The sequence below is a fragment of the Trachemys scripta genome, chromosome 2 (genome assembly GCF_013100865.1).
Source record: "Trachemys scripta elegans isolate TJP31775 chromosome 2, CAS_Tse_1.0, whole genome shotgun sequence".
NCBI classification, from domain to species: Eukaryota; Metazoa; Chordata; order Testudines; family Emydidae; genus Trachemys; species Trachemys scripta.
Window position 1 is genome coordinate 52,179,922 of NC_048299.1, and position 144,179 is coordinate 52,324,100.

A 144,179-nucleotide genomic window follows, 5' to 3' on the forward strand; every position below is an offset into this window, starting at 1 on the left:
AACCTATACAATGATACTGAAGAATAAAGAGAGCAAACATGGACACTGCATATTCCACAGAGTTTTGCAAGCAACTGTAGTCTCTTTTGCCATTGGGCGATCAGGGGAGACCGACCCCACATTGTTTTGCACTAGGAGAAGAGCACTATGGAAGAGGCCTCCATCTCTTTTCTCACGTTATTGGCAGACACTTGGTTTACCTGACCATCCCATCAGCCCTATTGCCACCCTCCTACCCACACCCTATCTCATCCAGGATCCCTTTGACCCTAGCACCACTCTTCATCTTCCTCTCCCCATGATAGCTGGTAGTCTGTTTATCCCCTCTAGGCCTTTGCATTATCTGACTCCTCTGTGCCCTACTACTGACCTGCTCCTGGCTTGGACATAGCTGGCTCCAAAGATTTATCACCCATCCTCTGCCCTCTCTTCAGACCCTGCATCTCAAGTCCATTTTTCTCCTCCAACTATTTGCCATTCTCCCCATCTTGCAGTTCAGAACCAGTTTCCTTCTCTAGGACCTTAGCACCTGTCCTGCGTTGCTCCCTGATCCCCTGCCCTGATCCAGACCCTCACACCTGCTACGTACCACTACCCACATCCACAGCCCAGAATGACTCACCTACTCAGGGTCCCAACCTTTATGCCACTATACTCCCCACCCTTGTAATAGACCCAGTCAGCTCTTCCCAGGTATTAGCACTTAAATAAATATAATATAATGGAGATATCCCATCTCCTAGAACTGGAAGGGACCTTGAAAGGTCATCAAGTCCAGCCCCCTGCCTTCACTAGCAGGACCAAGTACTGATTTTGCCCCAGATCCCCAAGTGGCCCCCTCAAGGATTGAACTCACAACCCTGGGTTTAGCAGGCCAATGCTCAAACCACTGAGCTATCCCTCCCCCCCCACTGAGCTATCCCTCCCCCCACTTGCCCGTACCATTCCACACTCAACCCCACAGCTCAAGCCAAGCCATATCTCAGGGCTGGTCTAAGTATGTCTCAGCTGGTATCAGCCCCAAATGGTAATTACACCAGCTGGATGTTTCCAGGGCAAAGAGGCACTCCAGTTGTATCTCTGAAAATTCCTCTACAATGAGGGCTATACCAGCTCTGTATCAATCAAGGAGTTTCTCATGTGGTTGGAATATTCAGCTACCTAGTTAGGGCAGCTTTATGTCCTCGTTGCACTGTTGGAGCAGTGCAAAGGCAGGATCTGGCCCAATTTCTTGTACTCACGTTACTGTTGATGCAACAGCTATTGTTTTAAAGCCTCCTTTTTCATATATGCTGGCCTTGGAAAAGGGATGTCCAGTGGGGTGCAACCGTAATGCCAAATTCTAGGATCACTGACATCCACATAGGTCACAGCCCACAGGTTTTCTAGGACAAGGTCCATGTGAGAAGCATTCTAAGGTGAAGCATGGAGCATTGGGAGAATGGGCTGTGCATTTTGGTTTGAATTCTTGTTGACCTTCCTGCCCTGTTTCTCATGCAGATTACTTTCCCCCTGTCAGGAAGAAACTGCACCAATTGAAGATGGAGGAGGGAGGACTCATGCCAGCAACAAACAGGCCAGTGCAGAGGGAGCCATTGGAGTAAAGCTAATGTAGCCACACTTGTGTGGATCCAGAACTCATAAGCTTCACATAGGGAGTGTGAGGTTGGGAGGTTGGGAGTGTGGTGGGTGAATTTTATCCATAGAGAATTTATTCCTGGGTATGTAATGACAGCAGTCAACCAGATGTCTAAAGCATGGCTTCACACAATGCTCTACAAGCTAAGGGTATAAATATCCTGATCCTTTTTAGGAGTAAGGGCTTTTCAGAATCTACAGCCAGAAGCTAAGATTTATGTTCCACTTTTCTCTCTTTTTGTTATATCAATGCTCTTTGCAAGGTTGCGGTATTCAAGAATAAAATTGTTCCAGGAGAAGCTTCTGCTTCCATGAACTCCAAGCCATGACACTACTGTGAGCAAGACTTGTATTCAGACTTCAGTCACTTTGTTTGAGCTACAGAGAACAGCTACTGTAACCAAAGTTTATCAGACAACTTTTTCTTGGGGATTTTTCCCCCAGTTTCTTTCATCCTTTCCTTGCAAAGATTTGAAATGAAAATACCTACCATCTCTTGTTCTGAAAGCCCCTGTCCTCGTGAGATTGCAGTTTAAATCTTGACTTTGCTAGTTATGTTGTCACTGTATTCTCAGAGTTGAGTGGAGACTTGCCAATTTTGTTTCTTGGGGAGTAATGAAGGAAAGGAGCTGAACATCAAAAACAGAGCTCATGATGAGATGGCCATTTTAGTTTACCAGCAGGGGCCCTGAACTTGTTAATCATTACCACTGTCGAATCTACTGCATGTGCTTCAGAAGGCTGCTGGGAATATAGCTAAAAAGGCATAATAAAAATGATGATGTTGTTGGGGTTTTATTTTTTTCAAAAGGTCAGTGTGTTTCTTTGATAAATGGTGTTGGCCTACTAAAAGCACTATGTGCAGCTATGCTGGAATCCAACCTTTTGTCACAGCAAAATATAATTTTTTGAGCCTACTACAAGTTTAGAAATTCATTGAAAACACTTGGCCCTTTAACCAACCAGGAAGAGTTCAAGTTATGTGCTTGGGATTTGGCTGCATGACTGCCAACACTGTTAATGAGAGCTGGTCTTGCCTCTGAAAATATAGGCCTACTTTTGTATTGAACTAATTTCCTCCACCATTGGCTTGAATGCTTCGTGCAAATTTCTGGTCCTCAGTTAAGTACATAAAAACAACGGCTATTTGGCTTTGGATCCATTTTTTTAATGAGCCCATATCTGCAGACAAAGTTCAAAGATAAACCAGCAGAACTGGGACTAGTACTTTGGTCTTTTTTTGCTCCTAACACACACGTCTTTACCACTAGAAATCTCTATATTCTCTAAGTGAACCACTAGAGGAGGACATCACACACACACACACACACACACACACACACACTGCCAGATGACAGCACAGCAGCAGTCTGTAAGATCCAATGTTCCGGATGTGTTCCTCAGGTATGACTGAGCATCAGCAGTTCCACCCCATGGGAAATTCTGATGTTTCCACTTGTTTTCATTTAAATTCAGGATGAAAATTTGAAATAATTTTTCACAGTTCAAAATACTCTGAAAAATTTAATTCAAAAATGTCAAAAGGAAACATTTTGACATTTCTGAAATCAAAATATTTCACTTCCATTTGTTGAGCTGACCCAAAATGTTCAATTTCAAGTCAGTTCAGCATTAAACTGTATATGGTGCTGAATTGCATCATGGGAATTGTAGTTCAGGAGCCTTTTGTCCCATTTTCCATTGTTGGCTAGGGTCCCTGGCTGAACTATACCTTCCATGATGTACCACTCAGCTTAGCCAGGGAGAGTCTGCATTCCAAAAAAGGAAATGGGATCCCAGCTCACAGAAGAGAATTGGGACATGAGATGCCCAAACTACAATTCCCATGAGGCAATGCATTTCAATAGGGAAATGCATTTTAATGTTGAACTGACTTGAAATCGAACCTTTTGGGTCAGCAAGGCAAAATGAAATATTCTGATTTGGGATGAACTGACTGGAAATGAAATATTTAATTTTGGTTTTCCTGCCAAAAATTTTGATTCTGCCAAAACTGCATTTGCCTTCAGAAAATTATTCGAGTGAAAAATTCCCATCCAACTCTAGTTGATGTGCACTAAGGGCTTGAACCTACCTGGTGCTGAGCTGGCTCCAGTCCAACAAGCACCTGAGCTTACGTTTAACTTTAAGCATACGAGTAGTCCTATTGACTTCAAATGAGTTGATCCATCATGGAATTAATTTAAAAAAAAAAAGGTGCTGGGTTTTGAGTTTGACAAGTATCGGCACAATAGCTCAAACTTTGCGGAAAATTTCATTGATATGTGTCCATTTTTTACCAGAGGAAGTAGTCAGGAAGATGATTTTGGCAATAGTGTTGGGAATGGATATAGAGGCGGGTTGGGGTTTCAAGATGGCATTTTCATAGGCCAGAAAGAAGAAGGTTGCAATAGTAAAAAGCTATCATGACGTGGGCCTGGAAAAGAGTTATAGTGTATAAATGGAGAAAGGCTAGATCTTAGTGATGTAGTACAGGAAGTCGCAGCAAGATTTAGCCAGGGCCTGGATATGTGGGTCTAGAGAGAGGGCACAGTTAAAGATGATGCCCAGGGCCTGAGTGTCCTGATCTTTATTTGTATTTTAGGAGCCTCAGTCATGGACCAGGAGCCTATTGTACTAGGTGCTGTACAAACATAGCCCCAAAAGACTCTTCCTGCTCCAAAGAACTTGCCATCTAGTAGTGGGGTCCACAGTGAAAGAAGGGGGAATCCTACCATGTAATGTTGCTCAGCAAATTTTTTAGGTGGGAGAACAGTGATACTAAACTTGTCAAATGGGGAATCTGCATTCTGCCACTTTCTTAGCTAAAACTTGAAAATACAAGTCAAACAGGGTGTGAGCCTGGCAGCAGAGGGACCAAAATGTCCAGAGGAGGATGGTGCCTTGTACCTACTGATGAAAGATGAGATTCTTGGTCTCTGGTCTTTTTAAAGTATGTTATTTATGATTTTCTTTCATGTCAGTTCTCTTATCTCATCAGGTTTCACATGAATTATTCACAGAAGCTCTGGCTATATGATCTGATTGCTTTTCTGGAATGTATGTTGAATATAGTTGCTCTGCACTTCTCTTAGTAAAGCCTTTATTATTGAAACTCCCTGGTTAGAGGGATACAGCCCTCTGCCCCTCTTTTACACAATGCCACTCTGTCGGTGCCAGAGAGACCCTTCACTTTCTAATGAAACTGCTTTTTTTTTTTATCCAGACTTCTGCATCCCTGACTGATATTATCTCTTGAAATGTGCTTCATTAAAGGGTATTTCTTGCAGGATGCTAGCTGCTTTCCTGGCATCAGGTGTGGATGTTGAGGCTAAATTATGCACTAACACTATTGCTAGCATCTTTAATGCCATCCTCATAACCCTGACCTCCAGGTTGAATTGAAAAGCACGGTGTGTAGATTACTCTTGTTCTGGCCTTTTTGAATACATGCTCCTTTGTCGCTGTTGATTGTATCGTGTTAGATAACTGAACTGATTGCTGTTATTCAGAAATTTCACAACTTTGCATGCAGTGGCTTGCTGTCTTCCTTTCAGGACAATTGACATCATGAGATGTTATATAGCCAAGAATTTAAAAATGAATATGATTTTAAGTTCTTCTTTCTAAAGGTGAAACACAAAGACTATGTGGAAGGGCCTAGTCTACTGACTGACCAATGAGCACCCTACACTGCCAAAGTAACATGTTAGAAAGACAAGGTGGGTGAGGTAATATCTTTTATTGGACCAACTTCTGTTGGTGAGGGAGACAAGCTTTCAAGCTACACAGAGCTCTTCATCAGGTCTGGGAAAGATACTCAAAGTGTCCCAGCTGAATACAAGATCAAACAAATAGTTTAGTTTGATTAGTTTAGTTAGCACATATTCCAAGGGACCATTCAAGGTGAAGTGGCCCATTAACACCCCTGTACCTATAGGATAAAAAGCAGGGTAGTGGGTTACAAGATTGTTGTAAACACCATAAATCCAGTGGTGTCTTTATTAACACCATGATTTTGTCAGGTTACAGAGTAAAATTAACATGATTTTGTGTCAAGCAAAGTGATGAATTTAAGCTCCCGGGCTCGTCTTTTGAAAGTGTTGTGCAGGTTTCCTTTGAGGCTGGGAACTGACAGGTCAGTTATAGAGTGATCACTTTGTGAAAAGTATTCACGCACAGGTGATGTGGTGTTTTTATCATTTTCCTGTGTGCGTTCTTTTGAGAGCGTTGTGATTGACGGGTTTTACCCACAACGTTTTTTATTGGGGCATTTCTTTCCTGAACCCCCTCTTCTGGCTCTCAAAGAACCCCCCTCACACACACCTCTCCAAGCTCATCATCAGAAGGAAGCTCCCCACAGACCAGGACACACCAATTCAAAGCAGCACCAGACCCTGCCAGAACACCAAATGCAAAACCTGCAGACATATCTCCACTACAATTATCAACACACACACCCCCCTCACCCCAGCACACCTCTCAAGATCCATGGGTCCTAACAACACGTGCTTATCATAACTGTGGTGTGTCTCATCCAGTGCACTAAATGTCCCAATAAAAATGATGTGGGTGAAACCAGACAATCACTGTGCTCTGCAATGAACTCACACAGGAAAATGACAAAAGACAAAAACACCACATCACCTGTAGCATCTTCATTAAGCGCTACAGTGGCACAGCTGCATCAGTACAGCTGCACCATTGCAGCACTGTTTGTGGAGACAAGCCCTTTGACAGGAGCAATACTACACACAAGCTTAGGCCAGGAAGTGGAGACGAATGACATAGCCAAATGAAATTGCAGAGGGAATTCAGGTAGGCAGAATGTAATCCACCATTGGAATTTGAACGGCTGATCAAATGATTAACCATCAACTAGTGTTGTCTATTGGGGTTAGGTCGGTAGAATTGCATTGCATGGATTTTCCACACCCCTGAGTGACGTAGTTCTACCAACATAAACCTGTAGTGTAGATCAAGCCACAGAGAGTACCCTCTCAGAGACTTTGGGCGGGGGGGCAGCTGTGTGTGTTGGATTTATTTTCTTAAATAAAAGAAAAATTATTATGTACTGAAAGAACATTTTGCTCTTTGAGAAAAGGTAACAATTTACTGTGAAAGCCGCAAGTAGCATATCACTTGTAATTAATTACATAAGCCTTTAACTTTATGAGCAGTGCTTGGAATACGGTATGTTGCAAGGCTGTTTGCAAGACCTCCAGACATCACTACCTGTGTAGCATAATTTAAAATGAATTATTACAGATTATAACAAAACTGTTTAGCATACTGACACATTTGGGTTTTGAATGCTCACCCTGACAAAGTATAGCATTATAAAGAAGTAGATAATGCCCATCAAAAATGCCACCTGCAACTTTCTTTAGTTTAAATGATTTAATACAACTTTCTTTTGTTTATAATTCCAGTTAGAAATCATGAACATCTACAACCCCAAGCATCAATGCTCTTCAATATCTAATTTCACAGTTTTCTTAACACATATCTCATGTTATTTATTATAGTCAGTGTCATCCCAACACCTTTGTCTATTCCTGCTACATTTTAAATGGTTTAGCTGGCAAACCATCAATCATAAATCATGAAACATATTTTAACTTCAAGAAAGATCAGTTTAGAAAGAAAACAAGTCCTGTATGGTCTAATTGGATACATTACTCACATCTATAAGTGATAAATGCCTGTTCTGAGAGAGAATTTTTTCCCCAGATTCTTATTGTATAATATGGACAGAATTAAAAATCTCCAGTTCCATTGTAACCTGGAGCTACCAAGATATTGATAAATCCAATGCCTTTAATGGGAGAAAGGATCTTCAGAATTGAGTCTCAAAGTTCAGAAGTTTCACCAATAAAATAAAAATATTTTTGTCCCACTACATATTTGTCACTAAGTAAACTGAGAAAGTAAACTTGTGCACATTTTGCCAGAAATCTGTAATATTAGTGGGTATATAATTTAATTATTATCTATAGTGGATCAATATAATTTTCTTCTCTCTTGGTGTAAAAGGGCAAGAATGAGGTTTGTGGGGGTGGGCGGTTATGCTTATTTAGCATATGTTAAATCCCCTCCAGAAAGTTTTCATATCCAGAATATTTCTTCAGTTGGATCTGGACTAAATTTATTTCTCATACTTGACAAATTCTATTGAATACTGTTATTTAAATATGAACCCAGAGGTGCATTGATCATGTGGTTTTTTTCTGCATGTTATTAAATAACAACAACAACAACAACATTACATTAATAATAAAGTCACAGCAGAAACTTATTTTAAAAAGGCAACCAATTAAATCACACACAAAAGAAGGAACCAGAAAGTCTGCATTTAGCAAAGATGTAAATCATTTCTTTAATGTCATTTTAATTCAAAAGAAAATAGATAATTTCACATATTCCATGAGGTCAATTGCACTAACCACATTAACCAGGTGATGTTCATTTCACTTTACAGGTAATTTATTGTAGCTGCAACACTGACTCTGAGATGGTTCACACAAATAATTTACCTTAAGTAAACACCATTTGCCACTAATGATAGGGCAAAACAAACGTAAGGAGCATTTATGAAGAGTAACGTCTCTCTCTTTCAGTTCCCATTTGCAAACCGATCTCTGTTGTTTGCAGATGAATTAACCATGGCTTGAAAAATCATTAAAGCCATCTGCTTTGATGAGAAAAAGAACTGCTGTGATCATTTTATTGTACTCACAGAAGCTAGGGACCATTTTACAATATTTTTAGCATCATTTACCCTAAATTTGACATGCTGTATAAAAAATGAGCAGTATTATCAGTTCTCATTGTGCCTATTTAAAAATACATTTACAGAGAAACCAGCTTATACAGGTAACTTGAGGTAATTGTTTTGTTGGTCTCTAACAGATGGATGACCCTGTTTTTCAACCATTAAAATCTGTAGTTTATGGTTTTCAAGGAAAGCTTAATCTCCCACTGAAATATGGTCTAATAAACATAAAAATATCATCAGTGTTTCACTTTCAAATTAGTTTCTATGGTCCACTTAAATAAAAACTCAGTCTTTTTTCAGAAAGTCCTATGGTAAATAAAATGTAATAAACCATTTGGTTAATACTATTATTTGTTACTTTTAAAAGGCTACATACTGGACTCTTTTGACCAGAGAAGTCTCACTTCAGAAGCTGTGAGGCTTAATAACTTTCTGGATCATACATGTTCCCTTTGGCCCATGGTTTTCTCTTGCTTTTAAATCTCATTTGATCTTTGTTGTTTTCTGTAATTTTTACTCAAATATACAATTGAGCCTTTTACCGATATTTCAGGTACTGACTGTATCTTGAATGGCTCAAATGCACAATTGCACCATAGATATAATACAGCATTTCTCCCCCATAAATAATATATCATTATACCAAGTACTGAGCTTCATCTTAAAACTCCTCCACATACTGTACATAAAAGCAGCTACAGGATCTTGTCCATGCTTCTGTAAAGTGGGACAGAGATTGAAAATATAGCTACTGTGTTGCTGATAATGTACAAAAATTGATCAAAAGCATTGCTTAGCAATTATCTTTCATTTAATGTGTGCCACAGGCAAGCATTGCAGTCACAATGAGTTGTAAAATTGCTCTAACTGGGCCATTGAGGATCCCCCTTGTCATAGGGAATCCCCCATTATTTGCTGTATATGTATATGGGACATCTCATGGATAAACAGAGTGAGGAAGGGGAATAGCAATTGTAATAGCCTTTAGGACTGTAACTCCTGGTACAAATCAGAGCAGCCATGGGCCTACTGTGACTTGTGTAGAGGGCACCATTCCAGGCATAGGGGGAGCATGAAGGTGACATATAACCAACATTTCCACCCCTTGGGTTCTTTCTAGAGTGTGGCTGAGCTAGACTCTAAGTCTGGGGTCTGTTTATTGTCATGACTTTGTCATGGCAGGAGCCACCTATTGGTAACGGTATCAAGATGGCTAGTCTTTCCATTGAATAGAGTCTCTATACATGAAGAGCAACAACCATCACAGTAGTGCACTATTTCAATTGGAAGCTTTGGAAGAGCTGTTTAGTCACAAAGTATTTCCTTGGGAAGATCAATTAGAAGACTTTAGAGGACAATACCGAATTTACAATGAAACCAGATAATCCTTTGATTGGTTTAACACGTAGCTTGTAGTTTCTATTTTAAAATATGGGAAAGGAAACTAAATAGTCAACAACAAAAAAGTTGATCTTTAGCAAGAGCACATTATTTAATAAAAAAAATCGTGTCCCTCCCCCATTAAAAAATTCAGGCCTGTTGACTTTTATTGGATACTGAGATTGAGAAATCCCATATTTTACACTACTCTGAAGTTTAATAATTCCATGTTGCAGATAACCACTCCCAACACAGACACATGTAGAAAGTGTCCATTTGCCATAAAGGAATATCTCCTTCATTTTGTGGGAGGGGAAAGTGAGGCCCAGAGAGATTAATGACTAGCCCCCCTCAAGTCACAAAATAGGAAATCAAATCCACATACCTGACTTGCAGTCCTATGGGTTATTCACTGAACCATGCTGTTAGTTTTCCAAAAATCTCTTAAATTCTTATGGGAAATATTTTATAGTACTTTTAACATTTATTTTCTCCTTATAAACATAAAACAAAAGTTACCCATGCACACCAACACACGTGCAGGTGAAAATATATCTTTCAGAGCTAACTTCCAGTCTCCAATATAAAAACACATACTGCATCTCAGAACCATGAAAGTTAAATTGACATGGAACCCAATAAATCATCCATACCCATTTATGTTTCTGCAATAAGAACTGATCCCTCAATCTCATTCGCTCTTATCCTTTCTCAGATGTTTAACCTATAATTGGCATCATTCTGTCTTCCAGTCAGAGGAAAAACATCTGACGCACTCACACACAATGTTTCTTGCAAGGTTTTATAACCTTTTAGCCATATCTTTATATTTACAGAGGACAAGAAAGAGATCACTAGGGACATCTTTGGTTCTGTAACAGATCACATGAAATGGCTGATGATTACGTAACAGAAGATTTGACATTTATCAAAAAAATGCTTGTAAATAGCTGTTGAATTCTAGGCAGCACCAACTGTATTACCACAATGATTTCGCCACAATATTTACTACATACTCTGTACTAGTTCTAAGCACTAGATACCATCCTCTGTGCAATAATAGTCTCACTTGATCACTCACCACAATTTTTAAAAGGCCAGATGTTAAAGGATTGCCTTTTACATTGATGTATTTTGTGCACTGATTCTCTTCTTACATGCATGTACTTTACGCTTGTCTAGCACAGCCATCTGTGACTAAAATAGTCTTTGCTGAATATCTTTTGACTGAGGAATAGTCTCACAAGAGAAATGATGGAAACACCATTCTTGGGACACTTAGAACAATACTTTGCAAAGCAGTATTGAACACCCCGGCATCACTGAATGACCATCTCTGCTTTTCCATCTCTGATTATATATGTTTCTAGGACCATGATTCCACCCAGGCTGGCTTATGTAAAAAAATGTGTTTGTTCCCCAAAGATCTTAACCCAGCAGTGAAGCTCTATCAAGTATAATAATTAGGTGAACTACTTTGGACCTAATTGCCCCATCCCACAGCAAGCACTGAGAGGGAGATAGTCTCACTCTTCTCTAACCTCTAAGCCGGTCTGCACTATTGTCCCATAGTCTCAAAATCTTTGCAGAAAGCAGGAGATCTACAATAAGCCAGGGCTGTGTATACATAAGTCCTGTACGTCTGCACTACCCTGAAACATTGTTCCAGGGGCAGTGGCTTGTGGGGAAGATAAGTGGTCCATGCAAAAATTAGTCTGTTTCTCTCAATATTAACTGTGCTTCATAACTCCTTAGGAATTTATAAGGAGAAAATGTGCCTACCACCACCACCCCCTTTTGCTCCTCAACCAGTCTCTTCTTCATGAACAGATCCCACCATCCCAAGGAAGACCTCCTTCTGGGAATGGGAAAACTATTCTGCAGAGGCAACATTCCCATCATATTGAGTCCCAGGCGAGGATCCATAGGGTTTTGCCCCATTGGTCCAGGAGGCTTTTGGCCTTTATTATGATTTAATTTGTCTTCATTAACTAAGCAGTTAATATGGCTGCTTCCTCATTCATCCATCCAGCATAATATGCAGATTCTCTCTCAAAGTTTATGTTCAAAGCCAAATTTTCTGGTCAGTAAAGAGTTTAAGACGTACTGCCAACACTTGCTGAGTCACAAAGTGATTTTAGTCGCTGCTTCTTATTTTTGTCCTTTTCATTTCCCTGAGCATTCTGCCCAGAAGCAATGGCCTTTCGCTATCCTTGCATACTCGATCTGAGAAAATGTTGCTGATGTTTTTGGTAGCGACTGGAGGTTGATTTGTCTTGAAATATTTATTTAATCTTTGTTTCAGTTACAATAATTGTATTCTGTTTACTTCTTTTTCCTCATCCTGATTCCTTCCTAGGTACCTCTCAGCAACATGCAACCACATGAATGCAAGTTGGGCTGACTTTTGGGAAGGCTACGTCTTAAATTTCCAAGAAGTGATGTAGCTTTTTCCATCTCCTACTCAATTACTTCAGTCATTGTTTTCATGAGAGGGATTTATGACTATTGTGAATGGAGAGCAAATGTTTATGCTACTGCTGTCATGGGCTTTGGTACCCATGAACATTTAGTGGGGCTAGCATAAAAGAGAGCAATATAACTTTTATGAGTCCATGCAATTGTGTGAGAAACGACAATGAGTAGAGCTCTGTGAACAGTAGGGGAAAAAACAGTCCATAAATATTTAATCCTAGTGGAAAGTGAGCTCTGTGAACAGCAGGGAAATACTGTCCGTAAATATTAATTCCTCTTGGAAAGTGAATGTTCCTTCAGTTGTATTTGTGAACCTTTCCTATTCGCTTTTCACAAACATTTGTGCAATCAAGCTTTACTGGTGTAAATACTTGTGAAAAGTTTCAAAGCCTGACCATTCTGTCATCACGAAAAGCTCATTTTGAATAGTAGATTCAGTTTTAAAATGAGCAGTTTGCAATTCCCGTCATGGTGGAGGTCGAGTAAATTTTATTACAGTAGCACCACTAAGATTAGGGCACCCCTGTGCTAAGTGCTGTATGACTGCAATGTAACAGGCAGTCCCTGCGTCAGAAGTTTTACAGTTTGAACAGAACAGGGCAGTTCCAGCTCTTATGAAAGTCAATGGAAAGATTCCCATTGATTTCCATGGGAGTTGGATTGGGTACTATACATTGGAATTACAATGGCCACTGCTAAACTGCAGCCACATCTTGAGTGAAACAACGGTTCTGTTAGCAACACTAAGACAACGAGACAGATATTGAACAATATTAATACAACTGAATTCCCAGTGGGAATTTAGGAAGGAAGAATGAAATTTCCTGTGCTGGAGTCTGTCAGAGGTACTGGAGTTTAAACTTCTATGTTTATGAACTGTACCATGGACTAGTTAATGGCTACAAGTGGTCCGAACCTTGGTTTCATGTGTCATCTGACATATGGAAGCTGCAGCATTACAGCCCCCTCTGCGCTTTGGTGCTGACTCTGAGACAAGAGCACCTCCTATTGAATCACCAAACACCACTTAATGCAGCACCTGCAGTGTGTGAGATCCGATGAGCTCCAAGATTGAATCTCTATTAAGACTGATAGATTCTACGTCTATTACTGCCTTCATGATGATCAATGAGGCTTGGGATTAGGAACAAAGGAATATCCCATGCTTGACCCTTACGGAAAAGAAATTCTGAGAGCTTTGAGAACCATCCTATGGAATTCAATACAGAACTATATTCCTATTATAGAATTGTAAATGGTTTAAAAAGCCTAGAGCCAGAATTTCTTTCTTTATTACATTCTAACATTTGTATATTATATTAAGATCTCTAGAACCCTAATGGGTTATCCTAGTTAAATTCTATAAGGCTTTTGAATAAAGAAAAATGTTATCAAATTTGTCTTTGAGAAACATTTGAGATTATTACAGTAGTTTGCATGTGGCCAAATAAATAATGCATGAAAATGCAGAATGTGGTTAGTGCTTTTTCTACCTAAATTTCAAAAGGTAACTCTCTAGTTGGTAACTTCCCTGATTTCCCTTCCCCCTGCCACCCACCCCCCAGCTAAATGGTAGAGGTGTGAAATTTCTGAACTAAAAACTAGAACTAATTCTAATCAAGTAATTACATTATTTTATTTTACAATTAAGAAAATACGTAATTTCAAGTTCTCAAGTGACTATGGGTTAAATATTTTGTACATCTTGGTTTGAACTAAATGTTACACTTAAATACACCTCTACAGTTGAGCTGATTTAATCAGCAGATGGCTTCACTGGGGTTGCGTGACTAAAAGAGAGCAGAATTTGGCCTTGCAACTTACAGAAACCACCCTCTGAGTAACTGTATTGGATGAGTTTATGAATGGATGTTTATTGAAGACTGAGGGCCTGAACATGTAAAGTTTTGTATCAGACATGTCTTGCTTGTGGGGCTTTGCAACATGACAGCTACCACAAAGACTATTAAAATCCCTTTGTATCACACACACTCACATACACACAAATCAAACCTCCTGTACAAAGAGGTGCCCTCAAGAACAATCAATACACGCTTATACAGTAGCATGTATGATGCATGAGCTACTTTAAACCTTGTTCTGTAAAATTCACAAAGTGCTGTTGCCTTTCACTTTTGCTGGATTGTACCAAATGAAGATGTATTTTTGAACAAATTGCCAGCGCAAACAATGCCATCAGTTACCCCTGTGCAAATTTTACATTCAGTGAGGTTATATAGGAGAGAATTTGACTCATATACTACCAGACATTGTTGAAGAAGATGGATTTTGTTTAGTGTGTTGAGACTTTTGTGGTAGTTTTATTATAGATTTCTGGATATTCTTGTGTTTTATTTTGATTCTAGTACCCAATCCAGAGAGAGCCTGGTGTACTACAATGATCAGCACAATGAATTCTAGTAGGAGCTTTCACCTGTCTCTGTATTATTAATTACTAGCATTAACTCTAGCTACCTTTGACTAGTAAATCCAAACTTTTCCCAATATTTCGGATGTTTGGATCAGGCTCACCTTCTATCTTAGGTTTGCTATAGCGCCCATCACCATACTTTCAATACACATGTATTGTGCAAGAAGTTCTGCAATAATTTTCTGTTGGGTCATCAATAAATCAGTAATTGTCCCCATTTCACTGACACTCTAGGAATTTGAAAAGTGGACCATTCCAGCTCCTAGTTTCATCCAGATACTCTTCTTCTGCTTTATGAAAGTTCTTTCTTCTGTTTAGTATCCCTTGAAAACAGTCCACATGAAATCTATAAGGATACAAAGCACTGTATTAACCTAAGTGGGCATCTGTAGCAGTCACTAGTAATAAGAGAGACTAAGTCAAATGCTCCACTAGACCAAAAGGGCATAATATACCTGCGCATACATTTAATACAAAAAGCCATTTGAGAGGATGTTTTAGTGAAAAATTAAACAGTGTTCTCTCATTCTTGTGCTGTTCTTTATCCAACAGACATCAAACACTGTGACTGAAACAAAATCCAACAAATTCTCATCCAAACAAGCCCAGGCAAATCAAAATCCCTTTCATGGAAATCAACCTTCCAACCAAATAGGCAGCTGCATGACACTGTAAGTGAGTGCATTAGCCTATCAACCTGAGGCGTGGAGGTTTAATTCCTGGCATTATGTAGAAAGGCAAACAAATGTTGAGGTCTTCTCCAAGTCCATATTTGTGCACACAAACAAAACACACCATACATTTGATCATTAATGTTCAAGGGAGGGCCAGGTCTGGAACAGCAGGCTTGATGCAAGTAAGGACTGAAGTGCGTTGACAGAGCTCTCTGGGGCAGTTTGCACAATGCTTACAGCCATGTCTGTCTCACATCAATGTTCGTTAGTCCCTGATTTTGGTGAACACTAAATTCATTCACTCGTTGATTTAAAATAAGTTAAAATCAAAGGACCAGATTGACTCCTCCTCCTTCACAAATGAAAAGCATAGAGAGCCAGCAGATCCTGGTCTAGGAGTCACTGAAGGTGTGGATACCACCTTTTGCGGTATCATTCTGCCCTTCCTTTCCCTCTACAGAAGATCTACGTTGGGCTTTAAATGGGGGTTATGAGCCACTGGCATTGGTGCTGGAATTAGGGGGTCTGTCGCACCCCCTGGCTTGAAGTGGTTTCCACTATATACAGGGTTTACAGTTTGATTCAATGGCTCTCAGCACCCGCACTATACAAATTGTTTCAGCACCCCTGTCTCCTACATGAAATCCACAGGACTTCTCTAAATAAGTTTACGTTGATCCTGACAGCATTAACTTGACCAGGCCTCTCTGGGACCACAATTTAGGAATAAATTTTGAGGACATGATCAACAGCCTCAGGGGACAACCTGTCAACACAGCCCTTGCAGAAAACATGCTGGCAGATCACCATACAGGGGTTAGGATCCAGTGACAGGCCTTAGCTCTCTTCATGAATGATCTGTATTTCAACAGACCCCTGAGAATACGCATGGGTCTTGCTTGAAGAATGCACTGGAGACTTTCTGAGGAGAAGTCCCTGACCGGGAAAACCGAGAGGTCTGCTGCTTGCCAGGAGCTAGGATACACGATGTGACGGAGAGACTGCCGAGACTCATCAAGCCCTCGGATCGCTACCCCTTCCTGCTTCTCCACGTGGGCACCAATGATACTGCCAAGAATGACCTTGAGCGGATCACTGCAGACTACGTGGCTCTGGGAAGAAGGATAAAGGAGTTTGAGGCGCAAGTGGTGTTCTCGTCCATCCTCCCTGTGCAAGGAAAAGGCCGGGGTAGAGACCGTCGAATCGTGGAAGTCAACGAATGGCTACGCAGGTGGTGTCGGAGAGAAGGCTTTGGATTCTTCGACCATGGGATGGTGTTCCAAGAAGAAGGAGTGCTAGGCAGAGACGGGCTCCACCTAACGAAGAAAGGGAAGAGCATCTTCGCCAGCAGGCTGGCTAACCTAGTGAGGAGGGCTTTAAACTAGGTTCACCGGGGGAAGGAGACCAAAGCCCTGAGGTAAGTGGGGAAATGGGATCCTGGGAGGAAGCACAAGCAGGAGAGCGCAAGAGGGGAGGACTCCTGTCTCATGCTGAGAAAGAGGGACGATCATTGAGTTATCTTAAGTGCCTATACACAAATGCAAGAAGCCTGGGAAACAAGCAGGGAGAACTGGAAGTCCTGGCACAGTCAGGGAACTATGATGTGATTGGAATAACAGAAACTTGGTGGGATAACTCACATGACTGGAGTACTGTCATGGATGGATATAAACTGTTCAGGAAGGACAGGCAGGGCAGAAAAGGTGGGGGAGTTGCGTTGTATGTAAGAGAGGAGTATGACTGCTCAGAGCTCCGGTATGATACTGCAGAAAAACCTGAGAGTCTCTGGATAAAGTTGAGAAGTGTGAGCAACAAGGGTGATGTCGTGGTTGGAGTCTGCTATAGACCACCAGACCAGGGGGATGAGGTGGACGAGGCTTTCTTCTGGCAACTAGCAGAAGTTGCTAGATCACAGGCCCTGGTTCTCATGGGAGACTTTAATCACCCTGATATCTGCTGGGAGAGCAATACAGCGGTGCACAGGCAATCCAGGAAATTTTTGGAAAGCGTAGGGGACAATTTCCTGGTGCAAGTGCTGGAGGAACCAACTAGGGGCAAAGCTTTTCTTGACCTGCTGCTCACAAACAGGGAAGAACTAGTAGGGGAAGCAAAAGTGGATGGGAACCTGGGAGGCAGTGACCATGAGATGGTCGAGTTCAGGATCCTGACACAAGGAAGAAAGGAGAGCAGCAGAATATGGACCCTGGACTTCAGAAAAGCAGACTTTGACTCCCTCAGGGAACAGATGGGCAGGATCCCCTGGGAGAATAACATGAAGGGCAAAGGGGTCCAGGAGAGCTGGCTGTATTTTAAAGAATCCTTATTGAGGTTGCAGGAACAAACCATCCCGATGTGTAGAAAGAATAGTAAATATGGCAGGCGACCAGCTTGGCTAAACAGTGAAATCCTTGCTGATCTTAAATGCAAAAAAGAGGCTTATAAGAAGTGGAAGATTGGACAAATGACCAGGGAGGAGTATAAAAATATTGCTCAGGCGTGCAGGAGTGAAATCAGGAAGGCCAAATCACACTTGGAGTTGCAGTTAGCAAGAGATGTTAAGAGTAACAAGAAAGGTTTCTTCAGGTATGTTAGCAACAAGAAGAAAATCAAGGAAAGTGTGGGCCCCTTACTGAATGAGGGAGGCAACCTAGTGACCGACGATGTGGAAAAAGCTAATGTACTCAATGATTTTTTTGCCTCTGTCTTCACGCACAAGGTCAGCTCCCAGATTGCTGCACTGGGCAATACAGCATGGGGAGAAGGTGACCAGCCCTCTGTGGAGAAAGAAGTGGTTCGGGACTATTTAGAAAAACTGGACGTGCACAAGTCCATGGGGCCGGATGCACTGCATCCGAGGGTGCTAAAGGAGTTGGCGGGTGAGATTGCAGAGCCATTAGCCATTATTTTTGAAAACTCATGGCGATCGGGGGAGGTCCCAGATGACTGGAAAAAGGCTAATGTAGTGCCCATCTTTAAAAAAGGGAAGAAGGAGGATCCGGGGAACTACAGGCCAGTCAGCCTCACCTCAGTCCCTGGAAAAATTATGGAGCAGGTCCTCAAGGAATCAATTATGAAACATTTAGAGGAGAGGAAAGTGATCAGGAACAGTCAGCATGGATTCACGAAGGGGAAGTCGTGCCTGACTAACCTAATTGCCTTCTATGATGAGATAACTGGCTCTGTGGATGAGGGGAAAGCAGTGGATGTGTTATTTCTTGACTTTAGCAAAGCTTTTGATACGGTCTCCCACAGTATTCTTGCCACCAAGTTAAAGAAGTATGGGCTGGATGAATGGACTGTAAGGTGGATAGAAAGCTGGCTAGATCGTCGGGCTCAACGGGTAGTGATCAATGGCTCCATGTCTAGTTGGCAGCCGGTTTCAAGTGGAGTGCCCCAAGGGTCGGTCCTGGGGCCGGTTTTGTTTAATATCTTTATTAATGATCTGGAGGATGGTGTGGACTGCACTCTCAGCAAGTTTGCAGATGACACTAAACTAGGAGGCGTGGTAGATACACTAGAGGGTAGGGATCGGATACAGAGGGACCTAGACAAATTAGAGGATTGGGCAGAAAAAAACCTGATGAGGTTCAACAAGGACAAGTGCAGAGTCCTGCACTTAGGACGGAAGAATCCCATGCACTGCTACAGACTAGGGACCGAATGGCTAGGTAGCAGTTCTGCTGAAAAGGACCTAGGGGTCACAGTGGACGAGAAGCTGGATATGAGTCAACAGTGTGCTCTTGTTGCCAAGAAGGCTAACGGCATTTTGGGCTGTATAAGTAGGGGCATTGCCAGCAGATCGAGGAACGTGATCGTTCCCCTTTATTCGACATTGGTGAGGCCTCATCTGGAATACTGTGTCCAGTTTTGGGCCCCACACTACAAGAAGGATGTGGAAAAATTGGAAAGAGTCCAGCGGAGGGCAACAAAAATGATTAGGGGTCTGGAGCACATGACTTATGAGGAGAGGCTGAGAGAACTGGGATTGTTTAGTCTCCAGAAGAGAAGAATGAGGGGGGATTTGATAGCAGCCTTCAACTACCTGAAGGGGGGTTCCAAAGAGGATGGAGCTCGGCTGTTCTCAGTGGTGGCAGATGACAGAACAAGGAGCAATGGTCTCAAGTTGCAGTGGGGGAGGTCCAGGTTGGATATCAGGAAAAACTATTTCACTAGGAGGGTGGTGAAACACTGGAATGCGTTACCTAGGGAGGTGGTGGAGTCTCCTTCCTTGGAGGTTTTTAAGGCCCGGCTTGACAAAGCCCTGGCTGGGATGATTTAGCTGGGAATTGGTCCTGCTTTGAGCAGGGGGTTGGACTAGATGACCTCTTGAGGTCCCTTCCAACTCTGATATTCTATGATTCTATTCTATGATTCTATGATTCTAAGTTAGGAAGGATGGCCAACAACTGGGACTCGAAACCTGGATTCAACTCTTGGCTTAACCACAGACTTCCTGAGTGATCAGGATTAAGTTATTTAAACTTCGCAGTGCCTTAGTTCCCTCACTATAAAATAGGAGAAATTATGTCCAATCCCATGGGTGTTGGGAGGAAAAAATCGTGAGGTGCACACATACTATAGTAATCAAGGCCATATATTCCGAGATAGGTAGAAAACCTCATAGAGTTTCTTCGCTTGAATGAGAGTAACTTTCACAGTACTTTTGCATTTACCATTGCAAATCTAAGATTCCTGCTACTGTTCACAGCTATTATAGTTAGCCTACACTTACTAATTCCTCTTTTCCCATAACTCTTAGGAAAATATCATTTTCTTTGCTTTTAAAGACACACAGATAGTTGAAAAAAATGTCCCATTACTCTTCAAAATCTTGGAGCAAATAAGTGGATTGTCTCACTGAGGTAACAGGAAACTTTTAAATTATCTTCACTTTAAATGTGTTTCTCTATCCTTTTCTAATTTCCACTACCATTTTTTACCTTTGGACAAAGGATGAAGGAAAACGTTGGATATTAGTGTGAATACATTATACATTTTACTTGTGCAATAGTTGATCTATTCTGTTCCTGGAAAATTGATTTTTATTAGCTTATTTTAAGTTTACCTTGATCCAGTTCCAGATCTTACATACCTACCTCACCTCCAGATTAGCTTCTGATAATCTTTTTCACACTGAGATTTTATTCTTTAACTGCTCCTGAAATATGAAATATGAACAGGATTGATTTCATTTTGTCTTTTTGTCTGACCTTAATAAATGTCTTATTTTGAACAGAGGAAGTTGTACCTTACCACCCCGTGAAATTACATGACTCAAATTATTAGTTACATACATTAACAGAAGCACTTTTATGTATGTGTGGCAATGTATAATATGTAATGCACGTGTTTATATAAATTTGTTATTACATCCGGGAATGTGTATCACACAGTTCTGTGATTTATCATATGGACATCACCTCTTTATAGGTAGTGTGTGTGTCTGTGTGCGTATATGTGTGTGTGTGTGTGTGTGTATACACACACACTACCTGTAAGAAGGTGATATCCATGTGATAAATCATAGAGCTATGTGATAAAAACATTTATCATACATCTTTGACCTTCTCTCTCCTGCTCCACTGGAACATCTCACATTCCAAAACACTGGACAGTGACAACCTGCACAGACAACCAAGTCACTGCTCTGCAGATCTCCTGAATAAGGAGCTGGGCCAAGAACGCTGCTGACGAAGTCTGTGCCCTTGTGGAATGGGCAGTCAGGATAGCTGGTGGGGGAATACCTGCCTGTTCGTAACGTGTGCAAATGCACAATGTGATCCAGGAGGAGATCCTCTGAGTTGAGCTGGGAAGGCATTTAATCCCATGCTGCACCATGAACGTGCATGCGGCCATATAACCTAAAAGTCTGAGGCAGAAACAGGCTGTCGTAATGTGGTGGTTCCTGACATGCGCTATTAGCGATGACATTGTCTGAAATTGGCCCTCTGGGAAGAAGGCCCTGGCCTGTGTGGAGTCAAGCACAACTCCAATTAATTCTATTCTTTGCACTAGAGTGAAAATAAACTTCTGATTGTTTATTAACAGGCCCAGAGCTTGGAAGGTAGACTGTCTGAGGTGAATTTTGGATTCTACCTGAGCCATGGACTGGTCTTTGACCAACCAGTCGTTCAGATACAGATAGACTTGCACATCCTGTCTTCTCAGGAAGGCTGCCACTACCACCAGGTACTTTGTAAAGACCTGTGGGACCACCAACAAGCTGAACAGGAGAACCACGAACTGGTAGCGGGCTCTGTTCACAACAAACCTGAGAAACTTCCTGTAGCCTTGGAAAATTGAGATATGGAAATAAGCATCTTTTAAGTCCAGGGCAGCATACCAGTCCACAGGATCCAGGAAGGGGATGGAAGACAGGGAGACCATGCAGAACTTTAGGCTCCTGAAGTAGCCGTTGAGAGAACACAGGTCTAGAGTAGGTTGGAGACCACCCTTGGCTTTTGGGATTAGGAAATAGCAGGAGTAAAACCCTTTCCCTCTTAGGTCCTGTGGAACCTTTTCCATGTCCCCCACTCACACGAGGGCTTGCACTTCCTGGACTAGAAGTTGCTTATGCAAAAGGTCCTTGAAGAGGGCATAGAAATGAACTGGAGCATGTAACCCGCCTGCACCATATTCAGCACCCAGCACTCCATGGTGATGAGAGACCACATCGAGCTGAAATGAGACCGGCAGTCTGAAAATAAAGGAGACACCGGATCAGGTAATGCGGGACCTGGTATAATGTTCTCGGGTGTACCATCAAAAGGAGTGTTTCGGGCCCCCTGAGTGCCTGGGAGGGCCTGACGAGAACACTGAGGTGGGCAGGGATGGCTGCCTATGCCTAAAACCCCTGTTGCATTTCTTATGCAGATGTTGGTGGGACAGCAGGGCCAAAAAATGGCCAGGCTGCTGAGACCTATAATGCTTCCTCAAAATTGACAGAGTATAAGGCCCAGGGATTCAGAGGTGCTCACTTTCTAATGTCACCCCCGACTCCGCCTCAGGCCTGATCCCCATTCCACCCCCTCCCCCCCACCCCCCCCCCCCCCCCCCGCCTGCCTCTTCCTGCCCTGTTCTGCCCCCACCCACGAGCATGCCCCATTCTCGCTCCTCCCCCTCCCTCCCAGCACCTCCTGCATGCCGTGGTACAGCCGATCACTGGCACGTGGGAGGCTCTGGGGCAAGGGGGAGGAGCTGATCAGGGGGGATGCCAGTGGGTGCTGAGCACCATTTTTTTCCGTCAGTGCATGTACAGGGACTTCAGGGTAGCTCTGGAGTCCTTCAGCCCATGAAGCTTTGTGTCCATCTGCTCCTAAAAGGATCATGTCCCTTCAAAGGAGAGGTCCTGAAGAGATTGCTGAACCTCAGTTGGGAGGCCAGAGGACTGTAGCCACAAACTCCTACTCATGGATACCACTGAAACCAGTGCTTCACATCCCTTCTAGTGAAATAGTGTTTCCTAATATCCAACCTAGACCTCCCCCATTGCAACTTGAGACCATTGCTCCTTGTTCTGTCATCTGCCACCACTGAGAACAGCCGAGCTCCATCTCTTTGGACCCCACTTCAGGTAGTTGAAGGCTGCTATCAAATCCCACCTCACTCTTCTCTTCTGCAGACTAAATAAGCCCAGTTCCCTCAGCCTTTCCTCATAAGTCATGTGCCCCAGCCCCCTGGCCATTTTCATTGCCCTCCGCTGGACTCTCTCCAATTTGTCCACATCCTTTCTGTAGTGGTGGACCCAAAACTGGATGCAATATTTCAGATGTGGCCTCCCCAGTGCTGAATAGAGGGGAATAATCACTTCCTTTGATCTGCTGTCCAATATGCCGTTAGCCTTCTTTGCATCAAGGGCACACTGTTGATTCATATCCAGCTTCCTGTACACTGTAAACTGTACTCCCCAGGTCCTTTTCTGCAGAACTGCCGCTTAGCCAGTCGGTCCCCAGCCTGTAGTGGTGCACGGGATTCTTCCGTTTTAAGTTCTCCTTATGGAAGTCCAGCATAAGCTGGACCCAGGAGAAGCCCAATACCAACGTTCCTTATGAAGCATGCTGGACTAACAGCTAGTTCGAAATCCACCTTACAGAAATACTGGTGTGTCATGCTCCAAAACAGTCATACGTAGTTGTCTCACAGCTGATGAAGTTAAGATGCAAGCTCCAAGCACTGCAGGATGGACCTCTGTACACGTCATTTCAGAGGGACCAGTCAAGACTGAGTCCACACCCATAGGCGTGCGCAGCCCATTTCATTAGGGTGTGCACGCAGGAAGCCCCACCCTAGCCCCGCAACCCATCCACTTCCTCCTACTTCCCGCCCCCTGACTTCCCCCCTCAGAACCCCAACCCCCCCTGCTCCTTGTCCCTGACTACCCCCTCCTGGGAATCCTGCCCCTAACTGCCCCCTAGGACTCCACCCCCTACCTAAGCCTCCCTGCTCCTTGTCCCCTGACTGCCCCTCTAGAACCCTACCCCATACCTGTCCTCTGACTGCCCCGACCCTTATCCACACCTCTGCCCCCAGACAGACCCCCCCCAGGACTCCCATGCCTATCCAACTGCTCCCCACGCCCTGACAGGACCCCCAGAACACCTGACCCATACAACACCCTCCCCAGCTCCTTGTCCCCTGACCACCCCCTCCAGAGACTCCCCCACTAACTGCCCCCCCAGGACCCTCCTTGCTCCCTGTCCCCTGACTGCCCTGACCCCTAGCCACCCCCCACCCCTGAGAGACCCCCGGGACTCCCATGCCCCATCCAATCCCCCCTGCTCCCTGACTGCCCCCTCCAGAGACCCCTGCCCCTAACCACCACGCCAGGATCCCAGCCCCTATCCAACCCACCCTGCTCCCTATCCCCTTACTGCCCCCACCCCTTATCCAACCCCCCTGGCTCCAGACCCTTTACCATGAGATGAGTCTCCTAGCCTCCCCGTGGAGCCAAATACTGCCCCGCAGGAGCACGCAGCCCCGGCCCCCAGGGCACTGTGCACGTGCTGCGGCATGGCTCCAGGGAAGGGGGGGAGCGTGGCTGACTCCCCGCGGAGCCCCGGCCCCCAGAGCGCTGCGCGCGGCAGCATGGCTCCAGGGGAGGGTGAAGGTGGGGGAAGGGCCAGCGGCTTGCTGCGTTCGGCCGGGCACTCTGGCCCGGGAGCGCAGACCCTGAGGGTTGCTGCGCCGGGGAGTGGAGCCATTTGCCCGCCCCTGCATTAGGGTGTGCCTTGGCACACCCGGCACACGTCTATGTCCACATCTTAAGGTAAAAGACAGTTACCTTTTCTGTAACTGGTGTTCTTTGAGATGTGTTGCTCATGTCTATTCAACAATAGGTGTGTGTTCTTGCCATGTGCGCCGGTGTTGAAAGTTTTTCCCCTAGCAGTACCAGTAGGGGAGCGCCCCAGTGACCCCTGGAGTGGCACTTCCATGGCGTAGTATAAGGGGCATGCTTCCCCCAACCTCAGTTCCTTCTTGCCAGACAACTCCCACAGAGGGGAAGGAGTGTGGGATGTGGAACAGACATGAGCGTCACATCTTGAAGAACACCAGTTACAGAAAAGGTAACTGTCTTTTCTTCTTTGAGTGATTGCTCATGTGTATTCCACAATAGGTGATTCTAAGCTCTATCTGTTGGTGGTGGGTAGGAGTTCACAAATTCTCAGGACAGAGCATAGCCCTGCCGAACCCGGCGTCCTCCCTTGTTTGGGAGATGATCGCATAATGCGAGGAGAAAATGTGAACTGAAGATCACATGGCAGCCCTATAAATGTCCTGGATGGGGACATAGGCCAAAAAGGCAGCTGACGAGGCCTGCGCCCGAGTCGAGTGCGCCTTCACAATTGACGGCGGGAGGGTTCACACCAGGTCCTAACAGGTACGGATGCATGATGTGATCCAGTTGGAGAGCCGCTGAGTGGAGATTGGCCAGCCCTTCATGCGTTCGGCCAAGGCGATGAACAGCTACGAGGGCTTTCTGAACGGTTTAGTCCACTCCAGGTAAAAGGCCAGAGCCCGTCTCACATCCAGCATGTGGCGGCGGCGCTCCTCACTGGACGCATGGGGCTTGGGGCAGAGGACTGGCAAGAAAATGTCCTGATCCATGTGGTAGGCAGAGATCACCTTCGAGAGGACCGAAGGATGTGGGCAGAGCTGGACTTTATCCTTATTGAAAACCATGTACAGGGGTTCAGAGATCAGGGCCCTGAGTTCCGAGACCCGCCTAGCTGATTTGATTGCCACCAGGAAGGCTACCTTCCACAAGAGGTGCGACCGGGAGCACATAGCTAGCAGCTCAAAAGCGGGGCCTGTGAGGCGGGCCAGCACCAGCTTCTGGTCCCACTGTGGGACTGGGGCCCTGACGTACAGGAAGAGACTATCCAATCCCTTGAGGAATCAGCCAGTCATAGCATGGGAGAATACCGTGTGGTCCTACATCAGTGGCTGGAAGGCCGATATGGCCACCAAGTGCACCTTGATGGACAAGGGTGCCAGGCCCTAGGCTCTAAGGGGAAGGTGGTAGTCCAAAATGAGCTAGATCGGGGCAGCCACAGGGGAAACGCCCCACTCATCTGCCTATCGGGAGAACCGAGACCCCTTTGCTAAGTAGGCTCAGCGCTTGGAGGGTCACCTGCTTTCTAAGAGGACACGCTGAACCCCTTCCGAGCACATCCTCTCCTCCTGGCCTAACCATTGAGCAGCCATGCTGTGAGGTGGAGGAGGCGGCCCTGGTCCTGGGAGAGCAGGTCCAGGTGGGACAGCAATGGCCACAGCAGGGTAACCGTCAGGCTTGTGATGGTCCCATACCAACGCTGCCTGGGCCACGCTGGGGCAATCAGGAGGACCCGGGCCCTGTCCATCGTTATCTTTTCCAGGACCTTGCCTGTAAGTGGGAATGGGGGAAACGCATAGAGAAACTGGCCCGACCAGGACAGGAGGAAGGCATCAGAGATAGCGCCCCATACCAGCCCCATCCTGGAGCAGAATCGGGGACAGCGATGATTCTGCTGGGTCATCTGGGGAGTTACCCACTCTTGGAAAAGTCTGTACACCACCTCTGGGTGAAGGGACCACTTGTGCTGAGAGGAGAAGTCCCTGCTCCAGCAATCCACCCATGAGTTCTGGGCGTCCAGTAGGTAGTAGGCCTGTAGGCAAATGTTGTGGGCTATACAGAAGTCCCACAGCCTGAGGGCTTCCTGGCAGAGGGAAGAGGATCGGGCCCCGCCTTGCCTGTTGATGTAAAACATCATGGCCGTTTTGTCCATGAGAACCCTGATCACCCGGCCCTCCAGGTGTGAGTGGAAGGCCATGCATGCCAGCCACACCGCCCTGAGCTCCTTGACGTTTATGTGGAGGGCCAGGTCATGCGCAGACCACAGACCTTGGGTCTGAACGTCCCCCACATGGGCTCTCCACCCCAGGTCTGATGCATCAGACACCAGTTCCATCGACAGGGGCCTGCCTCTGTTCGGGACCCCGTGGGAGTATGTTCCTGGGGGAAGACCACCATCGTAGGGAGGCGATCACTGGTTCAGGGACAGTGAGGACTTTGTCCATCCTGTCTCTGGCCTGGGAGAACGCTGAGGCTAACCAGAGCTGGAGGAGCCTCATCCTGAGTCTGGCATGGCGGACCACATATGTGCACTCCGACATGTGACCCAAGAGCTGGAGGCACACTCTGGATGTTGTCACCGGAAACCTTGTGACCGTGTCGATGAGCCCTTTAAGGGTCTCGAACCTGTCCAACAGGAGGGAGGCTTTGGCCAACGTGGCGTTCAAGACCGCCCCAATAAATCTATGCGTTGTACCGGGACTAACATGGACTTGGTGTCGTTTACCAACAGGCCCAAAGTGGCGCACGTGGACAGAAGGAGCGCCACATGATCCCACACCTGCAACCAGGAGCTGCCCTTGACCAGTCACTCCTCTGGATAGGAGAAGATCTGGACCCCATGGTGCCTGAGGGAGGCTGCCACCACTGACATATACTTTGTAAATGCCCTGGGGGCAGTGTACAGGCCAAATGGGAGGGCCACGAATTGGTAGTGTTCCTGCCCAACCGTGAAACAGAGGACGTGTCTGTGCCCCTCGAATATATGGATGTGGAAGTACGCATCCTGCAGATCAAGGGTGGCGTACCAGTCCCTGGGATCCAGGGAGGGAATGATGGAGGCCAGGGAGACCATGCAGATCTTGAGCTTCACCATGTACTGGTTCAGGCCTCGCAGATCCAGGATGGGCCTGAGCCCCCTCTGGTCTTCGGGATAAGGAAATAGCAGGAGCAGTACCCCTTTTGTTTGAACTCTGCTGGCACCACTTCCACTGCTCCTAGGCCAAGGAGCCTCCCCACCACCTGCTCAAGAAGAGCCTTGTGAGAGGGGTCCCCCGGGAGGGACGGGGGGTCGAGGGTGATTGGGTGGGGTGGAGGTAAACTGGAGGGGTGTAACCCCAGGAGATGGTGTTGAGGACCCATCGGTCTGAGGTCAGCTGTGACCATTCTGGGAGGAAAGCACACAACCGGTTGGAGAAGGGAAGCTTTATTGTGGGTGAATCCCTGATGAGAACTGGTAGGGCACCCTCGGGCGTCCCGTCAAAACCGCCGTTTCCCTGACTGTTTGCCCTTGGAGGACCCAGGCTGGGGGACAGGCCGAGACTGCCTCTGTGGGTGCTTCTTATAGTCCCATGGCTTTTTATAAGGGGGCTCATATTAAGAGTGGGTGGCCTGGGCGGGAGCTTGCTGCGGCTTCAACTTAGGTCTAGCCGGAGCCAGAACATAGAGCCCCAGAGTCTGAAACCTCATGCGAGAGTCTTTTAGGCCATGCAATTTATATCCATCTGTTCCGCAAACAGAGCTTTGCTGTCAAATGGGAGGTCCTGCAGGGAGGTCTGCGCCTCACTGGACAGCCCAGAGAGTAGGAGCCATGATGCCCTTCTCATGGACACCACGGCGGCCATTGACCGTGTGGCCATGTCTGCCGCATCCACTGCCTGCGGGGTTGTCCTGGCAGCCGCTGTACCCTCCTCCACCAGCGCTTTGAATTCCTTCCTGTCACGCTCCTGGAGGGAGTCCTCAAACTTGGGGAAAGAGCCCCACAGAGTGAACTCATACCAGCCCAGGAGAGCCTGATGGTTCACCACCCATAATTGGAAGCTTGAGGACAAATAAACTCAATGTCAGCAGCTTAGCAATCACGCACAAGCTTACAATAGACCTTTGTAAGGACAGTGTTTGATATAAGGAGGATTTAGTAACGAAACAGATTCTAGTTTAAAGTTTGCAAGTCTTTACTGTGGAAAGTTCCACTGTTAAAAAAACAAACAAAAACCTAAAGTTGAAATCCCGCCCCGCTCCCCCCTCCAACTTGTGCTACCCGATCCTTTTTTTGCCTGCACTTCACCCATGTACTCTCTTCTTCCGTCTTTCATAGTCCCAGCGCCCCCTACCCCCGGCAACCTACAATCAGAGGGTCAGGAGAAGATCCTATGGTCCAAGAAACCATCTTCCCCATCATTTATGTTAACTGCCTGACCTAAAGCAATAATGGGCCAATGCCGAAGTAGTGGGTTTGTGACTATGTCACTTACTGAAGGCTGAATTATAATCTTAGGGCTTGTCTACACAAACACTTAGTGTGTGGCAAGCCTGCCGCCAACTGTCTGTGTGGACCTTGCTGCCATGCACTAAAAGTTCCATAAGGAGATTTGATCTACCCCGCTTTGAAATGGAAGTAGGGAACTTTTAGTACACGGCAGAAGGCCCTGCATGGACACAGTGCACAATAAACTAATGGTGGTGGGGGGGGTTGCTTTATAACCCAGCTTGCTGCACACTACATGTTTGTGTAGCTAAGCCCTTAGAATCCCCCCTTTTAAAGGACTTGTGTAGCTGAAAAACAACCTATCCTGTTGCTGTTGTTGCTTGCAGTAAGTTTCCCTTATCCTGGAGCAGCTTACTTCCTCCTGTGTGTATAGGTAGCTACTCTGGCCCCTGAGTGCAAAGTGGAGGGGGCAGGACTCCTCCCACTCTCTAACTCCTCCCTGCCTACCAGCTCCCAGTGGGCAGCCTGGGGTGAGCAGCCCTGCACTCCCCCCTGCAGCCAGCGTGAGGATCTGTGCAGGAGATGGGGGGCGGGGGTTAGTCCCTGTGCAACTAAGCCGGCTACTCTAGCCTGGCATAGTGGAGGGAGGGTGACAATCTAGGCCTGAGTAAGTTTGTCTGAGTAAGCACCGTACAAAAATAGTGTGAACAGGACTTAGTCCACAGGTAGCAAATGAGATTCTTAACGCCATTCTTTGCTGTAATGCAGCATCTGGTCCTATGGCTTCATTTCAGCTCTTGGAGTTGTTCTGCACCATCTCTGGCGTTTGGACCCCAACGCTGACTGCTATACTCAGCTATCTGTAACCTTCCCACTGACTGCAATAGAGGTTTGTTTGAGCAAGGACTTCATGCCTGAGCCCATTAAGTCTGTTATTGTTACTGGCAATGTATTCCATACCCCTGCATCCCCCCCCCCCCCCGAAGAGAAAGCAACAAACTTTTTATTTTAGCATCGGCTTAAAACGTTTGGGCTAGATCCTTAATACTCTATGCACGGAGAGAAAGGAATGCTGCTGGGCCATTGGTTAGGGAGCTGGGGGTGCGTGTGGGTTCAAGTGCCTGCTCTACCCCAGACTGCCTGTAGGATTCTTGGGCAACTCACTTAGGGCTAGATCTACAAAGGGACTCGGGCAGCTTTGTACATATTCATCTGCGAACCCTTAGGTGCCTACAGGGTTGGGTTGCAGCTGAGTGGGGGTTATGAGGATGTCAGTTACACCCAAAGTGTCAGTTAGGCTGTGGGACTTAGGTGCCTATCTGAGCACCCTAACCACTGGGTCACTGTCCATCATGGAGTGGAGGTCTCTCTGGGTATGCCTACCCAGCAGGAGAAAAAGACCTGCAGCAGAAAGTCTCAGAACCCAGGTCAATTGACTCAGGCTCGTGCTGCAAGGCTAAAAATAGCAGTGTGGCTGTTCCTGCGCAGGCTGGAGACCTCCCCACCCCTCACCCCTCATACCAGGTTTCAAAGCCCAGGCTGAATACACTGACCAGAACTGCATATCATAGGCCGAAAATAGGGCCAGAACCTCAGCCAGTGGCTCTGTTGACTTCAGTAGTACTAAGCTGATTTACAGCAGCTCAGAATCTGGCCCATTGTCTTTGCTGATTTTTTTATACTGTGTGACAATAATTTCTCTGCATTTACATCCTGTAAGTTTAGGCATATTGCAAACTCTCATTTGCTCTTTTAACAGCTACCAACCACTGTGCAGGGAGGTAACTACATTATCGACAGTCACTCCAAAGTCAGTTCTGATCTTCCTCGCCTCGGGGATAAAGTTACTGGGCCAGACTCATCATCCCTAGTGTAACTCCATACATCACAAGAAGCTTGGCCCACTAACCACCAAGCACATTGCTTTGAATTATCTCCTGGGGATGGGGAAGGTGGGGGGCTCTTATCTTGGTTTACTGCTTCAGCACTTATCTGAGTCCTTTACCTCCTTATCTAAAACACCACCATCTTCCAGGTCCCCTAATGTGTGTCATGGTTTTACTGCTACTGTCACTGTCCCGTTCTGCATTTTGCTGCCTTTTGTGATTCTCTCTCATTCCCCAAGCCCTGTGATCATTGGTGCCAGAAGTCTATTGCAGGTTCCAGGAGCCTATTGCTTGCCAGCCCTTCCACTGCTTCTCCACTTAGGAAGGAACAATCAGCTGCACACATACAAAGTGGGAAATGATGGCCTGGGAAGGAGTACTGTGGAAAGGGATCTGGGGCTCATAGTGGGCCACAAGCTAAATATGAGTCAACAGTGTAATAGTGTTGCAAAAAAAGTGATCATTTTGGGATGTATTAGCAGGAGTGTTGTAAGCAAGACACAAGAAAGAATTCTTCCGCTCTACTGCGTGCTGATTAGGCCTCAACTAGAGTATTGTGTCCCGTTCTGGGAGCCACATTTCAGGAAAAATGTGGACAAATTGGAGAAAGTCCAGAGAAGAGCAACAAAAATGATTAAAGATCTCGAAAACATGACCTATGAGGGAAGACTGAAAAAATTGGGTTTGTTTAGTCTGGAAAAGGGAAGACCGAGAGGGGACATGATAATACATGAAAGGTTGTTACATGGAAGAGGGAGAAAAATTGTCTTTCTTAACTTCTGAGGATAGGACAAGAAGCAATGGGTTTAAATTGGATATTAGGAAAAACTTCCTATCTGTCAGGGTTGTCACCGGCAATTTTGAAGAGCAGGTTAGACAAACACCTGTCAGGAATGGTCTAGATAATATAGTCCTGCCAGTCCTATGATTCTATCCATGTTCCCCCTCATCCCCTGGCTGCACCATCCTTGACTAATTGGTTAGATCAGGAAAGCACATGTACACATCTACTCTCCCATCTGTATTTTCTTCTGTTTTCCAGCACCTTCCACTCTGGATTTCCAGCTGGTAGGGGCCAAATTATAGCTGACCCCCAGTTAGAGAAGGCAGGGAAACAACAGTTTCCCCTTTTGTCCCACCACCCCAGGACAGGGCTGAGATCAGGCCCTCTGTTTTTCTATGTGCAGGGATTGCTTTCTCCTAGATCTCCTGGGTCACAATTCACCCCCACGGGAGCAGGCGCGAGCGATGGCCCCCACCTCACCTCCCCGCCAGCCTTTGGTCTTGGTTACAGTGGAGCGAATGTTGCAATTTCTGAAGTGGGTGTGCTCCCTCCGGCCTAGAGGGGAGCTTTGGGAGAGCAGCGACTCCTGGTGGTCTCACTCCGGTGGTGTGGCAATTTACGTACATGCTACTCCCAGTGGAAGGCTGTGGTCGAAAGTCACAGCACAGTTCTTTGCAGTATGTTCAACACGCTACTGAGGTGCCAACTGCTTGGAGTGCCATAAATGCCACAGCACTGGCACTGGACCACACTACTCAGTGAGAAATCATGGGAGAATGAAGAACTACTTTAACAAGACTTGAACAAATGGAGCATCATCAGTCAGAAAAATTAATGACAGAAATCCCTCAACTCTCTGCTTCTACCATTCTTTCCCCAAGTAAAACACTTTCAGTGGCATAGCACATACTGCAGATTGCATAGAAAGCATACTCATTAAGTCCAGAGGGGAGGACTTTGAAATCTCGGTAGCCCCAGCTGTCATGCTGTTCTGCCACCTTCTCCTCAGTGTAAGGCAAGTCTGACTGCGGTCTCAACTGGCAAAGGGCACCGCCTATGGAACTAGCAAGGAAAGCAAAGAAGCAGCGACTGAGAAGCACCAGGAGAAGCAAATGAAAGCCCAGATGCTCTCAAGCACCATCATTATATCTCTTTGTTAGCTTCCTCCTAGAACAATGGCCAGCTCCTTTCCTCTGCTATCAATGGTGTTGACTGCATGTTTCTGATTCCCACCAACAGGGCTGAGTAACAGAAGATAATACTGCCTGTACCAGCGTTAGTATAAAGTGGGTTCTCACAGTAAGAGATGAGCTAGTGTTTTTTGAGGGTAGACGTACAGCATTAGTCTGAGGTGGACACCTGCCCCTTGCAACCTATGTATGTCCTCTTTGGCAACTCCGCTGTGGATATCTGAACGCAGGGGATGGCTCAATGGAAGCATACCTTGGAGGCTTATTACAGGAATTTCCCGTAACAAGTTGTTACAAAATTCTTCTTTCCACAGCAAGGAATGGGGCATTCCATTTACAAGGGAAGTGAAATGGCCCCAGCTCATGCAGTAAGACAGGAGAATAACAATTCTTTTTAGTTACCCAACTCAAAGGCACTGGCAAGGACTGGTGGGTATGTGCAGCATTTTGAAGATAAAAGCAATAAATTATATTTGGCGCATCTAATGCCGTACATTTTTAAGTAATGAATCCTCATCATCCTCTTTCAGATAAGCACATTTGGAAATGTGCATAGTACTCCCTGAAAGTGTTAAGTTGGACAAGGGAGTAATGGTTGCACTTACATGAAGAACCTGGCCTAACATCCTTCATGAGAAGCAAGAGTCCACACATAGAGCCATTAACTAATCAAAGACTTGCCTGTCTCTTCCCTATAGTAGTTCATCTTTTGCACATGCCACCGAGGTGGTGTCCGCTATTACAAAAAACAAACAAGCAAAAAAGATGCACTTTACTCGCTGCAACTGTTCTTTAAGGATGGACTTGAACCCAGTGCAGTCAGGCATTTCCCCACCCCCTTCCAAATATACTTGCTTTGGCATCAGAAATATTGGTTAAATTTCATGATATAATCACATACATACTGCCTGATCGCCTTTTTTTTGCTTTAACGTTTGGTGAGAAGCAATGCTAACCACTGAAACCAGACCCGTCAGTTCCTTGCTTCCAAAAGGAGAACTTTATAACACATTGAAACAAGCTCCTCTCCAATTAAAATACACAAGAATCTTGCAGAAATCAGCTGCCAGATTTATTAATCTACCTGAAAACAAAACAAAAAAATGGAATAAAACCAGAACTTTAAACAAGCCTTTTAGGTACAATTTCAAAAGGGTTAATCAGTTCAATGAAAGCCTTTCTTCTTTTGCTGGGAGATCATGTAATGTTGGGCTGCTTGCTTGTTTTGTTCAGTGAGTCACTACCATACACCGTGTGTATATATATATATATACACACACACACATATATATTCTCTTTAAATATTACACATTTGATGCAATGTTCTCTTTTTTTTTTTTGAGACCCTCCCCCTCCCACCAATGCCCTGCTCCAGACAGGAAGTGCTCCACAATGACATTAATGGAATCAAAACAGATCAAAGGACTTTTAATCAAAACGTGTTTCCTTCAAATCTTATTTCAATGGAAGCCACAATGTTCAAAGTTCTGACTTTTCCCCTTCTTGGTGAAACTGCTACAGCTTCAGTGGTCTTGCTTTGATTTTTGGTTGATCATTGAAATTTTAAGTGCCATTGAGACCTATAAATTATTGACAGAACAAGATGGCATATTAAGGCATATATACACCCATAAAATATGTTGCCCTATAGGATTTAGGTGAATTAGATGCATGCCCAGAGAGTTCTTCTGCACCTTTGGTCTCTAGTAGTCACTGCTTTTTAATTTTGAATGAATTGCATACGAAATCATTTATAGCATACTGGTTTCTTGATTGACATTGAGTGGAAAATTAAGCCACCACCAAGGGGTGTCTTTGAAATCACATCTATTACAATGATTGTTGTTTTATGTTTATGAGTTCATCTTTCCTTCCTCCCCTAGATTTGTTATAGAATTGGAAAGTGAGGCACTCCTGTGAAGTAATACTGTAGCTTTTTAAATTTCACTGGGCTCTTCAAATCCCATTTTTTACCCTCTTCAAACTCAGAAACGTTACGTTTCAGAAAAGGTGCTCATAAATATTTAAAACATATTTTTTTCTTTTTGTTTTACATGTAGAAGAATGTGTCTTGCTTTTTCAAGATTACCCCCTCTCAAAAATAAAATGATTTAAAACAAAACAAAAAACAAACCTCAAAACTTTAAATTGTCTTCCAAACATATCTGATCACATTTACATTTCGTGTCCAAAACAAGTTGGTTGATAACATCAGTGCCAGCACTACAACGTCATACAGCGACTTCATTGTGTTCTTTGACAGTTCGCATAAGTCTCCGTTCCACCGAAAGTTACAAAAGGTTCCGCAGAGCTTCCCTTAGCAAGCTGAAGCTTACTATTCATTTGTCGATGCGCATAAAAGCTGCTTATAGCACAGCTATGGCGTAAGCTATTTTCTAAGCAATAAATGGTTCAAGTCATCTATTTTGTCCTGAAATGCTATCTGTAGTTACAGCATTGCTTATAAATGGTCATAGTAAATTCAGCATCAAAGAGAATATTACAGAAAAAGACAGCAGCAGAAGCATTAGCGTTATCTAGTATTTATATATGTTATCAACATAACACAGCAGTAAAAGGTTTAAATGCATATTAATGGGTACCGTGTCTAAAAATTACTAAAGTACCTATTTAGTGTATTGGATATTTTTCTCAAGGAGTGCTTGCTGTGTCTAAACAGCATAATTAGATATGTGACTTAGTACAGTTAATTCCTATTGATTAAATAACTTATTTATGTTGCAAAGGAAATGGAAGGAAAGAAAATGTTTTTCCCCTGATCATGATCCTGCATTTAACGCTGACATGATAATGAGAAAAGCCCACCATATGTAATTAGTACTCTCAACTGGACTTTGAAAGGTCGAAAATAATAGAATGGACTGTATTTGCATAGCAAGGTGGCACTAGATCAACATGCTATGCTACGAGTTTGCAACTTGCAGTTTGAAGTCAGGAATTGTGCTCCTTGGACACCAGTAATGGTGTGTGCTCTGCCTAACAGCCAAGTAAATGGGCATCTTCTGTAAGGCAGGGAAAACAAAAATATAAAATGCAAACAGAATGACAAAAAGATGTTCAAATGTGTACATGAAAGGTGGGCAGTCTGTCATGTCTAGCTTCTACATTAAATCCTGCAATCTATGCTTTGATCCTCTTTATAGCAGAAAGACAATTAGGAATGATCGGAGACAAATGCCCAAGTGATGGTACTCTGATAATAATATCCAAACAGTTAATTTACACAATAAGAATTAACTGTACTATGGATACCCAGAGAAAATGTACAATATCTTATGCCGATATGAAACAAAACAGACGATATAGCTTCATTGTACTTAAAACCTGTATGTTCCCTTCCCAAACTTAAGTAAAAAGTAAACCCACCCTTTTCCTCCTGTTGCACAGAATAAATGTTTAGATTCCAACCCTCTCCTTTCAAATAAAGTGCGCTGTCCATGGCAGAACATAGGAGTAATGCAACAGGAAAAGCCCCTTTTAGTATACTATTTAAAAAACAAACTGAAGTGGATTCTGCTCTCCTCTGGATCTTGAGATAGAGAAGAAGCACAGGGGAGGATGCCCCCTTTTCTGTCATTGCTATTAATACACATAGCCTTCATTATAGGGGTGGGTGTTACAGCAGCCGCCCTCCTGCATGTAGACCATACTCTCGTCAAAGTGGGACAGTGGCACGGTATCCTCCTCGTTGATGTGCCGCTCCATGTCCGTCTTCAGCAAGGGGCGCTGGTTGTCTGGAAAGGCCATGGAGAAAAGCGCTTCGGGATCACAAACAAACTTGTAGACATATCTCTCTCCGGCAACCTTAACGCAAGGTTAAAAAGGAGAAGGGAAGAAAAAAGAATAGTGTAAGTTTTAGCACTTTAACAACTTGTAGTTACAGATTTCTGAGGAATCTGCTTTCACTAGACAATGAAATAATGTGCCACGGGAGTTCTCGGGCACCAACACTGGGAGTGAAATCCTGGTCCCATTGCGGCTAGAGGGAGTTGTGCAAAAGCAGACTACATAAAACACTTTTTACCACAGTAGTATGATAAAACCACAAAGTTACGCACCATGTTGTGTCAACTAAAATATAGATAATCCATGATAGAACAGAACTGAATTTAGTTTGATATAAATCAAGTCATACTCAAGTTATCTCAAATATACACAGCACATGTTGGTAGAGCAGGGACTGCACGCAAACAAGGATGCCTTCATGTATTAAGCAGTAGTTCCTGCAAAGGCTAAGGCATTTGGATTTGTTTACTGAGTGAAAGCCTGTTGGCCTAAGACACTTGGGTCATCCCTTACTCTTTTCCAAAAGGCGTTGGGCGGGCCTCTGACTTCTATCTGCATAGCAATCAAATATGAACAAAAATGTGCTAGATTTAACATCTTACTTGAAAACTGGTCTTACCTCAATCCCTATCAAGTTTACAGAGCACTATTTAAAAATCCCTTTAGAATTTAAAATATATATTTCCCTTTAAAAATGTAATGTTGTTTTTGAAAGTGAACGGGAACATAATACTCATTACATCCGTCTTTGCTTGGTTTGGAACAAAGTTTTTTAATTTAACAGAGACGCATATTGAGCATGGAAAACAGAACACTGTCTTAAGTCTGCAAGTACCCACTACAACTTAGGGCTTATCTTCCCTGGTTTTAGCTCAAGTTAGTTGATTATCTGGGGTGATAAATATTTTTACCCTACAACAAACAAGCATCCATCCTTTACAAACATTGTTAAGTACTGTCCAAAAAACCTCCAGTGGAGGCATACCTGTGGCACTGTATGGAATTTGGGGGACACTTGAGGATATTATGAATACCAATATTGTAAAATTGCAAGGAGTTATGACAGATATGCCACGTAAGATATCTGCAAAAATGTTATAATTTGCCAGATATGATAATCTCATTTATGTGTTTGTATCACCCTTGTATTTTGGGTTATAGATATGTATGCATGTCTGTATTTCAAAACTTGTGCTATGCTTCTGGGTGACTCACCCCAGACAGTTTGGCAGCAGCACTGCCTAGCCTGCTTGATGGCCCATTAAGGACCATCAGCTATACAACTGACCCATTGAGAGAAGGCAAGGGATACACCTTATTACTCAGCAAGGTATGCACGGGCATGCGTATGGACAGAACTCTAAGGTTTTCAAGCCATGTGCTGGGCAGATTGTGTTTGAAACAAAGGAGGCACAGGCCGCATGGCAAAAGACTATAAAAGGCAGCTGCATCTTCTACATTTTGTCTTCAATCCTGCTTCTTACCTCTGGAGGAACTTTGCTACAAACTGAAGCTCTGAACAAAGGATCAAATGACCCATTCAAGCTGTGGATGTACTCCAGAGGGATTTTCAAGCCAGCAAACTCACCAATACTGCTTGGAACCTGATATATGGAATTTGGAATCTTTGCATGTATGTGACTGTTTTACTATTTAACATCTCTCTTCTTTTTCCTTTATAAAAAACCTTTAGTTTTAGACACTGAAGGATTGGCTAACAGTGTGGTATTTTGGGAAAGATCCAAACTTATACTGACCAGGTAACGTGGCTGACCCTTTGGGGTTAGAAGAACATTTTGTTTAGTGAACAGAGTTTTTTAAATAACTTCTCACTGTACAGGACTTAGGTGCTGATTGGGAGCCAGAGAACTGGAATGCAATAAGGGGGCTGTGTGATTTCTTTTCTTGCTTCTTAATAACCAGTGTAGGAGATCAGAAGCACAGTTTGTGACTGGCTGGGGAGTTTAACTTCAGTGTTACCCACCAGTCTTGGGAGTATCTGCTCTCCCTTTGGCAGCCTGCCCTGACCTTGGCATTTCCAGTGAGGGCTGCCCCAGGCACCACCTTAAAAGCACAATGCACATATGTGCAGTTAGGTAAGTGGCTAGCTAGCTACTTGCCATGAGGGCTTGTAAACTGTGCTAAGTGGAACAATAGCAGATGAGGAAGAAACTAATATGCTCCACTGGCCGAGCCATTAAAGTGCACAGTCTAAGCTAGGACTATACAAGCTTTGCTGGGAAAGCAAGTTTATAAATTGTTTGGGCCAACTGCCTTTTCTTCTCTTCCCCTGGAAAAAAAACAGAAACACGCAGAAAAGTAAATGCTAAAAGCTAGCACAAATTAATGGAGTGAGCTCAAAGGGTCAGAAGTCTGGAAATTCCAAAAGTGACGTTTGTTCAATTATGTTATCTTCTGCACAACATGGCTAAGTAAAGTATCTTTACTTTAAAATATGGAAGTTAGCTGTGGTTATTAATGGATACTGTAAAACAGACAGGATGTGCAATGCAGGCGAGTTAACACTGCTGCAGCAGCTTATGGGCCCACTCTGGGAAAGCAGGTGCTGAGCACCGCCTGTGAGGTGCTCAATTGAATTAACTGGAAGCTGAGGGCTCTCGACACTTCACAAGAGGCACTTATGGTCAGATATTTGAAGGTATTTAGGCACCTAAATATATAGAGAGTCACCTACTGGGATTTTTAAAGATGCCTATGCACAATCCTCAGTTACTTAGGCATCAAACTGCCATTGGAATCAATGGAAGTTAGATGGCTAAACACATCTGAGGATCTACGCCAAAATTTAGGCACCTAAACACCTTTAAAAACCTGGACCTTAGTACTTTGCAGAATCAGTTCCTGACTTTGAAACTTCCCAACTTTGGAAAGCTTGATCTCACAAGCTTAAGGCTGAAATAACACAAGTGTTGTACTTTATAGTTGTAAAAGCATGCTCAGATCACTGGATTGCACAGTGCCAATTCCAGGTTTAAACTTATTAGTTGTGTAGATTCACAAAGTTAATGTGAATAATAGATAAGGAAGCAAGTAATGCAAGGAGATAATTAGAATCTCTGGTAACATCAAGGAACAGAAGAGCCTGATTTGGCAGCTGCTGCAAGCAGGAAACTCCTATTGACTTCTGAGTTGAATGCCCGCAACAACTTCAAATACAATCTAGTCCACAGGAATATGGGAGTGGTTTGTCACTGGGACCACACCTATTGCATATCAGTTATTTTAAATATTAAAGTGTTTGTCAGTATGGTTTTTATATTACATTCCAGAATCCATTAAAAATCTCTATCACTGTGATATCGAACCAATAATATTGTAACTATCGATGATTCTTCTACTTTGCAGTTACTAAAGAATCTATTTGCTGGACAGGTAATTTAGATCTGCAAAGCACTATCCATAGTGGATTCTGTACTTTGCCTCTCTCAGGTCCCACAGGTGTCCCTTCACCTATTTTTTGGATGCTAGTTTTTGTCCTTGCATCATGATCAGCTCAATGTGAATGATCAGAAAACATACGTACACACAATGACACATTAACACAGTGTAATAATTACATGTGTACACACACACACACACATACTAGACACAGACCTATAGCATGTAAAATACAAAACTTCAGCATATGCCCAAAAGAGTGAAAAACCTGCTTGAGCAATGCAATTACCAGTGTTACTTCTTATAGCATGATTTATGGATTAATGTGCAACATTCCAGTGAAATTTAATGCTGCATTAGCTGCTCACCTTTTGCATGATTCCCTTCTCATAATAATAGCGAAGTGAACGGCTAAGTTTATCATAGTTCATAGCTGGTCTATTTTTCTGAATCCCCCAGCGACGGGCCACCTGCCACAGAAATGGATTAGCAGTGATCTGTTAAATGCATTTAACAAGCAGACCTTAGAATCAGATTATTTTTTTATACAAAAACAGCCACTGCAGGTGGGAGGCATAAAAAAAATAGAAAAGGTTGGTGCGATATCTGAATTTCCTGTGTCCTAGTATGATTTTTAAACCATGCATGCAATCTTTTTACTATAACACGACAACAGACCTCTTTATTTGTCAATATGGTGGCTTAATTAAAAAAAATTAAGAGAAATAAAGATAAACACATTTAAAGAGTGGGCAGACTGAGGGTACGTCTAGACTTACCTCTGGGTTCGGCGGTAAGCAATCGATCTTCTGGGATCGATTTATCGCGTCTTGTGTAGACGCAATAAATTGATCCCAGAAGTGCTCGCCGTCGACACCGGTACTCCTGCTCCGCAAGAGGAGTACACGGAGTCGACGAGGAAGCCTGCCTGCAACATGTGGCCCCGCGGTAAGTACCTTGTAGTTTGAACTAAGATACTTCGACTTCAGCTATGTTATTCACGTAGCTGAAGTTGCGTATCTTAGTTCGAACTGGGGGGCTAGTGTGGACCAGCCCTAAGCCTCCCAAAGACAAGAAGAAAACTCTTCTTTCATGCTACTTTGTAGATGAGCTGCCTGCTTTTCCTGTATCATTTTTGTTACTGGAGCACTGTATATCACACAAAACCTTTCCACTTCAGTTCAGGAAGTCATAGAGATTGCAGCTGTAATAGTCACAGTAGTGAGGCTATTAGAAGATACAAGATAAAAGAAAACCACCTTTCCCCATGTACATGCTACTATAGGTGAAGAAAGCAGAGAAACTAAAAAACCCTATTCTGATACTAGAGCTTGTTGGATAACCAGGTTGGCGAAAAAGACTAGATAGCAAACATAGGCAGCACTGATCACACCTTAGAACCTGCCTGTTTGTTTATTTATTTTTAGATGAATTGCAGACAACTCATGGAAAACTATGAAAGTTACTCAATGGAGTTATATGTCTGCTGCTGTCATCTTTATTTTTTGTCTGTCTTTATGCCTCTTGTTTTATTACCAGATACACTTCCATGAAATCAGGCTTTTTCTTACTCATTCTGTACCTGAAGTCATAATCCACTGTTCGTGAAATCACAATTACTTGCTGGAATATTACTCTACATGAGGCATAAGCAGCAGGAGCTTGTGAACTCTAAAGGAAGTTGATGAAAATACATTTCGTGGGCCTGTTATGACATCCAATGAAATCAAAGGGAGTCTTTCCATTGACTTCTGTAGGTTTTGGATCAGGCCACAAAAGAAATAGAAATTAATGGTCATCTAACTTTCTTAACACCAATGCACACACGTAGTGTGCTGTAGGGCTTGAAAACTTTCACCGTCAAATCAACTGACACAGTTAAAAGAACCAATTTCCATGATGCAACACAGCCACTTTCAATGACCAGCTAAACTGGAGCTAGAATCTGTTGGCAGTTGAGTGTGAAGCTCATCCCAGTGTAGAGGGACACTTGAATGGAGCAGAGCCAGCATAGAAGCTCCTATGAATACCCCTCCTTACTGCTACTGTAGGGGCCATATCTGGAGGATGGAGGACATAGCTGTAACCTGCTGATCCTTGACTGCTCTAACTGCCCACTGTAGTGGTGGGAAGCTGGTATAATTGAGGGCCAAATGAAAACCATCTTAAATTATGCCTGGCAATAGCAGGCCTAGATGAGTGTGAGTGTGTGTGTGTGTGTGAAAACAACCTTGCACCCTCTCCTGAGCTGCACTGTGTGCCTTAGCCGCAGCTGGGAGTGAGTCCTAATCCCCACCCACCTCCACATACCTCATCCCCATGTGTAGTATTCAACCAATCACATCACTTTGTGATTGCACTGATCAAAATATCAGCACCGGTATTTTACTGAGCTCGCACAACCAGATTTTCGGGCAGGGAAGATGTAGGCTGGTTCATACTCTAGCTAGTGAAAAGAAAGTTTATTTATAAAATAGCCTATTAATTATTCCTGTTCCTTTTGTTCCACACTTGATTTAAGCCCCCATTCAGCAAATATTTATGCATGTGAGTAATGTCATAACCCTGACCAATCCTGATTTCAATGGAATTATGCATGTGTAGAAGCGTTTGCAGGATGGGCGCCTGAGCTGGTGGCACATGGGTGAGGATTTTCAAAGGCGTCTAACTCCTACTGAAATTGAATGTAAGCTTGGTGCCCATCTCCCTTAAGCTTGTTTGAAAATTCTAGCCATAGACTTTGGACCTCCCATGCTAAGGCCCGAGCCCTTTAAAGTTACCTTAGCATTCTTCAATTCGAAGATACAGGGTTAATAACCTTGCATTTCATAGACACACGGGGGCAGAGGAGCACATTTTCAAGACAGCTCAGCACCCAGTAGCTCCCACTATTTTCCATGTAACTCATCTGAAAATCTGGCCTCCAACTGTGGAGTGCTGAGTATTTTGAAATATGGCACTTAAGCTTCCATTTGTTTTAGTGATTGCCTGTGCATGATTAGTTGAATCAAGACAGTTAAAATAATGTGCACCTATTCTAAACCTACCAGCACGTAGAGTACCTCTCCTCCCTATATTCCTTAAGTAAAGTTTCAGAAGGAGAGGAATGCATCTCTCCAGAAAAGGAATACAATTAATTTGTAGGATGCATAAATCTATTTTGAGATGTGTTGTCCTTCAAACAGCAAACTTCCACACCCACCTCTTCTGGCTCAATCAGTTTGAATTCCATGCCTCGGCCGGTCCAAGCAATGAAGTGAGAGTTTGATGGGTCATCAAGAAGGGCTACCAAAAACTGCCAGAGCTGAAGTGAGCCCCGCCGCTGATATGTGGGTCCCTCACGGTACATCCCTGGCTCTTGTTTGATGTCACCTACACACACAAAATAATGTCAAATATTCATCAGTGATCAGTTAGTTAGATGAAATGCCAAACCAAAAAAAAAAATCCTTATCACCTTACAAGCCCGCATATACTACCTTCCCTTCTTCTTGCTGATTATATATAATACACTCATACAGGTAATTTACTAGCAAATTAAGACAAAAAAGTAGAGTACCTAAACTCAGTCACGCTTCATGTCAGTCTTTGTTGTTTTTCATCTAACTCTGATATATGCAAATCTCACTTGCAAACAACATTTTGCAATACCCTATATCTGAAAGACCATGAACTGTTTCTGTAAACAATTCTGATGCCTGAAGAATTTCATTTGTATACAATACTTTGCACAACCCCCATTTTGAAAATGTAATGTATGCTTCATATAGCTGCAAAACCCTATTGACTAAAACTTCTTTTGCATGCAAATACTTCTAAGGGAAATTTGACAGAGCATTTGACTTGGACTTAAACAGCATTGGCTTTATGTATAGGCATGCAAATCCTGCAGATATGTGAGTTCCTCTGTGGCATATTGGACTTGCATAAAAGATGGTTCATTTTTAGCACGCTTTATAATTTACTCATACCTGCATATGAGATTAGCATTTCCCCTTAAAAAGCAGTAAGTTATTTTTGCTTAAATTTCAGACCCAGGGAAATCTATCAAATAAACAACATTTTGCTAACTGCTCTGCACAAATTGCTAATGAAACACTGTTACATCCATACTGTGTGTTTGCTTGTTTTTAAATTGTATGTCTACTGAACAGCTCAGGGAAACAACATTAGCTAAAAGGTCTGGGGATAGAACAGAGATTTTGTTTCTGCTAATGATGACAGCAATCCTCGGTCTACTTATAAAACTCTATTCCCCACTTCACCACCAGAACAGCAACTTTTGCCAAGCAGCCTGACCTGTATGCAGCATTGTTGTAGCCATGTATGTTCCAGGATATTGGGAGAGACAAGGTGGGTGAAGTAATACCTTTTATTGGACCAACTTCTGTTGGTGACAGAGACAAGCTCTTGAGTTACACAGAGCTCTTCTTCAAGTCTTCTTCTTGGGGAGGGAGAGCTCAGTGGTTTGAGCATTGGCCTGCTTGTGAGTTCAATCCTTGAGGGGGCCACTTAGAGATCTAGGGCAAAATCAGTACTCGGTCCTGCTAGTGAAGGCAGGGGGCTGGACTCGATGACCTTTCAGGGTCCCTTCCAGTTCTAGAAGATAGGATATCTCCATATATTATTATTATTATTATTATTAAGTCTGGGAAAGGTACTAAAGGTGTCACAGCTAAATACAAGATGGAACACTTTAGCATAAGTAGTTAGCACATATTCTAAGGGAACATTTAGGACACTGAATTTATGGTTTATTACAACAATCTGTAACCCACTAATCCCCCTTTTTGTTCTATGACTACAGTGGCATTAATGGGCCACTTCCTGTTGAATGGTCCCTTAGAATATGGGCTAACTACTTATGCCAAACTATCTGTTTGATCTTGTATTTAGCTGTGACACTCTTAGTACCTTTCTCAGACCTGAAGAAGAGCTTTGTGTAGCTCAAAAGCTTTTCTCCCTCAGCAACAGAAATTGGTCCAATAAAAGATACTACCTCACCCACCTTGTCTGGCTAGTGATAGAAGTCAGGATTTTACATTAACCAAAAGCATAAGGATAGCCTCATTGCCATTATAGAAGGGCTCAATGTAGTCAAAAGAATAAGAGCATTACAAATAGAATACAGCCTTTTATAAAAAGGAGAGAAAACTAAGGCAATAGTTGGCAAAAAAACAAATAAATCAACATCTGGCTCTTTGATTTATGTTAAATCCTGATCCTGCAACCACTTATTTTTCAAGGACAAGCTTTTTCTTCTAACTATAGTTGCGTAACATGTAAACGGCAAGTGCAGTATTACCGAGGACCCGATTCTTAGTGTAAGCTGGCAGAGAGAGATTTATTGATTTCAACAGAAACAGCAGAGAATCTAGCCCCAAAACGTTAGGCACATTGCTGGATATATCCCACTTTTACCCTATGGGCCACATGCAATGAAGAGTCAATACCATTTTTAGAACAATGGGTGATTGTGCTCGTTTTCTCTGCTCCCCACACATTAGACGTACGCACAAACTCACAGATTCTTATTACACGTGAGCCTGATCTTGTGAAGAGCACTGCACTGTCCACTTACAGCAGCTTCAAGTCAGCTGTTTCCCTTGGAAGAGCATACCTATTTCCAAAGATTTATTTTCTGAAGCAATCTGCTCCACACCTTTCGATTCTTATTTTTTTAAAATAAAACGTGCAGCTGTTCAGGAATGAAATAGATGGGTATTGCTCCTACAGATAATTTTAACTTTATGAAGTAAAGAAACAGAGGGCCCAATCCTGCTCCCAGTGATGTAAACAGGAATTTGTCACCGGTGCCCATGGAAGTAGGACCAGACACATAATGTTTCTTGTTTAGAAATAAAAATCTGAGTTGATGTGCTAAATAAAAACACAATTAGCTTATGTTCCATCACCCAGAGTACAAGGGTGACTGTGAGTAAAACCATTCTTTCTGTGAAAGCGTCAACCCCATGACAATAGTGCTGGATTTAGCAATCATCAGAGCTTAGGTCTAATAGCATTCAGAATCCTCCATTTGCTTCTTGCTATTCCACATCAGCTCTGATATGCTGGTGGCACCTCAGTTTCAAAAGTATGTAATTCTCCAGGTTGATTTTAATTTGAGCCCTCCCATTCATAAGCAGATGCAACCAGTGTGATAGACATGCAAAGGTTTGATAACACGCACAAATGTCCTAGGGAAAAATTGGAGCTCTCCAAACTCCGTTAAGCAACGTTCAGAGAGCCTTTCACAGTCACTTATCCGAAGGACATCCACTCAATCCTGTTAAACAAGCAAAGGTGGATGTACAGAGACTAAGCCAAAGCAGCAACTACAATAGAACCTCAGAGTTCCGAGCACCTCGGGAATGGAGGCTGTTCGTAACTCTGAACAAAACGTTATGGTTGGTCTGTCAAAAGTTTACAACTGAACATTGACTTAATATAGCTTTGAAACTTTACTATGAAGAAGAAAAATGCTGCTTCCCCTTTATTTTTGCAGTACTTTACGTTTAACATAGTACCCTACTGTATTATTTCTTTTTTTTTTTTTGGTCCCTGATGGTGTACTTCTGGTTCCAAAAGTGTGGTTGACTAGTCAGTTCATAACTCTGAGGTTCTCCTGTAAATCAATTAGCTGTTCAGTCTGCAAATCACTTACCCAAAGTTGCAGACTATCACATACTGGGCCTAATTATGCCTTTGGTTACAATGGTACAGAACAATAGTAAATCAGAGTTGCACCAGCTAATCCATATACTGAGATGACTTTGGGCTATTTTATCTGACGTGACCCCATTACTCATCTTTGGAAAATGTTTGTTATAATGGCCAGTGCTATGAAAAGGTAATTCTTTTGGTACGAACCCCTTTCAACAATTACCAAGTAGCACAAGGTTTAATACAGACATCTCTCTAGAAAAAAAAAATACATCAAACCCTGAATTGCTCTGTTGCACTTATGTTCAATAATTCAATTCTTCATGGACAATGAGACACAACAGGCTGCATTAGTCATCAGTAAATCCAGAGGAGCTGCTTTCTGTTCTGCTTTGTTAATTACAGGATCAGCTTTCAATAAATCTCTAATAACAAGCTGTATGTGATCATCAGTGCAATGGAAATCCTCCTATTACTTCTCAGCACAGCCAGAACTGTGCTCCTCTAACATATCTCTGGATACAGAATCTCTCACTAGCAAAAATAGACTGACATCCTCTTGAAAAGGAGACTTTGGTTTCAAGAGGCAGAGGTCAGCTTTGGTTGGGTGCACAGCAAATGGTGTGTTAAGGAATCTTAAATTGGAATGTTACTGACCTTTTTGATCAACAACTCCCTTTCCAACTCCCCACACCAGGAAAAAAAAAAGAACAGAAATATGGAATACATACCATCAAACTTTTCTGGAACAACACAAGTATCATCATAAAACTGTCTAGGTCCCTTTTCATACATACAACCTGTAAATTGAAGAGAAAAGTTTATTTGCTAGATGTATGAGTAAGGAAGGGAGAAAGCACATTGCATATTGTCTTAAAATATGTGTTAAAGCAGAAGACTGAGAAGCAAAATATCTGTCTTTTACTGGTAATTTCTTCTAGTTCTGGACTACTTCCATTAAATGTATAAAATGCCTTTACTGTGCGCTAACAAACTTCATTTTGACAAAGGCCCCAAAGATGCACCTACTGAAGTCAGAGGACTGCCACTTTTAAATGGGTGCAGGATCAGGCCCAAAGAGAACCCAAAGAGATTTTTAAAACAGCATTCCAAACTTTAACATGTTAGCTAGAGTCCTTAACAGGTGACTGAGATTGTCAAACCAACAGACTGGGGAGCAGCATTTTAGCAGGATGGGCTAAGCAGGGGGGGCAAATTTATGAGAAGTGCCCATTCAACAGCTAGTGCCACTGGAAAGAATATTGAGTAAGTCCACATTTCAGCTGCTTGTATCCTATCTAACCTTTGGTACTAGTATAGGTTGCAATGATTTGGCACATCAAAAACACAGGGATAGAGCAGGCGGCAGTAGAGGATGGAGTTTTCTAAGCAGCACAATAATTCGTGTAATCTCCAAATTTCTCCACTAAAAAAATCCCAAAAGTTTCTCTTGTACAAAAGTGACATAAAAAATAGAAAACTTAACTTCTGTTCTATTTGGGTGAGCCAGGAAGCCTTCTTGCCTCATGTAAATGGAATGGCAGCTAGGCACTTCTGAAAGGAGAAGAAGACAACGCTAGTCAAAAGACTGTCTGGAATTGAAAGTGTGCAGGTTATCAATGAGACAGGCTACAGATAGAAGAGTAACAGAAAGGGACATAAGTCACAGCGAGGGGGAACCTGTCAACACATAGTTAGCATTTCAGAGCAGCATGCACAAAGCATGGCAAAAAAGAAAAGCATAATGTGTGGAACATTGATCTTGTCTAACACAGGCACTTGAACTCAAATTTTTATCATAATTAACCTTGTTAAAGGTCAACTCCCATGACAATCACACTTCAGTGTGATTACAGACCAAAATACACAAGTCAGAATTAATTTTCTAAACCCCACACTTATGCATCTAGGTCTTTTGGTAACCAAACTGACATAGCAATGATTTTGAAATCAATAGCTCGCCAATCATAGCAGAGACTAATAAACCACAAAATATGGCATAATTACCACAGGGAATGCCTGGCTTCTGAGCCTGGGTTCCAAGTTCTGAAAGTTTAAAGGCATTTTCTCTAACTGTTAAGACACTTTAAAACACATTTAAGGAATTCAGTGGTATTGATTACCATTTTTTTTACAGCATTGTGCACTTTTAAGGCAATACAAATGCATATAGAGTTTATCATTTCTACTATCTACGTTGCCAATGTTTCCTTAAGCATGGAAGAAGAATGAGAAAACCAAACAATACTAATTAATATGGTATTCTCTGTGCAGACACCCATCTTTGTCTTTTCCCCTCACCTGACTCTATCCCTAGTTATACCCCATGCAAACAAACCGGACCACAGATGGTTGCCCTTCTAGTCCATTTTTTTAACCTGCCTATTGAATACCAAAAGTCTTGCTTAAGAGAGTCTACTTGATCTTGTGATAAACCCCTACCCTAAGCCATGCAATCTTATAACACATGACTCTGGAAGAGATGCAAAGAGAGGTCAGGAGAAACGAACATTATTCTTCTAACATTGTCTACAACCCCTTTTCAGAACGCAATTCTAAATTTCACTGTTCACTGACTGGTGATGAGTATCAAGGGCTTGGTAGGATAAGAAAATGAGGTTTTACACTGAATTCCCACAGCAAGCACAGCACAGGATAGTAATAAGTTTCCTCTAAGTGTCTGAAAGCCCCGTCCCTCTTTTATTTCTTGTTTTCCCTATTAAGCATTCTGTACTTGTCTCCTTGGGCTCTAGTATTTCAAGCATCTTTTACAACTATTCTGAGTAATCACAGGAATCAGTGATTCAATGTTCAGACAGGTCAAGTGTAATTTTGTACACCAGAAGTCAAAGCTGCAAGCAGTGGTTCACAAGCAAAGAATCACTCAGGTTACCAAACAGATTAAATTTTAAGAGAACGGAAAAAGAATCTATGTAAAAGGAGGAAGCTTGAGAATTGAAACAGACGTTATTTTCTATTTTAGGTAAAAATTCACTAAATTGGCAACAAAACCTATTTGCAACTCATGATGCTGGCTCTTGCAAAATGATCTAACTGACAGCACAAGGGAGCTATGCATGTATCTATCAATACAGTTGTGTTTTTAGCCAAACTTGGTAATATCTCTTGTGCGTCAAAATCAATTATAATTAACATCTGGAGACTTTTTTTTTTTTTAAGACAACTCTTGTTTTTACCAACATTGTTTAAATGCAACCGAACTCTAAGATTAAATACTCCATAGAGGACTAAAAAATATAGTAGAGAAGAATCTATTCCTCATAAAGTAACTAAAGTCTTGTTATTCTAAAGTGCTATCAGTTAATTTATGACTATCAGAGTGGGTCAGACTCTAATCAAATTGTAGAAACATTTCCAAAGTGATTATTCAATCAAATGACTAACATGGTTAATTAGGAGCCATAAACATTGCTCTGAAGTTCATCAAAGTAATGACTTGCCCAGAAAAATTACTCCTAATTAAATTGCCTGCTGCTTTCATTTCAACCTTATCTAATAAAAACTCCAACCAATGAAATTTAACATTGCAGTTTTAAATTGTACTAAATGCTTAACTAAGACCCAGAAGTATTTTAACTAGCTAAGCGGAGTTACTTCAAAAGCAAACATTTTAGAGCAGAAATTGCAGAGCAATTGTGTATTTTCTTCTTGTTAAATTATGGTCTCAAGAAGATAAACGCAATAGCGCAAAGGCATGGAGCTACTTTCAGGGCACACTGCATGTAGTTGAGGTGAACTGATTGTATCACCTTCAGATCTTTTAGCGGCTTACAGATATTAAATAAATATGCCTGGCTTTTGGATATGGAACCCACATATGGCACATTCTTAGCTCATATTATAAAGTTCTATCACCTTACGAAGGGCAGAGTCCAGTGAAAAAGTAAGGATGCATAAGGAGTGCTATTAATCTGGAACACTCTGAGGTCATGCTGGTCTCCCTGAACCCTAAGAGCAATAGAGCAATCGTCTTAAAATAGTGAAACTAGCCTTATTTCGTATTGTCCTGACACCATTACCCCCTCTGCCCCCCAGTAAGTGTTATTTTAAAATATAATCTTGAGACTGCAGCAACACCTGCTTTTCGGGGAATGCCAAGGAGGAACTTGATGAACTATACTGTGCCTTCATCAAGAAGTACAAAGTAAGAACCCAATCTTCCTCCCACTGAAAACAGGGAAATCAACTACTAACTCCAGTGCGAGCACGGTCAGGTCCTAACTGAGCAGCTCATACTGGATTCTGTACTCAAATAGGGAATAAGATTAGACCCTTCTTGTTTAGTACACTTTCATATTAATATACTGCAACCTGAGGGACTGTCACAGACACAAAAGGAGTGACTCAGCGCTCTTGAAGTCCACTTCTCAGACCATGACTCTGACTGAGATGAGGAGAGCAAGGGCTACTTGCCCCCAATACTCCCTGTTGTGAAGAAGTAGGTAGAGTGGGACGCATTCTAGCTCCACCCTCTCCCACAGAGTAGTTGGCCTGCTGCACAGGGGAAAGTCAGGTTTGCCATGAGAAAGGGTGAAGTAACTTCTTCCTCCCTCAGAGCAAGGGAGAAGAAGAGGAGGAACTGGGAATTCGAATCACAATTCATTCTCAGGTCTCCTCCTGGCACAGTGCAGCTCCCCAGCACCCTAAAAAAATAAATAAATAAAACTAAATTAATGGAGATATCCTATCTCCTAGAACTGGAAGGGACCTTGAAAAGGTCATTGAATCCAGCCCCCTGCCTTCACTAGCAGGACCAAGTACTGATTTTGCCCCAGATCCCTAAGTGGCCCCCTCAAGGATTGAACTCACAACCCTGGCTTTAGCAGGCCAATCCTCAAACCANAAAAAAATAAATAAATAAACCTAAATTAATGGAGATATCCTATCTCCTAGAACTGGAAGGGACCTTGAAAAGGTCATTGAATCCAGCCCCCTGCCTTCACTAGCAGGACCAAGTACTGATTTTGCCCCAGATCCCTAAGTGGCCCCCTCAAGGATTGAACTCACAACCCTGGCTTTAGCAGGCCAATCCTCAAACCACTGAGCTATCCCTCCCCCAAGGGCAGGCTGCAAAATTGCAATCTAGCGCTGAATGATTTAGTACCTATCCCAGAATAAATGGATTTCTGGGACAAAACAATAGTTCTATTAGAAACCTGAAGTTCTAGCTTTCCTGGAAGAAATACTCTGCCACTGAGCTCCATTGCTCTAAAAGGGGCAAACCTTCTGGTTCACACCTCTTTACAACCCATAGCAGATAAGGGTCTGGTGACAACGATAACACAGCAGAGATTAAATTCTGTACAAAAAACACAAAGCAAGGAAGCACAGATGTGATTCTGCCCCCAGTGGCAGTCACTTATATTGAGCCTGCAAACAAGTCTCGCTTTGATCAATAGACCCCATCCACAGACAAAACCTGTTTTCTTCCTTAAAGTCAGAAAATAAAATGATAGTATTGGCACTGGGACCATGCTCTTGTCTTCCTGTTTACTTTCCTAGTTCTTCTCTCACTTACCCTCTGGGACTGGATAGGATACTATTATAAGAATGGAAGCTAATCACTAAAACTTCAAGGGGTTTGGCTAGAGAAACAGCCAATCGTTTAACTTGACCTGACAGCATTTCCTTCTGAACTGTTCTTTTGGTCCTTAAAATAAATATAAATCCATCAGCCCCTCAAAAGAAGGGCTATGATGTAGGTCAAATCCCAAACTTCCATGACTGTGGCTCAAATCCGTAGCTGTATTTGGTTTCACAAGTAGACACACACATTCTGTCCCTCTGCTCTGCCTGCTGTTGTTATAAGTGGGCAAGACAGAAAAAAATCAGTAGAATTTTTTCACCTTTTCTTTTCTAGGCTCAAGAGCCCATTTTAGTTTTTAAAGAAAATGTTAAAGTTAGGACAGGTTATATTTTAGGACTCCCAACCTCAATGGCGTCTCATTTTAATAAAATAATAATGTATATGCACATAGTATTTATCATCTGTGAACCAAGAGCACTTCAAATTGAAATTAATATACTGCCTATGCACCAGGGTCATTACATCTATCACTAAAATGCAGCCAGCTCCAGGATGGAAAGTAACATCTGTTTAATACAGCAACTTAACCCCAACAGTTTAGAGTGTGAGGCGAAGAAGAATACAGTAATCAGCTGAAACCACAAGGGGAATTTTTAGGTAGGCAGCAGGATGGATTTGATTTAAATCATGATTTAAAGCACAATTTAAATCACTAGTCAGGAAGACTCGATTTAATCATGGATTTCTACATACAAGTGCATTCTTGTTGGTTGTTAGAACCTTAATACATATTCTTCACAACTCAGAGATAGAATAGGTTTCATTTTTAGAAGGTACACACTATAAATTTTCAAACAGTGATTTATTTTGAAAAAACCTTTTCAGATTTGTTTTACAGCTATATCAGAAAATGAATGAGTGTTTGGTTATCTCATTTACCAAAGATAATTGAAGCAGATATTTATGAAGTCATTGGGAGGTGAGCTACACCTCTACCCCTATATAACACGAATTTGGATATAACGCGGTAAAGCAGCGCTGCGGGGGGGGGGGGGGCGGGGCTGCGCACTCCGGCGGATCAAAGCAAGTTCAATATAACGTGGTTTCACCTATAACGCAGTAAGATTTTTTTGGCTCCTGAGGACAGCGTTATATCGGGATAGAGGTGTACCTCCGATTCAACAGTTAATCATTAATATTTGGAGGATTTTCTTGCTATGCTGTATTAGGAGGAGAACATCACCAGACAGACATTTAAATTGTTTTATTTAACTAAAACAACAACATTAAGTATTCTGGATTTTTTTCTTCAACAGCAAACATATAATATTTTAACAAAACAAGCATATGTCCCTCGCTTCCCACATTTATCTCCAGACTTCTTCTCCTTGTCCAGATCTATTGCGCCCCCCAACAAACTTCTATTGATTGAACTTTTTGAAACCTTGTACTTTTAGAGAGAGGTAAGGGATTGACTCTGTGTACACAAATTTGCAGAGGGACAATAGAGTTGAGGTCTGTTATTTCTTACCTCTCTATATTATTTATTTATTTTAAAACATTTTTGCTGTTAACAAGCATGTTACCTTTCGAGACATAGGTTGAGAACTGCAAAACTAAGCATCTCTGATGGTATCTTCTAGACTGAGCACTGAGTCCCATTGGGTAGATAGAAAGATTAACCTAAATAATCTATAAGAACATAAGAATGACCATACTGGGTCAGACCAAAGGTCCATCCAGCCCAGTATCCTGTCTGCCAACAGTGGCCAATGCCAGGTGCCCCAGAGGGAGTGAACCTAACAGGTAATGATCAAGTGATCTCTCTCCTGCCATCCATCTCCACCCTCTGACAAACAGAAGCTAAGGACACCATTCCTTACCCACCCTGGCTAATAGTCATTAATGGACTTAACCTCCATGAATGTATCTAGTTCTCTTTTAAACCCTGTTATAGTCCTAGCCTTCACAACCTCCTCAGGCAAGGAGTTCCACAGGTTGACTGTGTGCTGTGTGAAGAAGAATTTCCTTTTATTTGTTTTAAACCTGCTGCCCATTAATTTCATTTGGTGGCCCCTAGTTCTTATATTATGGGAACAAGTAAATAACTTTTCCTTATTCACTTTCTCCACACCACTCATGATTTTATATATCTCTATCATGTCCCCCCTTAGTCTCCTCTTTTCCAAGCTGAAAAGTCCTAGCCTCTTTAATCTATACAGAAGCTTGTGGAACCCCATAAGATTGGGTCCCTAATCCACATGAACTATTGGAACTCATTTACAAAACTTTTCATAAACATTACATGAATATATTGTCTCATACTATAGAATTAAAATTTATAATCCCTATGCCATGATGAGAGATCTTTGAGCTATAATGTATCTTAATTAAAACTATCTTTAGATAGGTTTTTTCCTCAAAAAGCATTTTATCAAAAAAAAAAAATCAGATTTTTTATATTTAAAAAAAAAAGTATTGATTTTTATCCACCCTGGTAGGCAGAATGCAATGATTCCAGCTGCAATACAGCTAGATCACCTCTTGCTTTTTGGGACCTTCACATACCACAAATGTGTAGGGCTTCGGTGTTACATCTCATCAGATGGACAGCACTTCCACAATGCTGTTTAAGGGACAGATTTTGCAAACAGATATACACCTGTGGACCCCTACTCCTGCTGCCCAGCAGGAAAGATCCTTGCGCACAGATCTGTTGGAGGATCAGTCGCTAACACCATATTGTGGGATTTGGTACAGTCTTGAATGGGGACAGGATTCAACCCAAAATGTAGACATGTTGCAGTTCAGACAAATGCCTAATGTTCTTTCTAAAATCTTAATTTAAAACGACATAGATTGCTTTCATCTGACAATTCTACTACAGCACTTCAACCCAATATTGTTTGGCTTGGGCAAAAATACTGCACAAGAGAACAAAGTAATTTTGTTAAATGAGAGCCTCTGTATTTTAGTAGCATTGTTATATATCAAATAAGTAGTGTAATTTGCTCCACCCAAAAAAAAAAAAAAATCTAATCTCAGAATTTATGGTGACTCACTCATTTAGTTTTTTGGAAAATGAAGACACACCAAGTGGAAAACATAATGAATAATTTTTTCATTCTTCATTAGACAGGTGGTAACAGCGGAGTAAGCTCTTCCTCCCTGCCCCAGTCTGTAGCTTGTCTGTCCAGGGATCTCACTTATATCCTGATCCTGCAAACACCTGCGCAGAACCCCATAACATTCAATGGGACTACTCTCATGCATAAAGCTAAGCACACAGGCAAGTGTTTGCAGGGTGCCACCATGGTGCTATGAATAGGAGCAGTGGTAGCAAGACTTAAATCTGCATGCAGAGCTCACAGGATCCTGTTTGAGGAAGGCTCAAAGAAAGGCTCATTTCCCAAGGCTCTACATTTGAATTATTCATTATTTTCCACCTGCATCCCAGTATTACAGAAACACTCTTATGACACACACAAAAATCTTCCTAAAAGGTAACCATGGCAAGATTAATTCTTACCTATAACACCTAACATAAACCTATCAGCTAGAATCAGATTTAGGCCAACCAGTTTACATCTAAGCAAAAATAGTTAAAAAAACAAACTCTAAATAAACATCTTCCTTTCCCCTCTGAAATGCACCAACTTTGGTTTCTATAGTGAAATGGGGCTTCAGTATGACAACATTATGACATCTGGTCTCTGAAAATATATTTTTAAGACAACAGTCTGGGCAACATGTAACTTTATACCTAAGAACAGAAAACAAAGGCTCCGATATTAAAATCAGAAATTAAATTCCACATAGATCTGATCTTTGAAGGATATTTTAAAAGCAGATATTCATTTCCATCACTTTCATTAACTTTAAAATTTGTTTTGAGTTTAAGCATAACTTTCCCTTTAAATTCAACAAAAAAGCAAAACGGACTTTTTCTCTACTTCCTTCCTTTTTTTTTTTTTTTTGTGAGCTTACTGCAAAAAATGTCTGTGTTGCTTTTTCTCCCCCGCCTGGTTCCCTGCCTGTAAAATCTAAGTTGGACAAACACTGCATGGCTGAAGTGACATATTTGAATGGAATTCAGACCAACCAGTTCCTGTTTATGTTTCTGATTTGAGAATGTAGGCTTCTCATTCACTATACATTAGAAACACACCAAGGCCATAAATGGTGTCAAGTTACATGCAGGCAGGGCCAATGAGCATTAATCATTACTTCAAGTCAACTGGCAAAAGCAGCAGCTGATGGAACACTACACTCTTTAGTTCTATATAAATGGACATTCCAGGGTTAGTTTTTTTTCCCCCTTCAGCATCCATTTTATGAATGAAACTTCAGGCTGTACAGAGTCCATTCATATAAAAGCTGCGCTCACAGGGTTCAGCCCCTAGGGATCAATCGGTCTTGGGTAAGGCTGATGTGATTGGTTTAAGACAGGCTTCAACCTTCCATTACTGATTTAAAATGCAGCTTGTGTCCATCTGACCTGCGTTAATGCACAAAGAGTAAATCCAGACTGTACTCTCAATTCTCAAATCAAATCATTAGCCAGTGCCACTTACTGTAACTGTAGATTTAGAGGATATTTATCCATTTCTTTGAAAAACAGCAGCCAGAGGACAACTTTTTAGTTTTTTGTTGCTGCTTTGAAATGAAAAAATACACAATAGATATTTTGCTGTACACAGGAGAAAAATATGTTGCTGAGATTTTCTTTATAAAATAAGGTAAGAGTAGGAATAGCTTGTAAGATTAGGTCCTAGCTTTTTAAGGACAGAAATAGCAAATATTTAGAGGAAAATAGCTATCCAGAAATCAAGTGAGACAGTAAATCTGCTGCTTTAACAATGACCTCCCAACAAGTCCAAGTATTTCCTGCACCTCACTTAGGTCATCACATTGTTTTCCACTGTTGTACACATCCGACTGAGGATATGTGCACTCGTTGTTTTAGGGGCAAGTTTTACACCGAGCATTTAAGCAAGAGAATGAAATCCAAGCTCATTTACTTAAGCAACGCAGCGAAGACAAGCTCCTGAAGCAAGATTGTCAGGTATTTTAACCATGCTCATCTATTCCAGGAAGACTCTGGGGAAAAAAGAAGCAATGCTGGAAAATATATAGGGTGAAATACTGGGTGGCAAAACTCCAATGGGGCCAGCGTTTCACCCGTAGCCATGATAGTGAACTGAAAATTATATATGTTGTTGCACAACAGTATGGTGATAAAAAGGACGTAATTTTGAGCTGCACATTCAGAAGCACTAGGAAAGCGTTAGTTCCACTTTATGGAACACTGGTGAGACTATGCAGAAAATACAGCACAGAGTTGCGAGCAGCATAACAACAGAAGGAGGGAAATCACATTAAATTTGAGGAAAAGCAGGATTAAGAGCTAGCGGATTTATAAAGCAAGATTTCAACAACTAGACACACAGACAGACAAGGAGAATACATGCAAACTTCCTACAAAGATTTAGAGGTGGTATGTTAATACCAAGGAATTGTTTAGTACGATTCAAGGAGGTATAACTTGGAGCAATGGAATGAAATTGATCAAAGGAAAATTTAAGCTCATTATTAAGAAATATTTATTAACTGTGAAGTCTGTTAGAGTATGGAATAATCTTCTAAGGGAATAAAAACAACAACAGGAGTAGTAATAATATTTAACACTTATATACTTAGGCTTGGCAGAATTCAATTTTTATTTTTTTATAATTTTGATGGATAGTATCAATATTTATTTTTAAACATTTTCCCCGATTTTTATCAAATTAATTGTTCACAGTGGTGGGAAAATATGAAGGTGGGGTGTGGCAATGGAGATGGGGAGGGGGGTCAGACAATTATTATTTCTACCCCGAATAAGTAAAAAAAAAAAAAAACTAGGCAAATAAAATAAGTCTCCAACAAATACATTTTAAAATAGTTTTGCTTCAAAATTTAATTCAGCCTCTCTACCAGTGTGGCACAGCAGGCCTCCAAATTTAAACAATGTCACCAGCCCTCTCCCCTCCCCCAGTGATGGCCACAAATGCTGAACAAAGCATGGGAAGGAATCTTTTTAGTTTCACTCACATTGACCTAAGTCTTTTAAAAATGACAATGACACTTAAACACTATTTGGGCGGGGGAGAGGGAGGGAGAATGGGTCGGGGGGGAAGTCTAAAACGTTTTATTTTGTTCCCGTTCTATCTTTAAACACACACATATAACATTGTAACATGGCACAAAAAACTAAGTTAAAAGAACATTAAGGCTGTAAAGTCAAGCACTCAAAAAGTTAGGACATCTCAGAATTAAGGCTGCCCCTTCTGCCCTGCTACCTGCACCCTGTCCCTATCCCACTCCTATCTCTGACCAACCACTGGATCTTTGTCTCAATCCCATTCTCCTCACCCAGCCAGTCCCAGCCTCCAATCCTCAAACTTCTAATGCCAGGCCCATTCCCTCCCTTCCCCGGACACTTATCCAATCCGTCTCTCTCCCCCACAATGGCTTCCAGTCCCCCGCAACCCACAACCCCACTTCCTGTTCCCATTGGCTCCCAGTCTCAATCTCCCTCTCCGGGATACTCATTCAATCTCTGCCTCTCTATGGCTCCTTGTCCCAGTTCTTTGCCCAACCAGTCCCAGTTCTCCCCCTACAGTCTCATCAGATCTGTCTCCCCTACTCCTCTCACCTCTTTGCCTCAACCCATTGGTTCTCAGTCCCCATCTCTTTGCCCAGCCAGTCCCAGTCTCCCTCAGCCTTCCAGACCTAGTCACTGCCCCTGACTAGGACATCTAGTCCCAGGCCCCTTGCCCACCCAATCCATCCCCACTCCACATCCCAGTCCCCGTCTCTTACTGCTTCCCTATCCCAATCATCTCCCTGTCCTATCCTCCCCCCACCAACGTCACACACACTTTGCAGGTCCAGCTCTTATCCCCTCTGTGTATGAATCAGACAGTTTCATTCTGGGCCCAAAGGAGTCATTGAGAGCACATGAGAGATAGGTTCCCTGCTCTCAGTTCCAGTACTTGGACCCAACCTGGCCAACAGCAGCCAAGAGCTGCAAGTGTAGGGAAAGCTTCCCAGCTGCTGCTGCATGCCCAGTGCTAACAAAAGCTTTGGGGAATTTAGGCGCTAAAATCTAAGACGTCTCCATTGAGATATAAACTGTGATTTTTCAAAAGCTTATAACTTGGCCGACTTTGGGCATATTTTCACATGGATGGCAAAGGCACATCTGTGACTCAAAGGCCACCCCTGTCAAACGAACTCCCTGCTCCACAGCATGGAAGCGCTAGAGCTTTTCAAATAAAAGTTTGCCAGATTTTCTTAACGTGGCCAAAACAATGTATTTTTCACTAGCTTTCTCTCTCAGAAATGGTGGAACTGTTTTAGCTGAAAATTTCAGCTGTTTTAGCTGAAACATTCAGCCTGAGAAAGACACCCAGTATTGAAAATTGCAACCCAAACAGTTAATGTTTGGCAAAACTATGAAGAAATAAAAACACTGTCTTATAAGGGTAAGTGACAGGCAACCTGAATAATAATACATTTTGTATGGCATCAGCATAGCAAACAGCATGACAGAATGAACAGTGCTCATACTTATTTGTTTTCTTTGAATAATTCACTGGTCGTAGAAGGTGAAACTTATATTATTCTGGAATTGTAAAAGGAGTCATTTTAAAAGCAGATATTTAATATTGCACACATACATAGGCACAATTGCGGTCAGATTCAGTGTACCTCCTGGTATACCACTTGGGCCGTGCTGTTGTCATATTTCATAAGATCAGAATAGGGTCAGGCCCTGATGGAAACTACCTAGAAAAAATTAGGTCAAGATTTTCAAAAATGGACATCGGCTGCTAGACTCCTCCATCTATACTTATTTACATGCTTGGTTTTAAAAAGTTACAAGCACATAGAAGAACCATTGAGGTGCCCATATATATATATATACAGCGTCTAAAGCACATTGGGGCAGAGTCTCAGCAGATGTAAATTGTCATAGCAAAATTGTCATAGCTCCTTTGACTTCAACGGAGCCGTGATAATTTATACCAGATAAGGGTCTTACCCTCGGAGTTAAAAGGTGCTGTATAAAATGTACAATATTATATACATCCATTAAGTGACAGCCAGAAGATTTAGACTTAATTTTCTGTTGCAATTCAACATATATGAGAAACTGTATTTTCCAAGAGGAGGAGGAGCGGGGGAAGGGGGGAGGGGGAAGGAGGGAGGAAAGAGCCTCTGCTCTGTTGACATTTTTCTTTTTTTTTTTCTCTTTCCATTATCTCAAACATTCTGCAATAGAAATTGCATACCTGCAATTATAATTACAACTAATTGATCTGCCATTTCCCATGTCATAATTAATGTCATGTTTTAATAGAGTTATAATCATTCCATAATAATGCTTTTCAATTACCAGATTTCCACAACGTATAAAAGTATAGTGCACAAAAGCAATGAACTTTTATGAGGCTCCTTTAAAAACATCCCAAAAGGAACATCTTCAGTGAATTGCAATGAACTTTTTAAATATGTTTCAGTATTCTTATTTGAGCTGCAAGGAAATATCATGCAAAAAAGATTTTCCACTCTGGCATTTGTCCCCCCTCAACATCCATAGGTGAAAAATGAAATCAATGATTCAGTGACAAATACATTATGTTTCCTAAGGGGTTATTTAATGTACTCTTAGCAAAGATGGAAAAATGATGGTTTCTAGAGAACAGATGGCAGCAAGACAAAATATCAACAGACCACAGTTGTTGACTGCAATTTATGGAGTGTACAGATGTGTCAACTTAAATGCAGTGATTCTAAGGCCAATAAAAATACTTTCTGATACCAAGAGATTAATTTTTCATGACCACTGGTTACACAGCTATTACATTTTTAAAAACTCTAATTATTCATCTACAAACGAAACAACAACTTTGCTTGAATGTCATTACTCTAAAATGGAACATTTCTGTCACTGGCAGTGAAAAAAGAGAGAGGTAAAAGATTACACATCTTTCTTTCAGATTAAATTTCCCTTTTCAGCTCTAAAAAGAAAATTTGGAACAGAAATGAAAATTAACACTGCCTCAGATTTAAAGTAACAGTATGCAATAAGGAGATCCCTTTCCCTTGCCAAGTATGAAGCATGCATACAAAAGAGCCTTTCTTTAACCCTTTAATTTAGTAGGATGAATAACAGTGCTTTTGAAGATTGTAAGGGACTTGTGAAGTCCTCTATTATCCACGACCATGTTAACTGTGCTGATAGTCTCTCTCGTGCTGCTCTGTGAAGAACAGAGATACATGAAAACCAAAACCAGGGATCTCAGCAACCCCCCAATTATGGAAAAGTTCAGCTCTGGATCTGATCCTTTGCAGTTCAAGCCCATTTCTACATTGTACTTCAGCTTCACAAGGAACCCCCATCAGCCCCCAAAAAATAAATTAACCAAAAAATAAATAAATAAATAAATAAAAAGATTAGATGGCTTTCAGCTTCTCTTTCCACTTAATCTGCTACCTGTCACACAACAAAGGAGAAGACAGCCCTACATTGTAAATTCTTGTGTTCTAACATCAGCTAATTAAAAACAAGCACACTATAATGATTTGCCTATGAAAACACGCTCACAAAGGTTAGTCAGCTGAGTGGATCCATGGAGAAGACATTAAAAATTATTCTCATATGCAGTGGAAATACAAGATAATTTATTATGGACTGAACTTTCAAAGGGGCTTCAACTCAGCCTCCATGTGGCCTTTGGGACAGAAACTGAAGCTAGCAGGAGAAGCTGTAGAAACTGTTTAAGCAAGTACGGATGCACTGGGGAAGGAAGGAAGTAATATGAGCCCAGTCAGGGCCATCCTTCACCCCACTCCCCAGAGTGTCCCAATGAAGAATTGTGCAGGAGACACACCCCTTCCCCCACTTCCACTTCAGGATGCACTGGGACCCACATGGTGCCTCCCCTCACAGCATTGTGGTCTTTGGGGAAAAATGAAAGGAGGAACCAGTCAGAGACCAGAGCCAGCAGAAGCACCTTAAATGGGATGGAGGGACACTGAGAATATTTTCTAGTTTTGAATGGAGTGTCTCTACCTTGTGGTAGTAGATTGTTTGCTCTAGCCCCCAGCTGCCTCATCTCACAGTTTCTCCACACCTGTCCCTCACACCTTCCTCCCCATCTCCTCTTTGTGCCTGCTCTGTCCTCCTCACCAGTCCCTTCTCTTGTCTTTCAGTTCAGCTAATCCCTTCCTAAATAAACCCCATCCCCACCCACCCCTCAAAAACCAAAATAATCCTGGCGCTAACATGATGTCTGCATATTATTCACTTTGCTTGTGTTTTCTGCCTCTTCCCCCACCCAGTGTCAGTCTTGTCTATTTAGACCAGTGGTTCCCAAACTGTGGGGTGCACTCCCTTGGGGGAGGGTGGAGAAACGTTTGGGGGAGGGGCCGCAGCAGGGCCCAGGCCAGCCCTACAGAGGGGTGGGAAGGGAGCACCACCCAGCCCCGCTCTGCCCCCAGTTTCATTCCATTCTGGCCCCGCCTGCGACTCCGCTCCCAACAGCAGCCTCAGCTCCACTCCTGACCACGGCCCCGCTCCTGACCCCAGCTCCCAACCCTGGCCCGGGCTGTGGTTCAGCTCCTGACCGCAGCTCTCAGGGTGGGCACAGACAGGTTCCAGGTAAGGGGGAGGCATGACAGAAAAAGTTTGGGAACCACTGATTTCAATGGGACAGGGACTGTTTGCTACTCTACCCTGGGCCTGGCACAATGGGGCCACATTTCTGGTTGATCCCTAGGCACTACTAGAATACTCATGATTAATAACAATTTCTCTTCTACATCAGCAAATTGGCATCCACAGGTTATTTGCTTACAGAAAACACAACAGTTTACACACAAATTGAGAAGTCAGCACTGATTTGCCTAATTTGTATCCCTCACTGGTTTTACTGGACTTCAATGGAGTTACTCCTGATATAATGGAGCATAAGCAGCAGGAGAATCAGGCTCCTATTTTTGACAGACATAAATGAATGTACTCATAAAACTGTGAGCACAAATTTAGAGGCCATTTTTGAAAGTGTCATTACCTACAGCATATCACAAACAAAAACCGTCAGAGTTAGCCAACCTAAGTTTAAACACATCAGTTTCTCCTCTCTGTCTTTCATATTTAATTTCTAGATAGTTCTATAAACTGAAGTCCTCTACAGACCAAACATGAGAAGACAATTGCAGTGCAAGGTTCCCCACACTGCTTTACCAGCATTATTATCTAAAGAGGCTACTCTGCCAAGCCTAAATGAATGAAAGGGGTTTAAAAGCCTTCAGAAAGAAAGTCTGAATTCAGATGCATCTAAACATCACTTAGAATAAAGACCAGTTGGCCTAACCCCGGTTAGGCTTTATTATTTTATCCCACAGAACTAAAGAAAAAAGTCTTACCTACCTGAATCATATGCAAAATCTCTAGGTTCCTGTTTAATCATCAGAGGAGGGGGGAAATTTTGATTGGCTGCATTGCCAACCATGGCATTGTGTTCATAGACTGGATCATGGTACTCCTGCTTAAAACCTTGAGGCGGGAAAGGGATGTTTGGCTCAGACATCTGGCGTTGGTATATTGGGCGTCCTTCCCTTGACATTGCAGGCAAAGGCGGGAAAGAATTGCAAGGTTCGGAGAGCTGGCGGCGAAATCTATGACACAAGTGAGAAAAGTCACTCAAAAGTACAATGGCAGAGTGACTTGGTAACTCAAGAGCCAAGATGATATATAAAAACAAACCAAAACCAGGTATAATTTTTAAACTGCTCTCTTTTATCCTTAATCAGCAAAAGATGGAATTAAGAAAAAAAATTAAAAAAGAGTCCACATTTTTGGGCCCAATTCTCAGTTACTCTGTCCCTAAAAATGGGACAGGAATTCAGAGGGAGAAAGATGGCTTTCAACTGCCTTTACATTTCCCATACGCTGGGGCTGTTTATGGTCCTGCCTATTTCCAGCATAAATTAGAGCAGCTCTCAGATACACTCTAATTCCCAAGGCCCCCTATGGGACATGGGAAGCAGAGAAGAGCCCTATTATTTTATTAGTAGTAAATATTTATATTATGGTACTTCCCAAATGTCCCAGTCAGGATCTGAGCTCCATTGTGCTGGGCACTGTATAAAAAGACTACACACAATCCCTGTCCCAGAAGGTTTACAGTCTAAAAAGACACACACTTCCTCTGCTATTTCAACAGGGGCAGTGAGCAGCATTGTGCCTTACACCAGCTCTCCACATGGGGCAGGCCTGCACAGAAGACACTCTCATGGGGGTGGCCCCTGTATGCTGCAAGCGTGGCATAAAGGCACCTTAGCGAATCAGGTCTTTGTGTTTATGCAAGAACAGAGAGCTGTATCTGTTTGCTTACAAATGCCATCTCCAAACAAATAAAGATGTCAGTGGTAAGATCTGGGTATCATTCCACAGAATTAAAAATCCTCAATTGTCTCCTCATAGTGAAAAAACCATGGGAGCTTCGCCTTTCAGACTTGGTGTCATATTCCTGTCTCAGTGGGGAGGACTTTTCACCCCTCTGGAAAAAGGAGGCGTGCACCTTGAAAATCCCACAGACCCAACAGATCTACAGGGAGACCAAAACAAAATTAAAAAAAAAAAAAGAACACAGCCCCAAGGATGGCTTTCCTACTCATACTGCTGTCATGGAAATAAGGGTCTCATAAGAGTTCACTGCTCCCCCAACCATTTGTACACAATCTTCCTCTCCAAGGGAAGTGGAAGCTGTGGAGGGGAGTTAGTGCACCAGAATGGAAAGGAGCATGTTCCATGATCCCCCCTCCCCCGGCTCTGGCATGTTTCCCCCCACAAAACCTCAGAGCCCCAACTATGTGTGCTGAATTTGAGCAGTTGGGCTTCTGCAGGTTTAGAGATATGAGGAAAGAGATTCAGTGGCATGGTTCCCCAGTGAATTATACATTTTCACGCGGCTTCCCCACCCTCCCATAAAGGGAAGTGATCAGCCAGCCCCAGGTAGCTTGGTTTTGAACAACCGTGGTGGAGATGGGACCTATTGCCTCTGTGCTGATCCACAGAACAGCAACTGGGATATTTTTGAAGTAAACTGTTTGTCCTGCCATCCCGCAACCAAAGGTATGTCTACACTTGGAAATGGGGGTGCGATTTCTAGCTCAAGGAGACATATTCACCACTGCTCTGACTGAGTTAGAGTGCTAAAAATAAAATGTAGTCACAGCAGCACAAGTCACTAGCTGCCCCAAGTCCCTGCCCATCAAACACTCTAGGAATGTACATGGCGTGGCTAGCCCCTACTGCTGCTCACACTGTTGTGGCCACACTATTGTTAGCACACTAGCTTGATCACAGTGAACACACAATTGTCTTCCTGAGCTGAGAATCACACCCTCAGCTCTAACTGTGGACACATCCTAAAAGAGTAAGACAAGAAGTTATTTAACACAACCGTCTTCAAGAGAGAGATGGAAGTTTCCCTCTGTCAAAATATATACGACCAGGAACCAATGATTTTTCAGTTTCTTTTACTTTGGGACTGAACTAACTCGGTTCATGCAAGTAAAATCAGATGCTCGCATTGAGAAAATTGGCTGGAGAAAGAGAGTAGGATTTGATCGTTAGGTCAATAAATTCTTTAATATAAATCTTATGCAGTACACATTTCAAATGCAAATTAAATCTATTAAACTTTCATCAAAACACTGCCATGAACCCAAATATTTACTGTCATGCGTAGAAACAACTGAAGAATAAGGTAGCAATGGAGACTGAACTTTAATTAGTCTAAAAACATTAAGAATATTCCACTCTGCAGTGGTACACTGTAACATTAGGTTTTGCAATTCCACCTACACCTGCACAAAATAAACTTAGAAACTCAAACGTATTATGAAATAGTTAGGCTGGCTGGCACTGCATTCATTTCCCCTCTCTTCCTTTTTTCATTAGCCAAAAAAAGAAACAGAAATTATCATTAAGAACTGTCAAGGAGTGAATCAGAAAATTGCAACTTGAAGTTAAAATAAGAAACAGGCTCACTTGCAAAGCCTCAAAGGAAGTTAATAATACTTGTTGTACTGGAAGCTTTGTATGGAATCAAGCCATTTGTTTATACAAGTGAATTTGATTCCTTTTGGTACTTGTTAGGACCATTTGTCCCCCATACACTCATGCCTTGTATGAAGCTGCATGTTCTTGAGGCTGCTGTTATCCTAAGCCACAGAATCTATGGTCCAGAGAAATGTACACCCATTTTATATAGATACATACAATCATATTCAACCAGAGAACTGATTTTTTTTAAACGACAGTATTTTTTGAATACACTAATAAAGGAAGCCTGCCTCTCTCCTACCAGACCTGTGCAGAATGCAATAGATCATCCTGCAATCCAGACCTTTCCATATGCTCCTCACAAAACTATTTACAAGATCTGCATACACACCACTGAGTTCAGTAAGGGAAGTGAGGAATGGTGGGAGGAGAACATGAAACAAATTCAGGATTAAAAACAGAAAGGAAAAATTACCTTCCACAGCAAAATGTACCATTCTTTGGAAATAAAGAAGAGTGAAATTTTTAACCACAAAACATTACCCTTACTCTTTGAGTTTATTACTTGGGGCTTTGCTAAAAGGTTGTGCACTAGTTATTTCTTCACTGAAGGGAAGCATAATGCAAAATGTCCTTAGGAGGGTGTGCATCAAACCATATGGTAATACAATTAAGACATCATGTGACAAACCTATTATAAAGCTGAGTGTCATGAGAAACTAGACACACTGCAGAAAAGGTATATGTGAGCCTCTCCAAATGTATATGTTAAGGCTGAAATGCAGTTTCCGCTATAACCTGCCTTTTCAGTTGCTCCCAAACAAAAATCTGTTAACCTGAAATAGTCCATCTTGCTCTCTGAATAGAGAGCAATTGAACGTTTAGAGAATTTCAGCCAAACCTGCTCAGCCCTCTGAGTTTGGTGTACTTACAGAAATACACTTGTCCAATGTCCTGCAATCAAAACCACAATCTGCCCTCTGTTGAGGGCCTGCACAGTTCCAAGCAGCCCAAGAAGGATGGGGCAGGACCCCGGTTAAGGCAACTGAATGTGTTGATTCATTGCCTCCTTACTCCATCTCCTGCCAGTGGGGCTCATATAGTCTCAGACAGAATTTAAAGTTGCCCCAGCAGAACCCAAAATAGGCAGCAAGAATGGAAACACCATCAGCCCTCCCTGAAAATGAGGCTAGGGACCCCTGCAAACAGCAGTGCTTGCTGGTGCAGGAGCTTACATGCATCTCCTGCCATAGCAGGGGTGAATCTGACTCATATGCTCTATGGAGTAAGATCTTAATTTTATTTGAACATGGGTTGGGTTTTTTTTTTATATTTCTGAAGCGCTAGTGTGTTACTCTGAACATGTGTGTATTTATGGGTATAAACACTATTTAACAAACAAAACCATGTTCAAATAATAAGGTTAAGATCTTACTTATATTCGCATACAAGCAGGTAAAGTGACAATTGCAAAAATAAGAAACTCCATCCTGAGCATATGTGCTGCAAAACTTAGGCACAGGGGAGTGAGCTAAGAAAGACCATCCATTGTCGGGAGACCTCTAAAATAGCAAAACAGAACAGGGTGACTTAAGGGCACAGTTTCAGCTTTAATTCTGGATTTTTTTTAGCTTTTGTGGGTTTTACTCAGTCTAATGTTGTTTGAACATGGTTTATTTTGGCAGCCTAAATTTCCTCTTTATAAGCTGTTGTATTTCAAAAAACTCTCAAAAAATAATACTCACCCTTTCAGGGAAGAGTATGCAAAGTGAGACTACACTCTCTAACAGCAACTCCAGAAGATAAACATCTATTCAGATATGTGGGTATTAGACAATCTTATATACTTATTTGTTAGCAAGGGGCCAGATTCTGAGACCCTGGTTCTCAGATTCTGAGACCCTCACTCCTCAGGTAGTTCTATTGGCTTCGATGAAATTACTTGAGGAGTACGGTACCACTCATGGTAAGTAAAGGTGGCAGAAACAGGCCCCTGATACACTGTAGTTTCCACTCTGAGCTTCCACTGCTGAAATCTCAGGCTGACAGTCTCCTGTAAGGGAGTTACAGAAATGCAATTATTGAGGATGCTTCTGCCACCTTTAGCCATTACTGACTAGTATCTTGGTCCCACTGATTTCAACGGGAAGAGCTATCGAGTCAAGTACTACTCAAACCGAGGAAGGGTAGCAGAATCAGCCCACAGCCTTAACTATCAATGCCAAGGGACCAACCCAATGCCTTTTATTGTGGTCATTAGGATATTGGTTTTCTGTTTTTTTTACCTGTGATCCATAGGGAAGCTGTTCTCTTGAATGGACTGGGATGGAGGGAGGTGAGTAGGGAAAGCCCGGTCGGATTTAGGAGTCTGAGCTGAGTTTGGGGATGCATGGTGCAGTGGTGACACTGGAGTGCTGGATGGCGTTGGTGGGTTAGAGGGCCTCATTCCAACTTGTGGCTTCTGGTCATAGGCACTAACAGCAGAGTGGGGGGGAAAAAGGTGAGAAGTTAATTTCTCTGCAAATAAAATGAAGTACCACAGAAACATTATCCTATTCATCTTCCTTTTATTCTGAGGGCACCTGGTGGAGTTCTCTTTTCTGTACATGGAAAAGTACAGAGAAAAATTAGTCAGCAGTTACACATGGTGATCATGTTCTTTGCCTCTGTGGGGCAGAGATGTATTTTAAAAAGGATTTGGTGTTACAGAGAGACAAGCATAAAGAAAGTTTCAAAGCACAGGCAGCTGGACCAGAGTAGAAAGAGCCTGCCCTGCTTTCCAGTGGTCTGCACAGACCTCAGAGTGCGACAATAAAGAATGCAACTGGAGAAAAGGAATCTGACCCAGAAAAATACAGCTCTGTTAGTTTATCTACCCACACGCAGATGTCAGCGGCCTCCACTGATGAACTTTTTCCTCTCTCAAAACTGAAACACTGATCCTGCAAACACTTATCCATGTGCTTAACATTATTCACGTTTCCTGATTCTGGAAAACACTAAAGCACATACGTAAGTCCACTCCTATTCAAGAAAGGACTAACGGAGGTGCTTAGAGTTAAGCACATGCTTAAGTGTTTTCCTGAATCAAGACCATGGGTAGTCCCGCTGAAGTCAGTGGAATTACTTGTGTGCTCAAAGTTTCAGCATCTGTGGGGGCTAAAACAATAAGGGGTCTAAAAGGGTACCTAATAGGTGATAAGGGTCACCGTGGTAAGTAAAGCAGAAATCCCCAAGATTATTCCTCGGTGACTGAGTTTCATCACGTTTGCAACAGGGGTGACCTGTCTGTCACATGAAGAGGTAGATGTAGGTGGTTTTGCTGATACCTATAATGGTAGTGTACTTATGTGAACAAAAATTCTGTGCTGACTGGGTTGAAGATTCCCAAATAGATTAAAACATCAATAAGACACCCAGCAACTGCTAACATTTGAGGAGAAAAGGAAGACAGAAATGTGAACCAAAATAACATCCATAAAGAATGCAATGATATTAAACTACATTTTTTATCTCCTAAAATAATTAAAACATTTACTATCTATCCTGATTATCAGAGGGAGACCACTTCCTTCTGAAAAAATAAAAGTATCTGCAATGCCTAATAATATACTATTTTTATACTGTAATTGTCCATGAATGCACACGTATATCATCTGCAAAACTCGTCAAATACCTAATGTGTTGCTCAGACCTGCCAATCTCTCGCCGGTTACCAGGAGCTCTCTCTCAGCCTAAAGTGCATAATGCTTTTTAAAAGTACTTTCAACACAGCTCGCAGTAAATAAGACTCCCTCCCCCATTTTTTAAACTGTGGCTATATCTAGCGGAGGAGTGCAGCCACGAGTATTTCAATGAAAATTATTGCTTTGAAATGATTAAGTGCTTGATAGGACTGTAAACAGTTTCATCAGTGTTCAGCTAAATGCATTATCTCATGAGTCTGTTATCTGCTGAAGAGGTAACTTTTATAAGATCTCTATTTTGGTTTTATTTCTCTTTAATGGGTCCTCATTTAAATCTGCAGTCCTCACTGAAGCTACTACAAAAGTAATCCTGGCTATTTTACCTGACATTGTACAGGCACTTTTCCCCATAACTGAACTTGAATGGCTGTTCTTGACTACAAGCAGAGCCAAGTTCCGAACATGGACTATGGGGTTCTTTCTTGATTTTCACTGGGAGACCATGAAAAGCCACTGGAAAGGAGAAAAAACAACAACAAAAACATGGAGTTAGAAACCAAGCATGGTATTAAACAGTGTGCATTATCAAGCAAGTTAGATGCTGCTAATGAAACACAATTAATTAAACCACTGTAATAATAGACACAGTTTAAGAAATGAACATTTCAGGCATTTCTTTGGGTGTCAAATTGAGAAATAGACACCAGAGATCCTTTGCATTGGCTATTAGCACTTTTATTGTTTAATAGAATGATGGCCAGGCTCCCATCTCACTAGCAGGAAAATAACAGCCCACTTATATTTGGCTTAGCTACTGTAAATGTTGTCAGAGGCAAAATACTTCCCAGGCACAAAATGCTTCTAAGTAATATTAGCGTGGTAGCTTTCAGCTGTAAAGGCACAGTAGTTCACTTTAAAGAGTAACACACCTATTACTGCATAATTAATTTCTCATATATGAGCCTCAAATACAGCACCACTAATTTTTGTGGTCTCACAAAATATGTGAAAATTTGTAATAAAATTTATGAAATTAGCAGATTACAGGCTTAACAGTTGATGTTATAATAACAAAGTAATGTCAGAAAAGTACACAATAAAAGCCTTATATATTTCACTAAAAGATTTATTAGCTGAAATCCTCGCCCAGCTGAAGACAATGGGAATTTTGCCATTGACTTGAATGGGGCCAAGATTTTACCCAGTTTATTCAAAGGCAGCAAGAGGAAGGGATGGGACAGAAATGGGCTATGAATGAGAAGCACCGGGTTTATCTAGATTGGGCAAAGAGGTCAAAGTCAGGTTAGGGCTAGCTAGCTAACCTCAACCTTTTCTGTAGTTCAAGGTCCACCTTAGCCAAAACAAAGGTAAAAGATGCTAATCTGCATCTACAGGAACACCTTGGGATTACCTCAACCCCTTTTGCTAATCCACTAAGGGGGAAAAGAATAGGGGCATGGGAGCATAAAAATGTTAGAGAAGAGCTGTCCTGAAAGACAATTTACAAATATATTATTTTTTTAAAAATACAGTCCAATACACAATGAGGCTACAATTCCATCTCTGGACTCTGTTAGCATGCTTAAAACCTTTCATCTTAACTCTTGTGGTCGATGATATCACCAGAACATCCTGTTGAAATATCAGCTTTCGACACCTGTATCACACTGGGATCCTTCTACAACCCTATACCTCTAGGGAGTTTTAGTGACTTCTGTGGGACTCCACACACATGCAGGGCTCCACGTTAGAGAATCTCAGTGCAGCATCAGAGCATTATTATGTACCCTTAGGCTTCACATCATTCCTTAGCTTGCATGTAATCTTAAAAGTGACAGTTTGACAACATGTGCTACCTTCAAATATGTGTGGGAGGGTGGCAGGGGGGAGTTGAGCATGTGCACACTCATATACATTTTCCTAAGGTAATATATATTGCAACAGATCGTGCAGTCTTCTTAAAAGTGAACGTGCACTAGAGGAAAACCAAGGGCAAGTCTGAATTAAGGGTGCCAAAATTTCAATCAGAGGTCAAAATGTGGTCCGTGGTCAGGCTTTTCCTGTCACTGAAGGGTAGAACAATGCTGATATGCTACAGGATTTTATTGCTGGTGTACTTTAGCCACAATTTCTATGATGCAAGTACAACAGTTGTGTGCATTTACCTTTAATCAAAGGATTTGGGGCCAAATCTAGCTCTCATTAATCAGGTAATAAGTTGGAAGAAATGCGACTCCATGTATGATTACAATGAGCAAGATCTAGCCCTTTATGTAAACATATATGCAAATTAGTTGTGGCCCTAGAGCTCTTGATTAGTTGCCAATTCTCTCCACTCTATCACAGAGTTTGGGTAAATCTGTCTTAAATGAAAAAAAAAAGTAAGAAGAAACTCAATCTTTCTTTAAATACAACTTTCTCTCCCTCTTAAGGCTGGACTGTTCTCTCAGTTATTTACACAGGAAGAAATTGGTGTAATTCCATTCACTTCAACAGAATTACATCTAAATTCACACCCATGTGAGAGCAGGATCAGGTCTTTATCTGTGTGCTAACTCCTACACCCACCTATCCACCCAATAGGAGTCAGCATGTAGGTCCAGATTCCACGTATGTCTCCACCACAAAAAAAGATGTTCACAACTCGGGTTAGCTAGCCCATGTTAGCTAATTCGGGTTAAAATAGCAGGGAAGACACAGCAACTTGGCTTTTAACTCAAGTTAGCAGCTTGAGTTCAACCCCAGGCTTCCTTATATAACTCTAGCTGCTAACCCAAGTTAAAAGCTGAGTTGCTGTGTCTTTACCATTATTTTAACCCGTGTTACCTAACCCATGTTAAGGCTAGGGTGCAAATTATTCTGCAATTAAAACCCCTGGCTAAACCATGCCAGCTGACTGTGGCTCACGGGACCTGGGATATGGGGCAGTTTAACTGTGGTATAGATGTTCGGGCTTTTGCTGGAGCCCAGGCTCTAGGACCCTGCAAGCTGGGAGGGGCCCAGAGCTCAGGCTGTGGCCCAGTTTGCCCAAACATCTATTCTGCAAGCCTGAGTCAGCTGGCACGGACCAGCCACAGGTGTCTAATTGCAATGTAGACATATCCTGTGTGTCCTGGCCACGGAGACTGTGTTCCACCTCTGACATGCCCAATAACTGTGACTCTTACCTTAAGTCTGTGAATTGTTTTGATTTGAATCTATTGTGAGTTAACCTATGAATGCAACAGGTTTTTTATTTTAAAAGCCAACAATTGCATATTCACACAAAGGCCACATGCTGCTCTATTTTCTCTTTTTGACTTTACTGCTTCCTCAGAGTTAATCTGTTATGAAAAATGACTTCCCTTATTTATTTTTAAATAACGGGAGTACAGAGACTCCCACACCGCAGCCCTGCATGCAGAACTGGTTGGGTATTTCATCACAGTGCTGAGAGCCTGAACGTCTGCTAACAGGCAGTTTTCCAGCTCACTGGCACAGGCACAAGTGAAAGCAGCACATTCATTTTGTGCAATTTGCTTTACCTTCCCACATGGAGTTGGTGCACGTAAAAGGCTGTTAAGTACTAAATTATTCCTTATCAAATCACCATCATCTGGAGTCATGATCAACACTAATTAAATTACTTTCACTGAACACGGCTCCAGCCTGCTGCCTCGGCTGAGAGGCACATTTTATTTTGCTTACTGTACAGTCCTAGCTAGGTCCAGGGCAGAGAGCTAGAAGACATCTGTGCTATAGTTTTAATTAAAGTTTACCCCACCTTCTTCCAAGTTATGAGCGAGAGTGAAGTGTATCAAATGAAACAGGTTAACTCCTTCATTTCATTTAGGGAAAGCAGTTCAGTCCAAAGCGATTTTATATTATCTCCATATCTTAACTATGGCCAGGACAGATAACATAGCCGTAAAATTTAAAGTCCTCCTCAGGCACACCCCTTGTCATGCAAAACTCTATCCACCATTCCTTAAATGGGCACTTTTAGGGGAAGGAGAGGACAAGAGAGCCTGAGAATATACTTGTTACATTTTTTCTTTGATGGCTACTTGACCTTTCAAATCACACCTTGAGGCTGGCTGATGAGGACTGAGTTACCCCAATAGACAAATTTTAAGCATTCAAAATGCCAATACCTATTTATCTTTACTGCCATCCACCTCCCCCCCCCATACATTCATTACAGTTCATTGTAGGTTGCAACATTTTCTTGTAACTATTTTTTAATATTATTTGTTGTTTTGCTTCACTGAATTTAAGTTTTTTTAAACCGTGAAATACTTTTGGGGAAAGTGGGGTTGCTTGTTTTTATATCTGTATTCTTACTGGAAAAGAGCAAGCTACCCATACATCCAAGTTAAAAAATAATGGTATTTAAAACAACCAAGGCCTTTCCTCCCCAAAACACACCAGCTGAAATCCAGAAATCCTGACCCTATTGAAATAACTGGAAATTTTGCCAGTGACTTCAATAGGGCCAGGATTTCCCCCCAAATACTTAATTACTCATAGATGGCCAACTCCAAACTAAAAAAATAATAATAAAAATGCCCCTTTAAAAAACAAGGGCCCAATCCTACAAACTTTACTTGGATGAGTTGCCGGGATTCTTTGTGAGTAAGGTTAGTCTGGATTAATCCTGCTCAATGCACTGCTCATGTTAGTAGTGGTGGTCCCTTTGAAGTTACCATGACTGCTTGCATAAGACAAGCATTATCTGGCTCATTGCATTTAGCAGTGAATGGATCACTGTGTAAGACTGGTGTGCCTTTACGTGCCTTATAAAATGATACACATTTTTGATATGTAATGTGCTAATTTGTATTCTCTTTATATTTGCATTCTATAATGTATCATTGGGGTGGAGTGTGTGTATGTTAAAAAGGTTTTTTTTGGTATGGAAAAGGTAATAAAGCAAACAACTCCACTGTGCTATAAACTCATAAATGGCATGCGCATATAAATACGCACACATACACACTACAGGCCGTTGCCACTAGGTCTGAAGTGTTGTCTTCCTTTGACTATTGTTACCAATCAACAGCTTGATCACGACTACCTTACACATGCAGACTTGCCATTCAAGTCAATGGGGCTTGTCCCGAGTGAAGTCTTCGCGTTAGGACCCAGTGGAGAGCAATTTTATTAAAAGGTCTGTAAGTGATTAGAAATCACCTTGCCTTGACTAAGACTTATATGTTGGTACAGGTCTGTCTCATCTTCCGCTGCGGTTACGTTCCGTGGTCAGGGTGTAAAGCGAAAACCGCATATAGTCAAAATTACATTGAGTTGAATGGCGGGCGGAATCGCCCGCACTACAAGTACAGTGTTAAAATCGTTATTTCTCTTTCTCTTTTTTTTTGCCGACCGCGTAAAGCTGAAATTGAGCATGTTAAATGCGCATAAGATGTGACAGGCCTGTATCTTTAGTGCCCTGCTACCTGCGATAAATAGGGCAGTACATTTCTCTGCACATGGTCAAACTGTAACTCATTTGGGCCAATGTGGTGCAATAGGTTATCTTTTCTTGGGAAAGCCCTAGGAAGGAGCTGTGTCAGATAGCAAGCATTGGCTGCACAGATAGTGCACATTAAGCTGGAGTGTGGACCCTGCTACCATGCTTGAAAGGTTCTGTACTGTACAGTAGCAAGGTCCATGTGGCCAGTTAGTGCATGGCAGGCAAGTGCGCTGTAGATTTATAACCCAGTTTACTGTCCACTAATTGTCCATCTAGACAAGCCCTTAATTATTTCTATACTACGTGAAACCATTGATTCAAGTCAATCGTGAGTTGAATACTTGAGAATACTTGGGAAAAAAGTATGACACTGTCTGCAAGTCTTTCACCTTTGAATGCAAAGCTAATTTTCAGTTTGCAGAGCTGAGACTCCTGCTGCGATCCCAAGGACAAAATAAGTACGCTTTTCAGAAAAGTTGTGTGTTGAAAAAAAAACCACATAAAGCGGGTAAGTGTAGTGGTCTTCGCTTTCAGCTTAGTTTCTAAGTGTTCACTTTCACTCTATAGACGAAAGGTTCTCTCTTTATTATCAGCATATGTATGGAGACATGCATGTACTAGCTGGTGTAAAAATGGTGTCAGGATCAAATCACTGACACCTGCAAACTAGAGAACTTCCAGTCATTTAGTAATGCTATACCCATACGTATAGGTTAGAGGATTTTGTGCACCACCAGAAAGAGATAGTAATGGAGAAGTCACAATGAGTCACGTTCCGGACATATCTACTGAACACATTTTTGGGTTGCTTCTCACCTTTATGTCATACAATTATCTCTAAGTGTATGTCTGCACTTGGAGCTGGACGGTGTAATGTCCAGCTCCAGGAAACACATCCATACTACCTCTGATCGAGCTCGTACACTAAATGTAGAAGTGTAGCCACAGCAGTGCGAGCAGCAGGAGAAGCTAACTGTTCCAAGTATGATCCCGTCTGAGACCCCAGATAAGTTCTTGGGGCAATCCGCCTGTCCCGCTGCTAGCATCACTGCAGCTACACTTCTGTTTTTCACGTTAGCTCTATCAGGCCTCACATGGGTATGTCTCTTTGAGCTACAAATTATACTTTCCAACTCCAGTGTAAATATACCTTCAATAAGATTTTGTATGTGATCTCATTCACTTTTAGGACCAATGGTACACATGTATAAATACGTGGCATGGCGTTTTTCACACCAGCTAGAAGATGAAAACCCATTCACTTTAAGTTAAGGTCACTTCAATTCCAGGTGATAAACTGATTGAGATGACATCAGTTAGTAGTCAGTCAAATGCCAGAAGCAAAGGGGAAGGCCTGTGTACTGATAAAGCCAACAGTGTCACAGACTCTTTAAATTCATCTTCCCATACACACAGAGAAAAGCAGCAAGCACTTCAGATACATCAGAGCCTCTCAAAGATTCTTTTCCAGTACATTTACCTCTGCCAAGCCCTTCCCCTCCCCCAACACACAAGAATCCATTACTAAAGGGTCTAATCTCAGCTATCAGCACAGAGTGGCTTTTATGGAGCCATTAAACCATTTCTCTTGTTTACAGTGCCTGAAGAAAGATGTGAATTATGCCTGTGACAAAACAGGCGATAACATTTCTAAACTGGTATCAAAATGCAACCTGAAATACATTTAAGGGCAGGGACCCTACTTCGTGTTTTTTGTGATTTCTCTCACCTCCTATATGGGGGGGGGAGGAGCACTCACCTGATTATTCTAAGTAGGGACTAATTCTGTCACAACAGGTAGACTTTTTTGAGCCAAAAAAGATTTAAGTATACTAATTACATAATGGTGCATTCAAAAAAAGGCAAAATGTTGGTTACTTCTCCGCTGATAAGATGTTCTACAATGGCTCTTACTGGCAGACATTAAAAACAAACAAACACTGGGTTCTCATGAGAACTGTAACACTATGATGCTCCAACAGCTACTTACTGTTTAAATGCACAGCCGGTAAATTCAGTATTCATAGTCCTGTATCAAGTACAACAGAACACAACACGGAAAACTCATTGGACAACATTCTAGGTAGGAATGTCAATCTTTATAAATATTCCTTTAGTATCTGTGAAGATATGAGCTTCACCCTCGAACTGTAAGTGCCAGCATTCTGGATGGTGAAGGTCACATGGCAAGTCAGAGATAGAGATCTTTTTGGATAACTTTGGTCTAGGCCACCTAGACCTTTTGTAGATAGTGGCCCAATGGTCTGACGGGGATACAGTGCAGACAGCAGATCCTACTTGTGGTATGCTCTTATCCCACTCTGCACTAGCTGAAAGGGTTTACGGTTAGTCTAGTCTAAAAGGTGTAGATGACAGAGGCAAGATCTTCATCTGAGAGAACTGGGGGCAATCTCTTGGAAAGACAGAGATGAAAAAATGTTTCTGACCACTGATACAACTGGGGAAAGCAGAGGAAGAGATAGAGATGAGCCAGGTCCCAAGATTGTGGATTGCTCTGAAAATGGTTGAGCAGATAAGCTAAATATATATTTCACCAGGTTCTCAAAGTGCCTGCCCATCAGAATCATCTCTATCTGATCTCGTCTGAGCTCCAGTCAACTGGACTTCATTTAGGTCCCAGTCTCTACCAGATAACAGGAGAACAGTCACAGACTGGCTATCTAACATACTGATGAGTTACATCAGCATAATCTCATGAGCTATCCCAGCAGTTTCATACAAAAATTGAACAGAAGAGATGAAGGACTGAGCCGTGTAGAACTCCACAGTTTAGGAAAGGAGTTTTCTAAAGCTACTTTGTTGATGGTTCTTAAGTAAATTTGTAGAACTCCATAAGGTAATTCTTTCCACCCTGTGGCTGTATCTGCAAAGCAGCAGCAGCAAAAGCCACTGAAAAAAGTAAAGCAACAGGACTCAGGACATGTGGCCTCTGTCCATTCCCCTAGGGTGGTTACTGGCCACCATGATTAGCTCTATTTCTATGCACTGATCCAGTTTTAAGATTAACTGGAAGGGAACTTGAGGATATCCAATGTCATTGGAGTTGACCTACTACCCCCTTCTCAATGATCTGTCCCAGAAATGGGACCTTCAAGAACTGGGAATTGCTTGGCATACATATTAGATATTATACCATCTGATTCAGTTTTGCTTTGGCTTCAAATCCAATCCCTCCAGCTCTCACCAGTCCAGTGGATAGAAACAGCATGGGACGTCTTTTTTGGAAGCTAATTCTGTATGATGAGCCCAAGCACCTGATTTCAGAGCCAACTGGCAATAAGGGAATATGTGGGCAAGATGGAGCTATTAGAGAACCTCATCAAACAAAAGGAAAATAACCAGCTTTGAAGTGAGCTGCCACCTTTATGCAAATCACAAATGCACTTTAGTAACATTTAAAAATTCAGTCTATATGACAAAGCACATGACTATTCTGTCTCCCTGCCTATAACACATAGTGTAATGCACATTGATTCATGGTCCAGTGGAATATGCAAAAACGTTTTAAACATTGCATAAATGCTACATAACACAGCATGAAACAGACTAAAGCAGTCATTAAAGTCCTCTTTGGACAAAAAAAAATGTCAGAATACATGGGCGTCTCTCTTCCATCTCTACCCTAATTGCTCTCACCATGACAAGGTATGACAGGAGAAAAAATGTTGACTATAAATCTCACCTAGATTTATAACAGAGTAGTAGATCAAGATAAAATCGCATTGTAAGTGAAAGTTAATTTCTGTTCCACTGAAAGACTTAGGATAGGAGAAAAAATAGAAAGGTAATTTCCTCCAGTTCTGATACCTATGAAAATACTGAATGCTTATGGCCCTCACTAAAATCTATATTACTGGAGGAGTTTACATTAGCAAACATTGCCATATTAGAATCATTTTCTCTAGCTGCACGGGTGACATTTAAAAAAAAGAATTGCAAAGAAACAGGAGATTAATGACTAAGAAAGGTATCAGTAAGCACTTATTTAAATTAGCTAATTAATTACACTGACCTTTCACCTCTAGGACATTATAGTTCTAAATTTCCACCACAGTTATTCCAAATGTTTCAGCATGAACTGTCATGAACAAATAGCCTTTGAGTAACACAGGTCCAAGACTAAAAAGAGGTTTGCTGTGCAGTGGCTAAAGAACAGAGTGGGCTTCAGTGGAGCTGGGCACCACAGTTGCGCTGGATGCTTTGTTGAACGTTATGGTGCATCATCACCTTATATACTGAAAAGAAATGTCACATTACCTTCCATAGAGCTGGTATATACTACAGCTTATCTACATGAGGAAATTGACCGGCACAGCTATAACGGCAGTATAATTATTTTGCTATAGCAATGCTGGTGGAACTCCCCATATGAACACTCTATTCCGGAGTAAAACTGACTTTATTCCAGTACAATTAAAGCAGACCTGTTATACTGGAATAAAGTCAATTTTATTCCAGAATAGAGAGAGTCTCTACATGGGGAGTTATATTCACATTGCTATAATGGTATAATTATGCTGCTGCTATAGTTGTGCTGGTCCCCGTGTAGACAAGTTCTTATTCACCAATTTCCTGCCTATCAGGCTGCTGAAAACAGCCCTCCTGAATCCTTTGAGCAAATAGGATCTTCTCTGCATTTATCTATTCATGGGAATAATATAACTGATTCATTAGTTAATGTGTTGCTTCTAAAGCATGGATGTGAAGGGGACACTTGGAAAGTTTTGCTGGCTTAACTATACTGGTATAGTTAAACCAACAAAACCCTCCTCCTGTGGATGCAGTTATATCAGTTTCTGGCATAAGCTATACTGGTATAAAGCACAGTTACACCAGAATAATTCTGTCCACACTAGAGCTTACATTAGCATCACTTAATAGATTTTTTTTTAAATTGAAACATTAATAGACTAGTTGTAATCTTTCTAGTGTAGACAAGCCCTTATTTGCATGACCATGCAGTCACTATAGTACAAAATGCTACATTCAGAATTAGAGGAGTACACCTGCAATGTTCTGATGATGTAATTCTACTGAAGGCACAACTGAGATCAATCCAGATATTATTAGCCACATAGCTTCTTGCTCAAAAAGCCATTACAAACATTGAATCTATCTCCCCTTGTAAGTATTCTCACACTTCTTATCAAACTGTCTGTACTGGGCTATCTTGATTATCACTTCAAAAGTTTTTTTCTCTTACTTAATTGGCCTCTCAGAGTTGGTAAGACAACTCCCACCTGTTCATGCTCTCTGTATGTGTGTATATATATCTCCTCAATATATGTTCCACTCTATATGCATCCGAAGAAGTGGGCTGTAGCCCACGAAAGCTTATGCTCTAATAAATGTGTTAGTCTCTAAGGTGCCACAAGTACTCCTGTTCTTAAAACTAGGTAAGCTTGCCCAAAGGGGAAGCCAGGTTAACTGGGGCATGGGGGAAGCTTTCAGTAAATGCCAATGAAAGTTAACCTGTTTCTAAAACAACAAAGACTAAGCAATTACAAAGCAAACTTTTCAATGGCCTGCCAGTAAACACCTTGTTAGGACACTATTAGTCATTTGGTCTAAATTGTTTTAGCTACAAATAGACTGAAAATCCACATTATTTAGGGAAGATTCTGTCAACACTGTAAAAAAAGGAAATTATTAATTTGGCACGTGATTTCAGTTAGTTCACATACCCCTATCCTCCCACCCCCATAAAGTTTCAACCTGTAGTCCAGAAATGCATTGAGATATTTTATTCGGTATGCGTTACAGCTATTGACACAGTTTGCTAGTCTCTGAACGCAGCAATCTTGCAGAAATGCTGTCACAGGCAGTATTTTACACTGATTTATGTTCCCCCTTCATGTTTCATTCGAGACATTTACCTGTCTGAGTTTATGAGACTCGCAATTACAAGCGATGGAGGGGAGAGCGCTGGTACTAGTGGCAGATGCCCTGACTTCAGTAAAATAATTACTCCAAAGCAAACATCTTTGGAGAAAGTTAACTTGTTGCTAAATGCCAGAGCGCTAGATAACTATGGGGCTAATGCAACAAATTTTTCAGACTGCTGATGGGAAGGAAGGGATAGAGTATGAAGCAATTAGCGCCAAATTCAGGCCTTTGGATAAATAGGTGTTCCACTGATGGATCCCCTTATGGAAAAGTCCTATCTTAACTGGGATGAAACCAATTGGGTTCTACATAAATTACTCTGAAGACCTATGGAATTTAACAGATAATGGAATTATTCTTTAGAATGATTAATTCAATGGTACCAGGATGGCAGCCCCCAAAACTGTATAGAAATGCAAAAGACTCTTCTTTTGCATCACACTAGACCCAGGTTCCAAAATCATACATTAAGATTTAGCATAATTACCTCTGACAGTCATGCTAGTATGTGGGTTAAATGAGTCCAGAGAGGGAATGGGAGTGTCTCTTTGGGACTTAGGAAATGAAAACAATGTCTTGGAGGAAAACCTTCAAAAGAAGTCAAGTTTGAGGAGGAAGTTTAAGCTCTTGTGTTTCTGTTTGTGAGTTATCAATAAAGCCAAATCCCAGGGAGGAGAGGCGTTTGGGCACTAAATCAGGGCCTGTGTACTCTGCTGAGAACAAGATATGTACCCAGCCATTCACACTAAGCTAGAGAATGTAGTAGGCACTCAGATATTATGATGATGGGAGCCATAAGCACATCTATACAATAAAGAGTCCAGAATTCTCATCTGGAAGCCTAGAATGTCTGTTGAGTCAGTGTGAAACAATGGAAACAGCTACAAGCATGGTTGAGAGCGCTCTGGCCCCACTCCAAAAAGGCACTTGGCCAGGTTTATTCCATTCAGGTCCACAAAACTCCTGCCAAACCCTGTAGCCCCTAAACTCACCTGCTGCCTAAGTGTTCAGGGTAAGAGTTACCTAGGCAGCTATGTTTCTGTCTCTGAGAATGCCTACTGCTGCCTCACTGTAGGCATCTAGATACCTATCTCCAGCCTAAGCCCATTCGTAAAGTGGGAGAAGACAGGCCTTTGCTTGCCCATTTCACATGAGTAAATAGATAATATCCCTGCTGCAGTTTTCAGTAAGTAGGTTTGTCATTTCTGTATTTAGTGCTATAGAATTCTTCCAGAAGAGCTTTAGGGTCAAACTTGGCAACTTATTATTTTTCTCTAGGGATAACTGGCGTCTGAAGGAAACTTTGGGAAACTTGGTTGAGACTTTCACCTGAGCCCCTGAACTAACCAGAACTTTGCCTATATTTTTCTTTTTAGCACATCATTTAATGAATAGATCACTTAAATGCAAAACCTATAAAAACTATTATTGTAAAGAGAAACTTCCCTTCCTCCCCACCCTCAAAAGAAAAAGAACAAACAGTAATTAGCAGGACATACAGCAGAACCTACTCAGGCCTGCCAATTCTGGGGAGTTTCCACTCACATTTTTCTAGTTTTTTTAAAAAATGTTTTCTCACTTCCCAGTAGCTTAGTGACAAATCCACATAAAGAACAGAGCAAACAGGAGAGGGAGGCTAATCTTGTGTGTAAGAAAGAGGACTGGGAGTCAGGAAACTAGATTCCATTCCTGGTTTTTGTGTGAACCTGAGCAAGACACTTGGGCCTACATTTTCAAAAGATGGCCTCTGATTTTGGGTACCTCTGTTTTGGTAGCCCAACTTGAGAAATCTTAATCATTGTATGTTAGTTCCCACACCTGTAAAATCGAAATAACGATATTTCCATACCTCACAATGATGTTGTGAGGATAAACACATTCATATCTGTCAGGTGCTTAGATACTATGAAGGGAAATGCCATAGAGAAACCTATAAACAATAACATTGACTATACAAAGTGCTGTCCCATGCACAAAGTAAACAAACTGAAAGTCTTATTTTAGCCTCTCTCAGTTGTAGAGAAGTATTAAAAATAACAAGAGTAAGTACATTTTCAAAGTATTATTTTTAAATTGACCGTGTCTTTTTAATAGCGAGAGAAAATAAAATATGTGTCAACAAAACATGCTATAGCTTAGCTCTAAATTCTACAGACAGCACACATAGGGTTGCCAGGTGTCCAGTTTTCAACCAGAAAGTTTGATGGAAAGGGGACCTATACAGTGTCCAGTCATATGTACTGACCAGACACCAAAAGTCCAGTTACCACAGGTGGGGGGGCCAAGGGAGGAGGCGCTGGGTCATCAACTCACGCCAGCCCCTACTCAGCTGGGGCTGCCTCCTACCTGCCTCTCGTGGGCAGGCAGGCTCCTGGAGCAAAGGGAGCCCAGCTGGTAGGGGGAGGGAGGTAGACAGTACTGAGCAAGGAGGAAGTGGGAGGGGGAAGAGCAGTGAGTGACAGGGGTGGGGCCTCAGAGAGAAGAGGCAGAGCATGGATGGGACCTCGGGGGAAAAGGGGGAGGTTCCAGCTTTCCTGCTGTGGCGTCCAGTTTTCAGAATTTAAAAAGCTGGCAACCCTATGCACATAATGCACATCAAGTTTTATAAGCAAACATAAAAGTAATTAATCAGATTCCAACCCTGTTAACCTTGCTCAATCATATACTGTAGTTCCAAGAAAGAGAACAAGAATCCTTGAACTTGGTATGCATCTTTTTTTCAAAATTTGCCAAATCACTGAGGCCTGAATGCAACACAGCAGTGTAAATTTTGTTTGCTGACTTCGAGTGTTTAACTATTACTCTCTAAGGATAAGCTACACCCAGGTAAAGCCCAGGCAGAAAGTGGCTGCTCTCTTTGTACTCCAACAACACATGGTGCCCCTCCCCTTTGCACTGGCCAGCAGAGCTGACCAGATAAGTAAGATACAGTCTGGTGTGCTGCCTTTGCATACCTAGGAACTCAGGGATGTGTCTTCCCTGCACAGTTAAGCCAGCAATTGGCACCAAGGTTAGCCTCGACCAGATATAAGCATTCTCTCCTGCAATGCTATATTCTCATAACTGTGTCGCCACTCACCCATAGGTATCTGGGACATATCCCTTGTTTTTTTGTGATGAGTAACAGTCATTTGTATCAGCTGCAGGGGAACTGTGGGAAAGGCTATTCGGACCAGTGATTTTGCCTACATCTTCACTGTGTATGAGTGAATGTGTATGAGTTCCAGCCCGAGATAAAGTTGAGCTCACGCTCTAACCCCCACGTCCAACCCCCGACAGGTAAGCTAACCTGGGCTTAAAGCACCTCGTTTTTTCTATGTGAATGGAGGGAAGTGTTGAGCTAATTATGCAATGAAGACATATCAGAGTGACTAACCTCCTGTGAGCTGTGCATGCAAGGCAGTGTCGGGCTTTTGGTGATTAGACTAGCCTACCATTTTATTGACATCCTGGAGGGTTGCTGATCCCACCTACAAGAAATTGGGGACCCTAGTGGGAAGTTTATATACAGTATTAGGATTGATTATATGACAGTTTACTTCCTCCAAAACAAAACAAAAAAACAACAACAACACAGCACTATGGTACAGAACCATAACATATATATCAAGTCATCATTAATCCTTGCACTGCTCCATAATAGCATTGTTGCACATCTGAAGCCTGTGCACTGTTCCAGGAGACTAGGAAGTTGTCAAGTAGATTTTCCCCTGAAATCAGTCTCAGCCTTAAATCAATGGGAGATCTATTTAGAGACCTTACTTGGGAAAATGTGCAAACATTGTAGACACATTATAAATGACACATTAGCAAAAATACCATTTAGGCAATAACTCAGCTTAAACAACGCCAGAGAGTAAAAAGGAAGACTGAAGCTCAAATCTAAGTCTGTAGTCCATTCTATATTCAAGTCTGTTCTGATAAGTATCAGAGGGGTAGCCGTGTTAGTCTGAATCTGTAAAAAGCAACAGAGGGTCCTGTGGCACCTTTAAGACTAACAGAAGTACTGGGAGCATAAGCTTTCGTGGGTAAGAACCTCACTTCTTGCATCTGAAGAAGTGAGGTTCTTACCCACGAAAGCTTATGCTCCCAGTACTTCTGTTAGTCTTAAAGGTGCCACAGGACCCTCTGTTCTGATAGACTGTAAAAGTCTAGCTATTGCAAAACCAATCTATTCAGTCTCCACTGGACAAGACGTAGGTCACTGCAGTGACTCAGGAGAACTTATCGCCAGCTGATTATTACTATAATTCTATAAGCAGTTAAAGAAAGAAGCCATTATGAAAATTTTCAGAGATACCTAAAATTAGACATTTTAATAAGTGTAGTGATGTTCAGAGCTGCTGAGCAGTGACAGCCCACTGAAGTCAATGGACTTGCGGCGACCTACAATAATAGAGGCCTAATTCTTATTGAACGGAGGTCACTTAAGACTCCTTTACAAGGCCAGAATAGTGTAAAGTGACCTTAGTGTAAATGAGATTCAGGTCTGAATTCACACTTATATTTCAACATGTGCCTGAATGCAGTTGTTTCTTAAGCTGCAGGTTAAACCTTTGCATGCAAACTCACAATGCACACAACCGCATTAGATCTGTACTGCATACATCTAACAGTCCCAAATAGTTTCAGCTGTGAAACTTACTGAGGTAGTTAACACCTTAGCTCCTGCTAGTGGTTTGGCTGGAGGAAATGTTCTTCAAGGCTGGATTAATAAGAAAACATCACATCAATTTCCATTCTGAAGATTTTCTTTACAGTGGGATAAAAGTCAGAAACATTTTATTTTTAAGCCAAAAGTTAGTCTGTAGAAAAGCAGCAACATTTGCATAAAGACCCTAAAATTTGCAAAATTGGCAAGTCTCTTGTACATGCACATTTCCAGAATCCTTGATCATGACCCATAATACTTAAAGTTAAATTCAAAGAAGACAAACCCAGCCAGTAAGCAACCTGCCTGTTCAGTGACTCCATGACTTGGCAGTAAATGCTATAACTCTCAAAATATTTCACCACATTAACTTACCAGTAACTACATTTCCTGAATAAGTTCAAAAACAGTAAAAAGGAGTAAGATGACCAGAAATAAAGTTGCTAATGGTTCACTCATTTCTAACATGGATAGCCCTAAGCATAGAGAACTGGTTGATACACAAGAATGAAAATGTTCTACACTGCTCTAATTTACTCCTGTCTTCACCTTCATTCAAGGTCAATCTAATAGCAGATAATGGTAAGAGGTGATGTGCGAAAGACACAAAGCATGAGATGGGCTAGGAAAAATTGACCTAATTCTTTCTCAGGCAAAGCTTCCATTCACCAAATATAAACTACGAGCTCAGAGTCTATACCTTTAAATAGACTCCAGTATTCTGTCCACAAGTTTTAAGACACATTTTATTTCTACAGCTTTAGACTGTTAGTAAACAAGTATTCAGGACTGATGAGATTGACCACCACTTAATTATACTTCCTCCATAATATATGTTCATTTGTTATATACCAGTGCCATTTGATTTATCAGTCCAGTAAGACTACTTCCCAATAATGTGAAGCAAAGAGATCCTAAATGAAGGGACACGGATCCTTGACATCAGAGACATTGTGTGTATTTCATCGGCTTTACGGGTTGTCCTTAGAGGACGTGGATGCATTGTGCATCACAGCCTCCTCAAGCTGTCAATATTTAGTGTATCTGGGACAGTCATTCTTTCCTTTTCCCTTTCCCTCCTCCACTTCCCTATGAAAAACTCAGATTTGACTGCTGGGGACTGTGACATTTGTCTTAAGTTGCTGATGCAGCAAACAGAAGGAAGAACAAATGAAATACATTTTAAATATATATCTATTTTATCCATGGAAACAAACACAGAAGTAGAGGTGGGCCCGAGTTCCAAAATTGGATCTGGGTTTCAAACACCCCAAAAGGTTAATGACGTTCACATTTAAGGGTTTAGTTTGGGCCCCTTCTTCAGTACAAAATATGTTCTCTAATGAGACTGTATGGGAAGTAGTTAACTTTAAGGAGCATAAATGTTTGTGTCAAAATAGGTTGACAGAGTCCCTTTAATTTGCATTTTTGCTTTGTTTGTGAAAAAGATAGGAAAACAAATCAGCCACTTTTCTATTTACATTCATTAACACAAACAAGATCATAACAGATACTTCATACGTTTGATCTTATACACAAATGACTGTCCTTTTAGACATCAAAATAATTATAACTGTCAGAAGGACTCTGGCAAGGGCCTAGAAGTTGCACTGTCTGGATGGCTTGTGTATTTCCCGGATTGGAAGATCCATAGAATTCTAGATGGAACTTCCTCAGAGAGAGGGAATGGGAGTTTTTTTGCAGAACTGAAAATTCCCCATTTTGAATAAAGTATGTTTAAATTTTGTTTTTATGTAAACAGCCTTCAGGAAGTTATTTGACGGCCTTAAGAAATTACCATTTCAGAGGGGAAAAGGTTATATGCTTCATCTTTGACCTAGGAGACAGCTTTATCACAGGATGGGATGACTGAAGTTTATTCATTAGCTGATAACCTCTCGTGCAACCCAAGCCATTAATCTGCATTAAAACCATGAATGAGAATGGGGCTTTGAGGAAGAAAAACTGGGTTGGACTGGCCTGGAAGGGACGGACAAGTGCCTGGAGGACTCTAGAGAAAACCAAGACAACATAGCAATGCTGTCCATTTACTTGGATTGTGCTACAGTCCCTAGCTCGCTGGACTATCAGATCACTTCACATTTGGGCCCCACTGCCAAGTACTACACAGTCAAAGCACATCAACATAATAGGACTGCAGTCTCCGCTGGGATGGTGAAAGGCAACCTTACTCAGCAGTAAATGTTCACTTCACCGCACGAAGGCCATTTCAAAAGCAACAGCTCAGACTTAAGGGATTTGACTGCAGCAAAGTCCATCTCTGGATAAGAGCTAGCTACTCGTTTCACAGGACTATTGCCCCAATTGTACTAACCTAATTTATTATCAATATCACTGCAAGAAACCATAACAAGGCTTCAGAGCTAGAAATATAGTATAAAAATATAATGAGGAGAGAAAACAAAATCTGCTTACTAAAATCAAAACAAATCCATAAGCTTTCAAGATATTATTAGGACCACAGATGAAAAGCATTATGGACTCAGAAAGGCCTCGTGTTAAAACTTTTCCAAGAATTAAATTTAGCAAAAGCGAGAATAGGCTGAGCTGGGGTAGGTTTGAATAGTCCCAAAAATCCCCTAGAGAAAGGAAAAAACCCTGCTTAGCACAGGCTAATGCCCAAGGCTGAACCACAAATGAGCCCACAGACTTCTCTAAAAGACACCATTCACAAATGAATTTATTTTAAATAATTAAAAAAAAACACACAAATACAGCAGCTAAAATATAATGTTAGTGAGTTCTGGAAGAAAGTCATCGTAAGGGAGAGACTGAAAGAGGTGAGGACATGTGAGGAGGCAGGAGGTAAGGGCCAGTCAATAACTGTTAACCTGACTCTGTAATAGAAATAAAATAAATAAATAATAATAATAATTACAAATGCTTTCTACATAAAGCCTTTTATCCAGGGATCTCAAATCATTTTACAAGAGATGATTAAGGGAGCTGTCCCACTTCGCTGTGAGGGATTCATGCATTTTTGTATCCACTTCATAGACCTAGCCTCAGACAAGGTCTACACTACCCGCCTGAATCGGCGGGTAGAAATCGATCTCTCGGGGATCGAATTATCGCGTCTCGTCGGGACGCGACAATCGATCCCTGAATCGACGCTCTTACTCCACCAGCGGAGGTGGGAGTAAGCGCCGTCAACGGGGAGCCGTGGATGTCGATTTTGCCGCCGTCCTCACAGCGGGTAAGTCGGCTCCGATAGGTCGAATTCAGCTACGCTATTCGCGTAGCTGAATTTGCGTATCTTAAATCAACCCTCCCCTGTAGTGAAGACCTGCCCTGAGGTTAGAGAGAGTCAAGAGGCAGGAATAGAACCAAGGAGTCCTGTTTCCCTGACCCTTGTTCTGATCACCTAAAAATATCCCTCAGAGTTAGGTTCAAGCTAAACAAATAAATTCCATCAGTGTTTTGACAAAAAAAAAATCTGACCTAATAGAGGAAGTCGTTTATAGCAAAGCACCAAAAAACAAAGCAAAATTGCTGCAGAAAGCACTATTAGTAAGAGTTATCTGAGAAATCTGGGCTAAGACTGAAAAACTCTTAAAGCCCCACTATCTAGGGTATTTGTCAAAGTGTTCCAGTACTGTGCCTGCAGAACTATATTAAAAGAAAAGGCATTTCTAGCAAGATTGATTTATCACAGGAAAATTGTGCACTGGTGTTAGCTATCTAGTCACTGCACCTTGAAAAACCAAAACACTAGCAACTGCACTTTCTAGGACATCTTGTTCTAGTAATACATAGTTACCAGCTGCCTAGGCAATGAATCACCACTTAAAATCAGGGGACATAATGTTGAACTTAAAAAAATTGGATTTTTTTTTTCAGGCCACTAATGACTTTCTTGGGGATGCAAACTTACATGCCAATAAACTACACAGCATCATAAATACAGACAAAAATGAATGCAGTATATAGTTGCTCCTTACAAAACTCTTATTGACTTTGATGGGAGCTGGATCGGGCCTAACATTGGAACTTACACTATACTGGTATTTCCAATTCTGATTTAAAAATATCTTTCGCATCAAATAGCCAAGAATTAAATGATTATTAAGCATCTAGGAACTGCGCTCACAAGATATATGAGGGTAGATAGGAAAGTGTTACAGTTGTGTAAATTGTAGTTTGTGTAATTTGCTTTTAATATTTAATTCACCAAAAGAACAAGAAGAAAAAAATAGTTCTCATTTCATGGTGCAGAAAAAAACTAACCATGATTTTGTGTATTACAAACATGGATGCAAATATTTTAATACTTCTCCGACTTACATAGGAGATAGAATACACTGTGCCTTTACTTAAAATGACAGAAGAACACAGCTACCTGAAGCCTATGTAAAAGATCTCTCTTTAACAGGCTTTTAAAGACTGTAAGCTGGAGAATCTAAAAAGCACAGCCCCTGAATAATTTAAGGATCCTGGCATCAGCAATGAAAGAACTTCTTTGCTAAACCTGAGGAAAAAAAGGTCTTGAAAGATCACATGCAAAATCATTACTAAAGAGTATTTTTCTTATCTTAAAGTTTAATCGGACACTGAGTAGAGAGAATTTTATAGCCAGCCTTACCGATTTACTGTCAACAGCTGAGGTCTAATATTAACATTTACCCCTTGGCAGAATTAAGTGAAAGCACTGAACAGTCAGGGAAAAAATACATAATCAAAAACAAAATAAAAAGAGAGCCTGGTCCACTTGGTAAAGCACAGCACAAATTCTCATTAGAAGAAAATTCAGTAATAGACAAAAGAAAAGTTTATCATGAATCTACATTTTAAGGGATGGAAAAACCCCAAAAAGCAATGTAAATAAAAATTCTGAAACAAAACGCGAAACACACAATTTGCCATTAAGGGACCAGACTTCCTGGCTTGGTGCAGGGGTAATCCCTGTTTATAATCAAATGTACCAGGTTACTTTACAAATCAGTATGTTGCTGACAGTATGAGTTTTCACTGCCAGCTACATCCTTTAGCCATCTGACAATTTTATCAAAGCCTGCCTACCTCCTGTGTCTTTCATAGATACCATCAAACAATAGGAGGGGCAGGTAAAGTTTTAAAATCTCCACTCAAACTAAACAAGTTTTCAACCAACCTCATCATTAAATACGATTTTATCTCCTACAATGGCAAGTCTGGAGCCCACTCTCCCTTTGCAGGATCTGGCCCCCGTCATCAGTATGTGTCAATGGACTTTAAACAATAGGAAATCTTATCCCAGAGAGATAACACAGACCACTTTTTCCTGGCATGTAATTACACATTGGAGGTCAACACCAAAATAGGTTTATTGAACTTTGAGGAGAGCACTAGTCAAAAATATAGACAACATTTACAGAACACAGGATGGATTTTTTTTTCATTTTTGGAGTATTTTTTATACTTATGATATATGCTACTTCTCATACACTTACCTTAAATCAAGCCACTGTTCCTCAAATATAGAATAAGCAGAAGAGCTCTGCAAAATACCAACTAGGAATTTCTCTGCTGCTGTATGAAGCAACAAAGCCGGACACTCAAGCTTAGCTGTAGACATAGTTGCAAAGCAAATAATTACCAACTAATTTTTTTTTATGAAATTTGCCTGTTTCACCGTGTTTGGGTTGTGAATCTACAGTAGGATATTTTTGATAAAGTTTCCCACTGTCATAAATGCCAGTTCAGTTTCAGCAGCGGTAGCCCTAACAAATAGAGGGATGCAGGCACCCAGTGTATTTTAAGTGCCATGTCATCTAACCCTGCTTAGTACTGGTCAAAAGATATGGTTCTTAAGAGCGCCAGCAAATGCCAACATCTCTTCTACATTAGCGCTTCTATCATTGCCAACACTGATGTTTTCAGCACTAGAAAAGTTTTGTCATCATTGCAACTACCTTGGGGTGTGGCTGGGAATAGTTTCCCCATCTTGCTTACGGCTGCTATTTGATTAGCAAGAGTTTCCTTCATGATGGAGTTAACACCACAAATTTACACCATATCTGAGGGCTATCTTTGAGTGGAAAGAGCTAGAAAGAAAATGTCACTACTTCTTGCACCTAATTTGTTCTCCCTTCTACTATTTGTAGATTATAATTCTGCAGGGCAGAACCTTGTTTTTTTTTTTGTTTTTTTGTTTTTGTTTTTTTTAATATGTTTTGTAAGCAACTTGGATGAAATTCTGTCTCTCTCACACACCCTTCGGTACAAAGCCCAACTAAAGAGGCTTTGTTCAAGGAACCTCACTGAAGTTAGGCCTATAAAATCCAGACAAGCATGGGGCAGCTGCCTCTGGGATGGCACAGTGGCCAGGACCTCCATTCCACTGGCCACATCTCTGTCCTTCACCTCCCCTCTTAGCTCACCTATATACCTGGCACAGAACCTACAGCTGACTCTACCTCTCGCATACAGTGAGACTTGTGTGCTCCTGCCATGCTGCAGGGTTCATTACAGAGCTATAAACAACAGAATAAATTATAATACATTGTAAAGGCAAGTTCTGAACCAAGAGGAAGTAGTCAAAATTGTGGGGGAGTGATGTTTCCCATTGGTACTTTTCTTCTGACTTTGTTTATGCTGTTCCCCATTTCTGTTCTGAAGAGCTCATAGCTATGTACATTATATTCGAGTCTATGTTTGAAACTCTGTAACCTTTGCTAGAGTACTCTCCAGGAAGCTCGCCTGACCTTTACTTAAGATAAAGAAAACAACTGAAATGAGGAAATAAATGCTCCTTTGATAATACTGTGTAAGCTGTGGCTAAAGAACTCTGAAATACAACAGCATTAATGAAGTATCCATGTTAGGTGAATTTCTTTATCACCAGAAGCAGTGACAAACTTTGATGGGGTTTTTCATTCACAGTTCACAAATTATTCTCCAGGAATCATTGACTTATTTTGGAACAATAATTGTGGGTTAATAGAAGCCCTGGCAGAACTTTGCACTCTTATATAAGAGATCTGTGCCGTGCAAATTTTATTTGGACACAACAGTGTATGTAGAATGAAATTTATAGACAAATTTTGCACGGGTATTATACTGGGCAAACTTGCTATACGAAGAGAGGGGAAAAACTTCATCCAAATAGTAATTTCAAAATGACTATTATCCATATTCATTTGTGTGTCTTTAGGAATTAGTGCGAGGAATTATTTGAGGCAACTTATTACAAAAATAAAAGCAATTTCAGTGTTGAAATAAAATCAGTCTAGGAAAAGAAATCTTGTTTTGCCAACTATGTATGTTATGTGCACGCGATGGAAACTACGATAAGGAAATGTATCTAAGTATCTTGAACAATCTCAAGATGTGCAGGGAAATTAAGCAACTTTGAAACTAAGTTAGCTTTATCTTTTTTTTTAATTCTAATTTGTTTGATGTCTCTATTATAAAATTGTTCATGCCTTCATTTTTTACTACTGTATTTTTATGATACATGAATGCTAGTTTTAACAGGTATTCAGTTTAGCTGATTGCAGCAATTTTCTCTAGTAGGATCAATAATAGAAGTTATTTAGCTCAGTGGAAAAGCAGCCATGAACTCTACTGCCATAAGCAGACAAGTGTCTAGAAGTGACCTTTGATGGAGACCAGACTTGCTATAGGGGAGTGACATGTGTATGGTGGGGGCGGAGAGAGGATGCAAGACAGTATTGGCCTCACCAGGCAACGTCTCTCATGCCACTGCCTTCATGTATCCTCTGACAGTCAAACCTCAGAGCAGAACTAGTGGAAGGGACTTCAAAAAGGGAAGTAGAACTGCAGCAAGGGAAGAGTTGGGGGTGCATGTGTTAAAAAATAAATAAAAAGTTTCTGGCATGAATAAGATGAGTGGCAAACCAGACAGACTGTCCAGCTGATTCATACACAAAAAGGCTCAGAAAAAGCAGGTGGATTAACACAACATAGGGCTAATTCCTGTTTTTCTAACTCAGGTAAAACTCCTACTAACTCCAACGGAAATTTCTCTTGAGATAGGAATGCAACATATGGTTCATGGAGCCATGCTGTATATAGTAATATAACTTAATAGACTATGTTGACATAGAGTGGCTGTATTTGGTAAATACAAAACAAAGAGGGCTGTTTAGAAAACCCACCAAGACTCTCAAGTAATTTTTATGCAAGGGATTAGCTGCTTATGTTTTACACTACTTGGATCCATACAGCGCATACCATCCTTCTCCCTCTATTCAAGAGACACAGAAAGCTCTGCTATCTTACTGAGCTCAATGAGAGAGAATTTCTCTGCTTCAGTGACAAACGGAAAAGTGGGACCACCTGCTAAAGGTTACACCTTCAGCAAAAACAACCTTTACTGGCTGCAGTTCATAGCCCTATTTGCTTCATCTATTCTTAGTGCTGATGTCACTGACAGGCAAATAGAACGACCACATGACTGTCACATGACCATGAATACTAGAAATTGAGACAAAATATATATTTTAAGAAAGCGATGAATCAGACTATACTTACAACTTTCAGCCTGATAGTCTGGCACAAACTGCTCGTCATTGTCAGGTACCTGAGCTGAAGAAAGGGGGAAAAAAGGGGGGATAAATTAAGAGAAGCCACTAAAGCATAGTGAAGATTATTGTCCTAACCTTGAAGCTCAGCCAAGGTCAAAACTAGGATTTTGTTGGCTCAACCATTATTAGGACTGAAATAAGGCATGAGAACAACCTCAACCATGACTAAAATCCGTTAGCATGAATTTTCAAAGGGGACTTCTGCACAAAAATAAATCCCAGTGTTTAAACCATCTTTCTACATTTAAACCCCTCGTGTTCCTTCACCAGGAGAAACTGGACTCATTTAGGGGTAACGCAGCCAAAATAGCAGAAAACATTTTTTATTTTGTGTTTTAAAGGGTCAAAAGAGTCTTTGGCCGGACCATAGAATTTTCATTTCAATCTCTGTCTTCAGATGGGCCCAAAATATGAACCATAACCAGAGTCCCTTTGCCTTCTGTAATATCTTTACTTTTAGGCAACTTTATGACACAACTAACTCCAACTGCATCTGAAACATCATGGTTGTCCCCCAGTGATAATACAATGCCATTTTGTTGCATAGTCAAGCCATTAACAGTTTCCCCAAATTGTCTTAATGCCTTGTAAACATCCAAGACTTTAGCACAGTTTAGACATATAGCTGTAACACTGTTTAGTTTAATTGTGTAAGGTGGAAACTAGCAGAAACCAGGTCATGGGACAGCCATGGTGTAACCTTTCTAGATAATTCCATAGTTAGCAAAAACTCAGCTTGCCATAATTTAAAAATACTGCTCTTTTGTCAAACTATCTCATCTAGAACTTCCATGGCAAAGTGACATGAAATGAACTGTTTGAAAGTATGTGACAATTCTTGTCCAAAGAGAAGTAAATCAAGAGTAACCCAACATGCTTCATGAAAAAGTAAACAGTGGTTATATACCCATTTATTGGCACACCGAATATCAAACTATTAAAAGCAATAAAGAAAAATATGTTGTTTGATCATTTCATAAGGCTTTCCAAGTTAGGAAATATGAAGGGCTTGGTTCACTTTTATACATATACCTAACACCTGCTAATATCAATGGGAATTATGCATGTGAGTCAAGAGGTAAGAATATTTATTTAGACTTAGACACTCTTGATCCTTTAGTGCAAAGGTGCAAGATATTCTGTGGACCTGATCCTAAACTCCTTAATTCAGGAAAAATTTCCACTGACTTCACTGGAAGTTTTTCTTGAGTAAGTATTTCAGGATCAGGCCCATAATGCAGTAAAATAGTACTCTCATGATTCCAAAGAATATGTTTATAATCCTACCTAATGCATTGAAGCAAATACACCTTAAAAACAAAATAATTGTGGATAAACTATAAACAAGGATGTAGCTCAAGTGTTAAGACAAATATGTGAATGGCAATTAATGTTAATCTGAGGAAAACACAGATGTTGAAGCTTTTTCTAGCATTTATATTACACTAAAACTAGCCCTTTAAGAAGAAAACTGTATATCTGAAGACATTTTTATATAAATAATAAACAAGAATTAAAGTTCTACAGAATGCACATCAAATTTACTAAATCAAATACTCCAAGTAATTTTTTGATGCATTAAACTTCTCTTCCCTCCAAGGAAACCTCAGCATTCTGACCAGTGATGAACTCAAGGGCAATGCAAAGCCCAAGAGAGGTAAAGTCAACCAAAAATTAACACTCTGTAAATTTCAGTTGGTTCATTCAGATCAGTGCATGTAAGAAGTTTAAAATTTTCCCTTCAATATGCCAAATATTTGACTGCTACAGGAAACTCCAATCCTGAAGTCAAGCTCTCCCAGTTAACAAACTTTACCGTAGGGATCTTTTACATTCCTAATTTTTTTTTTAATTTTGGGGCACATATAACCGTGTAGCATTTCTATTCATTAACTTTATTGTTTATAAATAGGATATATCCATACAATACCCCTTGTCCATGAAATATAAATATAATATATATATATATAATTTTATGTTATTTTTAAATGCAGCTAGCAGGGGGTTAAATATCCGTCTAGTTATGAAATAAATGGGCTCTCCACATGTGAATATCTCCACTTAAGATTGATTTGTGGTAGTTGTAGAAATGGGTCCCCACCATATTTTACATTCTTTGCAGCAAATTACCAACTCCAGCCTCTGGGCCTGATTCACCACTGCATTATGCCAGTTTGATTGATTTCAGTGGAGTCACCAGCATAAACCTGGACTAATACAGTGGTGAATCGGACTCTTTGTTTTCCTATCCAGAGGATGAGAACTGTAGGGCCAAAAACCTCTTTTAAAGGTCCAGTTCCAGTCTCTACCTGTAAACCAGCACAATTCCACTGACTTCAATGGTTTTATCCCTCCTAATTTGCACTGGGGTGAATGAGAGAAGGATTGGGTTTGACGACTGAAAGGTACTACTGAACACCTAATAGTTAAAAAACCCTAGTTAAAAAACCCAAACACACCGCTTTATACAAGAACAGTAAAAATAGGAGATGACTAATGTATTTAAAACTATTATAGTTTTGACTACATTTGCTGGTATGCGCTTCTCTAAAAGCTACGGGGTGGGGGGTGGGGGAGAACATAGCAAAACTGACAATTCCTTTTTACATTAAAAAAAATGCACAAAAATGTCAGGCACATAGTTCCATACATTTTCTCTTGGGATGCTTAAAAAAACCACATAGCACCAAAATAAAACAAATGCTGTAGGAAGTAAATCTGTGAGCCCATCCTGAAAACTACACAAATAAGAGTCACCGATCCACTAGCCATAAGACACATGGCAATCAGAACTGTCAATTTATTCCCCCTTTTCAACTATGTTTTTTTTAAAAACTGAACAGAATTGAAATTCATACATGATCATATTACAGAAATTCAAGCAACTGTCCACCCAATACACAGACTTTTTACAACAGTAGCTAGCTGTGAAAAGGGAAATGGATTGAGTGCACCATCACATTACTCAAACAGAAGAGGGCTTTTGTACCCCAAGTTTTGATAATTAAAGGGAGTCTTTGTAATAAGTTAAACCAGCAAGTACACAGTTAACTTCATCTTAACTTGGATCTCTGAAAGGAAAATGTGACTTGGGAGTGTTGCAACTTCATGCACATTTATATATGGATATATCATTCGTTTCCTCTTTTCTTTAGTCATAGACACTGCAATTCGGCAAAGCTCTCATAACAGCTACAGCGGTCTTCTATCACCACATTCAGGACAAGACACAAGTCAACAAAACTTTTTCCCTCTCCATTTAGCAGACTATTAGAAAACATGTCTGAAATGACCACCCAGAGAATGAGACTATTTCCCCACACTATTTAATTAAAGGATCTAGAGGAAAGGAGGAGGGGAAAAGCCCAATAAAAGGCTTTCAAGGAGATTAAGCATGTAGATTTTATTGGTAATAGCAGAAGCAGCTCTATCAGGTCATTCCACATTAATAGACAAGCTGCCATCAAGTCTCAGACTCTCATACTTGAAGTGGGCAACATCTGTACTATCAGCCAGTCGCCTTAGCAGAGATTATTACCAAAAGTTTTTTTTCTTTCTGACTACAGCACTATGTCCCATGGGTGTGTGGGAAATGCACAATAATGTTAATTATAATCCTAGTTTTACAGGGGGATGTATCAGTTGGATTTTATAGTCTCATCACCTACTCAATTAAAATCAACTTGCCAATAGCAACTGTTCAAAGCAAAGAAATACTTAATACCTGTTTTTGATTTTCAGAGACAATATTAACGCATTACTTTACAAAGCTAAACTTAGAATATATCTTGCAAATGGAAAGCAACTTGGAAAAGCAATTTAACCTGACATTGGGGGGTCAATTTCCTTTCTTTCATTACAAACAAAAACATTTTAAAAAGTCACCATCAACAAATATCTAGTACAAAAGGAGTTAATATTTAATTAAAACCAGCTCTAGCCACTGTAACAATGACCTGGAGCCAAACAAGGAAGAAGATGTATGAGTCATTCTTTCTGCCAGTGAATGAGACAGCTGATCTCCTAAGCAATTCCTCAAGACAAGCAGTCAGAACTGGAGTTCTGCCTCCATTCACAAAAACACAGTCCACATTGAACCATGTGGCCTCAACCACAATCTTTTCATGTCACACCCTTCCAGAACGCAACAGCAAAGTAAACTTGAACTTTCTGCATAAACACACCAATTTCATTGCTTTGTCTCAGAGGTAGCACAGACCCGCTAAAGAACATATTTAATAAAGGAAAAGGCAATAAAATTTAACCCTTCCTTTCCCAACCACAAACTTCTGCCAGAAATTCAGTACCACATGCATGTAAGGTTGCAGGACAAGCAGAGAGTTTGCCATTTCTTCTTGCTTCACTTAAGAATTTTATTTTAGATATTCTAACATTTTCTATACTACTCCCCTCTCAGAACTTGAGGCTCACTTTTTGACCTAGACATAATTTGTTTCAAAACAACAAAGATGTACTCAGTGTGGCAAAAGAATCTGAAAATGACAGGAAGACATCTGAGTAGCACTATTTCCAGCTTACCCTAAAATAAAGTTTTAGGCCACAAAACAAAGGAATGAGGCCCGTAAGCTTTGTTTCATACAATATCTGTTTTGAACATTTAAAAGGTTATATGAAGTACAGACATTAATACAAAAAACATATTTTTAATAAAAAAGATGAAAAAGAGTCAACAGTTGATAATATAGAAGTACTCATAAGGCATGACAATGACCATTTATTGAATACGAAAAGGAAAATATCATTACCAAGTGAACACCGAATGTGCTATCAAAGCAACCAAACTTTTTTTTTTCCCCTCAAGTGACCTGCTCTGACATATAAATTTATGTGTAGCTTAAAAACTAGGGGACAGATCCTGCAAATCATTCTGGCTGTGAATGATCTATACTAAGCTGAAGAGGGTTTGCGAGATCTGGCCTTTGTTTTTGACTTTAACTTTTATGCAGAATAATACAGAAGTTGGTTTAAAATCCACACTCACATTTTACATCTGCTACGTCCCTCATAGTCAATAAGTAACTATGTAATGGGACAAAATTACTAATCTGTTTTTTTCCATCAAAGAAGAAACCCCCAGATTAGTACTGTGTACATTTTCAGGACCAACAATTTTACAAAAGGTTAGCACCATTTTGCCAAATCCAATTTTTCTCCATTTTTTGTGCAGAGCTATTTAAAATCAGGCGTATTTAAAAGTCAAATCCACTAACTGTCCAGAACTCCAAAAAAGGGAAGTGATTCACTGTGCTACAAGTCTCATCTTTAACATGTTTATTCCCTTTTAGAACATTCCCTACTAGGCAAACTTCAACCAAGACGTGAAGCGGTCTTTGTTTGACCATGTTTGTTCACTAAATACATATATATTCAGATACAAAAATACTTAATGGTTGTATACCCGATATTCAGATTAGTGTTCTTACCAAATGTGGGGTTCATTTTTATAGGGCAGCAGAAAGCTAAGAAGCCATATCCACAGCTGGTGCAAATCAGCATAGCTCCACTGAAGTCAATGGAGCGACTATGATTTATACCGGCTGAGGGTCAAGCCCTAAAGTTTTATATTCTGTTAAAAATGGGAATTTGAGCATTACTGAACAATGCAAATTAAGTGATCACTTTCATATATACGCATTTAGGGATAATCCATTGGGCAACACCGAATCATGTGTATACAAACGTGACAATGGTAGCAGAGATCACGGAAACCATTTCTTGGAGTTCATCCCAAACTTAGCCATTAATTGGTAGCAGAAATATAAACGTTTTACAGAAATCAGTATGGATGCCTTCTTCAGTTTGGAAAACTTGGGAGAGCCACCCTCGCTGTGCCTGTCTAGCTACAAACTGTGGTGGGAGAACAAACCCGTTACCTGTGCCTTTTATTGTAAAGCGATTGCCTTGCACTAGAACAGAGCAAAAAATACAATAAATATTAATGAGTTTTATGTAATAAATTCTCATTGTTACTACCAAAGAAGGAACTCCATCATACAGATCAATAGATTAACTTTTTAAAACAACAGAATAGCTCAGTTACCTATATTCATTTTGGAAGCCTTTTACTCATCTCTATCAAATTTCGGCCAGGAATTAGTGACAGAAATACTAGAATAGACATTTTTAATAAATAATGTGCTTTTCTGTTGTCTATTATTCTCCCACCCCAAATGCTTCCACAACGCATGGTAGGCTTTCCGTGGCAGAGAGTTTGTTTTCTCTCCTCTGTTTGTTCCAGAATATGTAGAAGCAACCATGATGAGATAGCATTAGATTAATATTTGAACCAATTTATCTCAAGTCACTGAATAATTGCTATCTGCCAACTGCAATATAATTCCAAATATACAGAATCAATACTGGCATTATACACTATTATCATGACAAAATGTAGCTGCCACAATACTTAAATAAAAAAACAAAGACATTATCTGAACAATATTTATCTTGGTTGGCGATAAGCAATTTTAACTCTTCGTTTCCAAGTTTAATAGTGGAGACAATTATTAAAATCCTTCCACTTTCAGATTATGGCATCAGGAAATAGTTCAAAATTATTTTCCGTCCCCCACCTACTGATTTTAGGAAACCACATTTAGTTTAAATTTTACCTCAAAATAATGTGGGTGTTCTTCCTGATACATTTAATAGAACATGAAGAAAAAGCAACTTATTTCATAGAATTCAAGTACTGCAGAAGCAAGTATAACACATCATAACTTTTCTACAAGTGGCATTCAGTTTCTGGGGTTGGAGGTGGTAAAAAATATATTAGCTAAACAAACTAATACAATAATCTGTTTATATTTTGTACTTTGGATTACTTTTGTCCTTTAATGTATATGTGCAAATCCTATTATTTACAATGGAAGTTGTGTACAAGTACTGAGAAGAGAATAAATCCCTTTGTGTTTAGTTGTTTATTACTAAGATTCTTCAAAGAAAACAACAAATCACCCTGTTCCGTAAAAACATGCTGGCTAACATGTCCCAAGTACGAAAGGCGCCCTGATAATTTTTTGCAGCATTCTTCACGTGTGATACATTGTAACTCCCTTGACTCTCTTGTTTAATAAGCAGATTTTCTGACCTGGTTACTCCCCAGTGGGGTTTTGAACTTGTGGGAGAAACCTGGTCAGTTGCCATTGCTCTTAAAATTACATGGTCACTTTCCTGGCTACAGAGCATCATGAAAATAAATATGTAAACATTACTGATGTTGCCAAATTGGCAGATTTCTAGTTTATGAAAGTCCAGGAGGACATAAATGGACAAATCTAGCAATGGGTAAACAAGTCATGCATGCAGTCATTTCAGCAGAGCTAAAATATAGCATTCTTAACACCAGCATATTGTAAATACTAGTGCAAGTTTACAAACTTTTATTTACAAAGATTTTTTAAAAACATAATCATTACAAGAGGTGTCAGAGGTAATAAATAGGATCAGAAACAGGATCTTGATTGTTTTTCTTGAGTTCTGATAGATTCTCTGCAAAGCCTGTAAAAGCAGGGGGGGAGGCAGATTGTCTGTTTTAAATAAGAACAAAAATGGTAGTGGTCTGAAATTTATAGTTTGCTAAAATATTTTCATAATAGTGGGATACATATAATATCTAAGTTTAATACCCTGCAGAAATATATAATTAAATATAAATGTAAAACTCAGTAGTTTGGGTATTTCTTTCCAGATAAAAAGTAACTTTTTATACTTACCATATGATAATAACAATATTTACAAGCTTTCCTCAGCCTAACTTACAAAGGGCTAGACACATTACTTTGACAGATCAAAGCTGTCTCTGCTTAAAAACATAAGGAAAAACTTAGAGCACTGAAAAAAATTCATTTACTCTTAAGAAACAAAAGGAGTTCAAAAGTAAAAATCGCCACTACACTCCTTTGTATACCTATAGAAATGACGTATGTCAATCTTCATTTCCATATTTTTTTTCTGTTTACTAAACTGCTCTGCACATACATTACCAACCTGCCAAGAATCTTTTTGATTTAGAATAAAAATTTTTTAATCATTTCCAGGAACAAAAAGAAGATTCATGCCACTAAAAATAAAATTAAAAGTTGTTTTATCATAAAAAAAAAATCATACCTTTTAATTAGTGTTTTGACAACCTTCTAGTTTGTTAAAATGATCAGATTAGACACAATAACAGATCCTTGCTAAAATTACCATAAGATAGACAATCACAGTTTTATCTGATGATTATAATGTAAGACTATCTTGTTGCAATACATCCTATATTCAGTGATTTAAAAAATATACTAATACTTATATTCCAACACCATTCCATAACTTCATTAAAGAATTTTTGATTATACCTTGACAAAGACATATACTAAAGGCAAAAAATCATGCTAAGAGAATTAAAACATCAGTAAAACAAACAAACTTACAGGCTAACAGCTTGACCAACTACATGCATGGTTATCAAAAAATCAGCCTGAAGCCAAGTAGCCACCAGCAATATTTCCTTCTTTCCATGGTAAGCAGTCGCATGCAATTCTCCCCACTCCCAGAGAAACCAAACATCTATTCAGTAAACAACAATAGTGTATAATCCAGTATAATATGCTAAAAATAAAACACATTAATACCCACAGTGCCTAAATCAGGGTAAATTCACAGAAATTATGTTAGTTTAAATCAAAATCATGTTCAAATTCACTATAAAAGTTTTCCATTTAAAGTTCAACCAAAAAAAAAAATCTTTACTCTGATGTAATATGAGACAGACAATGCATAAGAATCTTCATGCTCAAAATAAACATTATTAAATAATAAACATAAATTACTGAAGTGAACAAATACACCCTGAGCAGCAGAAAGCTCCTCTAAATTTTGTTGAAGTTCTCTTGTAGCAGTATCTCCTCCTTTTTATTACCCATATCTCAATAGCTAATCTAAACTCAGATTCAATATTATTGTTTTTAAAACCATCAACCTCAATATCATGAGCCTTGAAGGGTTACTTGAAATATCAAAAAATGTAAAATGACAAATGTCAGATTTCCAATTAGTTCCCAATATACAGTCCTATAAAAAGTAAGACATGAAAAAAAAATTAACTTATACACAATATCAAAAAGCTTATGAAAAAAGAAATCTCCTTCCTTATTAAGTATTTGATACACACCTAATGTTCTGTGTTGTGAACAAGGTGGAAAGAAGACACTTGCACTTAAATCTTGAAGCATCCCGTCCCGATGAACCCAGGGAAACTAATTTCTGCCATCAGAAAAGTACTCCACCAGAACACCAAATAATTATATGTGCTGCTGTAAAGGAAACAGCAAGCCCAGTTCTGGCTGTATGCAGTCTCTCGAGGTACAATAATATAAACCTGATCAATTGCAATTAAAATCTGAACAGAGGCTTAGAACTTGAAGTCTTGGTGCATTAGTTCTTGCCAAAAGCAGATGTGATTGTGAGCTGGAAGCAATTTCTCCTGGTAATTTGTGATGACACTGGGTAGAGCAGCCCCAGAGTCCCCAAAGACAAACTCATCAGAGGCTCTAATGTATGCATGACACATGAGGTGGCTCTTTTAGAGCTCAATTAATTGGGCTGAACATTAAGACAGCAAGTTCAGGACTTTTTTTTTTTTCCTCCAGAGTTGTTTTTCCTCTTTTTACAAGCAGTTTTTCCCCTTACCTTCTGCAAGCCATGTCTCCTGTAATTGGCTCAGATCTTGAAAGAGTTCTGAAGAAAGAGAAAGACATATATAAAAGACGCACACCTTTAATCTTCCCATAAGATGAAACTACACTAGAAGTAATATTTTCCTGAAGAACAAGGCATGTGAATTTTACTTTGGCAACCTTACATACTGATAAAAAACAACAGCTAGACCCTGGTTGCAATTAATGATTATTCTACTCTTTTTTCCATAAGAGGTATACACGCTACAGTAATATTTAATTGACTCCTGAAATAATAATCACCATCTTTTAAGTTTGCTTTTATAGCAAATAATGCCTATTCAGTAACTCAGAGAGAAGTTAAGACGATAACCTCTCATTCAAATGATCTATTTCTCCTTACACAATACAGGCCTCTTCCTGCAATCTTTGCTCCAGCAAAACTCTTATTGACTTCCATGGGAATTTTGCCTAAGTAGGGGTTTGATTTTTTTTAAAACACTATATCCAACATAAGTAAAGGGCAGAACTTAGCAAACGAAATGTAAAAGGAAAGACACTCAGAGGCTCTATTAGACATAGAAGTAAAGTAAGGTGTTACTCTTTTATGTTACATATTGATTCCACTTTATTAGCATCATACATAGATTTGAAATTAAAGTGGCACTGCCACGGCCATGGACAAAATTTTACGCTGCTTTACTGACATGCATGGGCTCGTACTGGGTGTAATCAGGTCAGAATTTGATCCTATTTGTGGTCTCTATTTTCAGAGATTGAGCAACTCAGTATGAAAATTTGCTCTGAGCTAAAACTTAGCATGATGTCTGAACTGATGAACAAATGTTTTTGAAAGTTATTAACTTTTAGAAAGATACTTCCTTTTTCTATGATATTGGCAAATATATCTAATATATGTTTAAATGTTAATCCATATGAGGGGATGATGCCCTGTGTTTATTTTGGCACTAAGTAAAAACAGCAAATGGTTTTGCTTTAGATGTGTGCTGTGAATAGGCATTTTTGCAGGGATTTTAAGCACACATTAGTCCAGGAGTAGGCAACCTATGGCACGCGTGCCAAAGGCGGCACGCGAGCTGATTTTCAATGGCACTCACACTGCCCAGGTCCTGGGGGGCTCTGCATTTTAATTTTAAACAAAGCTTCTTAAACATTTTAAAAACCTTATTTACTTTACATACAACAAGTTTAGTTATATATTATAGACTTATAGAAAGAGATCTTCTAAAAATGTTAAAATGTATTACTGGCACGCGAAACCTTAAATTAGAGTGAATAATGAAGACTCGGCACACCACTTCTGAAAGGTTGCCGACCCCTGCGTTAGTCTCTAAGATGCCACAAGGATTCCTCGTTGTTTTTACAGATTCAGGGGTCTCTGCTCATCTTACAGTTAGAACGGTTACATGGGTGTACATAGTGTTTGGTGAGTACGTGTAGAAACTGCACTGACCCTTGTCATGTAGGAGTAAATCTTGCTCACCTTACTCTCGCAAGTATTCCCACTGACTTTAACATGGCTATTATATGAGTGTGGTCGACAATGGTTGGGCCCTCCCAAGTCTGGTCCAAACTAGACTTTCTTGCTTAAATTTCCCATGGATGGAAGGAACTACCAGCACAACTCCACTGGAGGTAACAATAGTGCAAATGCTAGTGTAGATGATAGGCCAGAAGAAACTGCTGGTGTTTTGTCTTGCCCTTCAGCCCTGCACTAGCACAGTGGTTAGAATACCAGCTTCTGGTCTACACTAGCACTGGCACTCTTGCTATCACTAGTGGAGTTGCACCAGTGGTAGCAATAGTGGAAAATGTTAAAAAGAAAGAAGCCGAGTGTAGGCAAGGCCTGAAGGTGAAGATGTTGGGTTGTAGCGTATCCTTAACTTGTGGCACTGTGTCAGATACTGCAAAATTCTCACCTCAGTGAGTGACATTTATGAGCCATATGTGCAGCAATATCTAAAACAGAACAGGGTGAGTCAGGAAGGAATAGCAACTTTAACAGTTAATTGCCTTTGCCAGTTTGTGTCACAAACTTAAATGCAATTTTCTTGTCTTATTTAGCTCTTATGAAGCTTCTCTGCGTTATTAAATAAAACATGTGGGGGGGGGGGGAAAGAGGGGAGTGAGCCCTCACCTTCTGAATCATGAGCCAGGTCTCTGTTAATGAATTTTCTTTTCCTGACATTTGTTGGTCTCTCATTGCAGTTTCTCCCACGCGGATTCTATAAACAGGAAAGATCAGTTACTTTAAAAACACACACACATATATATATATATATATATATATATATATATATATATATATATATACACACACATACAACCCTCTGATTTCCACATTTAAACAAAGCCTACATGGATTCTTTACATATTCCACAGAGAAAATGACTATCCTACAGTTTCTATTCTTAATTTCTACATACAAATTTACAGCAGAGGATTATGCTGAGTACCTAACATCCTTCATACTTGTGCCTAGATGCAACACATTCCTATTTATCCATGTATATCTCTATCTGTATAGATACAGATGCAATATGTTCCAGCTGCAGCACAGTACTAACACATATATTTAGCAATCTGGCACACAATAGCATAAAAATCCCCTTTGCTTAAGCTCTTCAGGAGAATTCGAATAAGGACATTCTAGCAGGCTGCTTTGTTTCAAAATGTTATTTGTAAAATTGCTTGCAAAAATCCTGAAAACAAGAAGTGTTAACGTTTGCCTCAACTTCATTCTTCTCGGTGTTGAAGGCAAACACAGCCAGAAACTTTGCATGCAGCTGCTGCTGGTGCCCTCCTCTTCCACTAATCGTGTGCATGGTTTTACTTTTTTGGGGAAAAAAAAGGATCCAAAAATTGTCTTTAAAGAAAATTATGCATTATTCAAATAACTAGAAGATAAGCCCATCTTGCAGGCACGACTCCTAGATGAAGAGTCGTCCCTACAGCGGTAACAAAGCAGATACTATGGACGCAAAACTCCCCCAGAGAAATAAGTCGGCGTCAAGTTAATAAACACCAACTTTTGAACTGATCACTCACGTTGGTGACCATGTAAGGCACTTGCTGGTCATAAAATCCATCCATTCTGCAGCTCTTCCGCAAGTCTTAGCTCAGTGTTTTTATTTTCTGAGCATTTGACCTGAAGATTTCCTCAGGATCTGGTCTCCAATCAACCTAGAGGGGAATACAAGATGGCTTTTAGATTTAAAAAAAAAAAAAAAAAAAAAAAACATGAATGAACTGCTTGAATTTGCATAGCTAATTAACCTCAAAGAGTCCCATTCATAAAAACAACCCTCCCTTCCCTGCTTTCACCTGGGTTCTAAGCAAGTGCCAGGTTAAAACACAGAGCAAAACCCACTTTTTACAGCAGCGGAAAGCAAAACAAGAGGCGAGGTATTTATTTACACTCCTGCTGTATCCCCAGAGCGATCTGTGTAACTGGCAGCTCTGATTCGCAAACGTGTGCAGAACTAGTAATGGCGAACAACATGACTCGCTTTGCACCTAACGGGAGTAGCGAGCGAGCGAGCGAGACGCAGCTATCTTGTTTTAAAGGATCGTTTTTGCAACCCACAACCATGCAATTATCTGGAGCTACGTAAAAAGTTGCTGGAAAGACCCACCTGAAGGTAACGCAAGGCGATCGGCTGCAAAAAATTCCCTCCAAATTTAATAAAAACATTAATTATTTCCCAGCACTTCCCCCTTGGAAGCAGTAAGCGCCACTGACAGAGCTCAATTCGGTGGTTTTTCCTCGGGTTCTCCTCCAGGGGCCTCCAGTCCAAACTGATGGATCTCTGCCTCCCATTGGCTCTCTGTGTCTTTCACAGGATCAGATTTCTGCCTGTCAGTCAGGCTGCCTCTCTCCCTCAGGGAAAAAGGTAAAAGCTGGATCCTGCCGGATTCTGGTGGGTCCAGCCAATTTTTGGTCCTTGCTCCCTTAAAGCTACTGCATAAGTAAAGAACAAATGTAGCTGCTTGTTTTACACTCAGAAAGAATCCAGACCCTGAAGCATCCCAGTGCAATAGTGCCACAAATACCCATATCTAGCACCTGGTTCCAGACTGTTTTCCTGGCCCCCAACCTGCAAATGCTGCTGCTTCAATAGAGAACCAATTTGGCTCTCTCCTATTCCAGGAACAACAAAGAACATTAGATGCACAGCAGTGCCACAAAAACTCATGACCAGCATCTGGAACCTGCCAAGACTTGGCCTCAAACCCCTGAATTCTACTGCCTAAATACAGAACATGTTTGTCCATTTCTATAGCACACAAAAATCCAAACACCAACGCCTTCCAGTACAACAGCAGCACAACAAGCATCGGATCCTGCCAAATTTTGGCCACAAACCCAGAAACTGTACCATCAAATTCATACATAGGGATCTGGATTTTTTGATGGATTAGGAGAAACTGCATGTGTACTAAATTTAGACTATATACCCATTTGGGTATGCAGCCAAAAATTAGCTGGATGCAGCAAGATCGCAGTGCCAAATTCGAGTTTTTGCATCTTTTCTGTATCAGGATTTATCCAGGTCCAGATTTTTCAGTTGATTAGTAGAAGCAACACTTGCTTTTTATTTTGATTACACCATTTCTGGGATTTGTAGCCAAAATGTAGCAGGATCCGGGTGCCAGAACTGGGTTTTTGTGGTGCTGTTGTGCTGGCATTTCTGAAGTGTTGTAATAAAGACTAAGCTCTCTTTAGGCAATGGAATTTGGAGGGTTGGAGTCAAAAGCTGGCCAGATCTGTATTTTTGCTGTACCAAGATGCATTGGCATTCTGAGAGCGTCAACACTTGTTCTCTATTAAGGCAGTTAAATTTGCAAATTGGGGGCTCAACATTTTCTGGGTATGGCAGGAACCAGGTGCTGAATCCGGTTATCTGAGGCACTGCTGTAGTGGGATGTATCCTGATTCAGACTTTTAAGGTTCAGTCAGAGCAGCTAAATGTATTCTCTATTTAATTAATGGAGCCAAAATCTGGAAGGATCCAATATTTACCCTCGCTCCTTTCTCAGGTTATTCTAGCCAGAGATGCTCTGGTCTTCCTGCAATTGGTGTAAATGCAACCAGTGAAAATGAGTTTGCACAAATAGTCTGCAGTTATTAATGATTTGTACGTTACTTCTTCCATCTTAGTATAGTTTGTTTTGAAAGTTACTGTAGTTTTATTACACTACTTTGGGATCAACAAAATTTGTCTCACTTTTCTCCACAACTCTTTCCCTCTTTCTTCCTTTTTGCCTTTCTTTGGGATTCTCTTTGGCCTTCTTTCTCCCTTTCTGCTAACTTGCCATTTCCTCTCTCTAGTAGTCAGATGGGAGGAAAGCATCAAATTCCTGCTAATCTTATCACTCTTCTACTTGCTTCTGAGAGAAAATATTCTATCACCAGCAGATTCTACTTCCAGACTTTTGCTGCTTTGGAGTTTTTGTTTATTTTTTGTTGTTGTGTTTTTTAAACAGGCCTGGGTTATAGGAAAGTACTTTATGATACTGTAAACAGCTTATTAGTGTATTATAAGAGGATAGTCTTGTGCAAGTGTTCAACTTGTTGCTGCCAGTTTAAACCGCTCCAGTGACATAGTTGTGGAACTGATCACTGGAGAATAATCTGGTATAAGTGGGATTCCCTGGTGAGTGTAAAATCAGGAGAATGGTTCCACCATCCTCCTCTGCAGCCACCATGCAACAGCCAATAGATTAGGGGATCATACTGGAGGTGTGGCCAGGGTGGGGATGTGGCTAAAATACTCCAGGTGTTGGACTTTGTCTGTAGAACAGCCCCTTGGAGGCCATTTCAGCTAGGCATAAATTAGAGCAGCTGTAGGCAGGGCCTCAGGATGATTGAGAAGATGGGGAAATGCAGATTTGACTTAAAGCCATATTCCCCCTCACCATGTCTTAATTCCTTATCAAGTGGGGCTCACTGCAATTTCATTAACTATTAAGAGATAGATACTTGCAGGCAAGAAACCAACTTTCCTTTGGTAACACACACAAACATCCATTAGGTTTCAGAGTGGTAGCCGAGTTAGTCTGTATCAGCAAAAACAATGAGGAGTCCTTGTGGCACCTTAGAGACTAACAAATTTATTTGAGCATAAGCTTTCGTGGGCTGGAGCCCACTTCATCAGATGCATGAAGTGAAAAATACAGGAGCAGGTATAAATACATGAAAGGATGGGGGTTGCTTTACCAAGTGTGAGGTCAGTCTAACGAGATAAATCAATTAACAGCAGGATACCAAGGGAGGAAAAATAATTTTTGAAGTGGTAAGAGAGTGGCTCATTACAGACAGTTGACAAGAAGGTGTGAGTAATAGTAGGGGGAAATTAGTATTGGGGAAATTAAGTTTAGGTTTTGAAATGACCCAACCACTCCCAGTCTTTATTCAGGCCTAATCTGATGGTATCCAGTTTGCAAATTAATTCCAGTTCTGCAGCTTCACGCTGGAGTATGTTTTTGAAGTTTTGTTGTTGAAGAATTGCCAATTTTAGGTCTGTTATTGAATGACCAGAGAGATTGAAGTGTTCTCCTACTGTTTTTTGAATGTTATGATTTCTGATGTCCGATTTGTGTCCATTTATTCTTTTGCATAGAGACTGTCCAGTTTGGCCAATGTACATGGCAGAGGGGCATTGCTGGCACATGATGGCATATATCACATTGGTAGATGTGCAGGTGAATGAGCCCCAGATAATGTGGCTGATGTGGTTAGGTCCTATGATGGTGTCCCTTGAATAGATATGTGGACAGAGTTGGCACCAGGGTTTGTAGCAGGGTTTGGTTCCTGGGTTGGTGTTTTTGTTGTGTGGTGTGTAGTTGCTGGTGAGTATTTGTTTCAGGTTGGGGGGCTGTCTGTAGGCGAGGACTGGTCTGTCTCCCAAGGTCTGTGAGAGTGAGGGATTGTCCTTCAGGATAGGTTGTAGATCCTTGATGATGCACTGGAGTTGGGGGCTGTAGGTGACGGTTAGTAGCGTTCTGTTACTTTCTTTGTTGGGCCTGTCTTGTAGTAGGTGACTTCTCGGTACCCTTCTGGCTCTGTCAATTTGTTTCTTCACTTCACCAGGTGGGTATTGCAGTTTTAAGAACGCTTGATAGAGATCTGTAGGTGTTTTTCTCTGTCTGAGGGACTGGAGCAAATGCGGTTGTATCTTAGAGCTTGGCTGTTGACAATGGATCGTGTGATGTGGTCTGGATGAAAGCTGGAGGCATGTAGGTAAGTATAGCGGTCAGTAAGTTTCCAGTATAGGGTGGTGTTTATGTGACCATCAATGTCAGCCTGGACCAGTCTACACAAGAGGGCCACTTCCTAGACACTATAGGGCTAATAAGCGATGGTAGGGTGGAAATCATTGAAATCTTGGTGAAATTCCTCAAGGGCCTTCTTCCCATGGGTCCAAATGATGAAGATTTCAACGATTTCCACCCTGCCATCAATGTCAGCCTGGACCAGGAGGCGCAGGACTGTGTGCTACTTGTTTATTATAACACACTGTGAAAGCACAAATCAGTACTCTAACATAAAAAGTCCCAATACAGTTAGAGCAAGGAATTTGATAAACAGCAGTTTCTCCTGGCTATTTTGGAAAGAATTTAAACTCATTTTAAAAGAAGAAACAAACCCCAGCAATCTCGAATGACAAAATCTGTATAGAACATGGCAAAATAATCCAAATTGTCTTGAAAACAAAAACAGATAATTATATTTGAGGACATCATTAAAACTACCACCCTCCTGGACATCCTTATTACAATACTGAAACTAAAGAAAATCCTTCAGAAACAAACACAGAAAACTATGGCTTAGATAGAATATCAAAAAAGATTTTGAAACAACACTGAAAACAGTACATCCAGTTGCCCTTCTGAAGTTATTTAACCTAAATTCTCCGATCCAGACACTTACCTGATATATGGGCGGAGGGGCTAATTAACCCAGCACACGAAAGCATAGATACCCAGAACCCAAACAATGATAGAACTATCTGTGTTAGCAGCAATATCAGAAAACTATTCTGTAGCAGCCTCAATAAACTCAATATACAATGTCTGACCGACTGTAGTATAATCCATGAAAACCAAATTCAATTTCTCCCTGAGAAATGAACTGCCCGCCACATTTTTAACCTACCAATGCTTGTGTCTTCTTGTGTGGACAGTACTTAGCACATTGTGATGCTATCAGAATACAATAGATAGATAGATTAGATAGAAACAAAAACTCAGGGAAGATATTTGCCTGCTTTGTAAATTTGTATGAAGCTTCTGATTCAACGTGACACCCAAGATTGAACCTTAAATTGCTACATAGTATACCTCTACCACGATATAATGTGACCCAATATAACACGAATTCGGATATAACGCGGTAAAGCAGTGCTCCGGGGGGGGCGGGGCTGCGCACTCCAGCGGATCAAAGCAAGGTCGATATAACACGGTTTCACCTATAACACAGTAAGATTTTTTGGCTCCCGAGGACAGCGTTATATCGGGGTAGAGGCGTAGTATTGGTGAGAAAAATATATGACAATTATATCCACGTGCCTAATATCAAATGTAGGTTTAGAAATAAACAACATGCAAACAGGGGTCTTCAAGAAAATAAGGAGAGAAAACAGGGATATAATTGGACTATTTTCATACATCAATGATCTAATAACCCTGCTGGAACAATCCCCAAACATGGGACTCTCACTAAATGATTGCTATGTACTGATTACCTGGTCACACTAACACCCATGCAACATAGCCTTCAGGGAAACTTAGATGTACTGGAAACATATAGCAATATATGCTAACCAGGAAAAAAAATCTGGAAACATATAGCAATATATGCTAGCCAGGAAAAAAAATCAAAACACTTCAGAAAGAATCCAGAAAACAACCAGCACAACCTAATATTTTACTACAGAAAGGTGGAAATTGAACACACTTGAAATTATATATATCCAGTCCTTCTAATAAAGATTAGAAAACCTAGAATGACTCTAAAAGTATAAAAAGAAAAAAGGTGTGGCTGCCCTGGAATAGTGTGGTCTAGTGAGAAAAATCACTGGACTGGAGCTCAGGAAATATACCACTGGCCTCCTGGGAGACCTTGGGCAAGTCATGTCACTTCTCTGTGCCTCATTTTCCAACAGTAAAATAATACTGAGCTCCTTTGTAAAGCACTTTGAGATCTATCGATGGAATCACCTATATAAGATAGCTAGGTGTGGTTATTATTAGTTGTTCAGAGTGAACAGGCTTGGACCACAGCCATTCTTCAGACAGTCCAGAAAAACAGGAGCCTGACCTCTGGGACTTCCGGCAAGCCTCAGATTCCCTCCTATCTATCTATTTATCTATCTATCTATATGACTCTCATCCTCATGATATCTGAGCTAGGGCTGGTCAGAAAATGTCGGGATGGGGGTGGCTGGGATGGGTTTATTTGTTTTGTTTTGTTTCCCTCCTTGTGGAAAATTTAGACAACAAACAAACAAAAATATAACTTTTGTCAAAAATTTCCACAGAAAAATGGAAAGCTGAAATATGAAATACATAGATTCTGAAATGAGGGTACAATATGGGAGTTATAATTCAGATGTCTCATTCTCCCATTCTTGTCTAAAGACTACATCTCCCATGATGCACCCCGGTCTTCCCTCTTGGTCCTCCCTCTCAACCAGAGAAGCAAACATTTCCTCCACTGCAAAATACTAGAGAATAATTCAAATGACAGCGTGTTCCACTCCTACATGTAATTACTTCCCAGGCTCAACAACACAAACTTCCTGACCCAAGAGCAAAATATAAGCAAAAGTCGGAAACTGCACAAGACACTAGACTAACATCTAAAACAGGGGTAGGCAACCTATGGCACGCGTGCTAAAGGCAGCACGTGAGCTGATTTTCAGTGGCACTCACACTGCCTGGGTCCTGGCCACCGGTCCGGGGGGCTCTGCATTTTCATTTAATTTTTAATGAAGCTTCTTAAACATTTTAAAAACCTTATTTACATTACATACAACAATAGTTCAGTTATATATTATAGACTTATAGAAAGAGACCTTCTAAAAACGTTAAAATGTCTTACTGGCACGCGAAACCTTAAATCAGAGTGAATAAATGAAGACTCGGCACACCACTCCTGAAAGATTGCCGACCCCTGGTCTAAAACAATAATACATGAGTCACTGGGAAGAACAAATGGAAATGAGACAAGCCCTTGCCCAGGCAACAGAGGGGAAGCAGGTTCCTTGCTTTCTTTCCTCTCCCACTCACAAGCCTGAGGCTGTCACCAACCAAAAGCTGATGCACCAACCTAGGGTTACTTTGGACACCAGGCCATTCAGTGAGACCATGTGCCTTACTCTGGACAATGGTTAAGTGTCAGAGACAAGGTGGATGAGGTAATATCTTTATTGGACCAACTTCTGTTGGTGAGAGAGACAAGCTTTCAAGCTACACCTTGTCTCTCTAACATCCTGGGACCAATCCGGCTACACCACCACTGCCTACAACAATGGTTAAATGTTACAATTTGGCCCATATTGTTTAATTAAGGTTTTGTCTACACTGGCAAGTGAAAGACAAAACTTTTGTCATTCAGAGGTGTTAAAAAACACCCCCCTGAAAGACAAAAGATTTGCTGACGACAAGCGCCAGTGTGAACAACACTAATGCCGCTCGTTGGGGATGGAAGTTTTTAGTCAGCGGGAGAGCTCTTTCCTGCCGACAAACAGCGGCTACACTGTGTGTCTTTTAGCGGCATGGCTATAGCAGCACAGCCGTGTTGCTAAAAGCTATGTCGTGTAGACATAGCCTAACACTAGGAGATTTATGGAGAGAAGTGCACGAGCATTTGGATGGGATTTCTTCATGATTCTATAAACTTCTCATTTGAGATTGTCAAACCTGCTACACCTTACAGGGGATGTAGAAGCCCCACAGACAGCTGAGGGAGGATTCTTCTGTCACAGGCACTGCATAAAACAGCCATAAGATGCCCTGTGCAGCCCCTACTCAAGCCCTGGTGTAGAAAGTGTGATGTGGGGGACAGGGGGCTTTTCTGTAGCTCTAGGTGCCACTGGGATTCTGGGTAACACTGCTACTCATAAGCATCCGAGCATATATTGTATAAATGATGCCCTCTGAGCAGCCTGTAATCCAGAGAGCATAAAAATGATTCATACAGGTTTCCCTCAGAGGCGCAATACAGAATCTCACCCCTTGTCCACACTAGGCATACTCAGAGGTTTAAGACAACTATTAATAAATACCACCCACACTAATAACATGCAAACTATCCTTATAGTCTCGCCTCCCCCCCATTCATCCCACTTAGCCATCCACCCCTCCACACATAACCCTAGCCTCCCAAACACAACTAGCCATCCCTTCCACCACATACCCACCACCTTTATGCATACGGAAACACAATGTCATGCTACACCAAGAAAAATATAATACTGTAGCTCAGAACAGGGCACAGAAGTTCTAGTCCTCAGAACGTAAAACATCAGTACACAGACAAGTAATTATTATAGTTTTGTTTAAAAAAAAACAGTATCACTTAATATCTTTCCAATTAGCTATTAAATTAGTTTTAAACATGTTTGGTGTAAATGCCACAGCAGATGAAAAAAATTCTGTGGATGAATGTGTGGAGACGTTGCTCTTGTGGCAGGTGTGGACCTGAACAGAGAGGAAGGGGTGGCTGGATATAATTAAATGGGGAACACATTATATGTCTGCATATGGCAGAGATGGTGACGGTTGTCTGGGTTGCTACTGTGGGAGAGGGAGTAGTCGAGTCTTTATAGGGGAGGTGAGATCTCACAAGTTGTATTCCGAGTTCTGCCACACACTATGTAGTCTTAATGCATTGCATTTAATATTATTACTTATTTGTATTGCAGTAATGCCTAGGAATCCTGATGGTGGATCAGGGCCCCCTTGTGTGAGGTACTGCGCAGACATGGAACAAAGAAGACAGTCTGTGTCCCAGAGATCTTACATTCTGTTTGTCAGACAGGATGCATGCAACGTGTCAACAAAACAGAAAACAGACAGTTGGGGTGGGAGGATGAACTACAAAATAGAAGTCTCAGCTTGCCACTTGTCTAACCAATTCCAGACAGAAAAGAATGTGTAGGCATCACAACAGAGATGAGTTTTAAGGAGGTATTGACAAAGAGGACAATGAGTCTGCTTTCCGAATATTTACAGGGTGTTGATCCCCATACATAAGAGGCAACAAGAAAAAAAGTGGAATGGTGATTGAGTAAGAAGCATTCTAATGGGCAATTAAGGCTGCAATCATTGGCAATGTGATGGCCGGGTTTACAGTCAGATAAACTAGAAGATCTAACAGATTGGGAGGAACACAATCATGAAGCAGCTTGTGATTGCTGTGGTGGAGGTGGAGAGCCAGCAGAGGGATGCAAAGAGAGAAGTGACCTGGTCGGAATGATGAGCCAGCAGTATTTGTAATTGACTTTTCTATGGGCTAGGGATATGGTGATTGGTGTCAAGTCTAGAGAAAAGGAAGAGATTTCACAAACTGAGGTTTGACATGAGGGCTGAACAAGAGACTGGACAGACAGAAAAGGCCAAGTCTTTGATATGTTATGTAAGTAGACATGGCAAGACTTGGATATAGGTCTGAAAGGTGGCTGCATTGAAGATGACACAAAGATTATGGGCCTAAGTGACTGTCCAGAGTGACAAAGAAATGGGAGATAGAGAAAGGCTTGCTAGAGAGGCTTAACAGCTGTCTTGGTCACGTTAAGCTTAAATTGCTTACTGGACTTCTACGAGGAGCTATGAAAGACAGGAATAACTGTGGGTTTAGATGGAGGGAGAAAGTTCTTTAACAAAGATAGTTTGGTGAGTCATCTACATCAAGATGGTGTTTGAAGCCATGCTTATAGATAAGAGCACATAGAGCCAGGATGTAAAGAAAGACGAGCAGGAGGCCAAAAACCTTAGGGGACTCCTACTGGAAAAGGAGGACCCACCATACCAATAATCAGAGAAGTAAGAGGAGAACTGTGAGAGTCATAAGACAGTATCGGATTTTAAAAGCAGGGGTGATCTTTTTCATCCAAAAAGATCGTCTTGCATCTGAAGAAGTGAGGTTCTGACCCACGAAAGCTTATGCTCCCAGTACTTCTGTTATTCTCAAAGGTGCCACAGGACCCTCTGTTGCTTTTTTCATCCAAGAATCTTAATGTGCTTATAAAATCATTAATTATGCCTCACAAAATTCCACTGCAAAGTAGGTAAGCAAAATGGGTCACCGTCCAGAAATGAACATCGACTCAAGCTACACCCAGCCCAGAATTATTAACATAGGCAAATGTTGTAGTGCTGAAAGGATTGCAGTCAAGTTCCATGACTTCCCTGCTTCCTGGACTCTGTTGTGATGGGGTCACCAGACTCAGCTGTAATTCTAGATGAGCCTTTCTACTGAAAGTGCACAAGGCAGTGGGGTTAGGTGAGCCAAGCTAAGGTTCTTTGGAACACTGTGTTTCATGAGGCTCCAATGTTTCCAGGAGGAAGGAAGATAGGTGGGAAAGTATAGTCTTACCTTTCCATTTCAGGTGTGTTTTTTAATAAGACGGTTTTACTGAGGTATTTTTCTTTTAAAATTTTGATAAATAATTCTGTCTTAATGGACCCAAATTCCACCCTAATGATATTTAGCTTTTAGTCTGGGAATAATCACATTTTAAAATATCCTGCATTCAGTCAGTAGTCTTTCCCCCATCCCTGTGTAAAAAAGGATCAACAAGTAGACCCTGGGAACTGGAGGAAACTGGGGTGGTTGGGAGAGAGGGAGATTTTTTAGGTCTGCACAGTTACCGAATTATAATTAACTGGGGATTCACTTTTCTTCATTATACAAAAAAATCACAGCCACGTATAATATAGTGCCGATTCTTCCAAAACGCTGCTGCTTGTCACCAGCTAACAGTGTATGCTATAGCCACAAACACTGATGGGGATTCCCCAACCCAGTACATCATCACCTTGCCCCTCTTCAAATCGATGTAACAAACTTCAGGCTGTAGAGAATGCTCTCTACAGTTAACATCAAAGGCTTCTTTTACATAAAGAATTTCCCATAAGCAATTCTGCTCCAACAGACACTTTCCGTGTGCATATTATTCTAGTTATTCCTTTTAATCATAAAAAAACGGTGATCTCATATATTAGTAAAAGCAGAGAGATGAAGCCAAAGTCTGCACAATCTCTTGTTTTTATTTCAAAAGAAAAGGGGACGGGGTGGGGGCGGGGGGGATAAGATTTTAACAAACTTGCCACTGATCTTACTGACTCTGTTGATTATAAGTTTCTCTTTTCTCGGCTTGGCATGGGAGTAAATTGGCTGGTACTGGCTTTTTATGCATGTTTGGCACCTTTAGAACCAAGACTAACAAGTGGTTCCAAAGTTTTTTTGTGGGGGTTTTCAGAGTATCCATAGGAGAAAATGTACCATTGTGAAAAAGATCCACAGAGGCAGCTGCTCTTAAAGTTCCATGCATAAAAACAGCAAGAGTTGCACAAAGTTTCCACTATTTTTGAAAATGAGTGTTAAAGAAAAAAATCAGTTCAGCAAATGCCAGTCAGTCTGAATGGAAATTTTCAGTTTGGCAGAATTTCAGACATGGAATGGCAGAACAGAGGCAGAAAGGATTTGACATTTATTTGCTTGTGTTTCAAAATCACATCTTGGTTGGGAAAGAGGAAGCGAGGAAAGAAATAAACATCTCTAACAAAAATACAATATAAAGTTGCCGTTCCTATTTGGAAACATTTAGATAATGTACTTGCATTATGCCATTCCTGTCACAGTCCCTTTCATTTTATTTTTTTAGAGATGGACCCAGGTAACAAGAGAATCAAATGCGGGTTTTCATCACCTCAATGTTTAGGGGTGTTCACATTTTGGATTTTGGTTTGGGTCCATCTCTAATTATTTTTAGTTTCAAATGCCTTCTTTTAGTTTATCTTGCTGTATTTATTTAACTTTTTTGTTTGAGAGGTTTGTGGTATAAAATGCAAAATTTTTAATGCAAAACTCCATTCAATTTGGGCCAAAGAATTCTGTTTAAATTGAGTTCCTAGTAAATCTGATTCTAAAATGGTATGTCTGGCCCTTGTGAATGAGGCCAAATTGCATTTAGAAACCATATTTCAGCTGAGCTGGAATGCAGGCTTTCTGCTTCAGCAGCAACAGACATTCAGCCAACGTGGAAATACTTGGTTTATCATGGATTATAGACTTGCCTACGGTAAATCATAAACATTATTTTTAGCCAATGAGGATTCTAAAGGTAGAAAATCTTCCAGTGATCCCTGTCATCTCTAGCCCTTTAGAGATGACCCCTTTAGGGCTACTCTCCTCAGGAGGTACCTGATCCAGAGCCCACTGAAGTCACTGAGAATCTTTCTATTGTCTTCAATGAGTATTGGATGAGGCTCTGCTGAAGGAAGCTGACTTCTCCTTGCCTCATCTGTCTCCTATGCTGGGACATCTGAATCTTCCAGGGATATACTCCAGAACCTCCACTGATATATTCTTTCCACAAAAGAGGTACAAAAGTATTCCTACTTTAAAATGTTTTTTTTTTAATGGACTCTTTGAAGTATTACTTTATTCTATGTATTTAAGAATTGCTTTTTTGGTAACATGGAATCATAGAACAGTAGGACTGGAAGGGACCTTGGAAGGTCATCTAGTCCAGTCCCCTGAACTCATGGCAGGACTAAGTATTATCTAGATCATCCCTGACAAGTATTTGTCTAACCTGCTCTTAAAAATCTCCAATGATGGAGATTCCATAACCTTCCTAGGCAATTTATTCCAGTGCTTAACCACCCTAACAGGAGTTTTTCCTAATGTCCAACCTAAACCGCCCTTATTGCAATTTAGGCCCATTGCTTCATGTCCTATCATCAGAGGTTAACGAGAACAATTTACCTCTCTCCTCCTTGTAACAACCTTTTATGTACTTGAAAACTGTTATTATGTCCCTTCTCAGTCTTCTTCAGTCTAAACAAACCCAATTTTTTAATCTTACCTGAAAGGTCATGTTTTCTAGTCCTTTAATCATTTTTGTTGCTCTTCTCTGGACTTTCTCCAATTTGTCCACATCGTTCCTGAAATGCGGTGCCCAGAATGGAACACAATATTCAAGTTGAGGCCTAATCAGTGCATTGGCAAATGCATTAATGGATTTCACATATGTTGCAGCCTGAGTTTTGTCCCCAAACTATGTAGCAATGACAATTCCCACTCTCTACACTGGTTCATCAAATTTTGAATCGAGTTCAAGGCCTCTGTCATTGTATTCTTGGGGCTCAATGACCCCAGGTTAACTAAGGCTTCAGGATAAAGACCATTACTGACAACTCCACTGCTCTGGCACAGTGGAACTCTCTATATTAACAAAAAAGCTAATTTGTGCATAAGACAAAATCTTATAGGCCAGTCTGAGGCTGTGGAACAAACTCCCCCAGAAACTAAAAAATATCACAAACCTTCCACTGTAAGTGCAAGGCATATTTCTTTGATTTTGCCTTCTCTAACATAAACACATGGCAACACACACACATATCTCTCTACCAGAAAAACCAAAACACTACACCCACGCACAACTCTCCCATTGTGGAGAGGGTAAGAGAACAAACCACAAATGACAGATGTGAGTCATGTTGCTTAATGCACTACTAGAAGGCATGCAGATGCTACAGTGATGTGAGTGGTATAAGAACCTATATAGACTAGAAATCAATGGGAGTTTTGCTATTGACTTCAATGAGGTCACGATTTCACTCACAGAAGCCAGATTATTTTGAGAAGACGTCAAAAACTGTATAGCAGAAAATACTGAAATATCTAAGAATTTCCTCTTAACAGCATCTAAACCACAAAAGAAAAATATCAGCCACCAAGCAAGATCATATACTATTCAGAGGTAAATACTGGAGGCACAATTGTAGAAATAAAACCAGACCAAATACCAAGAGTTCTGGCAGGCCTGCATCCTGGAACCAAAGGATGCATCTCTGGCATGGAAGTTGGTCTATCTTACACACCTGGAGACAAATGAGTATAGAGGGAGGACAAAATGTTTTTTCCTGGAACTCACATCCTTCCCACATTTCTTCACACAATCTCCCATATCAACACGTTTTTCAAACATCAAACAGAGCTGAAATTCTCCCATACAATCGTCCTAGGAGCACTAGAATAATATGTCCACAATAAATGTTTTCTGACTTATACTGTATATTCTTAATAGATTAAAAGAAGGGAGGGATAAGAGCAGTCTAAGAGCTTATCTACATGAACATTTAGTTCGTGGCAAGCTAGGGAGTGAGTCTATCCTTTGCTAGCTTGCTACGGCCCAACTGTCCGCTGCTGATGCACATTAACAGTTTGTTAAAACTAATGTTAAAACATTATATAGTACACAGGTTAAGAAAAGAGTGTCTGTACATCTAGGTATAGTGCTTAGGTTATCCACAAATACAAAGTTTGTTTTAAAAGTCATAAGATACATATAAAGCAACAGAGGGTCCTGTGGCACCTTTGAGACTAACAGAAGTACTGGGAGCTTAAGCTTTCGTGGGTAAGAACCTCACTTCTTCAGATGCAAGAAGTGAGGTTCTTACCCACGAAAGCTTATGCTCCCAGTACTTCTGTTAGTCTCAAAGGTGCCACAGGACCCTCTGTTGCTTTTTACAGATTCAGACTAACACGGCTACCCCTCTGATACAAGATACATATAGTGCATAATCAGCAATAACCCAAATTTAGGTGAATAAATTTAAGAATACAGTTTAGATATTAGCATCCAAGCATCACTCATGAAAAGTTGTACAGAGAGTTGGTTGTGGAAAGCAAAATATATCAACGAGTGAAGCCTGTCCCTCAGTAATTGAGACATTAGGGTAAATTGTCCATTTGGAAAATACAATCCATCAGGGGTTTATTTCAGTTACTTTGATCTAGTCCCATTTCACGGGCCACCGACAGTACCAGGAGGCATGAGCCAGAGAGACATCGTTCTTCGACTACAAGAAAGGGACCAAGAGACTTCCTCTATTGGATCGTATGAACTGGAACCTTAAACTCTCTGAACATTAAATCTCACCAAATAAGGGTCAATCCATCCTCCTCATCATATCCACTCATTATACTCCACACCCGAACATAGCCACTTTATGAACTTCATACTCTCATGTCTCAATGCCTGTACTTTGACCCATCAACCTTTTACCCCCGATCAAGAATATTGCAGATTATGTATTCCTTATGCCACCCAATTTTAAACCAAACTTTGCACCCTCGATAATCTGTACGTTATTCCCTGATAACCAGAAACTTCTATGCTTAAACTCTGTACCGTTCATTTTTTCTTTTAACATCATCTTAACAAACTGCTAATGCATGTCAGGAGGCTCCTCTCAAATAGTTAGTGAGCAGCAGGCTAGAGCAGGGTAGATTCACATCCCAGCTTGCTGTAAACCAATTGTTTGTGTAGGCAAGCCCTTACTCAACAAACAGATGAAGATATGGAAATTTAGGATAGAAGGTGGGATTTTTCAACAGTGCTTAACTGAGTTAGCTTGTAGGATATTAGAGAGACAAGGTGGGTGAGGTCCAATCAAATATATTACTTTAACCACCTTGTGTCTCTAAGTGAGTTAGGAACACATGGGTACATCTTTCAAAGGCACAAGAAGGAGTTTGGTGCCTTTGAAAAATTCTTCCACAAGTCCTATTGATTTGTGCCTCTAAATCATTTGGTTACCTTTGAAAATCTCACCAGGAATCTTAGCTTCCCTGTTAACTGATGTATTTCCAAGACATTTACTAATATGGTTAGATGTTGCAGAAGCATAGCTGGCATATACCAATTTTCCTGTGCCACCATCACTTTCTAAGGTTTTTTTATGGAAATCATCAATACAAGAACTTTCTATTTGAATTGTCACCAGTCCCAAGGATCTTAACCCAAATATTATAGCAGTCTTCATCAGGTTAAGGTAAAAGGAAATTCATATTCATCCCTTTCTCTATAAGATGATCTACGCATCCTCTCTTCCCAATTTGCAAGAGCACTCTGTCTTCCACAAATACCCTGGAATCATGCTAGATTTCCAGAGCACGTAAAGCTTTCCAAATAATAACCCATCTCGGGGCAGAGATCACTCTCAAGGCATTGCTTGCAAAGCAAATTCCTGTACTCATAAAAAAGAAATTTGAGCTACAGGCATACATTTCACAAATAAATAGAAATCAAGTATTGTTCATTCATCTTCACTCACAAATCTTAGGCGCCAGAGACTCCTGCATCAGAATAACTTCTTGTGTTCCTCTTCATATGAGACAAACAGAAAGATTCCTTCTTAAAACTTGGAGCTATTTGTAACAGTGATGTACAACCTATTCAGAGTTCCCCAGGCAGTCAATGGTGGACCAGGAAGTGAGATAGTCTCTAAATATTCTGGATTACAAAACAATCACAACAGATTACTAGTTTCTTTGGCTGGGGACCTCTCTTAGAATTCCCTGTGTGAAGTCAATGTTAAGTTTGATTTCTGCATAGTGACCCCAGATTTCCTGAATTGCAGCCTAGTGCCTTACCTGCAAACTCTTCATTCCTCACCAAATAAAATTTAGGATTAAAGTGAAATTTAAACCTGAAAACGAACCCAGAATAAAATTAAGATTAAACACAGAAAGCCTCAAAAGCAAAGATGCTACAGCACAGCTCCTAACTCATCCTTTTGAGTTTAGCTGTGGGACACTGAACCCACTTTCCTCTAGAGCCAAACACCTACTGGTTTGTCAACTGATCGTTTCTTTTGCCTTTCATTCTTTTCTTAGAATTGTGCAAATACACACTGAGTATTAGAACATAATGTACCAACAAAGCAGGAGCACAGTCTACATTTCAAACACTGCTATAGTCCCAGGATAGGATTTGTACATAAGGCTCCTGCAGCTGCCAAGCCACTGGTTCACATCCATGCTAAATCATCACCCCCTGCAAACAGCACCTGTGGTCCACCACCATGAGTGACTGATGATGATTTAGCACAGCATGGGTGTTTTAGTCCAGTGGCAGCAAGGTAGGAAGGTTTAAAATACGTATAAGAAAAAAGTCATAGTGCACTAAAGAGAAATTGGAAACATAAGAGGAGAAAAAAAAGTAACATTAATATGCCTTTTCTCTCTCATTTGGCCTTTTCTGATTTTTCCTTCCTCTCATTTATTAAAAAAAAATTCAGTGGTGGTGAACTGACAGTGCTAGAGAGTAAACTCAGCTGTTAATCCACTTTGCAAGATTCCCCACATTATCCTCCAATGCTGGCCTGCTTTGACCTACAGGGGTCATAGCTTGGGACAAAGGTAACTCATTCTCGTAAATTCATCCAAGCCTTTCTTCTCTGCTGAACCTGTCAAATCATGCCCCTTTGCTGGTGGGTTTCTTAATACAGAACCTGTCCACTAGGAGCTAGATTGAGTGCCTCAGATAATTTTCTTTAGAACCTGGCCCCTCAGTCAAAGAGCTGGTGTTGATTTCTCAGTCTCTAGTAGGTGATCTAGAAAAGGAATGCCTCCATATCTCAAATGGTTAACAGTGGAACCGTGAAAGCCCTTCCTGAGACATTTAGTACGTATTGTCTGAATTTATTTTCCTTGACATTATTCATTGCATCAAATGAGAACTCTGTTCCACCATTTTCATGTAGAATACGTGGTCAATATTACCAAAAACAGCTGAATGAGGTGGTCTGCTGCAATGCTTTGACATCAAAGGCTAGATTTATGTTGAATGTCTCTAACTCTGAATTCCCTTGTCCTGTCCATTTGTGACTGCTCTTAAACCAGATGCTAGAACTTAGCCCGTTCACAGTATTTATTCTATATATTCTCTCAAGCAATTATATTGTTTCTCTGTATTCTCCGCAATATTCTAGGGTCCTGTGCTCATTAAGGGACAAATACTGCCTCGGCTTCCGTGGTAGCAGAAGCTCACTTAGCAAAGGAAACGGGACAGCTCTGCTACATAAGCAAAGGGGCAGAATGGCACAGAAGGTGGTAGGGGTCACCAGTGCATCATTGTATAGCGGTAGACGGGATTATGTAGGATATAAAAGAAGGTACTAACAGTGATTCCCCCAAGTGACAGTGACCCCCTCATAATTTGTCCCTCACACTTTAAAATCCAACAGTTTCACCAAGTACAAAAATCTTTTGGGTCCTCTGTTAAAACTTGTAAGCTACTGTCTGTAGAAACCATTGATTATATCTATCCTGTGAAAGATACTTTACTACTATGTAAAACTTACAAACAAGTTAACTGACTTTGTTCTTGAAGTAATTGATACAATGTAAACAAATACTATAAGCTGTTAAGTGACTTTCACTTCATTCAAGGGCTGCTAGGACAGACCCCCACCCTCTGTGATTAAAGGGCCGGGAGTTTCAAATGAATTAGCATACACCCCGAAAGTGGTGGAGACAGTAAATTAAAATATGGTTAAGATATGGAATGTATGTTGATGAATGCTTGATGTACATAAATGGTTAGGGAGGTGCCAGCCTAGAAAAGGAGTATCCATAGGCCGAAGAATGTGTCAAGTGGATGACCAGAAACCCCCGGAGGGTAAACTGGGATCCACCCCATCACCTGGAAGGATGAGAAACACAAACTTTGGACAGTGTGGAGCCACCAGGAATGTGCCACTTTGGACAGGAATGTGCCATCTGCTGATTGAGTCAGCAACAGCAGGATGAAACAGCTCCCATAGACTAACATAGGAACTAATTCCTATAAGAATGGACTCTAAAGACTGATGACTTTAGAATCATAGAATATCAGAGTTGGAAGGGACCTCAAGAGGTCATCTAGTCCAACCCCCTGCTCAAAGCAGGACCAATTCCCAGCTAAATCATCCCAGCCAGGGCTTTGTCAAGCCGGGCCTTAAAAACCTCCAAGGAAGGAGACTCCACCACCTCCCTAGGTAACGCATTCCAGTGTTTCACCACCCTCCTAGTGAAATAGTTTTTCCTGATATCCAACCTGGACCTCCCCCACTGCAACTTGAGACCATTGCTCCTTGTTCTGTCATCTGCCACCACTGAGAACAGCCGAGCTCCATCCTCTTTGGAAGCCCCCTTCAGGTAGTTGAAGGCTGCTATCAAATCCCCCCTCATTCTTCTCTTCTGGAGACTAAACATTCCCAGTTCTCTCAGCCTCTCCTCATAAGTCATGTGCTCCAGACCCCTAATCATTTTTGTTGCCCTCCGCTGGACTCTTTCCAATTTTTCCACATCCTTCTTGTAGTGTGGGGCCCAAAACTGGACACAGTATTCCAGATGAGGCCTCACCAATGTCGAATAAAGGGGAACGATCACGTTCCTCGATCTGCTGGCAATGCCCCTACTTATACAGCCCAAAATGCCGTTAGCCTTCTTGGCAACAAGAGCACACTGTTGACTCATATCCAGCTTCTCGTCCACTGTGACCCCTAGGTCCTTTTCAGCAGAACTGCTACCTAGCCATTCGGTCCCTAGTCTGTAGCAGTGCATGGGATTCTTCCGTCCTAAGTGCAGGACTCTGCACTTGTCCTTGTTGAACCTCATCAGGTTTTTTTTGGCCCAATCCTCTAATTTGTCTAGGTCCCTCTGTATCCGATCCCTACCCTCTAGTGTATCTACCACGCCTCCTAGTTTAGTGTCATCTGCAAACTTGCTGAGAGTGCAGTCCACACCATCCTCCAGATCATTAATAAAGATATTAAACAAAACCGGCCCCAGGACCGACCCTTGGGGCACTCCACTTGAAACCGGCTGCCAACTAGACATGGAGCCATTGATCACTACCCGTTGAGCCCGACGATCTAGCCAGCTTTCTATCCACCTTACAGTCCATTCATCCAGCCCATACTTCTTTAACTTGGTGGCAAGAATACTGTGGGAGACCGTATTTGAGTCTCTGGTTCTGCTGCCAGCCTCCAGGAGCATCAGGTGCACCTGACACAGACTCGGCTCCATCCTCATGACCAAGATACCTGGCCAGTAACTTGGCATGAGCAACTTCTAGGCTAGTAACTATAACACCTATACAGAACTTGAATGAATGATTGTGTGAATGAATCTCTCTCTCTCTCTTTCTCTCTCTCTCTCTCTCTCTCTATATATATATATGTATGTGTGTGTGTGTATAAGAAATAAGTAGTCAAACAACGTTGTTTACTTTTATCTTTTGCTTTATCAGTATATTTACAATAAATGTGGCATCTTTGCCTTATCCCTCTTAATAAGATCCTGCTGGATTTTATTCTATTGGTATAACAATTATTACTGGGCAGGTCCTGAGATTTGCTAAGTGATCCTCCTGTCCTCTCCCTTCTCTGTATTAAGGGATCCTAGCCATTCCACAGCCACTCAACAGCATGATTGGGATATAAATTCCTCCACCAGCCCTCCTGGAACAGTACTCTTGACTCTATGTTGTTGCCCAGGATTTGTGCCTAGAAGAGGATTGCATGGATTGGCTCGGTGCATCCCTTTTAAATGCAACAGATTAGAACAGGGGTAGGCAACCTATGGCACGCGTGCCAAAGGTGGCACGTGAGCTGATTTTCAGTGGCTCTCACACTGCCCGGCTCCTGGCCACCAGTCCGGGGGGCTCTGCATTTGAATTTAATTTTAAATGAAGCTTCTTAAACATTTTAAAAACCTTATTTACTTTACATACAACAATAGTTCAGTTATATATTATAGACTTATAGAAAGAGACCTTCTAAAAACGTTAACATGTATTACTGGCACGCGAAACCTTAAATCAGAGTGAATAAATGAAGACTTGGCACACCACTCCTGAAAGGTTGCCGACCCCTGGGTTAGAATTGTAACGACACAAACAGCTCCCTCTCCCAAATACCTACTGTGGCCAACTGCTGCTGGCAGTCAGGGGGGTAGCCAAGAACAGCTGAGTGCTGCAGGCAGTCAGAGGAGATTATGCACCCTCCCTTAGCTATGCATACCTTCAGCCTCTGGTTTTCGGGGGGGGGGGGGCGGAAAAACCAACCAAGAACAGCTGAGTGCTGCCGGCAGTCAGAGGAGAGGGGGAAAAAAAGAAAAAACAGCCAAGAACAGCCGAGTGCTGCCGGCGGAGGAAAAAAAAAAGCGGAGTGCAACGTCCCGACCGAAGATCGATCGGGACGTGGGACAAACACCTAAATATTGGGACGGTCCCAATTTTATCGGGACGTCTGGTCACCCTAGTTCTTTTGCCAGTGAATTCCAAGATGTCTGAAGCATCTACCGCTAGTGAGCAGTTGCTGGAATCAGGGATTTTAGGATAATTTCCAAATACAAGAAACAGCAATGCAGGCTGGAATTAGGAGTATTGGTTGAACTGGTGCAGCTGCAAGTGTTTTGGCTTCTGTATACACTGGAGAGAAACCATTGTTTCATTCAGACCTGAATAAAAGACTTTTTTGCAGGTGTTGTAGAAAACCAGTATAGCCAATGCTTGTAAAATGCCTGGAACTACTGTTGCAATGGCACGGTACTGTACAAGTGATCTGAACTCACCATATTCCAGCCAGTGGTTTCTTCCAATGGTTTATTATAGCACAGCAATAATTTTTGTATATATCAGTTGAGCTTTTGTCCCTGCAATAGCCCGTCTCTGCCACCTTGTCTGCAGTAACATGGTAGGCCAAGAACTTTACAGATAATTTGTTATAACTCCCAGATATTTGCTCCTTTACACTGTGCCATGATTTAGCGCCCCTGAGCATGAATGCAATACATCCATCTTCACTTTTAAGATCAATAAGTAAATATCAAAATAAAGACTAAAAAGTTTGAATAGATCAGGGGTCAGCAACCTCTGGCATGTGGCTCACCAGGGTTGTTTACCTGCCGCGTCGGCAGGTTCGGCCGATCGCGGCTCCCACTGGCTTCGGTTTGCCGCTCCAGGCCAATGGGGGCAGTGGGAAGCCGCAGTCAGCACATTCCTCGGCCGCTTCCCGCTGCCTCCATTGGCCTGGGACGGCGAACCGCGGCCAGTGGAAGCCGCGATCGGCCGAACCTGCTGACGCGGCAGGTAAACAAAGTGGCCCGGCCCGCCAGGGTGCTTACCCTGCGAGACGCGTGCCAGAGGTTGCCAACCCCTGGAATAGATACTTATAGTGTTATTGACTGAGGTCAGTGTTGTATGTAATATGATGTTTAATAATAGTGTATAGTAATTGTTGTACCAAATAGTGTAAATCAAATCAGTCATCTCAAGCAATTGTAAGGGAGTCAAGGCGTTTACTAGTTTCACTCCATAGCCAGGCAGATGGACATTGGTTGGGTCTGATCAGAACTAATTCTGTCCACTCCTCTCTATTTGGGAGGTGGGACAGGCTCAGAGAAAGGCATTTATTTCCACTGTGGTTCCACTGGCCACATCCACGATCTCACCTTGAGAATATGGTATGCTAGCAGATGGAAATCCTGCTCTTTAATTTATGTTTTGAAATACAAGGTCAGTGGCTAGTAAAGTACAGTAGTTATCATCCATGTTTTAATGGTAAGTTATTTAATTAGTGGTCAATAGCAATTTTTAAGCCACCAAGACTAATTGTCCTGTTGTGGCTTTAATTTCCACGTGTATGACAATTCCTGTGAATCACCTCAAGCTCGCTGGGCTAGCATGACAACCATGGGACTGTCCCAGGTGATTTCTGGCCTAACTCGTATTGTTGGGGCACTCTAGCTCCTGACGCGGGATTAGAGGTAAGAAGAATGGAAAATGTGCCCTTTGCATGGATAAACCATTACCAAGTCTGTATGGAGGCCAATGGTCACCTTTTCTGTGGGGGTGACAGTCCCAGGCCAAAGCTGGGCCTTTACTGTAGCCCTTTTGTGCCACTGATGCATGGAAAAGGGACCATAAGCTGTCCTAAAAGAGAAAAATGGAACAACAGAACCTCTCTCCCCCCACACACAGTTCTTTTCCCTAAACAGAAGAATGAAGCAAGAGCTACCTGTGGCAGATGCTAATCACATTTTCTCATGCATTGTCAGGAAGTGCTCAGACATGGTGCTGATATGGTATAAGAACCTGAATGGAGCAAGAACTGTTTGAAAAGTTTCAAATTTGGAAATTTCACTGAACATTTTCATGTCAACTTTGAAATTTCAATGAAAAAAATGAGGGAAATATTTTAATGAAAAATTATAGTGGAATATTTTCAGCCAACAATAGAAAAGCACTTGGATAAATTTTCAAATTTGACAGAAAAGAACTCTGAAAATTTTACATATTTCTATCTTTATAAAATGCAATTCTGATTAGAGAAGAGGATAACATGGTGGCAGTGTCTGGAGCGGGGGTGAAATTTTAGAGTTCTGTTTTTCTTTTTACATTCTGCATCATCTACTGGGATAAGTATGTACTTTAGCTTGCTTAATATTCCCAAAGATTGGGATAGGTAGACATGTAATATCAAACTGAATACAGTCATAAAATAAATGTAAGGATTATATGTAATATGGTAGGTTATGCTCCTACCATCTACTATTGCTGAAAGGAGTTTAGCAACTTTGAGAAATAAGCAGGCCTAAAGCAATAGTATTTATTTGACTGCCTGTTGATCATTTCAAACTGAGCATACTCCCAGGATTTTAACACTATTCCTAGACGCATCCTAGAAGTGGTAACCTGGGATAAAACTTTGCTAGGGCCTAACATTTAAAGGCTGTGGTGGTGTTGTCATTAAGGGCCATTCAACAGTCAAGCCATTTTTAGGACACTGCATACGCTAAGGCCGTGTCTGACAAGAGATAACCCAGGCACGCATTTTTAGATGTAAATTTATTTACCGGCATCTATGGGGCTTAGTTATAAATTTGAAATTGTGAATGTGTCTGGCTGATGGGCAATTTTCAGGCCTAAGTCATATCAGTAACTTGAAAAACTGTAACCCACAAAACAGCCACTTTAAATGCTAATATGTCATATGGTGACTAGATCTTAGTAACCCTGCTGAGTGTTTTAGATGAAAATTGGGTGCCAACAGTTGCTGAACTTCCACTGACAGTTTCAGATGCTCAGCACCTCTGAAAAGCCATCATTTGTGCCTAAGTATGGATTTCAGTTGCCTAATTTTTAACATTTTTGCTTAAGCAACTATTTAGGGTCATTTAAGTCTATTCATCTGACAAAGCAGGAAGGTCTGAAGTGAAACTGCCATAAGATAGAGAAGTTGGATCCAGGGTAGTTGTTGTAGCTGTGTTGGTCCCAGGAAGAACAACTCTGTTGGTCCAATAAAAGATATTACCCCAACCACCTTGTCTCTCTCATGAGACAGAGAAAGCATTTCAATGACAATCCAGACATATGATATTGCTCCTATTTCTATCCCTGGAGAAATAAAAGGGAACACACTAGCAGAGAGGCACAACTACAAGGTCTGGGGGAACACAATTCCCATTTTGAGGCAGAGAGAGAACAGAAGGAGTTGTAGGGCCAGAGATCCCATCTGCCATGGAAATGGATCAGAAGTGACCATGTTCTCAGTCAAGTGTAATTCCTAAATAAGGCTAGTAAGGGGCAGATCTGTAAAGGTATTTAGACACCTAAAGATGCAGAAGGACACTGAGTGGTATTTTCAGAAGTGTCTAGTCCCATTGGAAGTTAGATGCCTAGACACTTTTGAAAAATCCCACTAGATGTCTATCTGCATCTGTAGGTACTTAAATACCTTTAACTATCTGGCCCTAACTGCCTTAATGTAGGTTTCTTTTCTGTAACTTAAGGGCACACTTTCACAAACCATTATTGGAAGGAATAAGTGGTATGTTAAAAAAATCTATGCTATTTTATTTGTTTCCTGTAATCTCTAAATAAATAATTCTTTATTTTTATATACATTAAATTGAATCAGACTGTTATATCTGGGACACAGAGCCATATTCTCTAATGCTAGTCTATTCCCTTTGTGGCACCTGAACACAATGTACAAACCCATTCTCTGCTGAAAATAATCAATGCAAAAATCAATTGTATGCTGTGATATTCATCAAATATTACTACAACAAATTATTTTGACTAAAAATTATTACAGACCACAGCATAAGGAGAAATGGTTACGGCTCAGTATTCGAAAACCTGCACATTAATAAACTTTAAAAGTAGCCCACGGCTTGGATTTTGGGATAATCTACGAGTGACATCAAAATTGAGTCAACAACTCAGTCATCAAAGGTATTTAGTAACAAACATTGCCTCATATCGCACATTAAGTGGAGGTTTCTGCTAGAGGGATCATCCATAAAATAGTTAATAGTATTTCTGTTTAAATGGTCATCTTTAAGTTTTTGAGCCAATTGGTACATTGAGATGAATGGGACAATTCAATGATCTCAGAGCTCCCTTTCACCTTAACTGGAAACAACACTGCAGAGGTTTACATGTAGTTCACTTTTGCAAGGTTTTCTTCACAATGATGAGAAAAATTGTATAAATTAAAGCTTATACTAATAATCTCATGTTTGATGGTTAATATTTTTATCACTGAATATTTTTACCTACGATCACTGTGAGGAAGATAGAAATGGGTATGAACATTTATATTAATAAAAAACACTACTGCACTTAAAGGCATGTTTGAATTTGGTTATTTCTCAACTGTGACAAAATCTGTCTTAAAAAAATCTGGATTCCATATCTGGGCCTTAATTCTTATAAACCAATTAAGTTTTATTTACAAATTTTCAGAAAAGTCATTCTGTGCTTAGTGTATGGGCCAGATTTTTCAAGGTATTTAGGTGCCTAAAGATATACATAGGCATGTACTGGGATCTTCAAACATACTGCAGTGAATAAATCTTATAATGCCTATTTGTATCTTTAGATGCCTAAATATCTTTGAAAATCTGGCCCTAAATTCTGTAAATTCAGGAAGATGCACAATGCATGACAAAGAGGTTTAATCTCTCCTTTAGAGGCTTGATCCAAATCCACTAAGTAAGTAGAAAGACCCCCATTGACTTCAGTGGGAGTTGGATCAGATCCCAAGTACAAACCTTAATTCATCTTAAACTGTAGCACTTTTACAGTGCCATCATCATTGTGTGACTGCTTGTAAATGCCTTCAATACTATCACAGCACTGTGAGGGCACTGCATTAGAGGAGAAACCTTTGACAAAAACCTTCAAAATCTGCAAAAAAATTGCCAATTTGGGGGGAAATGAAGCTGCTAAAGGAGAGGAAATATTATTTGCGCTTCAAATTGTCACAGTGGTTGGGCTATAAAAACTGAAGAGCCGCTTTGAAAGTTATATTTCAGTATTAATTACTTTTAGAATGTTCCTCCCTTTGCTTGAGACTGCTTTTCCAATGGGGGAATGACTCTTTGGAAGGTCACTATTTGTAACATACAACTGTAAATACTTGGCAAACATTCCAGGGAATTTGATGTGGTGCGCCTCCTGAACTATGCAGGCATATAAAATGCCTCGTGATGATTTTAAAGGTTCTTAAAATCAATACCTGAGTTTTTGTATGAGCATTATTATCTCACTTGTGGTGGATTATAAGAACTTTAAGAGAAGGACATTGTGTGCCATCCATTTTTAAAACAAATAGAGTTACATAATAATTCAAACACAAGGTAAGTGATTTATGTCCCAAAATAGAGAAAACTATCAAATAATAGGGTGGACAAGGGTTCATTATGGCTGAATGATATAGATGTCATGCGTGGGTGAATCATTTTTAGCTGTAACATTAGGGATGGTCTGGGAATTGCATAATCTCTGCACGTTTAAAGCCTGATCCAAAGCCCAGGAAAGTCTATGAGAGTTTTTCCACTGACTTCACTGGATTTCAGATCAGTTCCTTAACATACCGTGACTCCAAGATATGCAGGAAAAATCCTTATTTCTCATTTTAAAAATTATTTCCAGTACTGTGTCATTTTTTTCCAATGGCACATTTATTCAAGGTCATATATAGTGAAGTGCATACATGTTATTTGCTGTTTTCATGATAGCGCACTGTCTTGTTTACATGTAGACTCTAAGCAGGTGTTCCCAAACTGTGGTACATGTACCACTGGTCATACGTAAACTTGTTGTGAAGTGAATTAATAGAACATCATTTTTTTAAAAGTAGTGATACATAGATCAATCAACTTTGAAACCACTGATTTAGACTATATCTTGTATTCATAGTTTTTTTTTTTTAATGTAAAATTATCCAGCACTGGCAGCGGGTGGGCGGGGTTGCTTGTTTAAAACTAAATTGGAACAAAAAATATATTCTTTATGAGACTCTTAAACTTCCATGGTAGATTAATAATTAGGTATAAAGGACTCAACAGTGCCTAATTTTGCTAATTGTTGTTTAATTGTTATGGTCCATTAGCCATAATGATATGAAGTGTGTTCTATTATTATTCCAAAACTTTGCCCCTTTGGAACAGACATTATGACACACACAGATTCTCACATTCAGAAAGTAGTTCAAGAATGTTCTGCTGCACTGGGGGCGAGGGGGAAGGGCTAAAACGGGCCCAGCTGGGATCAGTGGACACTGATTCTTTTTCTTGTCATGGCCTCATATTGCTTGCCCAATCATTGCACTCCACCAGGTCACTGTAAGAACATTCCTCTCAAGCAGCTGGCATCGCAGGAGATTCTTCATATTTTGAGGCTTTCTGCTGCAGTCACAAGTATAGTGATGTAGTCCCACTTGACCATTGCATCGCTAGATCAACCAACTCCAGTGTAGAGTTGATTAAGGAAATGCTATGTAGTCCAGGGCTGCTCTGCACCAAGTGGTAGGTCAGGGGTAGGCAACCTATGGCACGCGAGCCAAAGGCGGCCCGTGAGCTGATTTTCAGTGGCACTCACACTGCCCGGGTCCTGGCCACCAGTCTGGGGGGCTCTGCATTTTAATTTAATTTTAAATGAAGCTTCTTAAACATTTTAAAAACCTTATTTACTTTACATACAACAATAGTTTAGTTATATATTATAGACTTATAGAAAGAAAACTTCTAAAAAACATTAAAATGTATTACTGGCACCCGAAACCTTAAATTAGAGTGAATAAATGAAGACTCAGCACACCACTTCTGAAAGGTTGCCGACCCCTGTGGTAGATGCTCAGTTGGTGGGAACTGGTATGCACAGGCTTCAGGGTCATTCTCTACTTCGTTTGTCATAACTGATCCTTGTCTGATGGAGTGACAATGTTAGGGGTTTAACGGTGTCAGGAAAACTGTGTTGTGATGTCAGTCAACTTAGCTTCAGTGCTATATGATATAGCGGATGTCTTGGATCTGGGCATTGCCTTGTGCTCTCAACTCTACTAGCAACTTCCTGGTGTATATCAGGAGCAGCACTACCCGGTGGGATGTAGAGGGTGTTGATGTGGGTAGCCTTAAAGCATCCTGCAATATAGTGATAAGTAATGTTAATGTTAGTATAGGGCCTAGTTTCTTTGTATAAAGGGATTGTTTCCACACTGCACAGTATTCAGCTGAGGTGTAGCAAAGTGCCAGTCTTGCTGATGGCAGAGTGAACAGGATGTAACCAGCTCGCTGAGACTGTGGTTTTGTATGCTAACCTTGGCTTTAGTTTTTGCGATGTGGACTTGTAGCGGGGCAGTCACCCCGCTCCGACCCTAAAAGGGTTAAAAGCCAGCCCTTGGAGAGGGCAGGGGCTGAGAGCCAATAAGAGCAGGCTTCAAGCAGCCAATCAGGGCCCAGCTGGGTCAGTATAAGAAGGGCTCTGGGGAGACAACAGGGAGTCTCTTTCTCTCTCTGGAAAGAGAAGGACTTGGCTGCCTGGGAACTCAGGGTACTGGCAGTAGAGCAGGGCTAGGGAAAGGCAAGAGGCACTGGGGAGCTCCAGCCTGGCAAATCCCCAGGCAGTGGGCCTTGTTAAAGGCCGAAGCTGGTAGAGGTATTGCAGAGGGGCAGCCTGGGGTTAGGCAGAGGCAGCTGGTCAGACCCCCTTGCCAATGATGAGTGGCCTTTACAGACTACAATATACCCCAGTGCAGAGGTGAAAGTAAGCCAGTATGGTCCAGTACGGCGTACTGGCAAGAGCCAGTACACCGTGTCGGACCGCACCGGCTTCCACAATGGGGATTTAAAGGGCTCAGAGCTCCCCGCCACGGCGGGGAGCCCTGAGCCCTTTAAATCCTGGCCCCAGCCTGGCAAGGCTTGGGGCTCCCCACAGCCATGGGAGCTCTGGGCCTTTTAAATCCACACCCGAGCCTGGCTGCCGGGCCCTTTAATTTGCTCCGGGGGCTCCCAGCCACCTCTGCAGCTGGGAGCCCTGGGTTGATTTAAAGGCCCTGGCGCTCCCAGCCACAGCCGGTGCCCCAGGGCCTTTAAATCTTGAGAAGCCCCGCCTCTTCCGGTTGAGGCCACACCTCTTCCGGGTGAGGCCACGCCCCCTCAGGACTCCCTGTAAGTTACTTTCTCCCCTGCCCCAGTGAGAGGGGGCTAGATGATGACTGGCAGTAGCCACTGAGGCAAGGTGGGTGAGAGGGTTGGGGGGTCTCCTGGGAGGAGAGACCCAGTGTGTGGGGGTACTGCAGTGGGCAGAACCCCAAGGTAAGGGGCACCAGAGTCCGGGAGGGACACAGGGGCCCTCAGGCAGGCAAGATACTAGCCTGCACACGGCGCTCTGGGCTCGACAAAAGCTAATTCCCAAGATGACCAGCAGGAGGCACCCTGCCGGTGAGTCTCTGTGGTTCGCTACAGGACTCTAAAGGAGAGTGTGGGGTTGAGAGTAAGACCAATGTACACAGGATCGATGGAGTGAGTTTCGTCCCAAGCCAGCTGATGTTGGGTTTGCATTTGGCCTCTCAGTTTTTGAGATGGAATGCATCGACTTGCATCTTTGCTGGGTTTGCATGCAGTTGTTTGGCTGCATAGTCTAGGGTGTTAAGTGCATTCACCAGAGTACTTTCTAATACGCCAAACTCCTTGTTCTATTTGGTGATGCACAGATCAGCTGCATCTTGTGCTTGGCTGGTCATTTGTGTAAATGGGCACTGATGATGTCATCAGATCGCATTCTACCATTTTCACTCTGAACTCTCTTCCCTGGCCCCATGCTGATGGGCTGTTTGCTCTATTCCCTCCTGCTTCTCCCTCATGGTCTCCAATCCCCACCCTTCCTTTGTTTTTCTGACTAGCTAATCCCCTCCCAAAATAACCCCCACTCAAAGATTTCAATAACAAGAGAAAAAACAAAATAACTGCAGAACATGATATTTACAGCCATCACATTGTACACTCTGCTTCTATGTTCTATCCCTTTCCCATACCCTGTGTCTGTCCTACCCGTGTAGATTGGAAGCATCTGGGGGGAGGAGATGGGCTCTTATTCTATGTTTGTACAGTGCCTAACACAATGGGGTTCTGCTCCTAGCTGGTCCCTAAACACTATTATAATATACATGATTAACAATAAAAAGAAATCAGTGACCCATCAGCTGCACCAAGTGCTTCTTGGGTTTTTACAATGGTATCATTTATATTCCCTTACCCCATGGCCCATTCAACCACTGGGCTTGCCATCCGTATAAATTAGAGCAGCTTTAAAGCTGGACTTCTTTATTTCCCATTGAAACTCCCAGCTCCTTTCATGAGAAATAACACACAGAAAAAAGAGAGTTCACTCTCGAGTGAATTTAAGTTTATTTCTTCAGTAATTCACAGGTATAAGTGTTTCAGACTGTTCCATTCTATATGCATCCGAAGAAGTGGGCTGTAGTCCACGAAAGCTTATGCTCTAATAAATTTGTTAGTCTCTAAGGTGCCACAAGTACTCCTGTTCTTCTTTTTGCGGATACAGACTAACACGGCTGCTACTCTGAAACCTGTTTCAGACTGGTACACTACTATGCAAACCAACAGATCTTGGCAGTTATATTATAGTCGGTATATTTTAAATCCTCTTTTTTGTTCTATTATGCTTAAATTTCTTTTCTGTTTTGACTGATGCAGAACAATAGAAAATCTTTCCATAATAATATTCTCTAATGTAAATGGCACACAGATAAAAACAGCACAATTGATTTTTATACAGATTTAGTATACAGAAATGAATGGTTCTCCGCACACAGATTTAACGCAACAGTTTTAAAGTAGCGCTTCCTGAGTAACCAACATATGAACCAGAGCTAACCTGATTGCACAATAACACGTTTACATAAGTATTATTTTTGGATTAGAACAATAGAATGCCTACAGAATAACTGGTCTGGTTTAAGTGGACTTGCTGTGATTCATGCCAAATGTGCAGGAGGAGAGCTGGACAAATAACTGATTTGTTGTCTCACTGGTAGTTTTTTTTTTTTTTTTTTTAAAGACATCAGTTAGGGTTAATCTGAATTTTCTCATAATTTTTGAGGAATCAAAGAAATTTGCTTTAGGTCTGTTCCAGAGCAGGGATTTGAACCTGGATCTCTCAGATGCCAGGTGCATACTGTAACCACCGGCTTAACGGCTTGGGGAGGGCTGGTTAGGGAAAGATGTCAGTGGCACTACCACCATCTCCTTTTTCTTGTCCTCTGGCTATTTTGTGAATGATCAAAACTGTTCAAGTCAAATTTGTGAATAGTTTCGGATTGACTGAAACTACATTTTTCATCGAATAAACTATTTGTCCAAAAAATTTAATCCAGCTCTACACAGGAAGCCAATAGCCTGTTGTCAGGAAGCCAGGAGCCTGCCTAAAGTCCTTCTATTTGGAATAGGATGCATAAAAAGGAACCCTATGTTTACAGTTTTGTGCCTGGCTGATGGCATCTTCACAAAGCTACATCCAATAGCCCAGTGTTCTGCAAGGAAACTACAATCTACCAACAGGGGTGTATATACTTGTGCAAAGTGGGTGGAAAACCTCACCCAATGAGAATGTAAAGTAAAGTGTGTCTAATGCGGTGAAAGGCAGATGAGAATCTGTCCTTAACACTGTAATGGGCTATGAAGAAACTTAAGAAGCTGGGGATTGGAATAAAATAAGCCACATTGTGTTTGAATTTGGCTTCGGGGTTTAAGAATGGGTCTTTTCCTGAAACTCAGAGACTGACATTGACAGAAGAATGTATGTTTCAGCTAGAGAAGGATGAGGTTATCTACACAAGCTCTGGCACATACCAAACCAAAATAACTTGTAATGCAATTCTGATTTTTTTTCTTTCAATTATTTTTGTTAATGAATGTTCTCGTTTAAAGTGCAGGACTCCTTGTGGACACTTGCTTTTGTCCACAAAAAGGTACACCACTCACCCAATAGCCTTAGTATAGGAAAAATAGATGCAAGTTGGATCCTTAAAAGATGATCTCCATATTCTGGTTCATTAAACAAGAAGCAGATTTGAATTGGGGGACATTTCTCCTTTTGCGTTTGTGTTAATATTTTTGTACATCCAGCCAAGACAATTTGTTCTTGGCGTTTTTCCCCCCCGTTAGCTTTGGGATGGCTGCCATGCAATGCAACACTTCCATTTCTTGGAGGACACCAACAAAGAAACTCATCTCTACGCATTACAGATAGCGCCCATTCAATTGTAGGACCAACTCCTACTCCCTTCTCTGAAATTGCTGAGGGCCACAGATGCAGTCAAACTAGTGCATGCCATGGAGTGCTGCTCCAGAGGGACTCCTCAGCCTTCCACACTATGACCAGGAAAGAAACAACAACAATAGGGCTTTGGAATCACTTCATGCATCCCCAGGCAACTGCTCCCAATGTAAGAAATGTAAGAAATGAACAGGAGTAGAAGGGGCTATTAGCAGAGGCATGGCTCACCTTCACTGCTGTTCTGTGATTTGGGTGTGAAGAAGATTCCTTATCCCTCCTGCTACGTCAAATATAAAGTAATAAAGAGATCAATAGGGAAACTCCTAGGAAAGAAACACATTGTGAGTGATCAGTGACAAGAGTTAACAATAAAAAAGCCATCAAGCCACAGCCACAAGAAAGCCCTCTGAAAATATTCTAGGTTTTTAAAAAGATGAGCAAAAGTGGGTTTTTTATAGGTGGCCAAAGAGAATGTAGTGATTTCCCGAGACTTTAGCAAGGGTTTTCATACAAACTAGTTTAGCAACTTTATAGGGAAATTGGAAAGCTCCTGTTTGGTTAAAGATTGGCCGAGTATAAACAGAGTAATTTTGAAGCTTACATCATCAGATGAGGGAGAGATGTGAGGTGGATTACCACAGGGATCAATATTGGGACCAGTATTATTTAGTATTCATAAACATAAAATCAGCTTTATCTTTCAGAACATTGTGTTCAGATTTGCAGATGAGACAGCAACCTAGAAGGGACTGCAGCACCCCCTCTGAACTACAGAGATCTTGAAAATAGTTCAGAGAAAGTGACAAAAAATGAAGGAAGGGGTAAGCATTTCCATGGATCCCATCGCTGAATTGTGTGAGGGCCTTGTAAGCCTCAACATCCCTGTGGCTTAAGGAAGTATCGTTATCCCCATTATACAGAGAGGGAAGTTGAGACACAGGGAGGGCAAGACCAACACTTTCATTATTCCATGCTGCCCAAAGATAGCCAGCACAATCCATACTTAGGGAGCTGGATAAAAGTGACCTGACTTTCAAAGGTGCTGAGCACATAAAATTGCCAGTGATGTCACTTTAGGCACCCAAGTTTAACTATTTCTGTCTGGGTGATGTCCTCAAACATTAGAGTGATCTATTGCAATGCAGGAAATGAGCCCAGATCACATGCCTTAACCATAAGGCAAGTTCATGCTTCCACTGAGGATGCTTCCATTGTTGGATGCAGTGCCACTGAAATGACAATGGGTCATTGTCTCCTACACTTCCTTTGATTTCCAAGCCATTATGTAGTGAATGGAAAAGTCATATATCTCCTACTTGAAAAGAAAAGAAAAGAAAAGAAAAGAAAAAAGGACATTATTTTTAACAGCATATTTTATATTTAATGTTACCTGTCCATTTAATGGAAAAAAGCCAGGATTTATGATCCATGATAAGAAGTTAAAGAAGCTTAATGTACTGCTTAGACAAAAGTTGACCTCGCAAACATTTTTAGGACAAAATATTTCAGATGTAAAAATATAATGGGGGCACAGAGGTTATTTACAGCAGTTGAGAACTGCATAACCGGAAACTACAGTTCGAAACTATAAAAAAATAGGTTAGTCATTAGAAAACATTGCTTAACAGCAGGGGCAATTAGAAAATGGAATGACTTGCCCAGGGAGATCATTGGGGTACCACCTCTAGGCTCATCTGATTCCGTGGAAGGTAAAATACATAGTATACTCTTTAATATTATAGCTGCTTTAAATCAGAGCGCGTTGAAATTTGACATGTAAGTTATCAGTCACAATGGATTTTTTTCTAATGTTATCATTTGGATAATTTTGCTTAATTGTTGAGCAGCCAAAAGTAGTTTTACATTTAGTTTTACGACTAGCTCCAACTAAAAAAACTATTCGATTTTACTCTTAACCCCCGCCCCCCACCACCACAGCCTCTCTTCCTCTTTTCTTTCTAATTTTCTAATCACATAATTTGATTGATGCCCCCACAGGGTCCAGTAGTGCAACCACCAGTGAATGTGAATAGCTTTATTCATGTGAGTAGTCCAATTAAGTTCAATGGGAATACTCATGAAAATAGTTACTTATATAAATGTTTGAAGGATCAGTCCTTGAGTAAAAAAATGTTATGAAAGCCACCCTATCACAATGACACAAGCACTTTAGACACTTTTTATAACTCTTTTATAGGTTATGTTATTTCGTTACCATCAAAGATATAGACTAACAATAAAAAAATGACATTGAATCTGGTACACCCATAGAAGTAGCCCATGGATGTCAATGAACAAATCTCGCACTCGTATAAAGTGACTTCTAAACGTTCACTGAAGATGCCAATTGCAGTGTTTCATACACTTCCACTGATATTACAATGGATTAGTGTCTCCTGCACTTCCTTTGACATCTGAGCCATTAGGATGTCAATGGAAAAGTCTTATACATATTCTCCTGCTGCGGGAAAAAAACCCAAAGGACATTATTTTTAAGATCTTATATTATATTTAAATATTACTGGTCTGCCTAAATGGCAACAAGCCATGAAATTCAGTGTGGCCGCTTGTTTTATATTTTTAACTTATTCTGCTGTACTGAGATATAGAACACTAATACCGTTTGGGTGTTTTTTGAGGGGCGGGGGCCTGAAGAGGACAAACAAGTGAATTTCCACATCCTGGAACACTAGGGCATGGATTGTGATTTGGGCTACATGCTCACGCAGAAAAAAAGTAAGAATCCTCCACGAGTCTGGACTCCCAGACCTCGGGGCTAAACGTGCTGCACACCTCCTTACTTCCTCCACCCACCCAGAGCAGGTGGGCAGAACCATGGCGTTGTTCTCTGCTCCTACAACATACCATGTCACACACCTGAGCCAGTGTAAACCAGCAGCGAATTGCTACCTCCCCTTCTTACACCCTGGAGCAAAAGGGAAGCAGTGAGGGAATTTTGCTTCTGAAGCTCAATGTTTTCCAGTGCCTCAAGGCACAATCTAGGCATAAGTGATCCCACATATTTTAAGTGCTGCGGTACTTAGCCTTGAAAGGGTGAGCTAAGAATGGTGTGGCAGATTGAACTCTCAATCTCCTTGCTTTTGTTGGTTTAACTGTGACCTTTAATTTCATTTTAATGTAGGATTTTGGTAGTTAAAGGCAGTATTCTAATAGAGAGCTGCGTGGAGATCTTTCACCACTGCAAACCTTCAGATATAGTCCTTATACTTCAGATGCTAATCGTCCTGCCTGCCTCTTAATATCCAGCAGCCTTAAGCACTTTGAGGTGATAACATACATGGAGACGGAGGTATGACTGAAACTTGAACCATGGTATAGATCTGTCTGCTTCCTACCTTATTGTTAGTTTTTCATGTCTCTGTTCTCTACTCTTCAGGCTGTATCTCACTAGACTCTTACTTTCTTTAGATTGATGGAGACCATGAAAGCCAAAAACCACTACAAGGGCAGGAAATGCAAATGTGGTCACTTTCTGCAACCTATTATAAAACAAAATTGCTTACCATCCTTTGTGTAACATGAGGTTTCAGTTATTGATTCGGAGTATGCATCACTATAGCATCAAATACTTTAATATACTGTGACCTTTCAAAAAAAAAAAAAAAAGACAAATATGGCCTTGTTCTCCCTTTATTTCCTATAAAAAATTATCAACCCAGACATGAACTTTTCTTTACCTCAGGCAGACTTTACCTTCCTGTGGATAGACTGCTAAAGGATATGTTTAGTGAGCACATCAGGCCATATCTTGATTATTCTATTGAAATCTAGGCATGTTATTCTACATTCACATCATATCCTTTATGATCAAGACATCTGTGGGTAACACTGTGGAGGTCAAGAAATATTTCTAATCTCAGACGTATTTCACTGGGACTCCTCTGTTGTTTCATAGAACAATTTACCCCATCCTGGTCAATGGCAAGGCTCCTAGGCGTTATGCTAATACAGATAATAATTAATAAATAATAACAAGAAGAAGATGCTATTGACCTAATTCACGGTGATGAGCAGAGTAGATAAAGTCCATCATTTGTCTCTTATACATCAGGTTCCATACGACACACACAAAAACACCTTCAGTTAACATTCTAAAATCATTTGCTCACTAACTCCTTTCTCCTCCCTCCCACTACCAAAGCAGCCCTCTAACTTCTTGATGGATAAGCCTCTGAAGATTAACTCTTCCTCTGCTTTGTCATCTTTGCTGCTTCTATCGTGATCAGCGTGTTA

General features: G+C 41.2%; 1 protein-coding gene across 4 annotated transcripts; it reads right to left on the minus strand.

Moving 5' to 3' along the window:
- Positions 1 to 34,102: 34,102 nt before the first annotated feature.
- Positions 34,103 to 108,049, minus strand: ETV1 (ETS variant transcription factor 1). Of its 4 annotated transcripts, none has more exons than XM_034760543.1 (13): positions 107,901 to 108,049; positions 107,314 to 107,448; positions 106,403 to 106,490; positions 104,258 to 104,305; positions 94,512 to 94,565; positions 70,386 to 70,515; positions 68,602 to 68,790; positions 63,674 to 63,921; positions 48,129 to 48,197; positions 47,375 to 47,443; positions 43,183 to 43,352; positions 40,349 to 40,450; positions 34,103 to 36,599 (listed from the first exon to the last, which is right to left on the minus strand). In XM_034760543.1, exons 2-13 carry the CDS (start codon positions 107,356 to 107,358, stop codon positions 36,378 to 36,380), a joined length of 1,434 nt encoding a protein of 477 aa, XP_034616434.1. In that variant the 5' UTR covers positions 107,359 to 107,448; positions 107,901 to 108,049; the 3' UTR covers positions 34,103 to 36,377. The 4 variants fall into 4 exon arrangements, with proteins under 4 accessions (XP_034616434.1, XP_034616435.1, XP_034616436.1 ...); XM_034760544.1 differs by lacking the exon at positions 107,901 to 108,049 and adding an exon at positions 107,636 to 107,727; XM_034760545.1 differs by lacking the exon at positions 107,901 to 108,049 and adding an exon at positions 107,590 to 107,614.
- Between the last annotated feature and the right edge of the window lie 36,130 nt (positions 108,050 to 144,179).

What these genes read in the sequence shown, in the direction of transcription:
- ETV1 (XM_034760543.1), bottom strand. Translation starts at nt 107,358, where the DNA reads ATGGATGGATTTTATGACCAGCAAGTGCCTTACATGGTCACCAAC. An exon ending in GGAGACATGGCTTGCAGAAG is followed by an intron (nt 94,566 to 104,257) that starts GTAAGGGGAAAA and finishes CCCTTTCTTCAG; the next exon opens with CTCAGGTACCTGACAATGAC. An exon ending in AGAAGGGAATCATGCAAAAG is followed by an intron (nt 36,600 to 40,348) that starts GTGAGCAGCTAA and finishes CCTTGCGTTAAG; the next exon opens with GTTGCCGGAGAGAGATATGT.